The sequence below is a fragment of the Amblyomma maculatum genome, chromosome 3, assembly GCF_055883805.1.
Source record: "Amblyomma maculatum isolate TAMU_Amacu chromosome 3, ASM5588380v1, whole genome shotgun sequence".
Taxonomy (NCBI): Eukaryota; Metazoa; Arthropoda; class Arachnida; order Ixodida; family Ixodidae; genus Amblyomma; species Amblyomma maculatum.
Window position 1 is genome coordinate 81,164,238 of NC_139346.1, and position 144,179 is coordinate 81,308,416.

At 47.1% G+C, this 144,179-nt stretch overlaps 1 protein-coding gene and 1 pseudogene across 1 annotated transcript; one reads left to right on the plus strand and one right to left on the minus strand.

Annotated features, from left to right (window-relative positions):
- Positions 1-2,600: 2,600 nt before the first annotated feature.
- On the minus strand, positions 2,601-13,209 carry LOC146195092 (uncharacterized; annotated as a pseudogene).
- A 30,037-nt stretch (positions 13,210-43,246) lies between these two features.
- LOC146195093 (uncharacterized) lies at positions 43,247-109,924 on the plus strand. Its single transcript, XM_084597683.1, has 11 exons — positions 43,247-43,374; positions 43,667-43,807; positions 43,898-44,221; positions 51,984-52,069; positions 54,070-54,090; positions 66,651-66,834; positions 70,670-70,960; positions 76,507-76,607; positions 102,997-103,210; positions 106,841-107,026; positions 109,738-109,924. The coding sequence occupies exons 1-11, from the start codon at positions 43,329-43,331 to the stop codon at positions 109,842-109,844; spliced, it is 1,701 nt and encodes a 566-aa protein (XP_084453809.1). The 5' UTR covers positions 43,247-43,328; the 3' UTR covers positions 109,845-109,924.
- Positions 109,925-144,179: the final 34,255 nt, after the last annotated feature.

Sequence of the window (144,179 nt, forward strand, 5' to 3'; positions counted from 1 at the left end):
GGAACGGTGTCATCAGTAAGTATGTGACCGGCCTCTACTCTAGTTCACCGTTGTTTTATACGTGCGCGAATGAAAATTTGTTCAAAATAGCGCTCGCACACAACGCTTGCTTCGTTCAGCACTCTGTCTGCTTTCTTGATGTTCTGTGGCCAAATCTCACAGCGATCGGCGTCGATGGATGCACGGAAGAGAGAGGAACTCCCTTGCACAAGCTGTAACCGCTGTTGCAGCCTGGCACTGTCCCTTGTGTCGCGTCGTCTTTCCGTCGTCGTGCCCGCATTGCTTAGATGTTCCAAGTGGAGAGCACAGACGAGGTTTCAACAACACACCAAGGAAGTGCAACAAACGGCGAAGAACATGCAGAATAACGAAACACGAATTCCTCAAATCAACGCGCGAAGACGGTCTGCGCTCGTCTTTGCATGCAAGCGAATGGAGCTCGGCTCGGTGCACCGCACCCCTTGGCACACCTGTTACTGGCAGCGCCCCCTGGGTGTCACGCGCGCTTTCATCGCGGCGGCGACCTCGTTCCTCTATTGTTCCCCGGCGCGGACGACACACTGCCAAAGATTCTAGAGCACTGTAGCTGAGCTCACACCGCCTGTTCTTCCGCTGGACCAGTCTTCCGCCGACGTTTTCCTCCGCTTGATTGATGCCACTCATCCTGGGCTTCAATGCTCTGACCTTCTTGAACTGTTTCATCGCTTCCGTTCTTTATTTGACTCTCACCAGCCTGCTTTGAGCCGCAAATCAACTGTTGCCCACCACATTGACACCGGTTTCCATGCTCCTCTGCGCCAGCGCCCCCATCGAGTGTCTCACACCGAGTGCCGAGTTACTGACACCCAAAGTCACACTATGCTTTAGAATGGCGTGATTAGAGCCTTCTAACAGTCTGTCTTCCCCAGTCTTCCCAGTGATGAAGAAAAACTGTTCTATTGGCTTCGGTTGCCTAAACAAAATCACCCGAAAGACGTCAATCCGCTTTCGTGAATATATGATGCATTAGACTACTTCCAAGGCGCTCAAATTTTCGCTCGATTTACAATCCAGTCACTAGCAGGTACCCATGGCTGCGGAAGATCGCCCTATAACCGCACTTGTCACCCCGATGACCTCTTTGAATTTACCGTCCTGCCTTTCGGTCTCTGTAATGCGTATGATGGGTACCATTATTCGTGATCTGAAGTGAAAGACATGTCTCTGTTACCTTGACGACATCGTGGTGTTCTCGCCGGATTTTGTAACCCATCTCTCCCGTCTGAAGCAGGTCTTGAAATTTCTTGCAAACGCTTGTCTGCAGCTCAACTTGAAGTGTCATTTGTCTGCTCGTGAGCTGACCATTTTAGGCCATGTTGTATTCAAGGAGGGTATCTGTCCTAAACCTGCCAAATTTCGGCTGCCTTCCTGAAGCCTACTACCATAAAGAAACTAAAGTTGTTTGGGCCTATGCTTCTACTTCCGGCGTTTCACTCGGAACTTTGCTTCCATTGTCGCCCCGCTGACTCAGCTCCTGGCCAATAACTCAGACTTCTCGCTTTGATCAGAAACATGCGACGACGCCTACAACACACTGCGCCTCCTCACAGCCCTGCTCATCTTGCCCCATTTTGGCCCTCAGGCGCCCACCGAAGTGCACACAGACGCCAGTGGTGTCGGCCTGGGCGCTGTGCCGGCTCAGTGCCCCTCTGGCTTCGGTGAGTACGTAGTCGCTTTCGCCAGCCTTACTCTCACGAAAGCTGAAGCGAACAACTCCGTAACGGAAAAGGAGTGCTTGGCCATTGTCCGAGCAACATACCTCTGAGAGAGAAATTTAGTGAAATATGGATATGCTGGTCGGCGGTAAAGACCCTTGCCTACTACTCTAAACTGGGGAAAGGGAAAGAAGAAAGTAAAGGAGAGTTATGGAGTGTATGGAGGATGATGTTAGTACAATGAAAGTCCTTGCAATTATTCAAGTTACTAAAAAGATTTCATACATACTTGGCGACACTCATCTCACGCGACCATATGCTGCAAATGTCTTCCATACCCACGAACAATACCCACGAACAACCTGGAACCTAAGGGGTTGCTGGATATGCTGAATATGCTCTAGTAAAACAGACATTAATAAAACGTGGCAGTTGCTACATCTTGCACTTCAATGTGTTGTGACCTAAATTATCAGCCCAAAGCATATTCATGAGGAATGAAATGTTAAAAAAATATATTTTAATATGGTATTTTAATGTGTTTTCAACCACTGAAACAATACAGGCATTGATGGAGAAATAACATTCATGCTTATTAAACCAAAGTGCTTCCAAAAGTATAGTGACATGAAATGAATATTGTACAAGAGTATTTTATGTGTATCATTAGTGAACTGGACATTTTTGTCACAACCCTTTTGTCAGACAGGCACTGTGCCCCTTTTGCATCGCGATTTAGTCATCATTTGTCATTTAAGTGGTTCACGAGCGCCGACCGTGCTTGCATGTTGAAGTGCAATAGACTTGTGCTGTGATGTGTGCTGCACACCGCCTTTTACTAGTGTTTCCATTACAGAATGTCATAGCTTTGTACAGCTGAATGTATCAATAAATGCATGCGCCAACAGTGTGAAAGACATCATTACAAAAATTGAGTAAATCACCAAAAGCTGAGTGGTGCTTTAATGTGCCCATTCATCATCTAAAACTTGAAGGGGAAATGAGGGACTCGTTGTGATCCAATGAAAGGGGCCAACAGTCTTGGGAGTCCAAGGTATACGTGTGGAATAATTTTTTATTGCTTTGTAGTTGATATTGACCATAATTAGTCATGTAATGAGATTATGGTCGGCGCATTGTTTTCGCTTCCACTTTGTATTTAATTATCTTTATCCCTAAACTCTTTACAATACTAATTGTGGTCAATATCTGCTACAGAACAATAAAAAAAGATATCCTCTATGTTTACTTAGGGCATCTTTCATCATCCGAGCCACACATAGTTGTAATGCATTTTCTTTTAACACGAAATTACAAATCTTGCGCGTGCAATTTAATTACACACCATGAAGCCAAATAGTTCTACTCCTTAATAATTAGGGCCTGAACATTCACAAGAGAAGTACCAACTGAAATGACTTCGTTCATATGCGGCACCAGGCGTAGAGGTACTCTGTTACTGAAGATATGTCAAGTCTTCATCATTTGTCTGAACCTTTCTACATGTCTGCGTACCGAAGCAATTTTGTATATTTTTTTTCCAGATTCCTTCTCACAGTTCAGCTTCTCGTGAATTAAAGGAAGACATGAGCAGCACAGCAGCTCCATCTTCCACGGTTGTACGAATGCTTGGAAATCCTTTGTAGTTCAGAACTAAATCGCCTGGTTTGCGAAGCTGCAAAACGCCAGAGTTCTGAATTATGAATGAATCACTATGCTGCCCTCCATACACCTTGGATATAAAACTTATCATGCCGTTGGGAATGATTCTTATTAGGACCTTTAAAGTGTATGAGAATACACTTTTTTTTTTGTAATGTAATGTTTGTAATGTGAATACAGCGTCTGCTGACAATCAGTATTCGAAGGCATTTCGGTGTGTATGTCGGTGCAGTCTATTATTAGCGTGCAATTTGGATACTTCTCTCTAAATAGGGCAGGCAGCGAAAGTTTGATTATCTCTCGTGATGGCACAAACACCCAACTCTTTAGAGCAATACTTAAAATACCGAGTGTTTTCCTAAACACAGTTGATATTGTGGCTGTGATGCTGAACATTGCTCCCAAGGCACTGTATGTTATCCCAAGTCGGACCTTGGTGAGGAACAAGCAAACAAAGGAGAAAGCTGGGCTAGTTGGTGTGTCATCATAAATAAAAAGACTAGCGCAAATAACACATACACAGACAGGAGAAGACAGGACGAGCGCTAAACATCAACTGAGGATTTACTTGCAATAAAAAGAACATAAAAGCACATGGTGGCACATGGGAACTCTACTCAAAACCAACGATCAAAAACTAATCAAAAGGGGGAAAACTGTTCCTTAGGTACACTTTTTTTTTCTGAAAGGGTGATTGGAAGGCGCACTGACACACTTATCGCCTTCCCTGCTAATGCGATATGTTTCACAGTTCTCACGCCCTAACCTTGTGCCTCCTCTACCAAGCACACACGTGGCATCAAACGCCGGCACGCACCCGCAACGCTTACAATGATTAGCCAAATGGCGGCCCCCCGCCAATGAATCCACCAGCGAACAGTGCTCTCGTAATCGATCATTAAGGCAGCAACCAGACTGCCCCACGTAGCATCTACCGCAGGAGAGGGGTATGCGGTAAACGACGCCGGCAATGCTGGATACAAACTTGCGCTCGTATTTTTTGGTGCAGATCGGCTTCCGCTCCTCATTAACGGCTTCTGCACATGCGCACCAGCTTTTCGGGGGCGGTGAACAAAACGTACACACCGCACTTCTCTCCAACGTTCTTCAGCCGGTGCGACAACTGATGCACGTAAGAAATGACTGCACGCCTCAGCGTTTTGAGTCTTTTGTCGCCTGCCATGACAGGGCGACCACCTGCCCTGACTTCTTTCAGGAGGCATTCCGCCACAGCCGTCACTGTATCCTCAGGGAAACCGGCCTGAGGAGTGCAGCCATTCCTTACGTGCATCAGATATCGCGCCGGCTGAAAAAAGTTCGAGAGAAGTGCGGTGTGGACATTTTGTTCACCGCCCCCGAAAAGCTGGTGCGCATGTGCAAAGCCGTTAATGATGACAGGAAGCCGATCTGCACCAAAAAACGCGAGCGAAAGTTTGTATCCTTCATTGCCGGCGTCGTTTACCGCATACCCCTCTCCTGCGGTAGATGCTACGTGGGGCAGTCTGGTTGCTGCCTTAATGATCGATTACGAGATCACTGTTTGCTGGTGGATTCATTGGGGGGGGGGGGGGGGGGGGGCATCTGGCCAATCATTGTAAGCGTTGCGGGTGCGTGCCGGCGTTTAATGCCACGTGTGTCCTTGGTAGGGGAGGCACAAGGTTAAGGCGTGATATATGTGAAACATATCACATTAGCAGGGAAGGCGATAAGTGTGTCAGTGCGCCTTCCAATCACCCTTTCAGAAAAAGAAAAAAGTTTACCTAAGGATTAGTTTTGATCGTTGGTTTTGACTAGAGTGCGCATGGGCCACCAAGTGCTTTTATGTGCCCTTTATTGCAAGTAAATCCTCAGTTGATGTTTAGCGCTCGTCCTATCTTCTCCTATGTCTGTGTCTGTGTTATTTGCGCTAGTCTTTTTATTTATGAGAACAAGCAAAGCTTGTCTTCCATTGACATGGAATTACATCTGTACTTTAGCAGAGGGAACAAGTTCAAAAGAAGGCAAAAGACTTGCAGTGTTACACCGCATAAATCTTGCAGTGCCTTTTCCTTTTCCTTTAGGGACTAAAAGCCATGAAATCCGCAGGTCCTCTTCCAATTTCCATTTATGCTTGCGACCTTCAGGAAAAATACAAACAAGAAAAAATTAGATAAAATGAAAAAGAAATGGCTATTAGAAAATGCAGTAACAAATTAAAAATGATATTTTCACTATACTGCAACTAAAAGCATTCATTCCAAACGAAAATCCATGTTGCCATGATGTCACGTAAAATTAAGTAAATTAAGTAGAAAGAGGAATTCAAAATTAACTTTTCATAATACTGTCAGTGAACTGCAATGTATTTTTTGTTTGTTACAAGCAAGACAATGTCACAGTTTAAAGGCAATAGCCTCCTCCGGTTTCTGGAAGAAGACGACATGATTTTCTATAGCATGCCTTAGGGCAAGTTTGCGAAAAAAAACTAAAACGTCAAACCTTGTAACTGAATTCGTTGTGTTCGACTTGAGTTGAGGCCTCGATATCATTTGTTGCTGAAAGAAGTATTAGTTTGCCTGAAGTCACACATTCTCCTGTCTGGAATCTCTGAAAAAAAAAAAGAGGGTTAAAAATGGGACATTAGTCGAATTCTTACCACTGCATGATCAGTTTTAAAGAACATTAATATAAAGAAATAGTGATTTCAGAGGCAGATGTACTGTTTACATCCTCCTGTAATTAAAGGAATTTGTATACAGCATCATTCTTTGTAGTGTGCTGACCATCAGCTCTTGAGCCACATGCTTGCACCAAAGGATATGAAGCATTGGTGCTGTGGGATAAGGGGCTTGTGATTGTTTTCAAACAGGCGTCACTGAAATCCGCTATCGCTTCGTCAAGCTGTAGCTTGTCTGAAGGAGACGTTTCTGACCCCTGTGTCGTCGCTACATCTTTTGTGGCAGGCGACGCATGTTCACCTGCTGTATAGAGATGCCTGGACGAGGTTGCCTGGTTGAAACGCCTTTGCCACCTGCATGGCACAGTCAGAGCATGATCAATGCCAGCCATGGAATCTTATAATAGTGGAAATGGCTTAAATAAATGTTGTAAAACATTTACTCAGTTTGTACACAAATAAGGAAACTCAGTATGCTGACAACATATCCATGCTTGTAGTTTATAATTTAAGCTTCACCTTGCTTTCATTCCTTTGTGCCCTTTACTGATCAGGTGCCTCCTTTCTGTACGCGGGTTTAAAAATGGTTAGGATGCAGGCGGGATTTTGGCTAATATCGCTCCTGCAGTCGCTCACAACATGAGTGCTGCAGATGCGTCTATGTGCCTTGGGCTCCCACGCAGTGCCGTCAGGACTGTACAAGGAAAATATAATGGCTTTTATTTTCACTTATGTAATTAAGTGTGTGTAGTTTAAGTGCAACAATATTTACTATGCACAATTTGAAAAAATCTTTAGGTATTTAAAAATAACTTGAAAATGTATTAGTTGAATTGCTGATTTGTTTTACTTATTATACGTCTAATACCTGTAAATTCCATTTTTGTTTTGCGTAAATGCCATGTTTGTTTTGTGTAAATAACCATTAACTAATTATGCTATTTATTTTGTTGCAACCATCTATCGGGGGTCCCGGTGGAGTCTTCTGACTATGGGGCCTTGTCTGTATCTTTATGTGCTGTATAAATATGTTCAGATTAATGTGCAAAAATCGAAAGGTAGCAACACCGAAAAACCAACTAATTTGAGAGCGAAATTCTAAAAAGAAACCGACGTAATAAAAACAAACGATGAAAAAGCTTACATTACATGTCCATCAGCTTCGACATGATTAAACAGTGTTCGAGAGAAGTAAATGCATACAGCTTGATAACATAAACGCTGTTGTAATAACGCAATATTAGGGAGTTTTAGAATAGGGGGACCCAAGGCTTGGGGCCCCCAAGGAAATAGCGTGCGGCGGCGCAACGTGCTAGCCGAGCGGCGAGTTTTAGAATAGGAGTTTTCCCGACGCAGCGGAGCCGGGCTTACGTTCGTCGATTGCAGCGCCACGACGGTAAACCAAGAAAAAGCATTTAAATATATAAGAGCCAACAACGCTATTTTGTTTATCAAAAAGTGCTACTATTGCACAAAACTATATTAAAACTACCAGTTATATAAACTGTTTTTGTCATACAAGACGAAATCGGCCAATTGTCAATCCAGGCCGAGGCCGAGAAAACTCATTTGAACCTTCCGCGCTTTCCGCCGTCTGGTCCCCATGGCAACCAAACGAGGCGAACTCGCTAGGCCTAGCAGCTCGGTAAATCCGGAAGCAATCAGAAAATATAGGGCGTTTTATTGCTAAAATTTGGCGGTGCGGGCATCATGAGACATAGCATAAGCTTCGTTGGCCTTTCGTTTGCCATGAACGCGTGTTGTTGTTGTTGTTGAAAACTTTTATTGTCCAACAGAGAAGGACCACACCGCCTGGGCCGCTCTGTCTCACCCCCCTGTAAGGGGGAGGGGACTTAGCGGCCCAGCCGCACGGGATGGTCGCATTAGATGCTGGCCGGTTTGGTTTCGCCGGCGGCCTCTGCTGCCAGTTGGACGGCGGTGAGTTGGAGCTCAGGGTCTGAGCTTCGCAATAAGGTTTCCCAGGCTTCCCTACTGCTAATGTTTTGCGCCCTGCCTGGGGAGTAAGCGTACTCCCAAATTATATGGTCGAGGGTTCCTCTCGCCCCACACCTTTTACATTTATCGTCCTCGCAGTCCGATCGGATATGTTTATTTAGTACTGGGTTTGGGTATACTCCAGTCTGGAGGCGTCTCCACGCCATTGCCTGACCTCTATTTAACGCCTTGTTTGGTGGGGGGAAACGCCTCCGGCATTGCCTGTAGTGTTCTGTAATGTCTTGATACGAGATTAATCGCCCTTCTCTATTATGTTCTGCCTGAGCCGAGCCATCCTGTACAGCTCGGAGGTAGAGATCTCGAGCTGCACTGTGGGCCGCCTCGTTACCGCTGACAGATTCGTGCGCCGGGGTCCAGATGATGTTGATCGTCCTATCAATCACTCCTTGTGTTAAAATTTTGGTGGTGAGGGGGTTTACCCTCCCCCTACTGAAATTTTGGATTGCAGTTTTACTGTCGCTAATAATATATCTAGCTTTGGTGCCAACGCAAGCGATCGCTATCGCAGCTTCCTCCGCTATCTCGGTTTCTTTCCCTAGTATGGTAGCCGCCGTGATGAGGGTGCCTCCCCCATCTACCGCCGCTATGGTCATGTATCGACTGCGTCTGTTTCCTGCCGCATCTACGTAGGCAACTTCATTTGGGGGTTTGCTCCGATATATTGTTTCTATCGCTTCCGCCCTTTTCTGTCGCCTTTCCCTATTAAACTCAGGGTGCATGTTTTTGGGTAGGGGAGGGATTCTTAGGTGCGCCCTGATTTTCCTGTCAATGTCAACCCTTTCCTTTTGCCCCCTGTCTGTGGCTATTCCAAGGTTACTTAGCGTAGCTCTTCCCACTCGCGTCGTGCTGAGTCTTTCAAGTTGCGAGGTTTTAACCGCTTCCGTGATTTCTGAAATCGTATTGTGCAGTCCTAGGGCCAGTAGCTGCTCCGTCGATGTACATGTTGGGAGGACTAGGGCCTTTTTAACGCATTTTCTGATGAGCGCGTCTATCTTTCTCCTCTCATCTGCCTTTAGGTTCAGATATGGCGTGGCGTAGCCCACTCTGCTAATGATGAAGGCTTGTACCAATCTCAGGAGGTTTTTTTCCTTGAGGCCGCCTCCGTTACGTGAGACCCTCCTGATGAGGTTTAATGTCTGGGTCGCGTGGTTTTCTAACTTTTTAATGGTGATCGTGTTCCTTCCGTGTGTTTGTAAGTGGAGTCCCAATATTCGTATTGTCTCTACTTCTGGTATCTCCCTTCCTTCCACGTACACCTGTGGGTCAGAGGGAGGTTTATTCCTGAGTGCCTTGTCATTATACACGAAGATTTCTGATTTTTCAGGCGCACATTTAAGTCCTCTGTCCGCCGCGTACTTAGAGATGACATCTGCTGCCGCCTGCAGCGTTTCATTGATCTCTGCGTCGCTCCCTCTGTTGATCCAGAGATTGATGTCGTCCGCGTACAGGCTGTAATTTAAGTTGTAATTCCCAATTTTCCGCAATTCCTTCGGGAGCCCTCTCATGGCCATGTTGAAAAGGGTGGGTGACAGTACCGATCCCTGAGGTGTCCCCCTGTTGCCTAGCCTGATCACCCCAGATTGTATTTCCTGGAAAGTTATAACCGCCGTGCGGTCCGTTAAGAAATTTCTGACATAGCGATAAGTTTTTAGCCCTATTCCTGCCTGCTGGAGCCCTTCCAAGATGGCTTCGTGCTTGACGTTGTCGAAGGCCCTTTTTAGGTCCAGTCCCATAATGACTTTCGCATCTTTGGTTCTGGAATTAATTATGTCTTGCTGCAGCCGCAGCATGACGTCCTGTGTGCTCAGATGGGGCCTGAAGCCATACATCTCGTCTGGCCATTTCTCTTTTTCCTCCATATAATTTGAAATTCTGGTCTGAATGATGTGTTCCATTAACTTTCCTACACATGACGTGAGCGATATAGGCCGGAGATTTTCCAGTTTCGGTTGCTTCCCGGGTTTTGGGATCAGGATCACGGTAGCCTCTTTCCACAGCGGTGGGATCTCCCCTTTTTCCCAGCATTTCTGCATGTAGCTGGTAAGGGCCTCTATCGAGTTGTCATCTAAATTCCTGAGCATCTTATTCGTGACTCCATCTGGCCCTGGAGCTGACTTGGTTTTGAGTTTCGCTATCTCCGCCCTTACTTCAGCTCTCGTGATGGGCGCATCTAACTTCTCATTTGGAATTCCCTGGTAGTCGGGTAGCTCTCTAATTTCGGTGTCCCCTATGTATGTCTCGACGAGTTTCTTCATGAATATGTCATCGTCCTGCTCTTCACATGCGTGTCTAACCTTAGCCATTTTGACTCGTGCTTGTGTTTTGGACGTTTCAGGGTCTATTAAATGTCTTAGGATATTCCACGTCTGCGGGAGGTTCATATTCCTTTCCATGTCGCCACATTTGTTAGTCCAATTTTGTTCACATTGTTTAAAGGCGTAATCTTCTATTTCTTTGTTATGACGCGCCAGTCTTCTTCTGAGATTTTTGTTGTTTCTGCCTTGCCTTTTAAGTCGACGTTCCATGCCCTGTTTGGCCTCCCACATGTGTAGGAGTCGGGCATCCGCTATTTCCGGAGCTTTTTCCCCTTCTAGCGTCTTAGTTGTTTTCCTGGTGTCTTTCTTTACCGCTTCGCACCAGTCCTCTATATTTCCTATCTCTGTTAGATCTCTGTTCCCTCTAATCTCTCTAAATCGGTCCCAGTCTGTGATTTTCGTCCGGAAGCACTTTTTTCCTTTGACTTTACTCCTGATTTCAACCGTGGTTTCCACTATTGAGTGGTCGCTCCCCAGGTTGAGTTCCGTATTTAGCCATTGCGTTGTTTCTACGTTTTTAATCAGGGTCAGGTCCGGTGAGGTATCGGCTGTAACGCTGTTCCCCGCCCGCGTGGGGTGTAATGGGTCAGTCAGCAATGTTATCCCCAGGTTATGCGTGTCCTCCCACAACTGTCTCCCCTTTGCGTCTTCCTTAGTGTACCCCCACTCCGGATGATGGGCGTTAAAGTCCCCCGCTATAATTAGCGGCTGGTTCCCTGCTATCTTAAGTGCCTTGTTCATTATCGCCCTGAAGCGGACCTTCCGTTGTCTCGGTGGGCTGTAGATATTGAGTAGGAAAGTGTTTGATTCCTCCTTTTTTCCTGTTAGAATTTCTACAAAGACGTGTTCTACGACGTTGTCTTCTAATTCGTGTTGGATTGTTGCTATGTTTCTCTGCACCAGTGTTGTAACTCTCGATTTGTCCCCTTTCCCACTGTGGAAGGCGCGATACCCTTGCAATTTGGCCGGGCCGCCGGTCTCCTGCAACGCTAAAGCAAGGGGGGCTGATTCGCGGATCGACAGCGTGCTCTGCAATACCGGTCGCTTGCGTCGATACCCGCGACAGTTCCACTGCCAAATTTGGATGTTATTGGGCGGTCTGTCCATTATTCAACTTTGTTTTGTTCTCCTCAAGTATAGTCACTCTCGCATTTAGGTTGGCGGTTTCCCCCTTTAATTGCTGGAGCGCCTCCGTCATGAGGTGAAAGTGATTTTGCATCTGTATCTGCATATGTTGAATCTGCTTGGCTAAGTCCTCAAGCTTACTGTCTCTTTCCTTAGCGAAATTCTTAAGACTTCTGTCCAGTTTCGCATTTACTTTCTCTAGCTTTTCATCCACTGTTAGGTCTGAGCTGTTATCCTCCCTAACTTTGCGTTTAGATGGGGGTGGAGAGGTATCCTCGACCAGCATATTATTCTCCGCTCCCTTGTTGTCGACTTGAGCTGTAAGATGTTGGCCCTCGATTTTGTTGGGCGCCCCTATTTCAGATCCGCCTGCTTTTGTTTGAGATTTAGTCGCCACTGTATTGCGCTCTGTTTTTAAATTTTGTATTTCCTCCTTTAAACTAAGGATCGTTGCATTCATGCTCTTAATAATGCTTGTTAATTTTTCTATTTCCTCGTCTTTTTTGTCCTTCTTAATATTTCGGCCCTGGGTAACCTTGCCTGCGAAGCTCGCGCCTTTGCTCTCACCATTCTCGGTTCTTGGTTCGTCTCGGTCTCGACTGGGGGTCGTGGCTCTCGAGCTTGACAGTCCCCTGGATTGGCTCCTCCGCCTGGAAGAGCTTCGTCCCCTGGAGGCTGTCCGCTGCTCCTCTCCTAGTCTAGGGAAAGAGCTCGTCCTGGGCTTGTACCCTTCCTTCTCCCCTTCTTGTCTGGCTCTAGGGCGGCTTTGGTGTTCTTGGGTTTTTGCGATTTGGTTGGTTGCTCCCTCCGATTCCGCTTCTTTCTTCATCTTCTTTTCCCAGATTCTCTTTTTGATTTCGTACGGTGTACGATGGATCAGCTTGCATTTGCTCTCCCCCAGCATGTGCTCTTTCCCGCAGAGTTGGCACTTCAGCTTGCAGGTGTGGTCCTCTGGTGGATTTTCCTGTCCGCAACCACGGCACTTGATGTTTGTCGGGTTTGGACATACGTCGATTCTATGGCCTAGTCTTCCGCATGCCTTGCATACTTCATATTTCTTCTTATACAGGTAGCATCTGTGCGGGGCTCCCCCAAGGATGACGGTCCTCGGTACTTTCTCCTCCTTGAAGAGTATTAATATAGTCGTGGAATCCTTCCCGAGTCTTCTTACCCCGATAGCCTCCGGGTTTGCCTTGTGCCTTAGCATTTGCATGATGTCCTCTTGGGTGAAAATCCTATCCACCCCGTGCACCACTCCCTTGCCGCACCCGTCCGGAGTGCCCACGTAGGCGAAGACTGCCACCTCTTCTTCTTCCCCTAGCTTAATTCGGTTTATGCTCGCGTATTTCATTTTCCTTTCCCCACTTGTTGTAGCGATGAGAATGGAATGTTGTTTCGTGTTGGGTAACACGATGTCTTCCTCTTCCGTTTCTTCAATATTTACGCCCGCCGACGCCCTGATCATTCTTGTTAAATATGCGGCTCCACGTTTAAGGAGTCTATCTAGTCCTCCTTCGGGTCGGAGAATAATCTTGTCCGCTCCCTCCGGGATTCTTGCCTCTTGTCTTTCTACAGAAAATGCTGCCAGTTTTCTTCCGGCCTGCTTAAGCCTGAACTGCTCGGCCTCGATTTCCTTCTTGCTCTTTTCAAGCGGGACAACCTTCTTCCCTCTGCACTGGAACCACTGTCCCGGCACCGTGAACTCCCGCGGGTCCACCTCTTCACCTTCAACCACCTCCATGGCTGCACTCACTTCAATTTTCCCGCGCGCTTCGTGCCGTGCTGAATTTCTTCGCCGCCGGTGGCGCTGCTGCACCCTCGGCTCCCCCGTCGGGGCCTCGACCACTTATCGTCTGGGTTAGGCTTAGCTCGCTTCTCCCCAAAAATCCTTGATGATTCGAGAAATCGGACTCACTTGGTGGAGAACTTGTTATCCACGTATTCCCAGCGGGTTCCGACATCCGATTCTTTACTCGTTTTCAGTCGTTTTCAGCCGAGGCGAGCGGCCGCCGCTTGGCCGGTCGCCGCCATGTTGCCGTAACCCAAGCGACCCAACGGCGGCTTGGGTTGGTTGGTTCATAGGAAGGGAAAGGCGCAGTATCTGTCACACTTGCTCTGTGGACACCTGAACCGCGCCGTAAGGGAAGGGATGAAGGTGGGAGTGAAAGTGGATAGAGAGAAAGGGGAGCCGTAGTGGAGGGCTACGGAGTAATTTCGACCACCTGGGGATCTTTAACGTGCGCTGACATCGCACAGCACACGACGCCACTTCGTTTCGCCTCCATCGAAACGCAGCCGCCGTGGTCGGGTTCGAACCCGGGAACTCCGGCACAGTAGTCGGGCGTCTTACCACTGCTTGGGGCGAACGCTATTTCCGAAAAATAGGGGCCGCCCCTAGCGTTAACCCAAGACCCCAAGCGCGCCTTACGTTCTGCGCATGCGCATTTCGACGCCCCAAGCTCCTTGGGGGCCCCAAAGCTTGGGGCCCCCTATTCTAAAACTCTCTATTTACTAAACATCGTTGCGGGAACTGGCCGAAGAAAAGCATCGAACGCGATGGGCGTCCCTCGCTTGAAGCCCCGTCTGTTCCTTAAAGATGAACGGCACCTGACAAAACACCTTGCTATCCTGCATATTTAACCGCATGGCCATACATGTAGGGACGGCTTATAAAATACGTGTTATCAAAACGCGATGTTCTCATTTTACAACGCAACAATAACTCCACTTTTACAACATTGTTACAGGAAAAAGGGAATGTGAGCAACAGTTACCGCAGCCGCCGCTTGCATGCATGCCCTCTGTTACTAAGTTGAGTGGGTGCAGACAATGCAAACAGCTGCAACAGCCAGAGCATTAAGTGAGATAAAACCTGTAGTACTTACTTGACACTCTTTACTCCGGTAACCCACGCTTGCCACCTTTATTTCTGGTACTACTTGCGCGGTAATCTATGTAGTTTTACTGGATCTCGACCTTTAGTGTTCCGTGTACTGTTGCAGCCCACGACACAAATTGAGCGCCCGTTGGAGCAACATTACACCACTATAAGTTACACGCAAGGTGTTTATTTTCATTTTTATTTGATCCTATTTGCGTTATGATCACATAACGAAGCAAGACGCAAAAGGACCAATTAATCCCACTGCTCGTGGCTATGCCTGAGCAGCGGACACCAACAAACTTGGGCGCGGTTAATTAATAGGTCTATGACTGATCTGTGATCGCTGATAATTCGTCTCCAAGCAGAAGTGGATGTAAACATCGCGGCTCTCTACAGAATCCGCGTGGCACTGTTGCTGCCGCATTGACATGTATCAATGAAAATACAGCTTGTGTACATCAAAAACACATTCAAAGGGCAAGCCAGAGTGACATTAAGAAAACAAACATTTCCAAGTACACTGTTATCGATTTGTAGTATCAGGTACAATGGAATGATGCTTCAGCAATTGCAATTTTTGCATTGTACAGCTTCACAGAAACAAATGCAGCTTGCACTGACCCAGAACGAAGTTATAGGTGATGTTTCAGTTTACACAAACTGAAATATGCCGATTGGTATACTTATATATCAGCACTACCAGTTGCAGTGAATGAACGCAGAAGCTGCAATTTAATATGCACAGGCATTTCTGCTAAACTACAACACAGCTGACATTGAAATTCTTTGCCCTTTGCCTAAAAATAAGTCGTAAAAAAAAAAAACAAGCCTCACTGGCGTGCACGCATGGAGAACAAAACCATGCAAGCTGAAACTGAGAGACAAACTTGCAATCCACTGGAGATATGCACACTACTCTTTCTCTCCGGGAAAATGCCATGCAGAGTAAAATGGAAATAAGTGATGGAAAAAGTGCAGCTTCCGCACCACCAGCGAAAAATTGTAGGCTGGACCGAAGGAAATAGCTACAATGCTACGCATGGGGTAATGGCTAGAAGAAAGCAGACAGTTCCTGCTGCTAATCAAAAAGCACGCCCTGCCCTAATGCTTCACAAGGAATTTCGCCACTTGCTGCATATAGTCCTTTCCAGAACACTGTTTGTTGCTTTAGGTAGGAGAGCACCGGAGCATGTCGCAACCGCGATTTTATGGTGGCCTCAACAATGACTGCAGTGCTGTTAGGTGTTTTGCTTGTAGCGAGCTGAAAATAAAGTAGAGCAAAAAAAAAAAAAAATCAGCTTCATGAAGGCATCTCTTACGCCTACATGGTATTGTGCGTTTGCAGGCGTTATATTACTGCATTGCATATAGCATTGCTATAGACCCCAGAGCTCTATAGAGTATTTATAGGCGTTGGAAATGTTAAGGGACCGCAGACATGCCCTAAAAAGTGGTTGCAAAAGCAATCATAAGAACTACAGTCGTACTGCATTGTTGACATGTTGTTTGTTGCTTCACTTGTCTGAGAAAGCTTGAAGCAAAACGTAACTGAACACTACTGCTCTGCATATCCCTCACTGTAAGCAGTTATTTGAGAATTTGAACCATTCACCACATTGCGATACACCTTCCAAAGCTGTTTTCATGAAGAACCCACGTTCACAATGGTATAGTCAGCAAATGCATCTTGCGCTTACAGGCAGTGCTTCCCAGCATAAATCAGACATTAAAATTATATAAAAACCTTATTGAACTTCCTATTTTTGTAAATAGATGTGTATGAAAATGGAACAAAATTTATAGCTAATCTTGATTTATATGCCACACGCCTTTGACTGATTTCGCTATATTCAGGCCTGAGAAGCTAATTTCCTCTTCCACCCCGCCCAGGAAAATTTGCGGCGAGTTCATCTTTCATGCAGTATGCCAGGAGTTCTTCGCTGCCAAATTTTCATCACTGCCTCCAAGCTCTATGAGCTCTTTAACCTGCAGCAAGTAAAAAATGACCTCGGGTTATTTTTGTAGTTGGCAACAATAAACAATGAACCAGAAAATATGTGGAAACATACTAAACTATCTGCTGCTTATCTGCCAAGTGTCAAATTCAAGTAGTTGTTCCAAACAGCTGAAAGGCTGCTCAATAAAGGGATGCAAGGGGGTGCCACTGAGGTAGAAGATATGCTTTTATAATCACACTCAGTACTTTTGCTGCTGCAGCATGTTACGAATAATATTCAACAGGCGTGTGGTACTCTGCTAAAAACCTGAACGAAAAAAAATTCTCAGACTTCATGAAGAAATGGCGAGCAGTTTAAGTGCACGTGACGAATTTCGTCCACTGCAGAGCACCTAGTAGCTTAATGCCATATCATAGAACATTCCACATATGTACCACTAATGCCTACCTCTACTAAGTTGGTTTTCAGCAGCTGTAATATTTCTTCATAGCCAGTCATGCAATTTGACTAATGATGATGTGCATGGATAAACACTGACAATACATAGCACGAAACCACAAAAAAGCTATAGATGATGGTTATCTTTCTCTCGCTATCTATTTGCTGCTGTACTGCACTCAAGATGCAAAAAAGTATATATGGTTAGAGCAGTTGAGACTGATGGGCATTAGTATCCTCATATATGGCTAAAATAAATCGATGGAAATGACCTCTGTGTATTTAGACCCTGTTCATTGTCTGAACACTCCATTATATTAAGCATAAATGCATTAAAAGTTTGGTCCCAGAAAAAACAGCCTATAATTTAAGATGGCTATATTAATGAGGCGCGAAGATATATACGGGGCTTACCACTTAACTTTAGCCAATTATTAAAAAATTAGAGGCAGCACACCCAGATAAAACCAATAATATACGTTTTGCCGTCATGAGCGCAGATTAGTTTGTACTAGTTGTAGAACTATAAATATTGTGCAAAAGCTCTTCTTCAGAGAAATGATCAGCTTCCTATCACTCAGTTCTGGTCATGGCTCACAATTTCTGTGTTCTAACCGAATCTGATATGCTTTGAAGATTACGCTCACAGCAACAGTGGGTACGTGCACGCGATAAACACGCATGTTTCATTTGTTTAAAATGTGGCTGGATGCAGTGCAACATAATAGCACGTGACCGTACCCATGTGGTACTTTCCATAATTTTTGGCCTTTCTTGAAATGCTGAAAAAAAATTGACCAAGTCGGAAGTGCATTGACCGAAAAAATTGGAGCAGTGGTTTATGACAAATAATGAAATTCACTTCGCCCTTAGATTGACAGTGAACAATTAGCATACTTGATCTTTAATAAGTGATTAAACAGAACATAAACACCGCCGGGGGGGAGCAGTGGTTACGGCGCTCGACTACTGCTCCCAAGGAAGCGGGATCGAATCCCGGCCTCGGCGGCCGCTTTTCGTTCGAGGCGAAGAGCAAGGCGCCCGTGTGCTGTGCGATGTCAGTGCACGTTAAAGAACCCCAGGTGGTCGAAATTTCTGGAGTCCTCCACTATGGCGTCTCTCATAGCCTGAGTCGCTTTGGGACGTTAAACCCCACAAACCAACCAACCAACCAAACAGAACAGAAAAGTATTCTTTATGCTGAATCGTCATGGAGGACAGACGTACTCATATTGGCTTCGTCGCTAATTCCCACTTTCGCAGTGCTAGTCAGCTTGGATCGCGAAGATTTTGATACCACCGTGTTCGTGAAGGTATCCGGCATCATCCGATACCTGACATTTATGAAAGGTGCGTTATTTTCGAATTAGCAGACTTCCTGATTCACCGCCAAGAGGAGACGCTAGGCTGAAGCGAACCCAGGGCTCGCTAGGCCTAGCCAGCCGTACTTCAGCCACGATATGGAAGATTCCGCCGCCACTTCGGTGCATAACACCCAGGTGTCCCCGATGAACGTAAAGTAGCAGGAAAAGAAATTACCTCCGAGAAATTTCAACGCTCGCCCGGATGGCTGCACATCGGCGGGCACAAGAGCCGAACAGGGCTGCAAGGAACGCAGAGTGAGTCTACTTCTGAACCTGATACACCGAGCTCTGCGAAAAACCGTAAATTCATCAAGAGCGTTAGGGCCGCAGTTATTCGGGCGGCTCGCATGCCCGCCATGCCAGCAGAAGAAATTAAGATCGTCGTGCGTCCCCGCGGAGGGCTCGATAGGATCGATATTTCCAAGGCAGGAGCTGCATGCGTCACTACTGCCATCATGGTGAAGGATACGGCGTGTCCTAATACACAGCAGAACATTGTGGTGGTTAGCATTCCGAGCGACGAGCGAGCGGAAAAGTATGCTCTAATTCAAGCTATTAATGTCCAAGGCAACGCGTACCAAGTGAGCGCTTACGGAACAGCCGCCCACGACACTATCAAGGGCGTGATCAGGGGCATATCGCTCAGACAGCGAAGCTGAAATAATGCAGCAGGTCGTAACCAAGTACAACCCCCTCGCCGCAGGTGCGAAGCGTATCGGAAATACGACGACAGTCATCGTCAAGGTTCCTAAGTATGTGCGATACGGATCCACGCTATACCCGTGCAGTCCCTACAAGAAGCAAATAGAAGTTTGCAAAGTATGCGGCAAGGTCGGCCACAGGCGCGACGTGTGTTCTACACCAAACGCACGTGTGTGCCCTGCTGGCGGTGCTTCTAATCTAAGAGAGGCCGCACATGTGTCCCCAAATTCAAGCTCTGCGGTGAGGAACACCCCACCGGGGACCGCGTCTGCAAAGCCAAATAGAAAGTTGCATACGGCGATGGGAACGCCGTAACGCTGAAGAATATCACAAGCAAGCACTCGACTCAAACTCGTTTCCATGTCTTGGACGCTCTCACTCGCGCAGTGCTTCCCGTACCGGGTCCCGAAGAGCGTCGCGCAGCGCGTCGCGTGGCCGTGGCTCATCTCACAGGAACAGACGCGAAGCTAAGCGTTCGCACTCCGTGACAGAATCAGTTGGGCGGACGCAGCAAAGGGCGAAGTTAAAAGCAGCAACGCAAGCTCTAACAGCGCCGCTAGTTGCCGAAGCACACAGAGCAGCTGGCAGGAAGGGACTACCAGCCCATATTACAAGGAACTCGAACAACTGCGTGCCGCCAACGCGACGCTGTTGGAAACCACGCACCGGCTTACCCAAAAGCTAACCGACGTCAAGAAAGAAATACAAGCACAGCGATCTCAGCCAACCACTGGCCCAGCTCAGTTGCCCGAGACACTTAAACCCGCCGTTATCCCGAGAAGAACACAGGCACGCCATCACATCAAGGCACACAATCAATGGACATATCACAATATCAGCCCTCAAGAGGGGAAAACCACTGACCCAACCCCCAAGAAACGAGCGCGCACTTCATCACGACATCATAAGGACCTAACCCAATTGGAAACTGAGCTCGAAACCAAAACGGAAGCGCTCACCAACACCTACGCCAACACGGCTGCCGTCACTGACCAACACCTGGCGCGGCTAGAGGAACTAATCACCACGTCCTACCGACACATACAGGAGCATTTCGACTTCATTGAACAAACCCTTAAGCCCATTGTATGCAGCCCCATCTTTGCTATGCAATTCGCAAACCACCCATATCTCCAAAAACAGACGAAAGCCCCAACTCCATCACAACCATGTTCCAGCCCCAAGCTACAATAGGATCGCCACCGGGCCTTACGGTCTGGCAGTGGAACTGCCACAGTTACAACAAGAGAGCAGTGCTGCAACAACACATCACCACGGTAACCAAGAAACCTGACATCATTCTGCTGCAAGAAACGGTGACAGCGAACCCAATCCTCGCTGGGTATCGCGCTCACGTTCATTGAACATCAGCTCAGACACGGCCGCAGCAGGGTGGAATACACCTTCACCAAAATCATCCCAAGCAAACAACGAAATGACAGCCTATTCATCGCTAAATCTACAGTAACCCCAAGCACCAAACACAGAAATTTAAGACCCTACTACACAGAGCCAACACCCAAACCAAAGGCAACACTTTATTGATTGGAGGAGACTTTCACGTAACCCCACGCTCGATGGGAGGCAAAGACACGGCAAAGGGACGGGTCCTACAACAGGATACCCTGGACCACTACTATACCCGAATCGGCAATTCCGTAGCACGAGACACCACACCAGACCTTACATTCATCAAGAACGACCACATCGGCAAAGTAACATGGCGCAACACCGGCGTTGACCTGGGCAGTGACCACTACATTCTCGCAATTACTATTCCCAATCAGTTCCTAGGCAACGCAATTACACACAAGTGGACGGACTGGAACGGTTCCCGTAAGGGACGACCAACCAGAGTGCAAGACATCACAAACATCGAAACATGGTCGACAGAGCTCCGCGATGTAGTGCACTCGGACACCAAGACCATTGAAACGGACGGGGACATCATAGCGATGGACAGTCGTCTGGCCCATCTGCTCGAGGCCAAACGTTCGATACAGGCGCGCTGTAAGCGGCAATGGCTTGATCGCAAATTGAGAAAGAAGGTGACCGACTTAAGCAGGGCCATTCAACATTACTGCAAGGTCCTGTGCCGTCAGCAGTGGAACGAGGTCTGCAACCGAGCTGACGGGCAACTACATCGTGGTTGCACATGGTATCTATTTCGGCACCTCCTAAACGAAACTAAGACCAAGTCACACCAGCGCAATCGCCTGGCCTGCTTCATACACACCACCACACAACAAGGAAAAGACGTCGTTATCAAGAAACTGGAAGCCAAGTGTCTGCAACACACGTCAACAGAAACCCACCCACCATACGGGGGGCTGCCCAACGCGTGGCTCGACCGAGACATTACCATGTCAAAGGTACGGGTAGCGCTGCACGAGCTCAACACCCGCTCAGCAGCCGGAACCGATCTTATTACCAAGAAGATGCGACGCGACCTGACTATGCATCGGTCGAGGCCTTAACCCGCTACTACAACGAATGCTGGCGTTCGGGCAAGCTCCCCGACAGCGGAAAACGGCAAGAACAATCCTAATTCCGAAACCGGGCAAATTATCGGACATCGGCAACTTGCGTCCCATCTCGCTCACGCCTGCGTGGGCAAGGTGTTAGAGCACGTGGTTGCCAACCGGTGGCAGGAGTACCTGGAAAAGGAAGACCTATATCCGGATACGGTGATCGGCTTCAGGCGCAGACTCAGCACATACGACGCCATGCTACAACTCAAACAAGAAATAACGGGCAACAAGACACAAGACAGCAAAGCAATTCTGGGACTTAATTTACAAAGCGCTTTCGACAAAGTCAAACACTCGGCCATATTAGCACAAGTATCGAGACTCAACATGGGGGTAGCAAGCTACAATTACATCCAAGACTTCTTGACCAACCGCACTGTGGAACTGCACCCCGGAGACCTTAAGTTCTCCTAACACAAGCTCGGCAGCACGGGTACCCCGCAAGGTTCAGACATCTCGCCGCTTGTCATGATCGGGGTAGCAAGGGCAGTAGAACGGATTGGCGTCCGGCATACGATCTACGCTGACGACATTACCCTGTGGGCGGCCGGCGGCACCGACGCCAGCATTGAGCAGCAGCTCCAAGAGGCTGTTAATGCCATCATGCAACATCTTGACGGCACAGGCCTAGTGTGCTCGCCCGCCAAATCCGAGCTGTTCGTCCTCACACCATTACAACCGGGTCGGAAACGCGCTCCCCTCAGGAGCGCGATCACATAAAGATGTTGACTGCATCGGGGCAGCGCATCCCCGAAGTTCCCAAGATCAGAGTCCTAGGCCTGCTACTAAACAACAGCGGCCGCAACGACGAGACCATCAACTAGATTACCACCAGGGCAATGGACGTTATCCGGCTTATACACCGAGTCTCGACGTGATCAGTCACGTCGCCTACGTTGCGGCCTACTTCAACTGGCAGGTCACTGACAGGACAAAGATAAACACGCTGATCAGACGGGTTTACAAGAAGGCGCTGGGATTAATGGGGACCACGAGTACGACTTGGCTCCTGCAGCTCGGCGTCCATAACCAACACCCTCTAGACTAGCTAAGGCCTCTCCGCTCCCCCCTGACGTCATCACACTACGACGGGCGCAGGAGCTGGGGTTTTTCATGAAGGCTGCTGCGCGCTCGTTCGTTCCCGTGTATCTGCAGCCCTACGTGAAATCATTCTCTGAAAATTTTGGCCACATGGTTTCATGGTGACGCATATGTATAATATAATTTCCGGTATACAGTTCGCGGGCAATATGTTTGAAAACTGATAATTAGCAGTTTTCGGATTATGAATATATGTTGGCTATTCAGTATTTTTTACTATCACCTAATATTGCCCGAAAGTCCGCAAATTTGCTTTTTTTATTGTGTCGTGGGGGGGTATTGATTTTCCGCTGTGTCTTCACATACATCTTTATTTTTTTAATAGCTCGTTGCCTGGCGCGGACTGAATAATTATTTTCGGGGGCAAAAATTTAACCCTGTGGTCTATCACAGACCGGGGACTGTTTAACAGAAATCTGGCTACTACTTGCTACTACTCATATGCTCTTCAATCACAACACTTACCCTGCTTCCGCAAATGAAAACACTGCCATAAGTAATGGCTCTCATAATAGCTTATAGCTCTGTCGTGACATCTGAGTTGAGCAGTTGCCTTTCAATTTAATAATAATAAAACAAGCTGTGTAACGTACAAAGGATATGTTTATTACAGAGCACAAGTATTCAGAAAACTTTACAGGTGTTGCACACAAAATGTCAAAACAACCAACACACACAATGTCCAAGCAGTCAGTGTTTCAAAGTGGAAAGCTTCCGCTTCTGAGCAACTTTCGCTTGCACAAGACTGTCGTTCCTATTTGAGGCAGAAAGATATGCCGGGCAGTCAGGAAGTACAAGGCGGGGAATATCGTATAAACGTCGTGCGAACTGAATGTCAGCAATACTATGTCGTTACTACTTAGCATATGTATGGCATATTAGCAGGTCCAAAAGAGGCAGCACTACGGCATTATCTCGCAACATGCTGCCCACAGCGTTTTCAATGCAACTGAAGGAGGTGCAACAACGACAGTAAGAAGTAAAGCAGAAATTTGAGCAAGTTGGTACGTATTCATTTTGAAACAGCGCAACAAAGAAAGAACCAGGTAACAGAGGTGTTCGTCTTTACTTCTGTTACCTCGTCCTGTCTTTGTTGCGCTGTTTCAAAATGGACAGTTGGAAGAATGCTTTCCTTACCACCGACCGCTTTCCTGGAGTGAAGTCCGCACGGTGGATAGCTTTAATCCATTGAGCACTCCTCACTGGGTCCGAAGGGAAGGTGAAGACACGCACACGTTCACCGCCATCGTAGTTCCCGTGACACCGCGGTACGCAGCAATGCCCAGACATTATCACCGCCTGCAAACTTTACACGCACCTTCGAGCACCGATGCACTCACGTTGTTGTTACTGTACTGGTGCTCACTCCTAACGCAGCGTTGACAGTTTCGCGACACACGCTGCACGAAAAAAAAAATAACGCAGGACGGTGAAAACGTGAGACCCACGTGCAACCGCTTGCGACCACCATCGAAAAACGAAGAAGTGATGTTTATCGTAGTGAGAACGCATTTTCCAGGCGAGCACTGTGTATGAAGATGAAAAAGAAAAAAAATCACGTGCACAAAACAATATTAGCTCACAAAATACGCTGTTCAACAAAAAACATGAATTTTTACAAAATATATATTTTATTTTTGCAATAAAGCTGTAATAAACATATCGAAATGGTTTCTTAGATTCGATACTTCGGCTTGTTCTTCTCCGCACGTGCGCAGTAGCGCCAAGCAGGAGGGGGCACGACATAGCACGACGGCTGCTCCACGAAAGCGCGGAGGGCCGGTCCGTCGTAGTGTGATGACGTAGACACGAAGGAGAGGAGGATATGGAGAGGCCTTAGCTAGTCTAGAGGGTGTTGCCATAACACGTTAGAAGAAATAGCCGAGGCGCAGCTCACTGCGCAAATGGAGCGCCTCTCTACCACCAAGGCAGGACGCAGTATACTGACGTCCCTGGGTTACAATCCCCGAGCTCCCAGTCGGCAATCGTGCAAGATCAGCGATGAAGAGGGGGCCTACATCCACGTGGACCCCATCCCGAAAAACATGCACCCCGAGTACAACCAAGAACGCCGGCAGGCGCCGGCCAAAGTCCTAGTCGAGCAACACGGCCAGGACCCGCACGCCCGGTTCGTGGACGCAGCGGAATACATGTCAGTCGTAATATTAATCGTTGTGGTCGTCGTGTCTGCGTTGAGATAATTTGGTGACAGAATAAAACTCCGGTGAAACTTAACAAACTGATTTAATGGCTACATATGAAAGAAACTGTACACAAATTCAAACTGACGACCGTTTCGTTGGGCGCCTTGCAAGCCACTGTCTTTCGACGACGGTTGGCCGCGTTCCTCTCTCCAGGCCTTCCCTTCTTTCCCTTTTTTTAGGGGGGCCCCACGCTTGCGTGGGCCCTTGGAGCCTGGCAGTCGCGGCGCTCGTTCGGCGGTGTCGGTAACAGAGGAATCCTCCTCACTCACTCCTCGCGTCCCCGGTGCTGGTCCGCAGCCCCCTCGTAAGCTCGGATTTCAGGGCAGGCGGGCGTCCGAGTCTTGTTAGGCCCATCGCTGTGCCCTCAACGGCGCCAGTGGATCGGGACGCTTTGAGGGGCGACGAGCCGTTGGTCGACTGGCCGGCAGTGGCAAGAAACAGCCGTGCCATTTCCGAAAAAGGCACTGCGGCGCGTAAACATACACACACACACAAGTGGCCGCTTGGCCGGCGATCAGGGGAACAAAACAGCCGTCTCCTGACACGTCCTTCTGATCTGGTTTTTGTCCGTTTTTGTCCCCGACACATTCCCCCCCGAAATGACGAAGTCATTTGTTAGTCGGAGAGTTCCAGAGGGTAGAGCAACTGAATTGGACGGCGAAGTCTGGTCCCCCCTGGCAGTCGGACTTCAAAAGCTCTTGTTCGGTTGTCTCTTCCCGTGAATGCCCTTTCAATTATTCCCAGCTTCCACATTTGCCGCGGCTGTAGGGCTTCTTTCAGGAGGACCACGTCTCCAATTTTAACTTGCTTTCCCCGTTGAGCTCCTTTGGAATGGGTAAGCTGTAGCTCCTTTAAGTACTCAGTGCACCAGCGTCTCCAGAACCCTTGCAATGCTTTGTTGCGAGTTGAAATCATTTGTCGCAGGTGGTTACAGGACAGGGCAGAGATTTCCTTTCTTTGCAGCTCCGGAAGAGAGGTCAGCCGTCTTCCGGTAAGAAACATAGCGGGACAGAGCGGTTCAGGTTCGTTCGGCTCTGTGTAAACATGAGTAAGTGGTCGGGAGTTCAGCACCGCTTCCACTTCAGCCAGCGTAGTTGACATTTCCTCGAACGTCAAGTAGCTCGTTCCTAGCGTCTTCTTTAAGGCTTGCTTCGTTAGTCCGACAAGACGCTCGTAGAAGCCGCCCCACCATGGTCCGCGTTCCACAATAAATTTCCATTGAACCCGCGAGTTCATAAGGTGATCTTGTACCGGGTCACCTCGCATCACATCCCAGAGGCAGCCCAAATCCCTGTTGACCTTCTTGAACGTGAGGGCATTATCACTCTAGATGGTGCTCGGGAGTCCTCGTCTGGCAGCGAACCTGCGAAACGCGAGCAGAAACGAGCCTGCCGACATGTCGGCAACCAGCTCCAGATGGATGGCTCGAGTCACCGCGCAGGTGAACAGCGCTACATAGCACTTCGTAGGCGAGAGCCCCTTGACGACAAGTGGTCCGGCAAAGTCGACGCCCGTCACCTGAAAGGGTTGGGCTTCTGTTATGCGGTCTGTTGGCAGCGGTGCTGTTACTTCGTTTGCCGGCTGTACGTTGAACCGCTGGCACGTTATGCATTCTTTTACAATTGTTTTCACCAGCTGCCTTGCTCCGATCAAGTGATATCTTTCTCTGAGCTGCGTAAGCGTGTGGCGTATCCCTCCGTGCAACACTTTGAGGTGGCAGTAGTGGGCAAGCAGCTTCGCTAGGTGGCTTCCCTTTGGTATGACGACAGGATGTTTGGAGTCATAGCTCAAGTGGCTCCGTTGTAGCCGTCCGTCAATCCTCAGAACTCCGTTTTCGTCCACCACAAGAGAAGCATTTCTGAGCGGAGAGTCGTTGGGCACCGCTTTCTGATTTCGAATGCTGTGCAGTTCCTTTGAAAAGCCTTCTCTCTGCTCATTCCGTATCCAAAATAGTTCGGCCCGATCTAGCTCTTCGGGGGTGAGGGGTCCGGCTTCATCGCTTCGTCGTCTTGCCTTAATAGCCGGCGTAGCCTCTCGTTATTCGACGACCACTTGTGCAACTTCATCGAGGCGGAGTGGAAGATCGCGTTGGCTTCGTTGTAGAGCTTCAGAGCCGCCTCTTCGTCATCTGCACCGGTTAGCAGGTCGTCTACATAAAGGCTTTGCTGCAGCTGGCTGGCAGTGTGGGGAAACTCTTCCTCGCAAGCTTTCAAGTGGTGCTGAAGGGTAGCGGAGAGCAGAAACGGGCTTGCGGTGGTTCCAAACGGTACTCGCTTCATGCGCCACGTTTCAATGGGAGGCAACGAAGTACCGGCCTGAGGAGTCTCTCGGAACCAAAAAAATCGCAGAGCGTCTCTGTCTTGCTCTCGCACTCCAATTTGCAGAAAGGCCTGCTCAATGTCCGCGACAAGCGCAACTCGATACTTGCGAAAATTGAGCAAAAGCCCAACGAGGTCTGCCGTTAAGTTGGGTCCTGTTTCAAGGTTGTCATTAAGGCTCCTTGTACTTTTAGCGTGGGAAGAAGCGTCAAATACAACTCTCAATTTTCTGGAATCACGGAGCACTGCTTGATGAGGCATGTGGTAAACGCAGTGGTTGCGGTCGGCCTTTTCTTCTACCCGTTCTGCCATGTCTAGAATGTCGTACTGCCTGATCACCGCGTCGTATTCTTCGAGAAGGTCAGGAGCTCTTTTGAGTCGGTTCGCCAATTGATTGAGGCGCTTCAGAGCAATTTCTCGGTTATCCTCGAGCGAAATCTCGGATTTCCAAGGCAATGCAACTTCATAGCGGTTACCGACTCGCTTGATGTTGTCCTCAAAGAACTCTAAAGCTTGACAGATTTCGTCGTTCTCCTCGACCTCCTTTACTCCAATCGATTCCAAATCCCAGAATTTGGTCAGAATATCTGTCGTCTGCCTCTCGATTACAGATGTTCGTAGTGTCACGGTTTGGAAGCAGTGGGTCTGCTCGGCATCGTCCTCAATGGGCCCTTGAACAGTCCAGCCCGCTGATGTTTCCACTGCTCTCAGTCGGTTTTCTAATTTGACCGATCTACCTGTGGTAAGGTCCCATATGTGGTCAGATCCGATAAGCAGATCAACACATTATGTCCCGTTGTTGTTTGAGAATTCGGCCGGTTCGTAACCAAGGGACTTTAGTCGTTTTATTATTCTCTCTGGTGGTGAGGGAATAGGTTGATCGCAGATGGTATCTGTTTCCAGTACTTCGAGTTCCCGATCGTCTCCGCGGTTAGTCTTTAGTGTAACCTTTACTCTTCGGAACTCGCGTTCGGCTTGGTGGCCTCCGAACACACCGACGGTCAACCTCTCATGCCCGAGAAGCGTACATCCCAGTTTCCGCGAGGTGTCAGCTGTGATGTAGGAGCGCTGACTTCCCCCGTCGAACAGAACTCGTACCTGAGCCTTACCAGTCTCTCCACTACATAATGCAGTTGCGGTCTGCAGCAAAACGGTTTTTTTGGAAGTAGAGCCGTTTCCCGTCGTAGTAGTTTCGAGGCTTACTTGCGCGTTCGTTACGGTGCGGTTCGGCTCAGGTGGCCTGTTTCCGGTGTACGAAGGGTCGCACATTGTGCTAGCATGCTTCTTGCGACATTTGTTGCACTGGATGCTTACGCGGCATGCTCGTGACTGGTGTCCAGATTTAGTGCACTTGAAACATCGGCCGGACGACCGCAGAAGTTGTTTCTTCTCTTCCAAAGTTTTTGCGGCGTCACAGCTCTGCGTTTTGTGCTCGTTTGAACCGCAGAAAAAGCAGGTCAATGAGGCGACATTTTGATGCAGCATCGCAGCCGATCGGACGTGCTTGTCATGCGTTTTCCCATGCAGCCTCAAATTGCCTTTAAGTTCTTCTCTAGGTTGCTGCTTGAGGTCCATGCATTGTAATGCATTTAAATTCTCCCGACTTTCGACTTCTACTCTCAGAAAGGAGAGTAGCTTTAAAAGGGAAGAAACCGTACCTTGGCCGCTTTCGTTAGTTGCGTGTGACGACGCATCGGTGAGGGAGCTCTGTTCGCAGGCGAGGCTGTCGGTGTCGACGACGCACTTTCGGCTAACGTCCAACAGGATGTCACGTGGCATCGCTCTTTGCACGATCGGAATTAGCATCGAGCTGTAGGACTCCAGCTTTTGTCCGAGCGTCTCGAGGCCTTTGATGTGTGCCGCCAAGGTATCGTAGAGACGGCGAAGACCACGGATATCGTCTGATGAGCGCACGGGCTTCAAGTCGATCAGCCTCTTGAGATGTTCCTGAACAAGAAGCTCCTCGTTGCCAAACCGTTTCTTGAGTAGCTGGATGGCATCGTTGTAGCACCTTGCGGTCAGTGGAAGACCCGCGAGTGCCGCTGCCGCGTCGCCCGTGACTGATGCTCGCAGGTAGTGAAATCTGTCGATGTCAGACAAATCTTCGTTTTTATCCACTACCTGCTCGAACACTTCCCAAAAGGGTTGCCAGTCAGAGCGCCGTCCTGTGAATTTCAGTAGGTCGATCTTCGGCAGCTTCACTCTTGTCTTCCCAGATGTGGCCGTTTGGGGGGCTGGCGTGGTCGTTTGAGTGGCTGGCATGGCCGTTTGACTGATGATGCCACTACTCGCCGATTCCACGGCAGCCTGCGTTGATAACGGACCACTATCAACTTGAAGCTTTAGTCCAGCGAGGCAGGTTATGATCCGGTCTTGATATTCAAATACTTGCTCGTAGTCGTTTTCTGCGTCATCTTCCGGTACCAATGGTTCAATTTCCGTGTTGACAGTATCGAGTTGTTGCTCCAGCTTGCTGAGTCTAGCATGCAGCAACGTAGCTTCAGTAGTTGTTAGTGACGTTTGCCGCTCGTTGAATTCGTTGATGACCCTTGTAACTTGCGAGCGCAAAACCTTCCGTTTATTTAAAAGGCGTTCCATTTTCTTCGAAATTAATTAGCCAATAAGTAAGCTCACCCGATCGATGACATCGGTAGTTGTGACCAATCGTTGCCGAGACGTCCCTGGCGTGGATGCGTTGACGTGAGCGTTGAAAGAAAGCGTTGAGCTCACAAATCCACGGCAGATCGAGTCCCGGGTTTCGGCACCAAACTTTTTGTCAGTCGTAATATTAATCGTTGTGGTCGTCGTGTCTGCGTTGAGATAATTTGGTGACAGAATAAAACTCCGGTGAAACTTAACAAACTGATTTAATGGCTACATATGAAAGAAACTGTACACAAATTCAAACTGACGACCGTTTCGTTGGGCGCCTTGCAAGCCACTGTCTTTCGACGACGGTTGGCCGCGTTCCTCTCTCCAGGCCTTCCCTTCTTTCCCTTTTTTTAGGGGGGCCCCACGCTTGCGTGGGCCCTTGGAGCCTGGCAGTCGCGGCGCTCGTTCGGCGGTGTCGGTAACAGAGGAATCCTCCTCACTCACTCCTCGCGTCCCCGGTGCTGGTCCGCAGCCCCCTCGTAAGCTCGGATTTCAGGGCAGGCGGGCGTCCGAGTCTTGTTAGGCCCATCGCTGTGCCCTCAACGGCGCCAGTGGATCGGGACGCTTTGAGGGGCGACGAGCCGTTGGTCGACTGGCCGGCAGTGGCAAGAAGCAGCCGTGCCATTTCCGAAAAAGGCACTGCGGCGCGTAAACATACACACACACACAAGTGGCCGCTTGGCCGGCGATCAGGGGAACAAAACAGCCGTCTCCTGACACGTCCTTCTGATCTGGTTTTTGTCCGTTTTTGTCCCCGACAATACAAGCGAGAAGGATTCATGGCAGTGGCCGTTACGGCGGCTACCGGCATCAAGACAACGGCAGCGAGCGTGCTGTGCATGGACGCCACAGAGGCCGAGGAGGTTGCCATCGCTCTGGCGATCTCGGAGGCCGAGTGTCGCATCGTGCTCAGCGACGCGAGGAACGCTGTGCCAAACTTTGCCAAGGGGTGATTGTGCGCGCCGGCGGCCGCCATCATCAGTAAGCTCCAGCTCCAAGACGGCGGCAACACTACCCGCATCAAGTGGTTCCCGGCGCACGCTGGAGATTGTACATCCTCAACGAATCACAACGAGACGGCCCATTCGGCGGCGAGAACGCTTACCTTCCGCGCCCCCGAGAGGGACCGTTCCGAGTGGTGGTTGGAAATAAAAGACCGAATGACCAGTTACGAGCAAGTGACTAAATTTTACAGCCTAGCTCGACGGACAATGCCGCCGCCTCACCCAGCACTTAGTCGGGAGGAGGCGGTCATCCTAAGGCAAATGCAAACCGGGTCACTCCTAGCCCCGGCAGTGCTACACGTCCTCCACCTATGTGCAGTGTATGTCAAGTGGGTCCGACGAACCAATGGCACATTTTATTTATTTCTTTATTTAGACTGTGCCAGGTTCCCGACAGAAGCTGCATCCAGGATATTCCCGCCGGAACTTCAAAGTGCTGTGCAAAATACAGACAAGAACATTAAACTACGGGACGTCCAGCAAACCCGGGGTGCGCTAAAAAAGCACAAGCCTCACAACCCACCACAAACGGGCCAAATGAGGTAGTGCAGAGTAGGGCTTAACCCCGGGTCGACGCTTGGCCAGCGTCACGATGCTTTAACCCGTCGTTTGCAGGCTCCTTAATAAAGTTGTACATACATAATACATACTATTTATGCTACAAGAACGCAAACAATATCCCTGGTTTCATCCAGCTTCAGCACTGCTTTTTTTTAACCCTTGGCTCAAGTTGTATAAGATATCACAATTCTGCCTGTCATGTTGATCCAACACATTTGGCTAGTACCCCTGGTATGTTTTAAGGTCTGAAAAGAATGATGGAAAATTTTCGAAAAAATGCATTACAAGAGACAAAACGACCACTAAGCCGGGAAATACAACTTAGCGATTTTCCTTGCCTGTGGCTGAAGAGACATCATGGCAAGCAGCGGTGGTTTCACTTTTGGCGATAACTGGGTTGCTGAAGTCATAAAATACAAGTAAACTCTTGTAGACCAACTAGACTATTGTCACGTAGTGGTGACGAGGTCGACGACACAAATGAAGGGTCGATGATTGCACTAAAGAAACTCTTTATTTGGGCTGACTTGCGCCCGCAAAAGAACTAAGCAACTCGGCGGCGGCGATAGAAACAAACATGCTCGTCGATCGTCGAACAAAGAATGCTCGTCACACTCGGCAACGCTCAATTTAAAGGCTGCACAGAACAATCTAGATAACGTCGCAAACAGCTACCAGCACGGGCTGGAACATTGTGGAAAGACACCAAGTGGCCGGAACCTTCGAGACAGATCTCGGTGCATCTTGCGCTACAACGAAACTGATAAGGATGTGACTCGCGACATCGAGCATTAACAAACAAAGATTACGGAACTGATACGCGGTCCAGAATCAGACTTATATGAATGCCGGCGGCTGTTAAAAAAAACAACAAATACAGTTTTGAAGGTTTCGTGGCATTACTCCCCCCTTAAAAAATAACATCGCCTCGATGTTCCAAAACAAAGCAACTTAAACACTGCAAAGTTTAAACACACACACATTCTTTAACACGCGTAATATGGCTTCAGTCGTACAACATGTACAATTTCTCGGCGTGCGCGTCGCCGTTGTGATGCTGACATTCCGTCGGGAATGACTTCATAGTTCAGTGGTCCGACGCGGCGAATGATTTTGTACGGCCCAAAGTATCGACGCAACAACTTTGCACTTAATCCGCGACGGCGAACTGGTGTCCAAACCCACACTTGGTCTTCTGGATTGTACTCTGCGTGGTGTCGTCGTAAGTTGTATCGTCGGCTTTCGTCTTGCACTCTGGTAGTGTTGTCGTCGATGTCGTCGTGTGCAGCGGCGATGAAATGGTTGCGTCGTCGTTAGTGGTCGTCGGCGGCGGAGGGTCTTCGTCTTTTCGCCGTTGAGCAACCTCACCTCCAAAGGTTGCTGCCTTTAGTTTCCCCTACGGGGGCTAGGAGACCGTCCTTGCACGTAACTGCGGCCCGGCGACGCAAATCGGGCATTGTACGGTGATGGGGAGCGTGACAGACGCCTTGGCGACGAGTGCTCTCCGCTGCGCAGGAATTCGTTGATTTCCTGTGGTCGCTCGCCAGGACGGGGTCGTGGGGCGTCGACAGCGAAACCACAGAGGCCGATCCGCCTGTACGGGCAGTGACGGAGGATGTGTCCTGCCTCACCACAATGGAAGCAGAGCGGTCGGTTGTTTGCTGTCCTCCAGGCGTCGCACTTTCTGGGGCTTGGGGGTCGTTGGTAGGCTTGGCGGGCGAGGACCAAGGGGCGGTTTTCAGGAAGAGGCCGGTAGCGGCGAGGGCTCGGAAAGTCATCACGTCGGGGCGGAGGGCGACGTAATGCACCAGCGTAGGTCATCGCTGTTGCCTCTTGTGCTGGAACAGTCGCAGCCGTCGCTTCAGGAACGCCCAGCGCCTGCTGGACTTCTTCACGGACGACGTTCGCGAGCGTCGCCACCTGGGGTTGTTGCGATGATGGCTGCATTCGGCGGAGCTCCTCTCGCACGATCTCCCGGATGAGGTCACGAAGGTTCTCTCCACTTGCAGATGCGCTGGGGTAGTGGCTTGAGTAGTCTGGCTGAAGTGGCCGCTCGTAGTGATGCATCCGGGTGTACAACGTCTTCTCGATGGCAGACGCTTCCGTTTCAAATTCCGCCACTGTTTTTGGCGGATTTCGGACAAGATTTCCAAAAAGCGATTCTTTGACGCCTCGCATTAAAAGTTTGACTCTCTCACCTTCAGTCATGTTAGGGTCGGCGCGGCGAAAGAGGCGCTTCATCTCCTCAACGTACGCCAGGACAGACTCATTAGGAAGTTGCAGTCTTGACTGAAGAAGGGCCTGGGCTTTTTCCTTTCGGACGATGCTTGAAAACGCAGTCAGAAACGCTTCCTTGAAAGTCTCCCAATCCATCATAGTTGCCTCATGATTTTCGAACCAAACTCGGGCATGTCCTTGAAGAACAAAGTAGACTTGCCTAAGTTTCGCGGCGTCATTCCAGCCGTTGAAATCTGCCACACGGTCGAAAAGGTCCATCCAATCTCCCGCATCTTCATCCGGTCGTCCATGGAAGCAGGGGGACTCACGGGGTTGGACGAAAACAACCGGTGCTGTAGGCTGGGCCATTGTCAGCGTCAATGCCTTCCGAGATCGAATGGCGTCAGGCAGCAGACCGTGTTCGGGTTGTAGGCCTTGAAGTCGGCGGCTGGCTCGGTGACCTGTAGGCTGGTCTTCCAGGGTGACAGGAACACGGCTTGGGTCTTCGCTTGAAGGATCAAAGGCAGCACCTCCACCAGATGTCACGTAGTGGTGACGAGGTCGACGGCACAAATGAAGGGTCGATGATTGCACTAAAGAAACTCTTTATTTGGGCTGACTTGCGTCCGCAAAAGAACTAAGCAACTCGGCGGCGGCGATAGAAACAAACGTGCTCGTCGATCGTCGAACAAAGAATGCTCGTCACACTCGGCAACGCTCAACTTAAAGGCTGCACAGAACAATCTAGATAACGTCGCAAACAGCTACCAGCACGGGCTGGAACATTGTGGAAAGACACCCAAGTGGCCGGAACCATCGAGACAGATCTCGGTGCATCTTGCGCTACAACGAAACTGATAAGGATGTGACTCGCGACGTCGAGCATTAACAAACAAAGATTACGGAACTGATACGCGGTCCAGAATCAGACTTATATGAATGCCGGCGGCTGTTAAAAAAACAACAAATACAGTTTTGAAGGTTTCGTGGCACTATCATCTACAGCTGAAATGAAGTTTTTGAATTAACTACGCCTGCTAACCTAATGACCATTCTTAAAGAGCCACTGTACACCCTCCGGTCAAACATACTTCCTTCCCTAGTGATGGTGGGCTTTGCCCCGGAGATGCAAGGCCGCAAACACTTTTGAAAAGAGCAGTCAATAGCACAGTTAGGACCACTATAATCAATCGATTTTGCCGTGTTCACATTATTCCGTTCCCCCGCAGAAGTGTTTTACTCTGCTTCCAGGCCGTCTAGGTTCCGCAAGCCAAATTCCCCTTCCTCTGTGGTGCCTGGTGAAGTACGTCGCATGGGCATATCACAGCCCACCGTTTGCTAGGTATTTTGTCTTCCATATGGGATTAAATCCCGGCTGTGGTGGCCGCTTTTTGATGGATGCGATAGCAAGACGCCCGTGTGCTGTGCGATGTCGGTGCACGTTAAAGAAAACCAGGAGGTCATAATGTTTACCAGGAGACTTCTTTGTTCTGAAACCATGAAAAGAGCCCCACACTAAAAACCCTACTTTTATGCATGCGGATGAATCGAAACGTACATATCAGCACATAGCGCGCGCCTAACACAATTAGTGGACTAGCCCATCGTTCACTAGTCAGAAGAGATACGGGTAAATTGATACTCTTGCTGGTTGTAGGTCATCCCTATAGGCTCCAAAATTATCGCGCGGCGGCGCTGCTGCTGCATCTGTCGGAGAGCACATCTATGACAGAAAACTAAAAAAAAAACTAAGAATGTGGGATTCCCCTTGAACTATCGCATTCCCGCTGCTTTCTGTGCACGTGCAGAACTACCGCGCTGCATGTGCGGCGCGTCGCAGTGTACCATCAGCGCGCTGCTTCAGACAAATCTGTTTCAGACAAGTCTGATTACTAGTCGAGGTAAGACCCAGCATATGTGAGGGACTCACGGCGACGACCTTTGCTCTTCAAAACCTTAATAAGGGCGACCTTTGGAGGGCCGTGGTAGTTTAACCTCTGGTGGCCGAGGGACGTCACTTCGACGCAGATTAACGCAATAAAACGGACAGTTGAGCTGGTTGGTGCAACATTTTTGAAACACACAGCGCTACGGACGAAGGACAAGCGAGTGGACGGAAATAGCGTTGAGCTGTTCGCGTTTACTCGCTTGTCCTTCCCCCGTTGCGCTGTTTGTTAAAAAAAAAAGAGCGACGGAATTTCACCCCAGAGCTTAGAGTGCCACGGGGGTGGAACCAATGGTCGCACAGGGACACCACTTCGTTGAGTTGAAGAAAATGAAGCTACGCTTGCAACGAACACGGAATCACATGATACTGAGCATTTCAATTACCTTTCACAATCCAATAACCCACGTGCACTTTTCAGGTTTTTAAAATTACGGAAAAAGATTCCTGTCTCAGAAAATTTACCCTCATGTGTTTCGACTCCTAAATAAGCTTTTAAAACAGTACAAAACATCGCTAAAGGTTTAGAAAAGCGTATTTTGTCAACACTTCCCAAATACTCTATGTTTGTAGGCCCAGTATATACGGTTAAGGATGTCCCTAAAATTACATTTTCTCAGCTTTCTTCGATTGTAATGACATTGCCAGCTGCTGCGCCTGGCCCTGATGAAGTAACGTCAAAAATGTTAAAGATCCTCTTTGAGGTGTCTCCAAATTCCTTGTTAGAATTGGTAAATTACTCAATTATTCATTCTTGAATACCTGGTGAATGTACACTAGCCAAAGTGATTCTTTTACGGAAACATAATAGTGGTGACTATACTTTGGAGAATATCAGACCAATAGCTTTAACATCAAACTTCGTAAAATTAATTGAAAGGGTCGTACTCCAACAGGTTACCGAGTCTGTGGAACAAAAACATATTCTTAGTTCCTGTCAAATCGGATTTCGCGCAAAATGTTCAATATGGAATGCACATACCGACCTTGAGAGTCGAATTCTTCTTGCGCGGCGCAAAAAAATGCACGCTGCATTGGTGACTCTCGATACAGAGAAGGCTTATGATAGTGCAGAGCCCCGAATTTTATTGCACAGATTAGAAACTACGTTTTCCACAATATTTAATTGAGTGGATATCTACATTCCTACAAGACAGACAATTTTACTGTTCATTGAATGGAGTGCATTCTGGCGGATATCAACAAACCAGAGGTGTCCCTCAAGGGGCAGTTCTCTCGCCCGTGCTCTTTAACATTTTAATGAGTTCAATTGCCACTCATCAAGATGTTCGCACGTATGTCTATGTGGATGACATCGCATTCTTTACGGCTGCACCTGACATTCAATCCCTCAACAGGCGCCTGCAATCGTACCTAGGCTCCCTTCAAAATTGGTTATGTGACTTAAGATTTACATTAAACGTTAAAAAGTGCGCTTTCCTTGTTTTCCAAATTCAGGATCCGGTAAATCTTTCTAACATTTAAGCAGGAAATGATTCCTCAAGTTAAGTTTTTGAAATATGTAGGGGTGATTTACGATGACCATCTGGCATGAAGGGATCACATTGAACATGTTGCAGCGAAGGGGGCACGTGCTGTGGGTATGTTGCGCAGGTTAAACAATCCAAGGTCTGGGACTCGGCGAGACGCACTTTTAATGATTTATGTTATGTATGTCCGCCCAATTATAGAGTTTGGATCTGTGTTATTTTCTGGTTCACCTGCTTAAAAAATTCGTCCGCTTAGATTATGCCTCAGTTTAGTCGTTCAGTCGTGTCCGACTCTTCGTGACTCTATGGACCATTTCAGGCCACGCTTTCCGGTCTCTCACTATCTTCCTAACATCACATAACTTCTGCTGCAGTGCCTCGAGGATGCCATCTAACCATCGCGTTCGCTGCCTACCCCTTCTCCGGCGACAGTCAACCTTTCCCAACATCAAATCTTTCTCCAGCGACTCCTCTCATCTCATCAGATGACCAAAGTAGCTGAGCTTTAACTTTGGAATTTGACCCTCCAATGAGCAGTCAGGGCTTATGGTCGACAATATCGACTGATTTGATCTTCTGGCAGTCCAAGGAACCCAAAAGAGTCTTCGCCAGCACCACAATTCACACGCGTCAATTCTTTGGCGGTCAGCCTTTTTCACAGTCCAACTGTCGCATCCATACATCACAACTGGAAATACCATAGCACGAGTTATACGGATCTTGGTTGGCAGACTAATGTTTCTGCTCTTTACTAGGCGGTCAAGGCTAACCATTGCTCTCTTTCCCAGAAGTAGGCGTCTCCTAATTTCATGGCTGCAGTCTCCTTCCGAGGTAATCTTGGAGCCCAAGAAGAGAAAATCTGTCACAGCTTCCACTTCTTGTCCATTGATGCTCCAGGACTTGATAGGGCAAGTCGCCATGATCTTTGTCTTTTTAATGTTCAGTTTCAGCCCAAACTTCTCACTCTCTTCTTGTACGCGCATCAAAAGTCTCTTGAGTTCCACTTCACTTTCTGCCATTAAAGTGGTATCATCCGCATATCTAAGGTTGTTGATAAGTTTTCCAGCAATCTTCACTCCAGCTGAAGACTCGTCCAGACCGGCCTTCCTCATGATGCACTTTGCATATAGGTTAAATAGGCTGGGCGACAGTATGCAGCCGTGCCTCACTCCTTTCTCAATCGGAAACCAATCGGTAAGACCATGCCCAGTTCTGACTGTGGCCTCTTGTCCTTCATACAGGTTCCTGAGGAGACAGATTAGGTGAATTGGAACTCTCATCTCTTGGAGAGCTTGCCACAATCTGCTGTGATCTACGCAGTCAAACGCTTTCGCATAATCAATAAAGCAGAAGTAGATGGGTTCCTGGAACTCTCTTGCTTTTTCCATGATCCAGCGGAGGTTGGCAATTTGGTCTCTAGTTCCTCTGCCCTTGCGAAACCCAGCTTGCACGTTCGGAAGCTCCCGATCCACATACTGCCGCAGCCTACCTTGGAGGATTTTCAACATCACTTTGCTAGCATGCGAAATAAGCGCGATCGTGCGGTAGTTGGAACAACCTTTGGCACTGCCTTTTTTTGGAATGGGGATATAAACTGACCGCCTCCAATCCTGTGGCCACTGCAGGGTTGTCCAAATCTTCTGACATAATGTATGCAGAATGTTAACAGCGTCATGGTTGAGGTTCTGAAGCAACTCAGCTTGAATGCCATCACTTCCGCTGGCTTTTTTCTTAGCAAGGCTGGCTAAGGCCCATTCAACTTCACTCTTCAGGATGCCCGGCTCGAGATCAGTAATCACAACTGTCTTATGTTGGGTTTGCACATTCGGGTCCTTCTAGTACAGTTCATCTGTGTATTCCTGCCACCTCTTCTTTATCTCTGAGGCTTCAGTGAGGTCCTTGCCTCGTTTGTTCTTTATCACGCCCGGCTTAGCACAGAAGCTTCCTTTGATATCTTTGATTGTCTTATGCAGAGCTCTTGTGTTCTTTAATTGGTTGTTGTCCTCAACTGATTGGCACTGTATGTTCAGGAAGGCATTCTTATCTCTCCTTGCTATTTTCTGAAAATCTGCATTGAGAACCTTGTATCTTTCTCTTTCCCCCATAACTTTTGCCATCCTCCTTTCCTCAGCTATTTGCAAAGCCTCTTCAGATAACCAGTTTGCATTCTTGCATTTCTTTTGCTTTGGAACTACCTTAGTAGCAACTTCTTTTATTATATCACGAACATCAGTCCACATCTCTTCGGGCTCTCTGTCTTCTAGATCTAATTCTTGAAATCGATTCCTCACTTCCACAGCATATTCTAATGGAATTTGATCCAGATCATACCTGAAAGGCCTTCTAGTTTTCTGCGTTTTCCTCAATCGAAGCTTAATCTTGTCAACAAGAAGCTGATGATCGCTGCCACAATCGGCCCCAGGCCTTGTTCTTACTGCTTGTATAGCGCTTCTCCATCTCTGTCGACAAATAATATAATCGATCTGATTCCTGTACAGACCGTCCGGTGAAGTCCATGTGTACAGGCGCCTCTTGTGCTGTTGAAAATGAGTATTCGCTATGGTGAGGTTGTTTTTTTTGACAAAACTCTACTAGCCTCTGCCCAGCTTCATTTGGCTCACCAAGACCGAACTTGCCTGTAATTCCGGATATTTCTTCACTCCCTACCTTAGCATTCCAGTCTCCTATGAGAAAAACGACGTCTGATGATGGGGTGTGTTCTAAAGGCATTGTAGGTCCGCATAAAATCTCTCAACGTCAGCTTCTTCAGCAGTAGTGGTCGGTGCATAGACTTGGATAACTGTTATGTTGAAAGGGTGACCTTGGATCCGAAGTGAAATCATTCGGTCGTTTTTGGGGTTGTACCCTAGCACTGCTTTGCCCATTCTTCTGTTTACTATGAGAGCGACCCCATTCCTTCTCTTGGATTCGTGCCCACAATAAAATACATAATGGTCGCCGGAGTTAAATTCTCCCATTACGGTTCACTTGAGCTCGCTGATACCCAAGATATCAATGTTCAATCAGTTCATTTCTCGCTTGACGACATCCAGTTTACCTTGCGTCATAGATCTTACATTCTATGTTGCTATGTGATATATCTCCTTGCAACATCGGACTTTCCGGTCGCTTCCCGACACATCCACAACTGAGCGTCCTTTTGGCTTTAGCCCAGCCGCTTCATTCGTCCTGGAGCTACTAGGAATCGCCCTTTGTTCATCCCCAATAACATGTGGGACGCCTTCCAACCTGGGGGGCTCATCTTCCGGCGCCATATCATTAATGGTATCGTGACTGGCCATAGGGTTTTCTTGGCAGGAAATACTGGAGTGGGTTGCCATTACCTTCTCCAGTGAATCACATTTTGTCAGAACTCTCTGCCGTGACCTGTCTATCTTGGGTGGCCCTACACAGCAGAGCTCACGACTTCATCGAGTTTCGCAAGCCCCTCCGCCACGACAAGGCAGTGATCCATGAAGGGGAGATTATGCCTTGGGCTCCCCAAATTTGTGGCTAACAATGTATTAGACCTTGAAGCCAGATTACCACCGTTGCTAGATATATTAAAATTCTTGACTGTCCAGACGTATCTAAAAATATATGAATCACAATTCCACCGCTCCCTATCAATTTTTTGTTGCGAGCCAGACTCCTTTTTTGGAATCGGATGGCCTCGGTTTCATACCCCACAGGTAATTCCAGTGCAAAATCTGTTACAAACTTTCGCACGTAGTCCTTTCTAACATCCTTCCAACAAAAGTAAGTGCATCGTCGGTTCAAATTGTCTATGATGACATTTTCACAAATAATGCAAAACACTTATCACCTCACATTTTAAATGGATTATTAGAAGATCATTTACAAAGTCTTCCCGTTAGCATAATGATACCCAACGGATGATTCTCAATTTAATGAAAAAGCTGGCATTGGAATATACTGTCCGCTTTTAGACCGGGCTTTTTCAGTCCGTCTTCCGGATTTTACTCCAATTTTCCAGGCGGAGTTGCTGGCGGTGGTGCTAGCTCTGCGTAAACTAGACCCACCATACTCAACAGTGGCTGTAATTACAGACTCTTATTCCTTGTGCTTGTCGCTTTCTTCGAATATGGATTCGCCAATTTTAAACACCTTTCTTTCATTGCTCCCCTCACATTTGACCCTCATACATATAGTGTCGGTACCAGGACACAGCAATGTGACAGCCAATGAGGTTGCTGACAGACTAGCTAAAGAATCTCTGAATGACCCTGTATTGCCCATCCTCCCGGCAACAGCGTACATAACAACAGCACGATTTCGTAGGCGTGCCTTATTAGGCACTCAGTCTGTATCTGTTTTATCATCGGTCTGGAATAGGAAATCATGTCAATCAAGGCAGACTGAGGTCTCTCTAGCCAGGCTACGCTGTCGTATTCCGCCCCTAAATTTCTATATGCACAGGTCTGGTTTGGCGCTTTTTCCTGTCTGCGCATTCTGCGGGGGAACCGGAAACAATAGATCATTTCTTGATATTTTGCCGCCGTTTTACCATGATGAGAAAACGGTATTTAGAGAAGCCGTTACAACAGCTGGGTCTTAATTTGAGCAGCCAGATTTTATTATCGTTCGGTGCCACCATGCTTGGGTACAGCCACAGGTCTGTTTTTAACGCCATTCAAACCTTCTTAATAGAAACAAAATGTCTACCTTGCTAATATGCTTTGAAGTTTTAATCTGTACATATAAACCTTACTTTTCTCCTACTGCGTGCGTTAGTATTTACTCTTTCTTATTCTGGTTTTTCATATTTACATTTCCTTCTCCATTCCCTAGCATTTATTTCTATTTATTTTTGCGATGTAGTTATACATCTCAAAACTTAATATCTCTGCACCCCATTTCTTGGCCGATCCCCCTGTGTGGGTATTAGAGGAGAACAACTACAACAACAACATGTACGGCGATGGACGCATTCAGCATTAAAACATAATGGCCCATGCCCTTGCATTTCAAAGCCTATCATCGGTGGCTGCATTTTTGGCTGCTTTCCGGCACGTCCATCGCCGTGGTATCTATCAGAGATTATCTCCGATTTGGGGTAGTTTTATTACAATATCACCATTTTAACTGGCTCTTTGAAAACGCAAAATACCTGCCGTCACAATATTTGCAATCGAAGGAGGGACATCTACTCATGCTACAACATATTTGCAAAGAGCGTACATTCATCTTTGCAGGTGAGGCTGTTCAAACGGCTTCTTGAAGTGAAAATGAAGCATGGATTGTGATAGCCTGGTAGCACAGAATGTATATCTTGCACACCTATATTCCCCATGTCTTTGGGATTGTATCTCAGTGTTTGATGTTGATAAGCTAACTTCTGGCTGCCGAAGTCGATGGCTGACTTGATATGAAAGCTTGACTGCCTCTTTTTCTTTGAGAGGATAAAGGTGATGCTCGCCCAAGTGCAGGAAGGTCTCAAAGCATTAACACACGACATGCTAGATAGAACTTCAAACCTTACCAATAATTTTATGTAACCTCGAAATTTGCTTGCTAGGCATATGTTGCAATGTCCCTGACAGATGCAATTACTTAATTGTTTAGCCATGAAATGGCCAAAATATATCATTGCTGGGAACATTCAGCCTACAGATATACTGCAGGACCTGAAGTTTACGGCAGTAGTACCCACAGAGCTCTCTTGCACGAGTGGACAAAACAAGGCACACATTCACAAATGCTGTCACATGGGGCAAGCAATCGTAAACTGTACATGAGTTTTAAAGGGAAGCTATCATGTGAGCAAATGGTTGTTATATTAGTATTACCGCAGCAAGTGTTTTCATGTTACAAGGCAGTGGCCAAGGCAGGAACGGCTGATGATATTGATCTGAACACGCGCCCTTTGATTATGTAAAAGGTGTCAAATGAAATCGGTTTAAGAGCTACTCATTCTGAACCAAAGCTGGAAAAAAATTGGATGGAAAAACAGCGCAAAAGACAAACACCGGAGCAAAGAAACAATCCCCACCCAATATGTTCCACCAACTCGCCCGTTTGGCTTTAGTGGTAGAAAAAATGTTTCTTAGCTGAGCAAGATAGCAAAGATTTCTAATTTGCTGAGTAGCTTTGCGCGTTCGTAGAATCGCTGATAACTGCCATATTTGTGCTTAACTACTTTATTCATGTTTTCGTCCTGCCTTGCTAGGTTTAGCGCTGTAAGCGATTAGCTGCCAGAGTACTTAGCACTGACTGAGCATAGTTTTATCGCGCGACGAGTTGTGCGAAATTTTAGCACAGGAACGTGATACGCGTTGGAGGTAACGCGACCGACATCGCTGTGACCGCGTAGTCCGGTATCACGCTTTGAATGCCACTGACCTATTTTCGCGACCGTCTCTAGTCGGATGGCCTATGCACTATCGGTGCGTCTGCATGTTTCTCTAGCTGCGTAGTCCTCAAATAAAGCCAGCCGAGCAAACTACGTTTCACTGCATGGTCTAGGCACGATGAATAGAACGCGCGCTGTCTTGCTGCTCCTTTTAGGATCAACGAGTGAGTAAAATCAATTGGAAGCAGTCTGTTTTCTAACGTGATTGCTTGCTTTAAAAAGTGATTCGAAGTATTCGCGCCAACGTTGAAGAAAACTTTCGTGGAACTCCAAAACTTGCACAATGTTTTCAATGCGAGCGCATTTGAAATTCATTTTTGTGCGGAAAGCGCGTACGAGGCTCTTGAAAGTTGGTCACGCGTTTAATTGCACCTTGTATCCTCCACTAATCAGCTTGTAGAGTTATTCGTATCCGGCCTTATGTTGTGCCTCGTACTTAGTCTTCTTCTTCACCAGTTTCAGGTGCAGCTTTTGATGAAGCAGATTTCATATGCCCGGCAACAAATAGACTTGTTCCGAGTGCGTTAGTGTGCGATGGCACCATCAATTGTCCGAACGCTTCAAAGCCCAGATATAACGACGAATGGACTATTTGCAGTGAGTATCTCTATCAATTGAGCGGGGATTGTACTCTGCGCGAAGGGAATGTGAAAGAATGCACTATAACCGTACCGATTTATTCAACAGTTCCAGCGCCCTACATGCAGGAGGTTTCCGTCGCGGCCAGTGAATTGACTGGCACCTCCGTCCTCTTTTCATGGTCGGGAGCACTGAAGCGAATACTGGGCCACCCCCTGAAACTGGCTGGCTACTTCCTCACTGGGAAGTCGAAAGACCACGTGTTCCAAGACAGAGTGCATCGGCGCCAGCTGTCGCATAGGGTCGAGTGGCTCAAGCCGTCGACATTGTATACTTTCATTTTTAGGCCGTACTACACTGATGACGGCGTGTCGAAACTCCCGCGCCAAATTGGGAGAGCGACGTCGATGGAAACACAGACATTGTCTGCAGGTGTGTGCTAAACATATTTTCTTTGACATATATATTTTTCTGTCGCCTTTCTTTCTGAACATGAGGTAGAGTCTGGGATAAAAGCGGCCTAACCTCGTCGGCTAGCTCCCAGACACACGATAACAAAATACTACAAAGAAGACATTTTGACATGTCAGCATAAAAAAAAAAACACAGTGTTAATTCAGAACTATGTCACGAAACTGAGTATAACTTGTCCTACAAATAAAGTTCTTAAATTCCAAGAAAAGACCGATATAAAAGAAACGTACCGTCTTTGTCAAAAGTACCCAGACTGCATGTTTTGCTTCTCGCTTGAATTCTAAAGCCAACCTGGCTTCCCAGAGGATCACAACCTGTTAATAAGTGAGGGCAGGAACTCGTCTTTACTTTGCATGTATTTACAGCTTCAGAAGTGGTACGAATTCTCTGCTGCCCGACCTAGAAGTGAAACTCGCCGTCTGGTTACTTTTGGCAAAGAAAAATTTACAAGTGAAATCGCGACAAAAGGTAAAGGAAAGAAGGATAATGACACGAAATGTGCATATTAAACAACAAATGGTTGCTCCAAAATGCACGCAGTATGCACAACTAAATGAAAAAAAAAAACAAACACGTGAAAGTCAATTATATGAGTGATAGCAGAAGTTTTAACAAATACGCTACCGTTTTGTTTACCACTTCTAGTTCATGTCCGGTTCTGCACATGTTTATAAGTCATATGGCTGTGTGATAGTGTAACAGAGAACAGAGCTTTAAGATAGGCTCGGCAGGGTGACGTCCGGGGAAGTTCTCAAATTTCTTAACATTATTCTCGCGGTACCATGACCCTTTGTCAATTACTTTCAGTTATATTACCCCAATCTGAAACAATTTATATCTAAGGAGAACTGGCGCATTGCAGATTGGGAGTTCAACCCTTGATGGTAGAATATATCTCTGGGTATGCCGATACATCGCAGCGAGACAGCATTTTTCACATAATGTGCTGTACGGCATGGTTTCAGGTCATATCATCACTAAAATAAACTCCGAGCATTTTGAACATGTTTGCTATTTCTGTATTTGAGTTGTTCAGCTGCGTTTATGTTAATTTCTTGTTTTTCGCATGACATAGAACGTCCCTGGTTTTAGTAACGTGTTTTATTCGTTCAGCTAAGCCCATATCTATACTTCCCCAAGCGTACTCCTCGCTCTAATGAATAATTCATCGGAGTTTCGTGCTTGGGATACCTGTGTCGCATAATCAGCGTAAATGACACTTATCATGAGATGGACGTTGACTATGTCATTAAAGTTAAGCAGAAATAAGAATTCGAGGTGCCTGCAGAATCAGGTAATACGTTCAGTAGCCATTTAAATACACGTACAGATTGCGACCATTTAGGCCTGACGTCAAAAGCGGCAAAAATGTTGCGCAGGAGCAACGCATTTCAAGGTTATTTTTAGTTTGGTGGAAAGATTGAAATAACCGAAGCTTATTTTCTGGCATTGGTTTATGTTTACAGGGCTACATTATTTTCTAGTGTATGAAGGATAAATTATTTTTGCTCGAGCAATTACAATTCGGTTCATCTGTTTCGTGAAACCGTACTGGGCGCCGTGAATAGTATTGAATTGCTCACCTAGATTTGTTATTGTTACAATGATTGTTTTTCAAATCGGTTTTGAAAAATAGAAAAAATGAGTACGGATCTAAAATTTGTAAAATCATTTTTGCTTCCTTCCTGTGCGGTAAATTCATTTTGACGAACGCAATGGAATTGCAAAAGTTCCTTCAGAATTAAGCTCATTGTAATGTGTTGTGTTACACGACTGGTTTTATTACAGCTCCGCCTGCGTCACCGCTTTTAAGTTTTTCTGAACTCATGAAAACCGGTATCAACACCAATTCCGATAACGTCGGTAATAAGAAATTGGTTTCTTGTTTTTATTATGGAGGCTATTACAACAATGAAATTACTAGTTTTATACAAAAATATTCTTTCAGAGGATAACACACAGACTCAAATGCGGAAACAAAGTATTGACATTAAATAGTGCCCGCAGTCCGGGCACTGACGCATGGGCATGGTGGGAATGCCGAAGGACAATAAGAGAATGAGTTGCACAAAATCAAACAACCACCGTAGCATAATCAGAGACTTCATATTATCATTCCACTGGACCGTGAAGTACAGGCGGGGAACATTTCACAAGTAGGTACGTAGTTTAGACACGGCGGAAGCATTAGTATCATTAATTGTACAGACTCAGAGCTTGCACTCTGTGGAGTGGTGTCGTGGTGCTCAAATTCTCTAGGCGTCATAACTATCCACTGCTTAACTCTTTTCTATACTGGGAAAGTAGCCTATCTCTGAATTATGTTCGTATATGATTTATTGACCACTAAATATAATAATACGGTTTATTGCTCGTAATAAAAGTTCGCGTAAGCGAACTTTCGTTTTACATCGTAAAGAAAAGGCACGACGTGCATTGCATACGATGAGAAAGAAAACCTTTTATTCGGAAAATAAGAGAGACTCAAATAGTAATTCTGAACAATTCAAGCTATATGCATTCACAGAATCGGGTAATAAAAATCTTAAACGTGAACTTGCGTATAAGGAATAATAATTCAAAGTCGCTTAACTGCCGATGCTGAACATCTAGGCCATTAAAAAATCAATTGGCCGCACGAAGCGCTTTGGGCTGCTCAAGAGCGTAACGCTGCACCAAGGTCGTTCCTGAGCCGCTTTGGAGCTAGTTGGGCGAAACTGCCGAGAACTTGGTGCCTCCGCAACAACTAGGAAAATAGAGAACCTCCTTGACAATGGCGGAGGGCACTGATCAATATTTCCACACGGCGGAGCAGCTATCTCAGTGCGCACTACTGAGACGAACAGCGTCATGTTTTGACGCGAAACCGTCGTTTGCATCTACAAAGTCAAGCGTCAGTGCTACATGCGTAATCGCGAGGACACTGGCGTCCGGGTCCACACAGCTAAATGAGGGTCGGCGCGAGGTGAGGACTCCACATTTCACGTCAGACCTATCGCGATCGAGGAGGTTTTAAATGTAGGGGGTTTAGAAACACTCCTTCAAACTGTTCCGGAGGTATTTTTTCAACATAATCCATAGTATAGTACTCATTATGATACTTGCCTATAACGAGCTCGACCTGACAAGGTGGGGAATTTTGAACCGTCGTTGAAATCGAACCAGAACGAAAGAGTAGAAAAGTTTTATGTCGATTAAAAAAATAAGACAGGTTTAACGCTACTGAACCAAATGTGCAGCGAAAGTGGCTGCGAAACAAGAGTACCCGGCTGCGAAGCCAACCGCCTGCTGCTGCGTTTCGACGGAGGCGTAAAGGCGCGTATATAGTCCGACATATTCTGCGCGCGCAAGCATTGCTCGCGGTCAGTCACGCTACGCCGGTTTCGCTACGCCAGGTGAAATGTATCCCCTTTTTACTTGGGCGGTGCGCGCGGTCAGCGGCTCAGTTCGGAGCCTGCGCAGAAAGGTAGCCGATTCACGGGCCGTCTGCATCCCGTTCGCAGCCTCAACCGTTCGCGAGTAACGTGATCGCGGAGCTTCTTCTACAGTAACTTGTAGCATTCTTCAACTGCAGATGGAAACGAGAGACAAAAAAAAAAGATCAAAAGTTACGGTGCGTGCAGCAAGTGGGAAACTCGCTTCGGCCGGCAAGCATACAAATGAAACCGAACACAGCAGCAACCAACAGCTCATCTGTCAAGAGACCGCCGCTCCGCCTTATCTGTTCACACGCGTTATATTTGCGCTGCTGGTCTCTGAAGTTGAGTCGCGTCGTGTAGTACACGCTAGGATGTTGTTTAATGGCTTCGATAAACCTCTCCACCTAGCTTTCCGAAGCGAGTTTAACGTTCGTGCCGCTCGTGCAACTCACGTTGTTTATGTGACCGTCCGCTATCTTTCTCTGTGCGATGCATTGTGGGTCGACGCGGTAGGCGGCGCCGACGCTCGAATAGCATAGAAGTCATCTCTACGCCAGTCCCGTCCGGGCGCGCTGGTCGCCGCCGGTTACGTTGGGCGCTGGAGCTCGGAGTGCTTGCGCCAACGTAACGTAACGCAGCGTGTGTGAGCGCACGCGCGCGCGTGCGTTGCGTTGGACTATATTCGCGCCTTAATTGAGATACGTGCGTGGGATGTGCGGTGCTAGTGAATGTTGAAGATTCCCAGGTTGTTAAAGTTACTCCATTGTAGGCAGTATCCACTTTCATGCCCTGCGCATGCGATGCCGGCAGACGCTTGACGCTTTTCTACTCTTCTCGGTCAGCACTCTGCGGTGGCGCGCGCATGCGCAGTGCGAAAACTACCCTTTTCCCTCTCTGCGCGTCAGCGCGCGCTGCTGGAGTGCCGCTAGCTTCCTCCTCGGCTGCGGAACACTTGTGGAACGGCGATGCTGGTTGCCACGGTTACGGCGCATGCTCAGTAGCGGCTTGTGCCTTGCACGGAAACCGTTACTTTAGGTGGCATAGTGAAGCTTTTGCTTCAAAACTATAGTCTATGCCTGCATTGCCTGACGGATCCCACCCAATCCTTTCAACTGTAAAGAAGATGTTCCGATTGAGCGGACAGTTAGCCGAGAAAGAGGAAGAGGAAATGCCTTTGCGGACCAGCTGACTCAAAGCCGACATCTCCCGAAGCCGACATCTATCAAGCAATTACGCAGCTTTATAGGCTTATGCTCCTATTTTAGGCGTTTCGTTCGGAACTTTGCGACCATCATTGCCCCTCTGACGCGACTTCTCAGCGCTCACAAAGATCTTTCTGCCTGGTTGCCGGCTTGCGATACTGCTTTCACGAAATTGCGCACGATACTTACCCCCCCCCCCCCCCCCGTATTGCGCCATTTTGACCCGGCTGCTCCTGCCGAAGTGCACACCGATGCCAGCGACGCCGGCCTCGGCGCTGTTTTTGCCCAACGAAAACCTGATGTTGATGAATATGTTGTGGCGTACGCAAGTCGAACGTTGACCAAGGCCGAGACCAACTACTCAGTGACAGAAAAGGAATACTTGGCAATTGTTTGGGCGCTTCAGAAATTTCGGCCATACTTGTCTGGGCGCGCATTTGATGTTGTTACGGACCACCACGCTTTATGTTGGTTGTCTTCACTAAAAGACCCCACCGGCCGCCTCGCCTGCTGGTCGCTTAGACTGCAAGAGTATGATATCCGAGTCATCTATCGTACAGGGCGTAAGCATTCCGACGCAGGCGCTTTATCTCGCTCGCCGGTGTCGCCTGACGCTCCGTTGTTCCCTGCCTCCAGCTCCGCCTTGTCTTCCCTGTCCACCGACGACATGCCATCAGAACAGCGCAAGGATCCGCGGCTTACATCACTAATCGATCTTCTTACGAACTCGTCGTTTTCACCAGCTCCTCGCGCCCTTCGTCGTCAAGCGCAGCATTACGCCCTTCGTGACCGTCTTCTCTATCGACGCAACTATATGCCAGATGGCCGTAAGTGGCTGCTCGTCGTACCTCGCCACCTCCGAAGTGATATCTGCGCATCTTACCATAACGACCCGCAGTGTGGTCATGTGGCTGTATTTAAGACTAATGAATGGTTGCGACAGCGCTTTTACTGGCGCGGTATGTATACCTTCGTCAGTAAGTATGTGCGTTCGTGCATCGATTGACAACGTCGCAAGCCGCCTCCTCTCCATCAGCCGGCTCCACTACAGCATCTTTCGTGCCCATACCGACCATTCGGTCGTGTTGGCATCGATTTGTATCGACCTCTGCCATATACACCTGCAGGGAATCGTTGGATCATCGTGGCCGTCGATCCCCTTACTCGCTATGCGGAGGCAGCAGCACTTCAGGTTACCACCGGACGCAATATTGCGTCCTTTCTTCATCATTTCATTCTTCGGCACGGGGCTCCTCGTGAACTTCTAAGTGATCGAGGCAAATCTTTAAAATGTTTCTGGGTTACATTGAGAAAATTCGTTGTTCTCGCATGGTAAATGCAGTGACACCCACTCACATAGTTATCTGATATGCTATATGAAGCTCTCGAAGCGGGTATGAATTAAGTAATTATGACCATCTTCAATGGGAAGGTTTCAAAGAAGACAGGAGAACAGACATTAAAATTTACAGCGTAATTTCCAGACATAGCAAAGAGCAACAAATGCTCGAACTTGAAGATAACCTAATAACAGGAGTCGACAAGAAAGAAACCCTCCGTTGAGACCGAAATGTAGCTGCCCCCAAAGTTTAATTTACGGAGTTAAGATATTAGACGAATCGTGGCGACTTCCCTATATGAATGATGGTTCTAAGTGCAGCCTTAAATTGAAATGGAAGCGGACAACTGTAGTCCTAAATGTGTATAAGAATAAAAATGCGGCAGTTAATGACCCAAACAGGAATAAATACTACTTTTAAGCTGACAGCTAAGCCTTCGTAAAGGTGTTGAATGAACGCATTACGAATATAAATGCCGTATGCCAAAATGTGGTGGGAAGAACGGCAGTTGGGTGCAATGATCGTACATCTTTTAGTGGAACAAAATATGTCAAAATACGACAGCTACTGACTGTGGTCAAGGGGAAAATTATAGTGGACGATATTCACTTAGCAGAAGGCGGCATGTGGAGGCAATATGACGAGAGGATTGTGCAATGATTAATGCGCGCAGAAAACTTGAAAACAGCAAAAAAAATAAAAAATTGGCACGTAAGTTATGAAAATTGTACTTACCAGTTTGGATGCAAAAGCGCAGAAGAATTATACAGAACGTATTTGAGGGGAGCCCGCCGCTAGGGCTTAAAGACAGGCTTGCCTAAGCAAAAATGCATCTTCTTCGGAGAAGTAATTTCAGCTGTGTAGCACACCAGAAAAAGGTAATCATGGTAACTAGTAAACCGGTAACTGAATTGTAGTAGGCAACCTTCTGGCTATCAAAGATTTTTCTACCGCAGCTTGAAAACCGCGCGCAGGCTGTGAGGTTGTGAGCCACGGGATCTTCTCTGTGTAGCCAACGGTCCTGCCGAGGCGGAGGCATGAATATAACACACAGGTGCCCACAAAAGTATACGAAACATGCAAATTGAAGCAAGGATTATTTTTTTGGACAATCAAAGCATACGGTCATTGCCCGAATTGTATAGTCTGCACTTCACTAAGGGATTTTCTTTAGTCCAGCCCCCGTTATCTGGCAGTGCATGTAAGGTGCTTCTAAATTCAGCTTTCTTTTTCGTGATTTCTTTGTTGTGAAAATTTCTATGGACACATGTACGTCGTGCGTGCGCCGTAGAGTAGATTTCCATGGTGACCTCGAATTTGAGATTTGAGAGCGCGCGGTTCTTTGTGGCAGTACATTTTGGGCACCGGCATCAATGGAAATCGCAATTTCTGAATTCTGAAACTCTCTGTTCCTATATAAGCACCTCTGTTCCTATATAACAGTTAAAATGATAGCCATTGAAGTTTATATAAGGGACATACAAGTTAACGGCATAGTTAGCTGAAAAATTCACCATTTTGATCGGAAGGGGCGATTTTTAGGAAGTGGTTGGCGTCCAAGAATCACCTAGTATACATTTACACATGTATCACAGACCCAAAAATTTGCTTAAAATATTGGTGGGTTTAGGATGCAATATCATGAGCTTTTCAAAAATGATTGGGTCAGTCCAGGTTGTGATTTACTCATACTCATTCTTTTTTACACTATAGGTCAACCATTTGCACGCGATAATTGAACACTAACGTTTTTCCACAGATTATTATCTGATCTCCATCGATGTCGTCAATTCCACGGCAGCAGTTATTACATGGCGTGTGTTTGACCCAGCAAAACATTTTTTAGTAAGTAACATATCGAATATATTATTCCGTATTGTTTCACTGTGTTTGATTGGAGTATGGTTTCCAGGTGACAACTGTTCAAAGTGCTCAACATCAGACATAACCATGTGTGATGGATACCAGAAACCCCCTTTCATTTCTCGGTCTTATCTAAGACCCTTTTCAAAGCATTTCACTCCAGAGCAGTCGAGTGCTTCGCCGGGAAATCCTTAACCATTAAAAATTGGTCTGTGCAAAGTGGCACAGTGTTTCAAACCCAGAACCATTTGAGCGCTAGGCCGATAATCTACCACGACTGTATCAGTTCGGCTTCTTGAATGCGGATAGTGTATGTGATGTGATGTGAAGTATGTGATCTCATTGAGGTTTGATCTAGAGAGCCACCGGACGTCCAGTACATATTCAAGTGGTGAATGTTTTCCAACTGGCTTGCGTCCGCACCGCTGGAATGCGGTAAGGAAGACACTGAAGATTTAGCCTCACTTCTCACCGCAGAAAACATGTTACCCGCAGTGACCTTTCCATGAGCTGGTACAACTGTGCCACTTGACAGCCCGGCCTCGAAATGATTCTACCATCTGACACCCTGGGAGAGGGAGGCCACGGATACTCTGGGCTGTAATGATAGCCCTCAAATAAGGCTCTAAGCTTAGAGCAAATAAAAGAGGCGAGAGGAGACAACCTTGTCGGATACCGCGGGTCACAGGGGAAATTGGCACTTTCCCACCCATCCATAGCCAGTGTACTTTGAATTCCATCATAGATGCTTTTAATTAAACATATGAAATTTTGTCTAAACTAAGTCAGGCGCATGAATAAGCAACGCCCTTTGAATGCAGAAGGAACTGAATCCGGCATTCTGGTCATTAATAGCAACAATGCCTGACCGTCTAGATCTGATTGCATGATGACGCTGAGTCGAATGCGTCTATTCAACTAGCCACTTGAGAAAACTCCTTTAGCTAGGATGCACAGAGTAGTGCCATGCGCAGTAATCATGTTTGATGAATCGTGCTGTATGCGTCGCAATCATATGCCATGTGCACGTACATCTGCGCACCAAAGCTTCGTTTCGTGAAGTTTGACCTTGTAAGAAGCATTACTGCAGATAATACGGTTTTGGCCGCAGTGTGGTCCTTACTGCCATTACGCAGCGATATCGTATCGGAAGTTCTATGCTATCAAGGAAAATACTGCGATATCATCTGTCGGACTTTTGATTCGATATCTGAACCGAAACTGTAATAAAAATGCAAACTTAAGAGTCATGTGGCTGATTGGTGTGCTGTGTAGTCAACATAAAATGCATAGTATTTTGTTGAGGAACTCTGATCTGGCCGTCTTTATGGCATAGGAAGCATAAAAGGCTTCTCGAATAGGTGCCTCCTTCACCTACAGTCACGCATCACGTTGAAGTTACGGTACAGCAGGACGTTGCTACTGCCACCATTGGTCGAGCGCGTCGCTGGGAAAAACCCCAAGGTTGAGATTGCGCGCAATAAAACCATTCTGAGAAGCAGAAAATCGGGAATGTACAAGTCTATTGAGTGAGCAATTCACTCAAATGCGGATGTCGTGGGCTTGGATCTTACCGGAGCTGTCCGGTTGTTTTTTCTTCCACTTTATAAAAAGCGTTATCTGCTGGGCAGAAAAATGAAAACGCAATAATTCTCCTGTGATCAACACAGAAATGAAAATTCTTTCATTCTTTCATCAGTTTGAGTGACGGTTTCCTTTTTTTCCTATTGTATGTATGATGCTTTTAGTACAAGTTGATTTGCAGTCTGCATGATCAGAGATGGTACATATTAAGCAAAGCAGTTGTAATGTGCGTTTGTGCACGTTTGTATAAACAAAATTGGTTTTTGTGAGATGTTGGCAGCTATATGTGCATTCTCATATGCCAGTCACATGGTACATCGTAAGCAAAATGGCTTCAAAAAATGGGTTGTATAGGGCATGACGTTCAAGAGATAATCCTTTGCTCTTGTCCATTTCAGCTGGAGGTTCATGAAGACTTGGTGAGTGAACTTTCTACGGTTCCTGCGATTTATTACCGTTCGAATTTCCACAGATATGTAATATTTAAAACTCAGTCGCGGAGCTTGTGGCCCGCAGCATGATAAAGAAAGATCCACACTGTAGCTACATACAGAGTATCTGATGTAACTGTAAGCAAGCGCCTTGAAAGGGCAAGGGGGCCTAACCGAATCAAACGTATCGAAAGCGCCGAGGGTGGTGTGGTGGAGCTCGCAGTGTTTGCTTCGTTCTCCTAAGTTAGTTATTAAGAAAGGAGACCGAGATCTTGAGTCTCTATTAGAGCGCAGCTCTTTGGCGCCCGTTCCTGGGTTTCGCGGCGGCATCGGCGTTGTCGGCCTCGTAACCAGTTCCCCCTCCTTTTAGCCCCCCAGTTCGAGCCGGCGCTTCGGCAACCGGAGCCTCGAAGGAAAAAGTGGGGGGAGGGTACACTCAGCGGCGAACGATGGGGGCAGGAGAACACGAGGAAAGAGGGGAGGGGGGGGTCGCTGGAGGCAGCGCTAGCAGCGACTAACTGACGCCGCTAGCGAGTAAAGACAACGTGCTGCGTAGAACACCATCGTTGCCACGCAGAAAGAGGACGAGCCCCCCCCCCCCCTCTTCCTGAGTGGCGGCGAGTGTGCTCTCCGGTTGCCGAAACGCCGGCTCTCTAAGCGGATCACGGTGCTTGTATCCCGTTCTCACTCGCTTCACTCGCTAGCGGCTGCTATCTGTTTGTCGCGCAACGTTCCTATGGACCCACGCGCTGCCTCCCGCAACCTCCCGATAACTCAATTGCCCTCTTCATTTCTCCGACCACATAGCTTCTTTCATCGCAGCCAAGAACTGTTAGTGGAGCGTTTCTTGAAGGAATACATGTGCAAAAATAAAAAAAAGTCTGTAATTGTACATCGTGTCTTGCTCGAAATATTTGCCTCAATTTATCGAAAAGGTGAAACAGCTGATGAGCTGCGCTCAAATTTTGCGTTAGGAAGTAACGTAATCGTGGGCAAATTTTTTATTGTAATCACAAGTAACTATTCAGTTTAGAAGTCGTATATTGTTTTCAAATACAGGTTGCTTGAATGTTTCCCGTCCAGCAATGTTTACGCAGATTTATTGTACCGCTCCTAAAAGTAACACGTCTTCAGAAGAAAGCTTCGACATGAGCAGCGACCATGCGCCGATGTCCCAATTCGCTTCTCAGATAATCAAGAATTCACTGCCTACTTGCGAATCTATGTTACATAATGCATGAGCGCGGCTCGCTGCCACTGCATTGGTCTCGGCGCACGCGTACTTATTGAGCTTGTTTTGCTATTTGCTGGTATTTACTTTTGTTTAGGCCTGTGACTAGTTTCCATAGTGATGGTAAAAAGTTAGTCTCTTGTTGTTTTCATGTTTCTTTGTCTTTTATCCTTCTTCGGTAGCCAGTGTTACACACTGAACCTGTAATGCTCAGGTATAAAAATCAGCTCTTCGTCTTTGCAGCGACCTCCCTGCAGTAGTAGGTAGATGTCAGTTACCAGATAGAGCATGTTAGTTGTATTTTAAGGCTGGAGTGAATGGCGTCTCAGGGCAAAAATTACAGGCAGAGTTTCTTCAAGCAAAACCCTACGACTTGTGAGCTGACATTTTGTTCCTTTAGTTTATAAGGTTATATGTTTATAACGTTGCCTTAAGCGCAACAGTTAAGAAGTTTCCTTTTTCGTTTTAGAACTTTGCTGAATAAAATAATGCTGCAATTTAGGCCGCGTGACTCTAACAGCTCACTGGTTCCAGCGCATTCGATAACTGGTAAACCCCCTTTGTGCCCAAGAAATGCTGTGTTGCAGATGAGAAGTTTGTGAAGCTGTGTTGCTGCCGGACACAAATTAATATAATTTTTGCCTTTAAATTGTTTCCGTTAGCCAGCGTCATTGATTAGTAAATTTTTTCTTTTTTTCTGAAGTTAGCGCTGATGACTATCCTGCATATTAGAAGTGGCCATATTTACACTATGCTCCATGGGGTAGAATTTACCAACCCGTATGCATTCCGCGCATTCGGCATATGTTAATACGTAGTTATTCCGTTATTTATTACAGTTTATTACCGTATATGCAATTTATTATTTATTTACATTATTTAGGTAACCATAAACAGCATTTCAGCCTGGGCTGTGATGCGCCCTTCAACGTACAATCATTTACGACAGTCAAAGCATACATGATGTATTGGTGATATATGTGATACAGTGTTAAAGGCACAAAGATGCTAGAACACGCATATTATTACTTTTAAAGGTAAAAATGTATTCAGCTATATTATTGAAGAAAGAAGAAGTATTTAAAATTCGCTGAATGCACAATGATGGAGAGACACACCTGTGGTTATCGACATAAAATACCCGACGGCTTCTTGCACTATGCCTGGACATTGTCAGTTTGAGCGCTGAAGTTAGCTCAGAGCAATTTATTGGCCATTGCAAGAAGTTCTGCAAGAAAACGCCATCCCGGAGTTCTCGCCGTTTTGAAAGTGTAACAAGCTTTAGTTTAGATATAGCCATTCGCAGTCGAAGTAGTATCGCCTACCTATATGTCTATCGTAAAGGATACAGATAAACCGCCTTTGTACGCGCGCGATCATTTCTCACTGTACAGATGTCAGCATATTCCATGAAACACTTCAGATTTCCAACATTGGTAGTATGATCGACTTGTATATCATAAGAAAACACTCTTTAGATTCGTTAAGCATGCAACTGCGCCCGAAATCTGGATACGCCAGCGTAATCAATGGATTACGTGCGTCTGAAACTTGGCGTCGTTGTCTAGATACACTCCCAACTCGCCAACAGTATCAACACGCTGTATTTGAACAATGTTAATAGAGTAAACAAATAAAATTATTTCTTTTTTGTGAAAGCAATGGCCAAAGCTTTGAAAGAATACAACATTAAGGCATTGTGCGCACACCAAATGTTTACAGAGATATCATTTTGCAAATATTCGCAGTCAAGCACTAGTTCTACTGCACTAAACAGCTTAAAAGCTCTGCAAATAATTGAGACAATTCAAAATATCATTTACGAGCACATTGATTAGCGGCGACAAATGAGACCATTGCAGTACGTCACAATAGACTGGGTACCAAGCAGATGAGTTCCCCCAGAGTTAAAAAAAAAATTCCTTTAGTCGCTGAGATAGATGTGGAGCCATTCACAGAGGTGGGATGCCAGTAAGTAGAACCGTAGATTGTCTACAAGTAACTCGTGATTAACTAGGCCAAAGGCTTTCTTCAAGTCGAAATCGACCGGTTAATTTTTCGAGAGCATGTCGCCAGCATAATTTAAGAACGTGAAAGGGGGTGTTTACTGTCTTTTAACAGGGATAATAGCCCTCTCCAAGTTGCACAGAGAACCACACAAGAGCACAGCCAGTCTATAGGCCTCCACAAGCGAGCTCGAGCAGCGCAGCGGCACTTCGTCGTTCTTCTCCTCGTCTTTGTGATATCCTCGCCTAGTTCATCCTCGTCTTCATAATATCTTCGCAGAGTTCACTACAATTTTCCCCGGAGCGAAGAGGAGCCATCCTGGCGACTTAGGGTGAGGGCAATAGCAGCGGATCGTAGTATGTTTTGAGGTGGCTCACGTGCACAGTTTCGCGGCCACGGTGACGCATGTCCGAAGAGGGAGTGAGTGGCTCCACGATGTAATTCACAGGGGAGGTTTGGCTGACAGTGCGGTAGGGGCCGTGGTACTCGGTTCGAAATTTTGATGACAATCCCGGTGGGGTGCCAGGAACCCAGAGCCAAACAAGGGATCCTGTAGGGAAAACATGTGGCGTCTGATCTTTGTCGTGACGATACTTTTGGCGGCCTTGCGATTCCGATGTTAAACTGCGGGCTAACTGGCGGCATTCTTCCGCATGTTTGGCAACGTCTGAAAGGAGAGTCCACTCGGAGGAGTCAGGACGATATGGAAAAATAGTGTCCATCGTGGATGATGCCTCATGCCCATAAAGCAAGAAGAAAGGGCTAAATCCAGTGGTTGACTGCGTGGCGGTATTGTATGCGTACGTCACGAAAGGAAGAACAGCGTCCCAGTTGGTCTGATCAGCGGCAACGTACATTGTGAGCATATCTCCAAGAGTACGATTGAAGCGCTCAGTCAGCCGTTAGTTTGAGGGTGGTAGGCTGTTATGGTCCGATGTATGATGCGACATTCGGCCAGTAGAGCTTCAACGACGTTGGAAAGGAAGACGCGTCCTCGGTCACTCAGCAGCTCTCGCGGCGCGCCGTGGCGAAGAACAAAATGGTGTAGCAAGAACAGGGCAACTTCACGGGCAGTAGCGGCGGGTAAAGCGGCGGTCTCGGCATACCGGGTGAGGTGGTCGATGCCGACGATAATCCACCGGTTCCCAGAGACCGTGCAGGGAAGTGGCCCGTAAAGGTCAACGCCAACGCGGTCGAAAGGGCGGGCCGGGCATGGAAGTGGTTGTAAGGGGCCAGAAGCACGAGGTGTGGGTCACTTGCGGCGCTGACAGGCGATGCAGGAGCGGACGTATTTGCGAATATAGCCGTACATGCCGCGCCAATAGTAGCGTTGAGAAATTCTCTGAAACGTCCTGACTACCCCAGGATGGGCACACTGAGGGTCGGCATGTAAAGAGGCGCAAATTTCTTGTCGTAAATGGCGGGGAATGACGAGAAGCCACCGTCGACCATCAGTCATATAATTGCGGCGGTAGAGAAGACCGTCTCGTAGGGCAAAGTGTGGTGCTTGACGGCGTAAAGTCCGAGAAGGCGCAGCGTTTGGAGAAGTGGACACGATGTCTATAAGAGATGCGAGCCACGGGTCTTTTCGCTGCTCCGCAGGCATATCAGCGATTGTTAGAGACGAGAGGACGGGATCAGCCGCCGAGGAGCAAACAGGTGCAATGGACAGGGGAGAACGAGACAGAGCGTCGGCGTCCATGTGTTTACGGCCAGACCGATATATAACGCGGATGTCAAATTCTTGAAGGCGGAGAGCCCATCGTGCGAGGCGGCCGGACGGGTCTTTAAGAGAGGACAGCCAACATAACGCGGGGTGGTCCGTGACGACGTCAAACTGGCGACCATACAGGTAGGGTCGGAATTTCGTTAGTGCCCACACAATGGCCAAACACTCCTTTTCCGTAACTGAGTAGTTGCATTCAGCTTTGGAGAGGACGCGACTCGCGTACGCGACGACGTATTCTTGAAAGCCATTTTTCCGTTGAGCCAATACCGCTCCGAGGCCAACGCCACTCGCATCAGTATAGACCTCGGTAGGTGCTGTGGGGTCGTAGTGACGAAGGATTGGTGGCGAAGTCAAAAAACGGCGCAATGCGGTGAACGCTTCGTCGCACTCGACCCCCTGAGTAGCTTCGTAAGGGGTGCAATTATAGAAGCGAAATTTCGCACGAAGCGCCGAAAATAGGAGCATAGACCAATGAAGCTTCGAAGTTGCTTGAGCGATACCGGCTTAGGAAACTCCGCCACTGCGCGCATCTTGGCCGGATCAGGGCGAACACCTTCCTTAGAGACGATGTGCCCCAAAATGGTCAACTCCCGGGCACCGAAGTGACACTTCTTGAGATTTAGAGGCCGGCGTCAGTAAGACAAACCAAAACTTGCCGCAAGCGCTCTAGGTGCGTGGCGAAGTCGGTGGAAAAGACAACAATGTCGTCCAGGTAGCAGAGGCAGATGTGCCACTTGAACTTCCGCAAGATGTTATCCATCATCCTCTCGAATGTGGCGGGGCGTTGCACAAACCGAAGGGTATTACATTAAATTCATAGAGGCCATCCGGGGTCACAAATGCGGTCTTCTCTCTGTCACAAGCGGCCATTGGTACTTGCCAGTAACCGGAACGTAAAGACGAAAAGTACTCGGCACCTTGGAGGCAATCAAGAGCGTCGTCTATACGCGGCAGGGGGTAGTTGTCCTTGTGGCTAATTTTTTTCAGGCGCCGGTAATCAACACAAAAGCGAACTGAGCCATCTTTCTTCTTTACTAGCACCACTGGTGAAGACCAGGGGCTTTGAGATGGACGGATTACACCACGTTTTAGCATGTCCTCAACTTGCTCATTGATCACGCGACGCTCTGCCGCTGACACACGATAGGGGCGCTGTCGAAAAGGCGTGTTAGAGCCGGTCTGAATGTGATGTGCGACTGTTGAAGTGCGGCCGAGAGGTGTGTGGGCGGCGTCGAACGCGGAGCGAAACGTCTGTAAAAGGGCCACAAGCTGCGTCCGGTAGGTGGAAGGAAGGGCGTCATCGATGGCGGTTCGGAAGAAGTCGTCTGGCAACGAATCAGGTGTCGGATCGGACTGCAGAGCATCGATGTAGTTACCACGGTTGGTCTCGGAGGCATCCAGGTCAGAGAGAAGGTGGGCTGGTTCAATAGAACCGGGAGATTCCCCACGTAGATGAGTAGCTTCATGAAGCCACCGTGAACATCGAGAACAGCAGACGGCAGCGGCAGGTGCTTGCGGTGGATGAAGGATGCAGACGGCGTAAATAGAACACTAACGGCTGACACGGCAGGACACGAAAGAGGCACAAGGGCACGAGCTTCTGGAGCTATGTCGACATCTTCAGCGATGGTGAGCTTTTGAGGACACACTGAACGGTTGTCGTCGTGCAGTACGTCGCACAGTGCAGAAAATTCCACTTCAGCTCGGGCGCAATCGATCACGGCATTATTTTTAGACAAGAAGTCCCATCCAAGGATCACACTGTGAGAACAAGACGACAAAACTACGAACTCTACACTGTATAAAAGACCTTCAATGACGACACGCGCTGTACATGCTGCTAAAGGTGCAATCCTCTCTTCGCTGGCAGTGCGGAGCGACAAACCGTTAAATGGCATTGTAACTTTTCGTAACCGTCGGCAAAGTCGCTCATGAATCACAGACACTGCAGCGCCTGTATCGACCAGCGCATGTACAGACCGTCCATCGATGGAGATTACTATAACGTTCGTGGGCAAAATATGAGGCCTTGAGCTTTTCGCAGAGCACGCAGTTCTCGCCTCATGAACCGCGGAACTTAGTTTCCCTCATCAGCAGGGGGTGGTCGCCGGCGCATTGGTGACAGTAACCTGCGACGTGGAGGAGAACGATTGGTCGTGTACGAACGCTGTTCGGCGGCGTATGCAGGCGAAGACGGAGCAGAACGAAGCAGCGGTGGGGAGTACTCCGAAGACGCAGGCTCGGGACGCGCAGCCATGCGTCCACGGCACCGACGGGCCACGTGTCCAGGGCAACCACAGTAGTAACAAATTGGGTGATTGTCAGAAGTGCGCCACGGGTTGTAATAGCGCGGAGTCGCAGGATGAAGCGGAGCCGTTTGAGGAAGTGGTGCATGGCGTAGGAAAGGCTGCACTTGTAACGGCTCAGGCGGAGGCCGCGCAGTCACTGCCGCGTAGGTCAAAGGGGCTGGGACAGATGATTGTGTATATTGTAGTGGTGCTTCGACGTATGTCAAGGGAGCGACGGCAGGAGCTTCAGGAAGCGTGGGAAGTGCTTCTGCGACTTGTTCGCGGATGACTTGCTGCAACTTTGGCGCCAAAGGAGAGGAAGCGTCAGGACGATGGGTAACGAGGGACAGTTGACGGGCAACTTCTTCTCGAACGAACTGCTTGATTTGTTGCAGCAAGGGGGACTGTTCTGCGTCAGCTGTTAAAGCTGCAAGAGGCTCTTGGTGTGAGAGCGAAGAACGAGTGATTTGACGGCGCTTGCGTAATTCCTCAAAGTTTTGGCATGCATGGATGACGTCGACCACGGTTGCTGGGTTTCTGGCCAGAAGCATCTGGCACGCGTCATCGTCGATTCCTTGTAAAATATGACCAATCTTGGCCTGTTCTGTCATTGAAGCGTCCACGCGCTTGCACAGGTCTACAACATCTTCAATATAACTCGTAAAATTTTTGCCGGGTAGCTGTGCACGGTGGCGCAAGCGTTGCTCAGCGCGCAGCTTGCGCACTGCAGGTCTGCCGAAGATATCGGAGAAAGTAGTCTTGAAAGCAGACCACGAGGAGATATCGGCCTCGTGGTTGCGGAACCACAGGTTGTCAACATCCGTCAGGTAGAATATCACGTTATTTAATTTGAGACCGTCGTCCCACTTGTTGTGCGTACTGACCCGCTCATATGACGACAGCCAATCTTCCACGTCGTGGTCGCCGGTTCCGCTGAAGATAGGATGGTCCCGTTGGCGCAAAGCTCCAGCGCAGAAGACGGGGGACGAGGAGGCGGTTGGACTAGGAGTGGTAGCATCGGTCATGGCTGTTGTCGGGAGTGTGCGGCTTCGAAGCTCCAATCCTGACCTCCACCAAGTGAAAGGGGGTGTTTACTGTCTTTTAACAGGGATAATAGCCCTCTCCGAGTTGCACAGAGAACCACACAAGAGCACAGCCAGTCTAGGCCTCCACAAGCGAGCTCGAGCAGCGCAGCGGCACTTCGTCGTTCTTCTCCTCGTCTTTGTGATATCCTCGCCTAGTTCATCCTCGTCTCCATAATATCTTCGCAGAGTTCACTACACAACTACACACTACACAAACGAAACAAAGTTTGTCTGTCCCGAGCGATCGGGTAAATAGCCATGCTTGTTGTTGAGGTTATCTTTTAAGACGAAAAGCAAAATAGGCATGGATAATATGTTAGAAAACCTTTGACGTAGAAGACAGCAGAGAAATCGGTTAGTAGTTCCACACGTCGCTCATCCTTCCTTTTTTATGCACGGGCTTAACTAGTGGTAGCTTCCATCATGAAGGAAATTCTTGACGTCGCAGCGACAGGTTAATAACTTGGGTTAACACTGGAACACTGGAACAACCTTTGGCAATGAGCATCCGGATTTCGTCCGCTCCTGATGATTTTTTTTATAGCAGTGCACGTACAGCTGCTTCAACGTCACTCGGAAATATGCTGTCAATATGAAGGAAAGCATCATTGTGTTCTGGCTGGGCATAAACGCCAGAAACATATTTAGCGAATATACTGCAGACTTCTAGGGGTCATATATATATATATATATATATATATATATATATATATATATATATATATATATATATATATATATATATATATATGTTTAGTAAGAAAGAAACCCATCAACGAATTAGCGGTAAGGGGGAGGGCAGAAGAGTTCAGGATCTCGCTACAGAATAGGTATTCAGCTCTGAGGATGGCGACATTGCCCTAGAGGCAAGGAACAATAATTTCAGAGATATCATTACTGAGTGCGCGGTAGAAGTAGGCGGTAGGATAGTTAGAGAGGATACCGGTAAGTTGTCTGAGGAGACGAAAGATTTGATTAAGAAACGCCAGAGTATGAAAGCTTCCAATCCAACAGACCAGATCGAATTGGCCGAGATATCAAAGCTAACCAATAAGAGCAAGGTGGCCGATATAAGGAAGTATACCATGGAGAAAATTGAGCATGCTGTACAGAACGAGGGAAGCCTCAAAGCGGTAAAGAAGAAATTGGGCATAGGCAAAAACCAGATGTATGCGATAAGGGACAAGGCGGGCAACGTCATCACTAATATGGACAAGATAGTCAAAGTAGCAGAGGAGTTCTATACAGATCTCTACAGTAGTCAAAGTATTCAGCATCGTAATGAGATTGACGGTAGGGAAAAACAGTCAGACGTTCCACCAGTAACGAAGGACGAGGTCAAGAAAGCACTAGAAACTATGAAAAGGGGGAAATCAACTGGAGAGGATCAGATAACTACATATTTGCTGAAGGACGGGGGGGGGGGGGGGGGGGGATATCGTGCTAGAAAAACTGGCCACCCTGTATACGCAGTGCCTGGTGTCATCGACGGTACCGGAACCATGGAAGAATGCAAACATTATCCTCATTCATAAGAAAGGGGACTCTAAGGACCTTAAAAATTACAGACCAATCAGCTTACTGTCTGTTACGTATAAGGCATTTACTAAGGTAATCGCTAATAGAATCAGGACAACCTTAGACTGCAATCAAGCAAAGGATCAAGCAGGGTTTCGGAAACGGTATTCTACTGTCGATCATATCCATACGATCAATCAGGTGATAGAAAAATGCTCGGAATATAACAAGCCCTTATACATAGCATTCATTGATTACGAAAAAGCATTTGACTCGGTTGAAACCTCGGCGGTGATGCAGGCATTGGGAAATCAGGGGGTAGAGGAGCCGTACGTGAAAGTGCTGGAAGATATATATAGTGGCTGCACAGCAACCATAGTTGCAAAAAGAAAGTAACAAAATTCCCATAAAGAAAGGTGTTAGGCAAGGAGACAAGATCTCCCCAGTACTATTCACAGCTTGTTTAGAGGAAGTATTCAGAGACGTGGAATGGGAGCAGTTAGGGATAAGGGTAGATGGAGAATACCTCAGTAATCTGCGATTTGCTGATGACATTGCCTTGCTAAGCAACTCGGGAGATGAACTACAAATAATGATTGATGACCTAGACAGGAAAAGTAGAAAGGTAGGCTTGAAAATCAATATGCAGAAGACTAAGGTAATGATCAACAGCCTCGGGAAGGAACAGCAGTTTACATTAGGTAGCGAAATACTGGAAGTAGTAGGCGAATATGTCTACTTAGGACAGGTAGTAACCGCAAATCCGGACCATGAAAAGGAAATAACAAGAAGAATAAGATTAGGATGGAGCGCATTTGGCAAGCACTCGCAGATTATGACTAGCAGCTTACCGGTATCGCTCAAGAGGAAAGTATACAACAGTTGCATCTTGCCTCTACTCACCTATGGGGCTGAAACGTGGAGGCTAACCAAGAGAGTTATACTTAAGTTGAGGACAGCCCAGAGGGCTATGGAACGAAAAATGGTAGGGGTGACATTAAGAGATAGAAAGCGTGCAGAGTGGGTCAGAGAAATAACTCATGTTACCAACATTCGAGTGGAAATTAAGAAGAAGAAATGGACATGGGCAGGACATGTAGTGTGAAGAGAGGATAACCGATGGTCGCTGAGGGTAACAAACTGGATTCCAAGGGAAGGAAAGCGTTGCAGGGGGCGGCAGAAAGTTAGGTGGGCGGATGAGATTAAGAAGTTCGCAGGGGTCAAGTGGTTGCAGCTAGCACAGAACCGGGTTAAGTGGAGAAATATGGGAGAGGCCTTCGCCCTGCAGTGGGTATAATCAGGTTGATGATGATGATGATGACGAGATCCCCCACGCCAGATAACGCTTTGTTCACCGCCTCAGGGAAACCGAAAACATGCCAGGTATGGGTCAGTTCTTACAAGTGTAATCAGCATGGTACGAAAGAATTCATTTGGAAATGAAATAATGGAGCGGTGTCCAACCAGATTTGCCATACGGCTACAAATTAAAGCTATAGCTGAATACAGGGCTGGGACTAATGCTGATGCGAAATTACTGCCTTATTACAAACCTGCCCCATTTAGGGTATGCGCCTACTTATTAGACTGGAATAAAGTAATATTGCGAACACTGTTAGGAGTAAAAATGGATTGCACAAAACGAAATGCTCACTAATGAACATGGCGTGGTCATGAAACTTCGATCGCGTAGGGATTGTACTTAAATCTAGGTTAATATGTGGACACATTTCTCGCGAATTTGTAGTGCGGAATCATTCTGCTAGCTGCTCATTATTCGAGTTTTGATTTGTCGCTAAATTTTGACAGGTATTATTGATTAAGCAGTAAGAGCTTGTTTTCTAGAGCATAGCGCAAGGAAAAACGCATCCAGGAGACCAATACTCTAGTAATATATATATATATATATATATATATATATATATATATATATATATATTACACATTGTATATGAGGTGAGAAGAAGCATAGGTGAGTATAATCAGGTTATAAAATGCCACCAAGAAAGGGTTTTTGAGACGGTGAGGCTCATACGACAAACTAAATTCCCCCATGCTTTTTTACGACCGGTGAAGTTTAGCCGTGTCACGAACTCCACGTGTAAAAATTTTGTGGGTACGATTGCGATCTGTACACATTTCCTATTTCGAATTCATTCGGTCTTCTGGCGTTGGTTGGCTGACTAAGCCGTGGCTTTTAGCCGTCCATGAGAAGCGACCGGACCGCCGGCTTCTTGGCGATCGCACTTCGGCACTGGCTGCACGCAGCGGCCATTAGTTAGGAAGCGCGTGCGGCCATTGACAATGGCCATCGTCGACAGCACAACCCTCTATCTTGTGATTTCTGTGACTGGCCACTCGCTTCTTTCACCTGATGCGGCCGTCATGCTGAAGTTCGACGAAATGACATTATCGGTGCAGCGCATAGTACGGAGACGAGAGGAGGCACAGACAGCGATGTCTAACAAACATGTCCGAGCGTCTACCTTGACGAAATGACAGCTAGTTTAGTCTGTTTCCTAAATTAGAGTTTAGTGTTTGGAAGCGTGCATAAGCAATTTTATATTGTAGAATGTTTCAGTTTTTAGATATTAGTCACGTTTAGTGTCAACTTGTACATGTTACATTTTACTTTGCTGCACTGACCGTCATCTTGAAATAATCTGATTGCGTGTGCTTTCTACTTTCAGGGTAGCGGAAATTATTATCTTAGAAGGAGCCACGAGTACTATGGATTACAACCGGCACTGTCCACCTACAACGTAATTGTCGGTGACTTGAAGCCTTGGACGTATTATATGGTGACCTTGGAAGACTGTTCTGCGAAGTACTGCAATCTTGGAGGGAATAGGACCTTCCTCACCCCACCTGACCGTAATTATTTGTTCCGAATTCATGTGCAGCTGTTAATGCCTGTCTTCATCTGACTACATTCAGGAGCCGCGTGAATTTCACTAAACAAGAACTATTTCCGCGACACTCAGGCGCATATGCTGTGTAGAGTCGAGCACCAGCTTTCGCCGCCTTGATTTCATCCTGAAATCAGTGTCGGGTACCGCAAAGTGTCACGTAGTTAGCTATGAAAAAGAACTGAACAAGGGTAAATGGGGTACGCCTCAGTTCGCAGATGAGCCAACGTTTCGACAAGTGGACTTGACAAGTCCACTTGTCGAAACATTGGCTCATCTGCGAACTGAGGCGTACCCCATTTACCCTTGTTCAGTTTTTTTTTTCATGCCGTGCAAACCATCTTTCCTTTCGTTCTACGTAGTTAGCTAGTTATACTCTGGTTATTTAGAATCATAGATGGTTGCCGGTGACCAGAAGTAGCATTGATAAACTCATGCGGTGCTCCAGCGAGCTACTGCGAGTGTACGCACTGTGGTTCTACTACGGCCAGCTTTGTTCGAAATTCGTGGGGCCTCAGTGCAAATAACAAAATGTAAAACAGGATGGACATCACATTTATGCTTTGCTGCAAGCAAGTGCGAGCTTTCATCAATACGTTTACCATCTTTTCTGGTCCGAATTACACTAAAATATCTAAAGATGACCACAACTGGACAATCCACGCACTATGCTTGTTTACTGGCTACTGCTTCGGGGAGGAAAAGGCAATTCTTCTCTTGGCGAAGCCGCTTCTTCCTCGCGTTAAAATTGCGCACAGAAATGGCGTTTAGAGGAAAGAGATGGCTAAGCACAATTAGTCGAGTGAATTTGCCTCAATCTCTCAACATTCATCTAATGTCATTTGGGTGTGCATCGATGGGAGACTTAATGCTTGGGAGACGTTTAACTCCATATTAGAAATGCAGCGCGATAGGCTGAGTGGACCTCGTCACCGCCTTTTCCATTTGTTCGCTCTGATCAGTTTATCATGAGATATCAGCTTATATTCATGAGATATCGAGATATCAGGGTATATTCCTTTCATTGTCTGTTTTTGTTGTTTAAAACGGCATTTTCGTATGATGGCGACGTCGTTTCATATGTAATCCCTGCCTCCTGATGTGCACATGACCTTAATGCCAGTTAATATGAGCATATATGCCCTCAGGGCAGGCCACTAAGTCGCAACCACACAACGCATTCGCTAGGTCACATTCTTGCATGCGCAACAATCAAGCTTTGTTGGTCCGTGTAGCCTTCTCATTTCGAAGCCATGTGGCCTTTGTTCTACGCCAAATATTTGCCCCAGTTAACATCAGTTTGTTTTCATTATTTTTTATCTAAGATACTGAAATCCTTGAATTATCTTTTTTTAAGGTTATTCGAAATATTCGGTCGCAAACGACACATTCTCTGGCGACGCTGACACGACGATGCCAGGTTTTCCACTTCACGGTGCTCTTATAAGAGCCACTTTCGCAAGTTTTATCGGCACAGCCTTTTTCTGCGGGCGCAAAACGAAACAGGACGCACACGCGGTGGAGGAAGCGGCCGCGGCAAACTTTGCGACACGCGAAACTGAGCATGCTCTGTTGTTGGAGTTATGTTGAGCTTGCTGTACGGCTACCAATCATTCGAACTGGGAAAGTATAGCAACTGCCAAACCCACGCCACCATAGTAGTTCCAGCGCTGGGGCATGCTTTCGGTAAGTTATTCGTGTCAGCCTAAACTCAGAGGCACTGTAAATAGGCACGTTTCCTTGAAATTTAGGGCCACAGGATTAGAAAGCACCGCGTAAGGTAATAGGAATGAAGCAAAAGCCAGAATTCACGTAAGAATAAATTGAGTTGTGTAGTAAAACTTTTAAACTGAAGTGGCCAAATTTATCGGCTATATGTATCGTATGAGTTTTAACGGGCTAGCTGCCACGAATATTTCTCTCTGCTTAGAGAAGATCCCCGAAGGTAATACTTAGAATGCTCTTAATTTTAGCACCATGAGATAAAAAAAGAAGGCCGTTTTCTCTTATTGAGATGTCGGCTTTTCATTCCAACACTGTAAAAAAACGAAACGTTTGATTAGGGGCATTTTGCAACGGGAAGTTGTTTATCAACGCTGTTCTTGCATATTTCAGAATTTCTACATTCCTATTAATACGTCTGCAAAATTTCTGTTGCTACGTTTGTTATTGTCTGCTTATCACAGTCAATTTATCGGTTTTTAGGACCTTTCAATGCTCGCTGCGATTGCTTCGATTTTATTTTTGCGAGAATTGTTTTGCTACACTTCAGAGCGTTAGACTATAACTATCAATATGCTCTGGTGTCTTGCACTGCAACAATTGTGAAACATGCATTTTACTGGCTTTCTACGCCAGTCTCAACCACTTGGCGACAGCACGGGACAAACGTCGAAAGCAAAATTTCACTGCGCATTGGAAGGTTAGACCCTACCCATCAATACTTAACGGTAGTATCCTAAACTATTTGAAAGTTACCTCGGCGTTAAAAGAGATGTCCGAAGAAGTTGCACCTTTCACGCTATTCAAGTTCTTGACGGTTTCTCAACTCTTAGGGAATGCCGATTCCTCGTATTTGATTAACCTTGGGTTTTCTTAATTTCCTCCGTTGGAAACCTAAAGCAACTAGCGAAAAACAGGGCGTATAAGAATTTTTAAGTGCGTTTTGCTGCTCTTCATGTAAACGTAATTATTTGCTTGCGCATGCAATATGGAATTAAGTAGTAGAAATATGAATGCAGGGATGAATAAAAATGTGATCAGCATTGTAGGCATTCCAGATGCTTATTTCACATTACTTTTTTGATACTGCTACTTGAATTCTAATTGATCATTTTATTTCTTTAATGCAAAGAAGTTAAGCTAAATCTTCATTGAAATCATGAGAAAATCACCAAGTAAATTCTTTTAAAACGTCCAATATCCTTGCAAGAACTTGGCTTGCTTTCCTGCAGTCATGGAGCTTCCTCATTGAAACAGAACTTGAAGCGAGGCATGCACTGTGTTCTCTTTACAATACAGCACCATTTGTTTCCTGTGACCTCGCCCGCATTGAATTTCTTTGTTCATGTGCAGAATGCAGAGAAGCGCAATATCTCAGCGAGCTATAGTGAAACATTTACGTCACAGAGTTGTCTTCTTTGTTGCACACGCGTGCAAAAGTGTCTCGTTTTATTCTTTGCAGCTTATTGACTCTTTGCTTTCCCTCGCTCCTGCCGCTCGGTATGGCAGAAATCACTTTCCTGGGTGTTTCTTGCATTGAAACGCTCTGAAACTGGGCATATTCATCAATTGCCACGCTCTCTCGAAGCGCTAGGAGCGACTAAAATGCTCTGCAGTACTTCCGGTAACCCACGGGAATATTCATGGAGGTATATAATGGCGTTATCCGTGGAGCGAATTAGAGGCCCGGCGGCAAATAGAAACAAGCTGTGGCATGTTTCCAGTTTCATTGATTTTATGCTACCATACAGTTATTAGGTAACTTTAATTTCGCTATCAACTCTTTGCTGCCAAAACATTTCTTCGTTTCTCTTCGCTGCTGATTCTATCTAAATCAAGCGACCATCTGTTCTAAACGTGCAGAATAAAGCTGAGCTTGCTGCAAACGCCCGAGTAAGACGTGGCTTACCCGAGAGGAGCATTTTCAGTTAACTCTAAGCGACGCAGCGGTCTTCATTGTAAATGCCTGAACCGATATCAGAAACTTCTTATGGTTGTGCCGCAGTCTGAGGGTTTTATTTGGCGGCTTCTGACTTCTATTGTTTCTTTTTTAACTACTTTTTTGGCACCTTTCGAAGAGCTTCCAAGTGCCAACGTGACCAGGATCGAGTCTAGACGCCCCGGCTCGTTCGAATTGGAGTGGGTGTACCCGCAAGACGACCGCCCTTACGATGGCTTTCGGGTGCGCTACTGCGAGGACCGAGCAGTCGCATGCTCCTTGGTTTTCACCAAGCAGAAGAAATTCGCTGTCGAAGGGCTGGCGAATGACACGCTCTACAACGTTGACGTGCGGGCGCAGCTGAAGGTACCCGGTGGCAGAGTTGTGCTGGGACCGCCTGGAACGGCATCGGTTGTTACGTGGACTGACGGTGAGTGAGCACTTGCTGCGTGCACGAAGCACTGAATAGAGTACTCATAAACGTGGCGCAACACAATTGCATGAGAAGAAAACACAACACAGGCGCACACTACCAACTGTGATATTGAATTGAACACACACTTCCTCTTCATCACTCAGCTACAACATCCTCTTCTACACCCAAGTACATCTTCTTCACACACCCTTTTTAACTGCATTGGTTTTGAAGTTATTGTTGGCGGCAGCATCAAGTTGTACAAGAGTAAAAAGCTAACATATTTAGCCAGCGAACTCAGAGAAGCACAAGAAGAGAAGTACATTGGATAGCGCCGTCCCGTGTACTTCTATTCTTCGATTTCTGCGTCTTTCGCTAGTTCAGTATGTTAGAGTAGCACTAACTAGCCCAATTGGTTACTATGTTAAATCAAAATGTTGTTGAGCTATTGTTTTGGTTCACTGTCACTGAAGAACTCTCTTCCTACGTGCCAGCAAATGTGGCTAACAATTTCTCATTGCTCTGTTGGTCTTAAGCTGCCGTGCAAGTACAGTGGTGTTGTCTTGATCTTGAAGTAAATGGCGTTGAATACTGAATCTTATGAGGCCGCTATTCGAAACTACACTTGTGTAGAAATCTCTCTTGGCTGAGCGAATAAGTTGTCTACATTGAAGAATGATAGATGAGCTCATAAATAACGGATTAATGCTTGTCATTAGTGGAGGTCGATAACTGCTTGATTTTGCCTGCTACGCGCTGAATTTCTGAAGTTTGAATTACGGAAGGCGGCCACTTTAGCTCAACATAATATATATATATTAAACCTCGTGGCTCTCGCTTCTCTCTACTTCGCAGCCGGGACTGTAGGTGCATCATGACAACCTCTATACTTTGACAAAACAGTATTGACAGCATTATTTAAGCATACGCACGATTTCGAAAAAAATTGCTCCAATTTGTACGGCTGACAGCTGTACCTACCTTGTACTGTATACTAATTTCGTATACTAGATATGTTTTGATATTAAACACGATTGAAGCATATGGCATGTAAGGATTATCATATAGAATATTTCAACTAAGTAAAGTATACAGCAGACTAGCGCTTTACCAGACTGACAGTTACAATAAATTGTCTAAAAAAGCTGGCACTCGAATACATGATGTTATTACGTATCATGAACGCGCTAAATGGTCCCGGCGAAACTATTCTCTTTGCGAGTAGGAAGTAGCAAAGAAGACAGAAATAGGGTTAATTAATTTGTGAAGTAAATGTTTTTCATACCGCCGAAGCACATGTAGTAGCAAGATTGCGTGGAAGTAGTTTTGTTCCAAGTCTGCCATTCGTTTTCATTACACTTGCCTTGCTCCGAATTTTCTGTCGATATCAGCGATCACATCGCTGTCCATACCCCTCTTAGTTATTATGAGGGAAAGAAGGCATTTATTATTTGTCTAATAACCCTGTTCATTGCAGTGTGCGCATAGAAGTATTGGAAGATGTCTATAGTGGCTGCACAGGAACCATAGCTCTGCATGAAGGAGATCATAATGTTCCCATGTCTGTCCATACTGTTCACAGCTTGCCTAGAGAAATTATTCAGGTACTTAGAATTTGGGAGCAGTTAGGGACAAGGGTTGATGGAGAATATCTCAGAAATCTGCGATTCGCTGACATTGTCTTGCAGAAATAAATCAATGGAAGAATTGTAAAAAAATAATAATGACCTAGACAGAAAAAGTATAACGAGAGGCCTAAAGTTAATACGCAGAAGACTAAAGTAATCTTGAACCGCCTCGGGAAGGAACAGAAGTTTACAGTGGGTAGGAAAGCAATAGATGTAGTGGGTGAATATATCTATTTAGGACAGGTAGTAACCGCAGATCTGGAGCATGAATGTGAAGTAACCAGGAAAATAAGATTAGGATGGAGCGCATGTTGCAAGTACTCGCTTATTATAACTAGCACCTTACCAGTATCGCTCAAGAGGAAAGTACACAACAGTTGCATCTTACCTGTGCTCGCCTACGGGGCTGAAATGTGGTGTCTAATGAAAAGGATTCCTCTTAAGATGATGACAATGCAGAGAAGTATGCAACGAAAAATGGTAATTGTAACGTGAATAGATAGGAAGTGAGCTAAGTGGGTCAGAGTAATAACTCGAGTTAATAAAATTGCATTGGAAGTCATGAAGAAATGGGCATGGGAAGGAATGTAGTGCGAAGAGAGGATAACCGATGTTCGCTAAGGGTAACAAATTGGATTACAAGTCAAGGAAAATGTAGCAGGGGGTGGCAGAAAATGAGGTTGGTGAATGAGGTTAAGAATTTCGCAGGGCTCAAGTGGATGACGCTAGCACAGGATCGAGTTAGTCGGAGTAATATGGGAGAGACCTTCCCACTGCAGTGGGTAAAATCCGACTGATGATGACGGTGATGAAATCGGTGGTCACTTCATATCCTCGAATTTCGCAATCTCGTCAGCGTATCGCACTATGGCTAAAGTTCTGCACGGGCGACATTTTTAGGCTCGAATCCTAGGGACAAAGCGCGAGCCCTGCCTAAGCTCATGGGAGTAATTCTTGGGTAGCACCATGTTGTACGAATATATTACGAGGTTCGCCGGGGCTCGCCGGTTTATCCCCGAGCAGGACCCTTTAATTTATTGCTTTACTGGAGGAGGGCTTAGCAATCAAAGTTAGGCTGAAGCACATGCCGTTACGGCAGCAGCTCAGGACGTAAATAGCGCACAGTGTGCAAGTAGACTCCTGATACAAAAGCAGAGGAGGGATAAATTTGGTCAAGCAAAAAGTAAAACAGCAGTTTACCTGCTGTTTTCTTAATATGATAGCGTTCAAACCATTCCTTGGTAAAAAGGTATTCGTGCGATCGTCGGGCCGTGTGAGGCTTCGGATGGCTGATGGCAAAAGTGTAAAGGAAACCTCTCTCTTAAGACACTTTCGAGAGGAGGCCAGAAAGGTTAGAGGAAAAATGAACAAATGTTTGAAGTCGTCCAGTGGCGCCTGACAAAATAAGGATAATGGATATACTCTCCCTTTTCAGAGCAGCGGGAGAAGAGGTTAATGGGAATGAAAATAAAAAAATTGGTGGCTACAGTTGGAGGAGAGAGGGTACTGCGTGGAGCAAAGGTTTCTGGCTTAGTTCGGGAGTTAGTCAATATCATGCCACAGGATCTGAATGCATCAGATGCTGCTTTGTCACCTAGGGAACACTAGCCGCATTTAGAATAGCGTTAACGCTACCATCTACCGCTACCGAGCGCTGGCCGTTAGGGCGCACGCTCTGATTGGTCCCTGCGCGGCGGGTGCGTTTCCCTCTGGCGGGCGCGTCGGGAACCCTGCCCTTAAGGCGTTCTGTGCATGTGTACTGAAGGCGCGCGATGCCGGTAAACGGTAGCTGTAATAAGTAGTGCTATGTTCAATGAGAATAAATATACTATTTAATACATGCCTGCATTAATCGTAAATGGTTTCTAATTTTAATGCGGCAGGGTTAAATATTGCGCCCAGTGGAAAACCTGGCCTAGATGTTGTAGTAGTCGGCATTGTAAACAAAACAGCGTGAGCGTTCATAGCCGGCAGGCGGCAGGTTTACACGTGCTGGAACTGATCGAGTGCCAAGTTGTTCCTTGTCACGAGATCACACGCCATGCCCGAGTTGGCTCGAAGTTTACAGAAGATGATAGCGGAAGCAAACCGGCGCTTTTGAATTCCGAGTCGGCCAGGCTACCTGGGCCACGCAGGCGCATTAGTGTCTCTAGGCTAAAGTGAGGCTTTATATCTACGAAATGTTGCCATTCACATACTTTGCTACTCTAACACGGTATGCATGGTGTCGGTAACAAACTGAGAAAGTAAGGTAAATAACAGGAGATCAGCAGAATGCATGCACGTGAACGAGGCTTCCCAAGAGGACCCGCTAACGCTTTCGAGTAATAAATGTAATGTTGGAGAATAAGTAGAGAGTACGTGCTGCTCCAGTTTCTTTAAACGAAATATGATTCACCCCTTTTTGTAATGCCAAACGTATTGCTCACTCTGATGAATTTATACTATTTTGGCAGTACATGATAGCACCCTCGGCTTTTGGGGTTAACTTCATCAGTGGGCATTGGCTTACAGGCATGACAGGGTCGTCGTCATGTCTTATAATACTCTGGAGCTTGACACAGGGATAAAGCACTCTTGGAGAAAGCAGGAATAAAGCTGTCGCACTTCAAGATGCCAAAATCGCTAATTTTTGAATATGAATAAATAAACGAATTTCAGTGTTATTCCTGCGCAACTTAGTAGACATCCAGGTAATAAAGAATGACAGTGTTCAATGGATAGTTCATAAGTATCGCAGTAGAAGTGCACAGAAGACGCTTCCCTCATAAGTTCCACCATCAGGAGCGTTTTCTCATTTTAGGGATACTCACGTCAGCCTCCCAACATGTGACTATTGCTTCTTATCCTGACTTTCCAGTATTACTTTATTACATGCTTTCTGAGAACACATACCTATAGTTGAAAAAATTCTCGGTGCATCATGAATGCTAACGTCCGATCGAGTTATTGGGTCGCGCTGAAAACGAGGGAGGCCCTGTCATTTGATGCACTCTAGGCAGCTCAGTATTGAGCGTCACAGCGGTAGCCCAGATGAGGTTACACCCTTCACTCTCGATGTGGATTAAAATGACTTAATATTCCACTCCGTAGGATTGGTCGTAGGATTGGTTATACCTTCTATTCGCTGAATTGGGCAGACTTTCAATGCTGCTGATTTAAGTCTACGGTGCCATTCATAATGTCATTTAGGAGAACTCCAAAATCTTCTTACTTTAGGGAATTAGAACCTTGCGACGAGAAAGATATAACCTTCAGCAAAAGCGCCAATAGCAGAAAAATCAATGTCGGCGAAGCGAACAAAATCTGTTCATTATCCCTCAGTATGCACGGTAATACAGCGCCCGGCGAAGTCAGTTTTTCGCAGACTTGTTTATTTGTCCTCAAGGTTTACATGTGTGCTTTACTAAAGAGTGAATGCTATGACGAGGGCGGGGACAGCATAGGTGAGTGTTGTTGCTGCACGAGATGTGAATTCTTGCTCGTTTCACAGATGGCCGAATAGACCTGTGTAATGTAGGATATTGTGCCAGAAGGTGAATCCAATGGCAAGTTCTCACTTTATTCGCGCGCTTCCCTTACGATGAGTCCGTCGTTTTACAAAGCACAGAAGATAGTGAACCACATACAAGCCCCAACTAAGTATTGTGAACAAGGGCGCGCTTGTCGTTGAGCCAAGCTGTTTTGTCAGCACTTAGTTTCCTTAATTTTCTATTAACCTACGAAATAAGTGTCATGAAGCAGAAGCACATTCTCTTAGGGAGATGTGGGGGATCACGTATAGGCTTTATTAACGATTGTCGTTAGGACGCAGGACAAAATCTGGCACTGACTCTGCTTGGCTTCTTTTTGTTTGGAAATGTCACAATTTGAAAAAATCGCTAATTATCAAGTGTGCTTTTCATGCTGATCTTTGTTACATGTTCACTTCAGTTCCGGTGCTTGCGATAAACCATGAAGCTGCCATCAGTGACCTGCACGGCGCCAGTGTGTTCTCGTGGACGACCCCGAATTCCAGCGTCCAGTACTTTGAGGTATGGTTCGGTTTTGTCTATATGGTTTAACTTCCCAAAGCGACTAAGGCTGTCTGAGACGCCGTAGTGGAGTGATCAGGAAATTTCTACAACCGGGCATTTTTAACGTCCACTGACATCACACACCACAAGGCCGCGTGCTTTTCGACTTCGAAAAGCTGGCGTCATCCCGTGTCCTATGGTTCAGCGTTCGAGCGCCCTAGCCGCTGAGCAAATGCGGCTGAGCAATACACTGACGTATGATATGTTCTCTACTGCGAACAATAGACGCCAGTGACACCCATATAGGTAGTTGAGATTATTATGGCTCTTTTTAAAGCGTTCTTGCCTGCATGATTCCGGCAATACACGTAAGCGCATTTGTTTTGTTCCAGCAATTATTGCCCGACTAAGAGGTGTTACACACACACACACACACACACACACACACACACACACACACACACACACACACACACACACACACACACACACACACACACACACACACACACACACACACACACACACACACACACACACACACACACACACACACACACACACACACACACACACACACACACACACACACACACACACACACACACACACACACACACACACACACACACACACACACACACACACACACACACACACACACACACACACACACACACACACACACACACACACACACACACACACACACACACACACACACACACACACACACACACACACATGTTACGGTACGCAGTGAAAGAGACGATGACGAAGTGCTGGGCGAGTGGAAAAAGACGACGCTGCAGCTACGTCTGGTTCTCCTGTGAGTGTGTTCCTGACGGTGAACTGTTGCGGCTACGACGTACCATCGCCTCCTAACATCTTGGTTTAGCTGCTGGGTAAGACACCAATACCACAAGCTGGATCTCCGTAGTGGCCGCCAACTTGGTGCTAGCACTATGCAGTCCGGTGCTTACGCTACCTCTACAGCGGCACAACCAGCGCCCACTGTCGTCGTTGCGCAGTCTCGTGATCCGGGAACCTTTTGCGGCACCGATGACATCGACGTCGAAGACTGGTTCGCTATGTAAGAGCGAGTCAGTAAGCACAACCGATGGGACGCAACGTTGATGCTTGCAAATGTCATTTTCTACCTGGCTGGTACGGCGCGCGTCTGGTTCGAGACGCACGAAGATCTAACATCCTGGGACATGTGCAAAGAGAAGCTTCGGGATCTCTTTGGCAAGCCGATCGGACGCAAGCTCGGCGCTGAAAAGGACCTGGCATCGCGAGCACAGTCGTCGACCGAATCATATCTGTCGTACATACAAGACATACTAGCTCTATGCCGCAAAGTGAACAGCGCCATGCCCGAGTGTGACAAGGTGGGCCACATCTTAAAGGGCATTGCTGACGACGCTTTTAACCTTCTATTTTGCAAAGATTGTACAACGGTCGACTCCGTCCTCGAGGTATGCCGGCGGTTTGAGCAAGCTAAACATCGTCCTATTGCTCCCCGCTTCGACCGTTTGCCAAACACAGCTGCTACGTCCTCGTGCGAAGATCTGCCAACACTGCAGCAGCCGTCCCATGAGCCAAACTTGACCAGGATCGTTCGCAGAGAGCTGGAGGCAATGGCCCCCGTCGCATGCACACCTCAGCCGGCGGGGGCTACTATAGCACTGATCCAAGCTGTCGTTCGCCAAGAATTCGCGAACGTGGGCCTTAATGCGAGCGTAAGCCTCAGCTCTGGTCAGCCGTCCGCACAGCCATCTGTCCAGCCCACCGTTCCGGTGGTAGCTACTGCGGCTCCGACTGCGCCCTCCCCGACGCGATACCTCGAATCTACCCGACGCTACCGCAACCCAGAAGAATGGCGGACCTTGGACAACCGACATATCTGCTTCAACTGCTCACGTGCCGGCCACATTTCTCGCCATTGCCGCAGCCGTTGGGTTCCGCCACCTCGACCTCGCTACTATCATGATCGCAGCACTGCCTACGGACCACACCCAACCTCTCTCCGTGATACGCCCTCTCGTGACTTTAACCCGCCATCCCTGCGCATGTCCAGCCGATCGCCGTCTCCCCAGACCCGCCGTTCCCGCTCGCCCCTACCTCACCGTTCCTCGTCCCCTCACTTCTCTCGCCCGCTCCCGGAAAACTGATCAATGCAGCTCCCGGAGGTGAAGCTGCATTGACGACCCGGCCCGAAAATCTTCTGCTGACCCTCGCTCATCGCCGCAATCTTCTAGATATCTGTGTAGATGGTGTGCCTGTTACCACCCTCATTGAAACTGGTGCCCAAATTTCCGTCCTCAGCTCTTCGTTTCGCCGCCGACTCAAAAAAAGTTGTCACACCCGCCTCTTCATCAGCCGTTCGTGTCGCCGATGGAGGCGTCGCTGCCGTCGTGGGATTTTGCACTGCGCGCGTGAGCATTTGTGGTCGAATTACCCCTGTGCTCTTCACTGTAATCGACCGCTGCCCTCACGATGTGATCCTCGGCATCGACGTTTTAACGGCGCACTCTGCCCTGATTGAATGTTCAAGTGGCCTCCTTCGCTTAGACCTGCCTTTCTGCTCCGACCGCACAGATATCAAGCCACGCCTCTGCTCCGTCGAGTTTGTTCGCCTACCGCCCGAAGCTGCCATGTATGTTCCTTTGGCCCCGTTTCTTGCTATTCCTGATGGTACATACGTCACTTGTCCAATCACCGATGTTGTTCTCCACCGTAACGTCATACTCACTCACACTGTCCTGACCGTCACGGATAACAGAACCTATCTTCCCGTCCTTAGCTTTAGCCGCTCTGTACAAGTTTTGCCCCATGGCATTGCACACTCTGACTTGCTTCCGTTGGCTGACTGCGAAGTTTCTGCCCTCAAGCCTGTGCCTCTGTCTGAACCCCCCGTATCAGCTTCTCGTTCGACCCTTTTTACTCCCATGATAGCACCGGATTTGACACCTCAGCAAGCCAGTGCTTTCTCCTACCTTTTGTTTTCGTACAGCGACATTTTTTATTTTGGCGACCGACCTTTGGCCTAGACATCTGTCGTTACCCATCGCATCAATACTGGTGATGCCAGCCCTATTCACAGAAGGCCTTATAGAGTCTCTCTTGCTGAGCGCCACGTGATACAGAAGGAGGTCGACAAGATGTTGGCAAATAATATTATTGAGCCTTCCTGCAGTCCTTGGCGTCTCCTGTCGTTTTAGTCAAAAAGAAAGATCAAACTTGGAGATTCTGTGTAGATTACCGCCACATCAATCAGATCACTAAAAAAGACGTTTATCCGCTCCCGAGAATTGACGACGCCCTCGGCTGCTTGCAGGGTGCCAGCTATTTTTCCTCGATCGACATGCGTTCCGGCTACTGACAAATAGCTGTCGACGAACGGGATCGAGAGAAAACCGCATTTGTCACCCCTGACGGACTATACCAATTCAAGGTTTTGCCATTTGGCCTCTGTAACGCTCCTGCGACCTTCGAGCGCATGATGGACTCGCTTCTCCGTGGCTTCAAGTGGACAAAGTGCTTATGCTACTTAGATGACGTTGTCGTTTTCTCTCCCACGTTCACAAGTCACCTTGAACGGCTTTCTACGATACTGGCAGTCTTTCCCCGCGCCGGTCTTCAACTCAACGCAAAAAAATGCAGCTTCGGCCGCCGCCAGATCAAAATCCTGGGACATTTGGTTGACGAAAATGGTGTGCAGCCCGACCCTGATAAAGTTCGTGCAGTCCGCGAGTTCCCTACACCACGTAATACAAGTGATGTGCGAAGTTTTCTCGGGCTCTGCTCTTACTTTCGTCGCTTCATTCGGAACTTCGCTGACCTAGCACGTCCCCTTACCTCCCTTTTGCAGAAAACGTGAATTTCTCGTGGAGCCGTGAACAAGCTCAGGCCTTCACAACGCTCATTTCCGCGCTCATCGCTTCTCCTGTACTGGCGCACTTCGACCCGTCTGCGCCTACAGAACTGCGCACCGACGCTAGCGGACATGGTATTGGCGCCATCCTTGCCCAGTACCAGCACGGCCACTCTCGTGTGATTGCCTATGCCAGCCGCCTTCTATCTCAGTCCGAGCGGAATTATTCCATTACGGAGCGCGAATGCCTTGCACTTGTTTGGGCGTTGACCAAATTCCGGCCTTATTTGTTTGGGCGGCCCTTCAACGTAGTGACGGACCATCATGGCTTGTGTTGGTTGTCGTCACTTAAGGACCCTACTGGCCGCTTAGGCCGCTGGGCCTTGCGATTAGAAGAATACACGTTTACTGTTGTGTACAAGTCAGGCCGCCTACATCAAGACGCCGACTGCTTGTCCCGCCACCCTGTTGACCCTCCTGAACTTCGTGACAATACTGCTGACGACTGCGTTTTGTCCATTTCGAACTTTCTCCACATTGGCGTCGAACAGAGTCGTGATCCTTCCCTGCGCACCATTATTGATCACCTCCGCAACGACAGCACCGATCCGTCCAGCAGTATGTTTGTGCTGCTTAATAACACATTATACGGACGCAATATGCGCCCAGATGGTGTAGACCTTTTGCTTGTTGTCCCGACACATCTACGCTCTGCTGTTCTTGCGCACCTTCATGATGCTCCTACAGCAGGGCACCTAGGAGTGTCCCGCACATACGACAATGTTCGACGGCGATTCTACTGGCCTGGCCTCTACCGCTCTGTTCGTCGCTACGTCGCCGCCTGTGAGCTGTGCCAGCGCAGGAAGACCCCGTCTCTTCACCCTAGTGGGCCCCTGCAACCACTCGCAGTTTTAACTGAGCCCTTTTCTCGAGTTGGTATTGACCTGCTTGGGCCATTTCCCACATTCACTTCAGGGAACAAATGAATTGCCGTAGCGACCGATTACGCCACCCGGTATGCCATAACCAGAGCTATCCCCACCAGCTGTGCCTCCGACGTTGCAGACTTTCTTTTGCATGGCGTCATCTTGCTTCATGGTGCTCCTCGTCAACTGCTCACCGATAGGGGTCGCTGCTTCCTTTCTAAAGTTGTTAATGACCTTCTGCGCTCATGCGCTACGCGCCACAACTTCACAACGGCCTACCATCCACAAACGAACGGTCTTACTGAGCGCCTTAATCGTACCCTGACCAATATGATGTCAATGTATGTTTCTGACCATCACCGTGACTGGGACATCTCTTTACCTTTCATAACATTCGCTTTTAACTCCTTACGGCATGATGCCGCCGGATACTCTCCCTTTTATCTACTCATCGGCCGCGACCCTCTACTTCCCTTCGACACCTTACTGCCTCTTGACGATTCCTCCTGCAGTTACGCTTCTGATGCCATCGCCCGCGCTGATGCCGCCCGTCATATTGCTCGAGACCGGCTTCGTGCGTCCCAGCGGTCTCAAAAGCACCGTTGCGATCTCCAGCACCGTGACGCCTACTACCCTCCTGGCTCCCTCGTACTCCTCTGGCTCCCTGCTCGACGTGTAGGCATGTGCGAGAAACTTCTGCCCCGCTAAGTGGGCCCTTACCAGGTCTTGCGGCAACTTACCGACGTGACGTACGAGATTATCCTGTGAACCGCCACTCTCCTGCAAACCATCATCCAGAAGTCGTGCATGTCGCCCGTCTCAAACCTTATATCTCGCGCTCACCTGTGTAGTCTACGCACCGGGACTGTGCTTCTTCCGCGAGGGGGGGGGGGGGGTATTGTTACGGTACGCAGTGAAGGAGACGATGACGAAGTGCTGGGCGAGTGGAAAAAGACGACGCTGCAGCTACGTCTGGTTCTCCTGTGAGTGTGTTCCTGACGGTGAGCTGTTGCGGCTACGACGTACCATCGCCTCCTAACATCTCGACGTGCCTCGTAACAATATATATATATATATATATATATATATATATATATATATATATATATATATATATATATATATATATATATATATATATATATATATATATATATATATATATATATTGTCACGATATTGGCGACTAGGGCTAGGCTGTCAGAGCCGGTGCAGGTGGAATTAAAAAGTCCAAGCTTTAGGTACGTCCTTCTAGTCCGGAGCCGATTCACTTCGTCCTTTTTCTCCGAGCGCCACTTCAACGTCTTTCGCTGCGAGCGCCCCCTGGCATTCCTCCCTCCTTAAGCGTGACGCACACGGCACACGTGCACACAGGTGGACAAAAATAAAACGAAAAAAAAAGTTTGCAGATGCCGTCTTTCAGTTACCGCGTAAAATACGGCTTCATGCGTAGGACATGAACTGTCTCTGGACGAGGTAGCCGACGGCCTCTCTGCTCTGGGCCATCTGGGAGGACCTCATAGTTAACGTTGCTGAGGCGCCGCAAGACTTTATATGGTCCGAAGTAACGGCAAATCAGCTTTTCTGATAGGCCACGGCGTCGAACAGGAGTCCACACCCACACCTGGTCCCCGGTGTTGTAGGAAGCTTGTTTGTGGCGGAGGTTGTACCGGCGTGAATCCTTGTCCTGTTGCTGGGCGATGTGGACGCGTGCTAGTTGGCGTGCTTGCTCAGCATGTTGGGCAAAGTGTTCGGTGTCAGTAGAAAGCTCGGTATCTGTTTCGCAAGGAAGCATTGCGTCCAGCATCGTCCGAATCTCTCTGCCGTAAACTAGGCGAAACGGCGTGAAGCGTGTCGTCTCTTGGACTGCCGTATTGTACGCGAATGTCACATATGGTAGGATAGCATCCCAAGTCTTGTGCTGGGCGTCGACATACATCGCCAGCATGTCCGAAATGGTCTTATTAAGCCTTTCAGTCAGCCCATTGGTCTGCGGATGGTAAGCAGTAGCTTTTCGATGCGCCGTACCGGTGAGATGAAAAACTTCGGCCATCATTTGTGAAGTAAAGGCAGTCCCTCTGTCAGTAATAATACAGGTCGGAGCACCGTGCCGCAGCATGATCTGGTGTACAAAGAAATGGGCAACCTCCGATGCTGTACCACTAGGTAACGCTTTGGTCTCGGCATATCGAGTCAGGTAGTCTGTGGCGATGATTATCCAGCGGTTGCCCCCGGAGGATCGAGGGAAAGGACCGAGAAGGTCCATGCCGACTTGATCAAACGGTGCGCGTGGTGGTATTATGGGCACGAGAAGTCCTGCAGGCTTTGATTGCGGAACCTCCCGACGCTGACATTGCCGACAGCTCTTAACATAGCGCTTAACGACAGTTGCAAGGTTAGGCCAGTAGAATGTTTTTCGTATTCTAGCAAGTGTGCGAGTATAGCCCAAGTGACCAGAAGTTGGTTCATCGTGGCACGCGGAAAGGATTTCCTCTCGCAGAGCTGCGGGTACCACGAGGAGGTAGGTTCTCGAATCGGATCTGGAGCTGTGCTTATAGAGTACACCACTTCTCAGGCAGAAAGTTGAGAGGCTCCGAGAAAAGCACTTAGGTATTGTGGCTGGCTGATCTTCTAAATAATCGATCAGGGCTCGTAACTCTGGATCAGCACGCTGCTGATGAGACATATCTGAAGCATCAACAGCTCCGAGAAAACTGCCAGAGTCACCCGTATGTGGTGAAGCGAGCTCGACGGGCGCACGAGAGAGCGCGTCAGCATCTTCATGTTTATGTCCGGACTTGTAGACTATAGTAAGGTCAAACTCCTGTAGGCGAAGGCTCCATCGCGCCAGGCGGCCGCATGGGTCACGCAGGTTGGCCAGCCAACACAAGGAATGGTGGTCAGTGACCACTTTAAATGGGCGACCATAAAGGTAGGGGCGAAATTTTGCAGCCGCCCAAATTATGGCGAGACATTCCTTCTCAGTAGTTGAATAGTTCATCTTGGCGCGGGATAAAGCACGGCTGGCATAGGCGACGACTCGTTCCACACCCTCTTGACGTTGCACGAGAACCGCCCCAAGGCCAATGTTACTGGCGTCAGTGTGGATTTCTGTTTCACCGTGCTCATCGAAATGGGCTAGAATAGGCGGCGATTGGAGACGGAGACGCAACTCGGTAAAAGCAGCTTCTTGCTCGTGACTCCAAACAAAAGGGGTGTCTCCCCGGGTGAGCCGAGTCAGCGGTTCAGCAAGATCAGCGAAGTTATCGATAAAACGGCGGTAATAACTGCACAAGCCGAGAAATCTGCGAACAGCTTTCTTGTCACGTGGAAATGGAAATTTGGCAACAGCAGTAAGCTTGTCAGGGTCGGGCTTCACGCCGGCAGCGCTTACGACATGACCGAGGAATTTAAGCTCTTGGTAGCCAAAGTGACATTTCTGTGGCTTAAGCGTCAAGTTAGCGGATCGAAGGGCTTCGAGTACTGACCGCAGGCGTTTAAGATGTTGTGAAAACGATTCTGCGAAGACCACCACGTCATCTAGGTAGACTAGGCAACACTGCCATTTAAGCCCGGCGAGGACAGTGTCCATCATCCGCTGAAATGTGGCCGGCGCGGAACAAAGTCCGAAAGGTAGAACTTTAAATTCGTAAAGTCCATCGGGTGTGACAAAGGCCGTTTTTTCACGATCTCGCTCATCTACCTCAATCTGCCAATAGCCACTTTTTAGATCGATTGACGAAAAGTACTTCGCACGCCGAAGGCGGTCGAGAGAGTCGTCAATCCGCGGCAAGGGGTATAACATCCTTCTTGGTTACGGCGTTCAGCTTGCGGTAATCGACGCAAAAACGTAACGTGCCGTCTTTCTTTTTAACTAGAACGACTGGGGAGGACCATGGGCTATTTGAAGGCTGGATAACATCATCTTCGAGCATTTGTTTAACTTGTGACTTAATAACTTTGCGCTCGGTCGAAGAGACGCGGTAGGGGTGTTGGTGAATTGGGCGGACATCATCGAACGTCACGATCTGGTGCTTGGCAATGGGAGTCTGATGCACTTTTGACGATGATGCAAAACACTCTCTGAATTCAAGTAACAATGAAAACAGCTGTTCACGCTGGCTCACCGATAGCTCTGAGCTAATATCGAGGTTGTCGAGGGATGTGGGCGGTGGCACGGTTTCTGTGGACAAGCACTCGGAGACTTCAGATATGCGTTCCGCGAAAGCTACGGAAGTATTCCGAAAAAGGTGTCGATACTCGTGCGAAAAATTGGTAACAAGTACCTTGGACTGGCCACAGTTAAGATGGATCAAACTGCGAGCCACGCAGACTCCCTGCGTCAACAGTAACGAGAGGTTAGTTTCGGCTATTGCATCACCATCGCGAAGTGCATTGCATTTGAAATTAATGAAGGTGCTGGTTCGGGGTGGCAGCGTGACACTGTCCGCATAAACTCGAAGCACATTGGGTGGTCGCTGTGTACTGCTGAGGGCCACTGCTTTCTCAGTTGAAAACGAGACCTTAAAACCCCGGAGGTCAATAATTGCGCCATATTCACGAAAAAAATCTACGCCCAGAATTAGGTCACGTGAGCAGCTTTTCAGAACGAGGCAGCTTACCACAAATGTCGACTCTTGAATTTGAACCCTGGCCGTGCACATGCCTAGAGGAGTAACCAGATGACCACCCGCAGTGCGAACATGTGTGCCAGCCCACGGAGTCAAAACCTTCTTGAGAATCGCGGCAAACTGGCTGCTAAAAATTGAATAATCAGCGCCAGTATCCAACAAAGCTCGAACATGGCGACCATCCAGTATTACTGGTATGTCCAACGACAGCTTCTCGCGAATATCAGGCTTCTGAGTGTTTGAGTGCTCTGCGTCGGTGTACGCGGTATGCTTCACCTGCAATTCGTCGTTGTTGCAGGCGCGTTGTTGCGGTGTCCGTTCCACCGGCAATTCTTCGTCGTTGCGGGTGCGTTGTCGTGTCATCTGTTCCACCGGCAATGCGTCGTTGTTGCGGGTGCGTTGTTGCGTCGTCTGTTTCACCGGCAATTCGTCGTTGTTGCGGGTGCATTGTTGCGTTGTCTGTTTCACCGGCAATTCGTCGTTGTTGCGGGTGCGTTGGTGCGTCGTCGGTTCCACCGGCAATTCGTCGTCGTTGCGGGTGCGTCGTGGTGGCGTCGAGGTAGCGTTATAATCGGCAACCGCGGACTTTTGCAATGTCGATTCGTAGAGTTTCCGTGTCCGCGTCGATGGGGGGTCTCCCGCGCAGCGATGTCCAGCGAGCCTACCCCCCGAAGGTCGCTGGTTTCAGTTTTCCCGCTGGGGGCTGGGCAATCGGCCCTGCGCTGCCCATGAGGACCTCGCAGCAGATGGCGAAGGGCGAGCCCTGGGCGACGGTGATCGAGATTGCCGCAGACGAGACGGAACACCACGGCGCTGGTCATTGAGGAAATCTTCAACGGCTCGGGGCCGTTCGCCGTAGCGAGGCCGCGGAGAATCGGCGGAAAAACCTTCGAGGCCCAGTCGACGGCAGGGACAGCGCCGATAGACATGTCCTGGTTCACCGCAGTGAAAGCATAAAGGCCGTCGGTCGGGGGTACGCCACTCGTCTGCTTTCCGTCTAGACTGTCGGGAATCCGTTACGTACTGGATCACGGGGGCCGGTGTTGTTGGTGCAGCTACGTTAGCAGGAATTAGGGTCGGCGACTGGGGTGGCGAGTATTGTAGCACCTCGGCGTATGTGGGACGCTGGCACTCAGGTGGCGTAAGGGGAGGAGCAGGGTGAGGTTCACCGCTTGGAAATGGAGGCCGGAGCGCTTGCTGCACTTCGTCGCGGACAACGCTCGCAATGGAGGTAGAAGCTGGTTGATGTGCGCCATACAGCAGTCTGAGTTCGTCGCGCACAATCGAACGTACGAGCTCACGTAGCGCCGATGCGTCCATGCCATGCGATGGTAACTCGGCAGAGACGGAGGTGGCGTGGACGGTACGATTCTGTGCCGAAGCTCGCTGCTGAAGCACTCTTTCTATTGTGGATGTTTCCGCAAGAAATTCTGCGACAGTTTCCGGTGGGCTGCGCACCAGGCCAGCAAAAAGCTGCTCTTTAACGCCAAGCATAAGGTAGCGCAGCTTTTTGTCCTCGGACATTGTAGGGTCTGCCCGCTTGAAGAGGCGTGTCATGTCTTCGATATATGCCGCGACCGTCTCGTTGGGCATTTGAACCCGAGATTGGAGAGCGCGTTCGGCCCGTTCGCGGCGATCTGAGCTACCGTAAGCAGCCGCAAGATGACGCTTGAACTCACTCCAGGATGACAGCTGGTCTTCATGGTTCTCGAACCATGTCCGAGCGCCATCTTCAAGGCTGAAGTAGACGTTGCGAAGCCGGGCGGCGTCATCCCAGAGGTTGAAGGCAGCTACCCTTTCGTAGTGCTACAACCAGTCGTCGACGTCTTCATAGGTGTCCCCGTGAAAGGTCTTTGGGACGCGGGGGTTCTGAATCGTCACGTAAGTAGGGACCGCTCCAGGCATTGCGACGACGTCGTGGCTGCCAGTAGTCATAGCCGATGGGGAAAACTCAGGTGGTAGGCCTCGTTGCCTGCGGCTGGTGCGGTGAACAGGCGTTTCTTCGAATATATGACCAGCACTCCTGCTTAGCGGAGGGGTACGGGACATCAGACCTGACCTCCACCAGATTTGTCACGATATTGGCGACTAGGGCTAGGCTATCAGAGCCGGTGCAGGTGGAATTAAAAAGTCCAAGCTTTCGGTACGTCCTTCTAGTCCGGAGCCGATTCACTTCGTCCTTTTTCTCCGAGCGCCACTTCAACGTCTTTCGCTGCGAGCGCCCCCTGGCAATATATATATATATATATATATATATATATATATATATATATATATATATATATATATATATATATATATATATATATATATATATATATATATATATGCAGACAAGAGAACAGAGGAGGACAGCGAGATGATGTTCGATGACCGTGAGATGACGTTTCATGAAATGTTGGCGGGTCTAGCGCGACAGCGCCTGCCCGCGCCACCGCCCGTTTCTTCATCGTCCGTAACGCTACCCGGTACCATCGAGGGATCGTCCCAATTGGAGATGAGGAAGTTTGTCAATGTTGAGTCCATTTCATGACTATTTCGCCGCGTCACCTTCGCTCCACCTGCTTCTGAGGCCTGCGAGCTGTGCTAAACCTGCTAACGTATTAGGGCACCGCTACGAGCAGAAGGCGTGAATCGGTTAAGTATTGGGCGGCTAGTCCTCTTTTTCTGTTTTCTCCTGCGCATTTGCGCTTTTCACCGTCTTGATAACGCTCGCAGAGAGATTGTAACCGTAAAGTGATGTCTACGAAGTCTCCCGGCCAGGGGCGCTCCCCCTGGTCGGCTTTCATTGCGCCTCACGATCTACCTCTGGAAGCGTTCCAACGATCTGGCGTTCCAAACATTCCTGTGGCGCTGGTGCCCAAGGATGGCGGATTTATTAAAATGAATAACCCTGGGACTGTTCGAGCTGCTCTCCAGGCAGCCTCTTCCCTGTACGACTCGATCACAGAAGTGAGGCAGTTTGGGCGTGACGGGATACTGTGCCGATCTCCAGACCTCAATTGTGTTAAGGATCTGCTTAAATGCAATTCATTTGGATCGCTTCAGGTTAGCAGCTTTATCCCTACTCATCTTGCATGTACAAAAGCATCGGTCCGAGGAGTAGACTCTTCTTTAACTCCAGCTGAGACCCTCGACCTTCTTTCGGCGGCTGGTGTGGTAGCGGTGTATCGTTGCAGCCCCTAGGTTAATAATACGCGGGTACCAACAGAGTCGGTGATTGCCACATTTGCGGGAACGTCATGCCCGTCAGAGATAAAAGCATGGCCATTTATCTTCCGTGTGGATCCTCTTGAATCTAAGCCACTGCAGTGCACTAATTGCTGGCGATAGGGTCACAGTGCTCGTGGTTGTAAGTCCTCCGTGCGGTGTTCCAAATCTGGCGATGGTCATCATTCATCATGTTCACAACAAAACTGCAAATGCTGCCTTTGTGGTGGAGCCCACGCTGCAAACTCCTTGGAGTGTCCATCTCGAAAACAGGAGCTGCAAATTCTAGAAGTAATAGATAGAAAACGCTGTTCGCGTCGTGACGCTGTAACAGAAGTTAAAGAGCGATTACACGGTTATGCAGGTGTGTCAACCCGATCATGTGTGCCTCTGGATGCATCAATCTCAAAGGCGATAATGACTGCAGTGGAAGCATCAATGGCTAAAATGGTTTACCGAATAGTTGCTACTGTCACAGAGTGTTTTTCTAACGTTCTGGCAGTCCAGCTAACGCAAGCCCTGCAATCAGGAACAGCCCCTTTCATAGCAAACATGCCCTCTGAAAGCTCTCAACTGTTTGATAGCACTACTGTTTCTTCGCCTCACAGGGCTACTCCTCCAGATGACGATGGAAACAATAATGATACAGAGACGGTGGAATCAGATGTAAGAATTCTAAAATGGTGTGGGTCTCCCATGTCCAACCATTCTTCTTCGCGGTCCCAACCAAAATCACAGAGACATCAGCATACATCAAAGCCAAAGGATAATATTTTGGGGCAGGCAGTTGCGGCTGCCCAGATTCCGCAATCATAGGGGCACTAAGAGTTATCCAGTGAAACTGTCGTTCAATTCTAACAGCTTCAACAGATTTAGTTTACATTTCTTCTCAATATAATCCACATATAGTTATTTTGAAAGAAACTTGGCTACCAGCCGAAAAGCATTTCTATTTACAAAATTATCATTAATTCCGACAAGATCGCCAATCAAAAGGAGGAGGTTTAATTATATTTGTCTGTACAAAATTCTGTCACAGGGCTAAGATTTCTTTCCAGCTATCTTCTATAGATTGTGAGTTATTGGCCCTAGACTTTGAAATTCCAGGGCACTGTTCGTTTTCCTTAGTGAATGCTTATTTCCCTAGCGGTGTACAAGATACAAAACCTCTAGATCTGCTATTAGTTAATTGTCGAAACTCAGTTATTCTGGCTGGTGATTTTAGTTCGCATCATGTGTCATGGGGCTACAAGACAGATAGTTGTGGCAAGCGTAATTGGGATTCCAATACACTATAGCGCAGCAAAAGACGAGGACACAAGAGACGAGAGACGAACACCACGAGCGCTAACTTCCAACAAATTTTTATTCTCCTGAAGCATCATATTTATACGCCAGAACAACAGGAATCACATGTGCCAACAGTATCAATTCCTTAGAAAGACGAGCTCTTTATCTGAGAGGAGAATGGAAGGTGTGCTTACACACGCGCATCCTGAACTATTTATCTTTTCGGCTTCAATGATTTCGCGCGTTATCCTTTCTCTGTTTTTCCCTATTACCACACTGTTATCAAAGAAAGGCTTACAGGTTTTTGACTTGCATTCGAGAATGTGGTCAACTAGCGATCTGCCTTGCCGGCCGTTTCTGACGTTGCGAGCGTGTTCCATTAGGCGCTCGTTCAGACATCTCCCCGTCTGGCCGATATAGTGTTTTCGGCATGACAAGGGATTTTTAAATACAACACCTTCATCGCACGTGACGTACGGCTTCTGGTGCCTAATTGCGCATCCGCGCGCTTTGTTGGTGTTGGTTTCTTTCAGCTTGCACAACGTAGAAAGTTTCTTCGGCGCCGAGAACACTACGGTCGCATTTGCTCGTTGACCAATGCTTTTCAAATTGTGAGAAATCTTGTGCAGATATGGTAATACAACAAGGTTTTTCCGTTCCCGAGCAACCGGATTTGGTTGGCATTGATTTTCTGGTTTCATTTTCTTAAGAAGTTTTTCGGCAACAGAAACTAGAACATGGGCGGGATATCGAGCATTAGTCAGCCTCCTGGACTGCTCTTGAAAACTATCGCTCATCATGTGTGGACAAGACTTCCGGAGAGCTTTTTGAAAACATAAATTGAAAATACCTCTTTTCACAAGTTTAGAATGAGCGGAGTGATATGGGAGCATCGGCTTGTCGCTACGCGGCTGATAGGCCCAGCATATGTGATGAGCGTGAAAGGTGAAGTTAATATCTAAAAATCTAATGGAGTTATTAATGGGCAATTCGCATGTTAGAACAAGCGGTTCAAAATGCTCTTTCATGATAGTTACAATGCTTTGAGCCTTTGACTCAAGAGTCATGGTCACACGTAACAAGAATAAAAAAATCATCAACAAATCTAAAGACTTTGATTACGTCTAAGCTGTCAAGGTGGCTGGAAACAGCCTTGTCAAGTTTGGATAAAAACAGATTACTCAGAATCGGCGCTATGCACGACCCGATGCATATCCCTTCTTTCTGAAGGTAGGGTTTTCCTTCCCAGTTAATAAACGTTGACTGCAAGTAAATAGGTAAAATTTCTAAAAAACTGCTCGCCGACACACCCGCCGAGTTCTGGAAAGCAACACAACCGAACTCATCTATGTACTCCTCTACACAGCACAGCACCTTGTCGTTCGGCAGCGAGTAATAAAGATCCAAGTATTACCGCACTGTAAGCCTTTCTTTGATAAAAGTGTGGTAATAGGGAAAAACAGAGAAAGGATAACGCGCGAAATCATTGAAGCCGAAAAGACAAATAGTTCAGGATGCGCGTGTGTAAGCACACCTTCCATTCTCCTCTCAGATAAAGAGCTCGTCTTTCTAAGGAATTGATACTGTTGGCACATGTGATTCCTGTTGTTCTGGCGTATAAATATGATGCTTCAGGAGAATAAAAATTTGTTGGAAGTTAGCGCTCGTGGTGTTCGTCTCTCGTCTCTTGTATCCTCTTTTGCTGCACTATAGTGTATTGGAATCCCAAATACGCTTGCCTTAACTATCTGTCTTGTAGCCCCATGACACGTGATGCGAATTAAAATCACCAGCGCTATAGTGTATTGGAAGCATGTACCAACAAGCCCAAAAAACCACGCTACTGAACTGTATTTGGGATTGGATAACAAATAATAACTTTTCTTGTAGAAATTCGGGTTCGGCCACTTTCATTAGGAAACACATTCAATCTGTTTTAGATTTAACTTTTACCTCTCCCAGTCTTTTCGTTAATAATTGGCCGATACGTGATTGTGGCACCTCTAGTGACCACATACCGATTGCGTTTGATGTTAATTGCCCTGTAACTCCGGCGACTTCTCAGTTCAAGTCATTTATCAACTATAATAACTTTCAGTTAACTTTACGCTCTCACCTTGAGTCACTGACTAATACGGATGAAGAACAAAAATCAAACGCTTATGCTCGGTGATTGAGAATTGCCGTAAGAAGTCTGAGATCTTGGTACGGAGCTCAAAGGGGAATACTTCAGCTGTTTGGTGGAATTCTGATTGTTCCCGAGATTACAGACGTAGAAAGGCGGCATGGAAAAAGCTTCTCCACAACCAGTGGCCGAAAAAGTGGCAGGATTACAAGTTCATTGCAGCTACTTTTAAACGTACAGTTGAAAATGACGAGTATGATGCTAAGTATTTTGATTTCCTCTCTAAATCTGGCAATCGAACTGCTCTTTTTGTTTTTTTACGCTCGCGGAAAAAGATTCCGCAAGCACAAAACCTACATTCCTTTATTTTGACTCCCCATGAAGCACTAGACACAATTGAAACAATTGCCAAAGGAAGGGAGAAGCGTTTCTCGTCTGCACTTCCTTCGGGCTCGATATCTGTAATGCCAATAGAACCAGTTAATTATGATCCTCAAATTTCCGTTTCTGAGCTTTCTCCTATGAGATTACCAGCCGCTGCTCCCGGTCCTGATAAAGTAACTTCAAAAATGTTAAAAATTCTTTTTGACGAGTCACCTGAGACGTTATTAGAGCTAGTAAATTATTCCATCAAACATGCTTGGATACACCCAGAATTAAAACTTGCCAAAATAATTCCTTTACTTAAGAATAAAGGCGGTGCCTTGTCCAATGATAATGTTAGACCAATTGCATTAACATCAAACATTGTAAAATTAATTGACAGAGTCATACTTATACGTATTTCGGAATTCATGAATAAAGAAAATATCCTCAGCCCTTGTCAAATTGGTTTCCGTCAAAATTGTTCCATCTGGAAAGCGCATGCTGATCTCGAGAGTCGAGTTCTTTTAGCGCGGCGCCAAAAAATGAACGCTGCCTTGATAACGCTAGATATAGCCAAGGCCTATGATAGCGTTGAGCATAGCATTCTAGTGCAAAAATTAAAATCTGTTCAGTTTCCACATTATTTAGTAGCCTGGATATCTGAATTCCTCCAAAACCGAGAGTTTTACTGTGCATTAAATGGCGTTCATTCTGGCAGATATAAGCAAGCCAGGGGAGTTCCGCAAGGAGCAGTCCTTTCACCAGTCCTTTTCAACATATTACTCAGCTCAATACCAGTTAATCATGACATTGGCACTTACGTATATGCGGATGATATTGCGTTTTTTGCAACTGCATCGGATATTCAATCCCTTTATCTCCATTTGCAAACGTACCTAAACTCTATTGAGAATTGGTTGTGTGGCTTGCGTCTCACATTAAACGTGAACAAAAGCGCAGTCCTCGTATTCAATATAAAAGATTCTGTAAGTCTGTCTGTAATGTATCAGCAGCAAATAATACCACAGGTTAAATCATTAAAGTATTTAGGGGCCACTTATGATGATAATCTTTCATGGCAGCCCCACATTAACCGTATTGCTACGAAAGGGGCTCGGGCCGTGGGCATGTTGCGCCGAATTAGTCGTCCCAGGTCTGCAATGCGGAGAGATGTCCTTTTAATGGTTTATGTTATGTATGTGCGTCCAATTTTAGAGTTCGGTTCAGTCTTGTTTTCTGGATCAGCAGCTTATAAAATTCGACCGCTTGTTCTCTTGGAGCGAGAAGCGCTTCGGTTGTGTCTTGGACATCCAAAATTTGTTGCCAACAATGTGCTCTACCTTGAAGCCCGGATTCCACCCTTGATAAATAGATTACAAATTCTAAACGTTCAGACGTACTTAAGGACATATGAATCAGAGTTTCACAGATCTATGTCTATTTTTTGCTGTCAACCGACCTCCTTTTTCGGTGTCCATTGGCCTAAATTTCACACCCCGCAGGTTGGTATGGTAAAAAATTTGCTGGACCCTTTAAATGTACCCTTCCTAGTATTCTACCCATACAAACCATCGGTTCATATATTGAAATTGTCTTTGACGACATATTCCCGAATAATGCTAAAAACCTATCATCCGTTATTCTAAATGGATTATTAGATCATTTAAGAAGCCTAGTTTAGTAGTAGCTACTGACGCATCTCAAAGTAATGAAAAGGGGGGTGTGGGTATATATTGTCCACATTTAGACTGGTCTTTTTCTGTCTGGCTTCCGGACTTCACCCCAATTTTTGAAGCGGAGTTTCTGGCAGTGGTACTCGCTTTACGGAAGTTGCCATACGGCTACAAAGGAAAGCTAAACAGTTTTCTCAGAAACTTCGTAGTTAAAGAAAATGTTGTCCTGATCTGGGGTTGGAAACCGGCACCACCGCCTTTCCGGGGCAGTAGCTCTACCGACTGAGCTAACCAGGACGGTTAGCAGAACAGATGGCAGGGCGCGAGCGATCTCAAGTTTCCGTGAATGACACAATTTTCTATTCCAAGAATAATTTAGATGCAGATATATTCATCAGATCTTAAAAGATGTCAATTTTTCATATTTAATAGAACGTTTCTTCGAAACCTCGCTGCGGTGATGTACGCTGTCGCCGGAAGGATAGATAACACGGGGCCATTAAGGGACTCTTTTGCCAAATTGTCAGCATATTCATTTAAAGTCACATAGCTGTGGCCTGGTACCCATACCATATGTACAATTTTCAAAGGTCAATTGGAGAAGCTTCGTGAGGAAATGACTGCCAGTGGATGTTTATGATAGGCTCATTTAAGTAGCGCGCTGTGAAAGAGCTGTAACCCGCACAAATAAAATAAAGCACCGCAATAAAGAAAACATGTGGATGATCAAACAGACATCTGCAATAAGAAAAAAATATATTCTCCAGGCCCAGTGGAAAAGGGCACCAGAGTTGAAGTCAAAATTTAATGAAGGAAGACAGGCAATGATTCGTCAGGCTAAGCGAGGATATCTTCGAAACTAGTTTCAGAATGCCGGTTGTAGTACTAGGCAAACTTGGTGTTTGGTTAATAATTTAAGTTCGAATGCAGCAATTTTCGTTCTAGGAAGTTTCGTACCGTACCACTAGGAAGTTTCGTTCCCTGCCTCCGAACGACGTCCACCGGCATTGGTCGGAAATGCATATGCTAGATGTCTAAGTTGCACAGTACCCGTGTATGAATATATATATATATATATAACTCCTCTCTTTCTAAAGTGGCTGTAATCTCTCTCTTCGTCGGTGGATTCTGCAATAGTAAAAGCCTTTGTCTCTCTGATCCCTAGACATTTGAAAATTGTACATATGGTATGGGTACCAGGCCACAGCTATGTGACTTTAAATGAATATGCTGACAATTTGGCAAAAGAGTCCATTAATGGCCCCGTGTTATCTATCCTTCCGGCGACAGCGTACATCATCGCAGCGAGGTTTCGAAGAAACGTTCTATTAAGTATGAAAAATGGACATCTTTTAAGATCTGATGAATATATCTGCATCTAAATAATTCTTGGAATAGAAAATTATGTCATTCACAGAAACTTGAGATTTCTCTAACAAGGCTGCGATGCCGTATACCACCTTTAAATTTCTACCTTTACAGGTCTGGTTTGGCACTGTCTCCCGTCTGCGCATTTTGCGGTGAACAAGAAACATTAGATCACTTTTTATTGTTTTGCCGCCGCTTTACTACGTTGAGAAGACAGTTGATGGAAAGGGCATTGCAACAGCTTGGCCTTAGTTTAAGCAGCCCGACATTGTTATCATTTGGCGCCACCATCCTTGGGCACAGTCACAGGTCTGTTTTTACCGCTCTGCAAGATTTTTTACTGGACTCAAATCGTTTGCCTTGCTATATATTTAAACATCACTTGTTCTACAATTGTAGTGTCAATCTCCCGTGAGTGTTACCACTGTTCATTTTTTATTTCACTTATTTCCCGTTTTGTTTTCTATCCCTCAAATCATTTTTTATGCAACTATACTTAAATAAATTGAAAATTAAAAAAAGAAAACAAATTCTTTGCTACACAATTCTTGGCCGATCCCCGTCTGTGGGTATGTGCCATAAGTTATTTGGACTACAACAACAACAACAATGGGTGTGACCGGATCGCTGAAGAAGATGAAGAAGGAAAAAGACCACTACTTACCGCCACGATGATTCTCGGACGAAGCCTCTCCCAGGATGCTTTCGGACCACTGATCTCCAGGATTTGATGACCGAGGCCCAGGCACGCAACGCATGGCATGGGCAGGGGTCATGTGTTCATGTGTAGCGGCGTCTTGGGTCTTTGCGGTCTCAGGTCAGCAAATTGGGTCAGTAAGGTCACATGACCCTTGGATCTCTTGCTGTGTCTTGTGGTCGTGTGGGTGGCATCTTCGGTAAGTCTCCTTCGTGCTGTCTTGTGATCAGAGTGGACGAACGGCAAGGTCGCACGAATAGTCAGGCGATGCGCTCAATGGAACCTGCTGCCGACGGTGCAAGCAGATACTGGGCGCCAGGGCTCTGGGCCAGGATTGAGGGATGATGACGTACCCAGCGCCTCTAACCAAAATGTTACGGGGCGGCAAGCCGATGAAAACAGGAGAACACAGGAAAGAGACAGGGCAATCGATGAACGTGAGATGACTTTTAATGAAATGTTGGTGGGCCTAGCACGAGCACGCCTGCCTGCGCCACTACTCGCTTCTTCCTCGACGTATTGTTACGGCGTGGAACCTTCACTCAGGATGGACTCTGGGACGAGAATATCAGAGCAGCCACGGAGGAGCGAAGTTCCAGCGGCCTCACCTCCATCGGTCGCGCTGGTTAGTTTTCCGGACGAGGTAACGGGGACCGGCGACGATATGACTGAGACCGCCGCATGCGAAACACGAGAGGATGAGTGACATTCGGATCTGAGGCGGGGGACGAATTACGAAGGGTAGTGTGCCGAGAAAGAGAGATAGAAAACTTTATTTGTCAGCGACTGTTTTTGTCTTGGGTTGCATTCAGCTGCTCCAGGTGGCTGGGAGTTTAAGTCTGCAGCGACCTCTTGCGCTCTTGCTGAGGCCCGGGACTGGACGTCTGGGTCTCGGCTGGCCAGAACTCTTCTCAGTCTTCCAGCGAGGGAGATGGTAGTAGATCTGCCGGAGGCGGATCCTCCTCGCAGTCCCAATTTATATAGTCTAGGGTGGCAGGCTCACCGCACAGCTGGCATTACGGATTCACTATGTAGGGAAAGACTTTGGCATACGTCCAGGGGTTTGTCCACGACGGCGTTTGCAACCGCCGCCCCGTGGTAGCCTGATCTCTGCTGAGCGAAGCGTGCGGAGGAGGCAGATGCTCCTGAGCTCCTTGTAATAAGTGGTAATGGCCTGATACGTATCCAGTGACTCACCCCGTCGGGCACCCGCGTCCGAGATCTCCTCATCAGCTCGGCTGACAAAACCTTGAATATATTGGTGAGCGGCCTCGTTCCCTGGGATGTCCGAGTGAGCCGGCACCCATATGAGATCCACTACGTTACTATCTTTTGGCAACGCGCTAAGAATGTTGAATGCAGTGGCGGAGATACGACGACTGGCGAAGTGGCGAAGGGCCGTTTTGGAATAACTGAGAATTGTGCTAATTCCGTTTTGAACAATTTCTGGGGCTATTACGGCTTCTTCCACTCGGCCCGTGACCACTGTAGCTGCTACCCTGCGTGAGATGCTCACCGCGCTCACAGCGAAAGCCTCTTTTCCTGTAGTGTTGTATTTTGGCGCATGAACATACATGGCACTATAATCCCCTTGATACCTTTTGCCTAACGTCTTTGCCCTGGCCCTCCTCCGACTTTCGTGGCGATCCCCTTGCATGTTCTTGAGGAGTGGTTGGACCCGAATATCTACCAGCAAGATCATCTGGCTTGAAGGGTCCTCGCCCCTTTTACCTAAGCCTTTCAGGATACACCTCCCCCTAATTAGTATGCCTGAGCCGCTGCTCTTGCGATGTTGTGTCTCAATGAGCTCTTCGAGGGTGTCGTGGACCCTTAATGACAGAGGTTTCGCGGTGGACGTGTTTCTGGGGAGACCGAGAACCGTTTTGTATGCCTGCCTTATCAGGCAATTCAATGTTTCACTATCGGCCTTTTTGAGGTCCAGGTAGGTGATGGCATACACGAGCCGACTGAGGACAAAACCCTGAACGAGCCGACATGTGTCGCTTTCTCCCACACCTTGTCGCCTAGTCGCCGCTCGCTTGATTAGCTGTATGGTCTGCTGGATCGAGGCTGACAACCTTTCCAGCGTTACCGTGTTGCACCTTTCGATTGTATAAACATCACAAGCACCCATATTGTTTCTACTTCCGGTATTTCGTTTCCCTGGACTTCTAGCTTTATCTTGTCCGGCTTTGTTTTGCAAGCCCTTTCGTTATTACGGGTGACCAACAGTTACAACTTCTGTGAGGAGAATTCCAGCCCTGCCTAACGGGTGCGAGCGTCTACGACGTCCGCCGCCTCTTGTAGGGCTTCCTCGATTCGCCCGTCTAATCCCTGACTCGTCCAAATCGTGACGCCTTCAGCGTATAGGGCTGAGAGGCGACAGACCCTAGTATGCCGAAGCTCTGTTGGAGGAGATGAATATGCAGCCATGATTATGCAGCCATACTGATAAGCCGGTCGCACTTGGAGCATTCGTGGCCCGTATCGGTAAGGTCGACGGCGACGGCATGCAGAATCTTGCGATATCGCCTGGATTCCCGCAACGGAAGCAAACAAAGGTCGGGCCATCAAAGGTCCGTGCGTGACATACTTTGTCAGAGCGATGAAATGTTCGTGGCTGATAGCATTTATCGGCGCCGGGACCCATTCAGGAAGCATCACACCGTTTGTTCTGGTTGCGAACGGGCGGCTCATAGTATCGTTGGTCCTGGTGCAACCTCGAAGCGTTGTGTGGTCGAGAATAGCGAGGCGCGGGTTGCGTACCAAAGGCCACTGCGTCGATGGAAAAACTCTCGCGATCTCTGGATAGAAGCGGACGTGTGATCACAAGGAAGTACCTGGGAGCAGGACAGTTCTTTTCTAACTATCTGTCGGATAGTGGAGGCGAGATGAGCGGCTGCGGACGTTGTTTCTATGGCAGCAACTGTTGTCACTGTGTCCAAACGGCCGAACTTTGACGTTAGTCGGCGCATGTTCAAGCTCTCTAATATTCTGCAATACCGCACGAGATCGGCGACGGTGTCCAGGCTTTTCTTGCTGATAACGGACGTGTAGATGTGCTTAGCGAAGTCCTGGTGCAAATGACCCAAATTGTCCTCGTCGTACATACGAGGCAAGGTGACCTTGCAGACCTTCAGTACTGCCTCAATGCACTGCGTACATGTCTCTCCTGGAATTTGAGCTCGATGAAGCAATGTTTGCTCACCCCTCTTCTTTTTCGCCGAGGAATCACCAAAGCACTCTGTTAGTTCTTCCACGAAGCGAGACCTGGATGTCAAGGTATCCTCGTGATTTTTATACCATGTCAGGGTCATATCCGTGAGGGAGAAAACGACGTTCTCCAGCTGGTCGTTATTGTCGCACTTCTTATAGCGGCTCACTCCTTGGTAGTGGGTGAGCCGTTCGTCCACGTCATCACCAGCTGCTCCTGAGAAGGAGCGAGGCTGTCGGTAATGCGGCCAGGAACTGCTGGGTGTAGACCTAAGTGTGGGTTCTCCATCCAGGGACATCTCCGGTGCGTGAGGTGGTAGGTCGGCAAGACGTCCACTCCAACGAGGCTCGTGTGGATTCGTTGTTAATTAGGACATACCTAGCAAACATCCACCAACATGTTACGGCGTGGAACCTTCATTGAGGACGGAGTCGCGCCAGACGAGCGAAGTCAGATACTTGTCGCGTTCAGGAGAGCTACTTCTTCTTTCACTTCACTTCTTTCCCACTGTCCAACTACGTCGTCTTCGCTCCTCCGTGGCTTCTGTGGTGCCATTTCGTTCGCACCAGTGTGTACTGCCGAATACTTTGCCGAAAGCTTATTACTGACACTCAGGGCCGGATTAAGAGGGAGGAGGAGGAGGAGAGAACTTTATTGAAGAGAAATTGATGTGTTCCTTCTTCTTGAGAGGACGCTTCTCCTCAAACCGCCCCAGCTCTATCCCCCACCCCTTCCTAGACAATAAACACGCAACACTATGGCACAGACTGCAAACACGAACTCTTCCTTCACCCCTTACCCTTTCCCACTACCATCCCTCCTTCCACACTTCGGCTTGTACCATTTGCCCAGAACCCTTTGCCTCTTCCCTCCACATCCTCACTCTCTGGCCGGGCGGATCCTCCCCCGCGGGGCCTAGAGCACTTGAAGAGCTGGGAGGACTGGGAGAACCTGCTGCGTTCGGAGGACCGAGCCGTACAGACCATCACCACCGGTCGGGCTGCTAGGGGGGGGGGGGGGGGGGGGGGGTTCCTCCTTAGCCCAGGCCATTATGGCGTGTTGCCGGCCTGGATCAGAGCTAAGTAATGCGATAAGGATGAGGACCCGATTAAAAAAATTAGGAGTGCCCCTATTACCCCCCACCGCTCTACCGCGCCCCCTGTTGTCATGCTTGACACTTGACGCGTGTTAGAATTTCCTACGGAGGAAATTATACGTGCTTTAAGAATATCAGGAGTGTATATGAACATCGCCTGAGCATACACGTTCCCACAAAGCCCATAGACAGACTGGAATTTAGACGAGCTATTCTTTGAAATTACAGGACACGCAACATTATCCCTCAATAATCAGAACGCACATTCATGAAAAATGAACTTCTGGAGTGGTCTTTTTTTTTTTGCTAATTCGATAGCGCAGGACGATAGGCTGCGTATAAATATAAACGAAGTAGAGATGGGTCTTTTTTTGTAAGCTTTTCGCAAAATGCTGCCTTGCATGCGCAGCCAATTATTTAATAGTTTTGTGAACTCACTTAGCATGACGAAATGAAGCTTGCCTAAGGCAGTGTTTCTACAGAAACTGTGATATTATGTTCCATATGCTGACGTAAAGCACGGCAAATGTTTATTGCTCCAAACGCTCTCGTAATGCGGGGAGCTAAATCTTTTCAAAATTATGGCGTCTGTAGTAAATGACATCGTAAGAGAGAGACGAACGGACTTTTGCACGTATGACAGACATTTTCTGCATTCAATTCACCGAATGAAGTTACATTTCACGAGATAGCGTATGCAGGTCGTCCGACCTAGAAGCCGCCGCCGAAGACGGCGGTCGGAAAAAAATAGTGCTTAAAATTGGCCAGGGTCTTAAGGTCAGTCTTTAACTCTAATAAAGGAGAATGTTAACGGCTCACGTTTGCCGGCTTCCTATGGAAGTCTTCGTTCACGCACGTGCACTTTGGTTTACAATAGTGTGAACACTTAAGCCGTGCTATCGCGTCCACAAAGCGAAGCTCAAGCACCCTCAATTTTTGTTTTGCAGAAACAATACATGTTGGCTCAATAAATAAATAGACGTTTAAATATTTCACGGTAATTCAAATTTCGCGTGTGTGCTCGTATAATATGTCTGCTTTTTAAAGTCTACCCTTATAGAAACGTAAATAACTTCATTCATTTGCAAAGCGTTTTGGAGGTTTTTGCTTGGAGAGTTTCTTGACGAGAGCTTCAATATAGACGCTTCTGAGAACCTCGCGTCTCCAGTCACACCAACGACAAATTACTGAGGCGCCTGTCGGCTATGAGCATCTATCATCTACCTTTATTGCTTTCCTCACAGCTTGCGCTGCTTACGTTCAGGTTAATAAAACAAATGACTGACCTCAAGGTAGGAATGAGAGAAGTCGGTTGGTTTACCAAGGTGCTTAGTAAACTGCAATTTTAACTTCTTCATGTCGCCAGACGTGAATGAAATGTATATGTATTTGGTTTATTTCTATTCGACAGTGAATCTGTACACATCACTGCGTCGGTTCACCTTATATGTACATAATTTGGAGTTGCGCCCATTGTTGGTCAGTGCAATCTTTTTTATGATGTTGCTTTCTAATATTTTGTTTTAATACGCAATGGGGGGTCTACAAACAGTGCCTATAGAGTATGATTGACTGATGTAGGGTCAAAACTGCCACGTACGAATGCTTCTAATGCTGGCCTCCAGTATCGTGTATCTTATCAGGCATAAACCAAGAGGCATATCTATGATTATTATACACATAGCCTGGTTGTCGCTATCAATGGTTACACTAATTGATTATGAACGCAAGCTTCGCACCGCTGTAAATTCCGTAAAAAAGAGAGGCACTAGTTTGCAGAGGTTCCTTGCGACCTTGCATTTTTATTTTTGCAAGCGTAATCTACTAGCCGCACTCGAAATCTTTATTTACTTCAACCACCCACGTTGGCCCGCTTTTTGTGCGCGTTCAAAAATCTTTTTTTTTTTTACGTTGACCTATTGATTTACCCGCAGTACCGTTTGCATGAGAAGGGAACCTGGACACCATGCAACCAGTCCCATGATTGCAATGCAACCGTGGCACAAGAGGAGCCGGGGATCTTCACAAGCGGTTTCATCACGGTCAGACACTACACAGCAAAGGAAAAAGTCAGCGTTGGTTTTCGAGGGTGCAACATGCACGGCTGCGGCAAGGAGTACAGAATTGAATTTTCATCGGGTGTCGAAGGTACTAGCATGGATCATTCTCCTGAAAGCTAGTAGTTTCCATGCGGCATATTTGCATATTTTAAGTAAAACGTTTATCATTCTTGTAAACGCAGACAAGAAATATTCAGATCTTTTTTTTTTTGTTACAGAAAAGAGGGCCCGGCATCGCCAAGAAAATTATTTGTGCGCATAATAATTATTGCCTTTCGGTCTATACAGGAATGTCACCCGCTAGAACTAAGAGCCGTTTCTGACTGGGAATTCTGCTTACAAACTAAGGTCCACACTTCGTTGACATTTATTTTGGTGCAACTCCTAGGAATTTGGCCCTTAAAGTGGGAATTCGGGCTTTCTACGAGGAACAATTTTCCGGCACTGTCTTCAAAAGCAATGATGCCTTGGTGCCGGATCCTACATTCCAGAACGGAATAACGAGGGTGCTCGTTTTCAGATAACGCAGCTATTTATGGGCCTCTTCTTTGCAACCTAGCGCTTGCAATTTATACGTTCCCCCCAATAGCAATCGCAAGTTTGATGACGCGAAGCGCGACTATGCAGAGTTACTGCTCAACAACCATAGCACGTTGTTCTCTGAACGGAGGCTTCAATGAATGTGGTGGCTGTGCGTGGCGATCTGCCATGCGGCTCTTCAACAGGCTAAACAGTCCTTTGAGCACAAAAAATCACATGGAACCTCAGAAACTTCTACTGTAGGCAAAACCTTATTGTATAGGGCGTAATATCAATATTCTTTTTGAGAGTCCATTGAAGAACGCTCCCTCCCCCCTCCCCCCCCCCCAAAAAAAAAAAAAGAGCACACACAATAAACACTGCATCACGACAATACACAAAGCAATCATCTACAGTCTCTGGCTGCTGACACAGGCGACAGCCCATTCACCATGGCACAAAAGTCCTATTTGCTTGAAACCACGTTTTTACAGGAAAAGTTGACGTATGAAGTTTAAAAAAGAAAGTCTTTGCGGCTGATTGCATAGAAATATGACGCGCGTTTTACGATCCCGGGCGTTGCGGATGCATATGCGCCACGCCCGGGATCGTGAAATGCATGTCATATTTCTTTTTGTTTACCTGAAGGATGATAGTAGCCAGAACAGTGAAGCTGTAGTTAGTGATAATGACAATGATGACATTAGCAATGGTGATGACGGTGCATTTAATTGATAATGATAATGAGAGCGAACGTGATGCCCCGTGTGCACCAGCAACGTGTAAGCTTTCGCATTTCTGCAGTGTATACATTCCATAGTGTTCTCGAAATTTTTTTTTTGTGTATACCTGAAGTCGTTTTCGGGTACCGTCGAGTCCACACGCCGGCGACCGAATTGTCGTGTAATGAGGCTAGTAAAGCTTTCGCTTTACGACAAAGCTGTCACAGCGCGAAAAGCGTGCAGAACGACGCCACTAAGGACCGATGGCGTGTGCCGCATTTATCTATATTTCGCGCTTCCTGTCCTCAGTGTGAAATTTTCTATTAGAACACTGTGAGCAGCGAAACACTCATCTATTGCACACGGACCGTTTTCTTCGCCAGTAAGCGGTCGTAAACTTGGTAACAAGCCGACGCCGCGTACGTTCCTGCAAGCACCGCCAGCTTGCTGATCCACACTATCGGAGAGACGGTGGCGCCACCTCTAGGTCGATCTCGCGGAGAATATGGCGCTCGCTTTTGCCTTAATCGGAACGCGGTGCTGCGATCGGGATCGAACTTGCATCCTTGGGTTCAGCAGTCGAGTACCCTAACCAGTGAGCCGCCTCGGCTGCGCTTAGTATACGAGTCACACACGGCAGTTCCGAATAAGCGCGTTGGCGAAGCAAGAAGTTCTTTATGGACGCATTTTTTGGCCTACCGTAAGATTCAAAAACAAGATTTTGTTCCATGTGGTAGGGTTAGAACATTCCAATCAGTACGTTAATAATGGGGTCTCGGGATATTCTATAGATACCTCACAATTAGAAACGATGTTCACGAAGGCAAGACTTGTGTCTCATTTAATTTTTGGGTGGCACGAAACGGAACCGTTTTTTTCTAGCCAAAATTTATTATTACAGCAGAGGCATTACTACCCCCCCCCCCCCCCCCCCCGCAAACAGACCACACAACAAACAACACCACACAAAGAAACAGCGCGCTTGGGTCATTCAGCTAGTCCACATGTCAGATACCGCCGACGGAGCCCTAGCTGGACGACGGCACCGATCATATAGCTTCTGAAAATTATTATCTTTAATAAAGCTTTACTCTATCTCCTTTCAGGAATCACTATAAAAAGAGAACAAAAACCCGACTCTTTTTGCATTCCAACACAGGTCGAGGTAAAGAGAACGGCTTCATTGGCCGCTGTTTAAAAGCTCTTCATTAAACTTGTTAGATATCTACGTCACCTTGGTAGGCAAGTTTATTCACACGTGTAGGAGGCTGAGTATTTGATGCTGCGCATGTAAAGTTGTATCCATCGTCTGGGGCAAAGCTGAACTAAAGACCTTAACTAGAGGCCATTTTCATCGCAATTAAAAATAAAAGCGATTCCTTCAAGTTCACAGGAAAACATGACAAGACGTAGCAAAGCAACGCAAAGGAAGCAAAACGCATCTCTACTAAATTACTGCTCGCATAGTATACGAGTGCGAGAGTTTGATTCTGCATCTAGATCTTTGTTTAGGCAATGTAGCCACCGCCTGACCTTTTTAAATCACGATATAATGATAAGCTGCTCTCTAGGTGCGCATGCGTAGTTTAATCAGGGTAAGTTTTGTTTTATGCACTGCTTGTTTGAGAGAAAATTCCATGAAACCCACGAACAAATGGTTCCTACATATTGAAATCAGTGCCTATGTGCCTGTAGTTGTGCTGCAGTGCTGCGTCGTGGGTACAAAACGGAAGTGGCGAAGGAACCCTGTCCGCGTAGTGGCAAAAAAGTTCAAGTATTACGTATGAAGATTTTCCAGCTTTCGTGCCCACTAGCGTTGAGCAGCTGCTGGCTCGGCAATCTAGGGAAGCATTAACGGACGACTTGTCACACGAAACCTGCGCAAATATGCCCGATATCAGAATACGCGTACAAAATGCAGAAATACTGCGTCCAGCTGATAGGAATAATAAGCATTAACTTCTTGCGATTCGTTTGAGCCGCTATGTGCAAACTTGAATCGCAGTTCTGAGCCTAACCCGCGCATGCTGGATGACCGCGTTCTGCACATCATGTCTAAAAGTGCCTGTAAGGCTTTGTTTGTATTAACGTGTTGCGATTCGTTTTAGCCGCTATGTGCGAACTTGAATAGCATTTCTGAGCTTTCGTGCCCACTAGCGTTGAGCAGCTGCTGGCTCGGCAATCTAGGGAAGCATTAACGGACGACTTGTCACACGAAACCTGCGCAAATATGCCCGATATCAGAATACGCGTACAAAATGCAGAAATACTGCGTCCAGCTGATAGGAATAATAAGCACTGTGGCAAAAGGGAGAGAAATATGAAAACTCTTTTCATAATTTCACACCGATGCACGTTGAATTGCTGGTTATTCCGGTTGCTTTGAACACCCGAGCGAGAAATAGAGAGTTTGAGCTGCATTTCTCAACGAGGGAACGAATCAAGCGGTGATAGGTCTGACCTAATTTTCGTTTCAGAGCCTATCTGGGGCCCCGTCTTTGAAGTTCATCGGCGCAATTTTTCTGCGCTTCTTCGATGGAAGAACATTGGGGCAAGAGGCTTCGAGATCACAGGACGCTGCGGTGAAGATTGGAAAATGCATTACGAGAAGAACATGCATCAAGCGCCTTCTTTGGACAGCCACGATGAGATCGAAGTCCGTGGTATGACGATGATTTCATTTGCTGCTTTTTCCCACTAGGCGGCCAGTGCCACTTTACACCCAGATATTCATGATTGTTCGAAAGTATGGATGCTGCAAGAACCGCCAAGTTCACACCACAGTCACACACGTAAGGCTGGTACTTAGGAAATGCAATGGATCTGATTTCTACGCGCTGGCTAAGAGCACGATAAAAGAGGGTGTCTTTGGACTGGGTGACTGATTTAATCGAGTGCTTTGTTTTTTTCTTGTGTGCAGTGGAGTCACCTCCACGATGTGGGCCTAGCGGCCGCAAGATATCGACATAACGGTCGTCATGGTCGTAGTAAGGTCGCCATGGGTAGTGTCCTATGGTTACGGGGCTTCTCTTATTACAGCGCACTTGATCAAAGCGTATAAAGAGTTCTGAATTCCGTGCTTTGGAGATGCAACAATACTGCTTTGGCACAGTGACTGGCACAGTGATGTCACAGTAGGCGCATGTGGCAAAAGCGATGAGGCAGGACGATACTCTTGGTTGGTTTGTAGAATCTTTGCCTATTGCTCATAAATCGTTCAGTGTAACTATGCATCCGTATTTAGCCTCAGTATTAGCTCGATCAGTTTTCAGGTTTTTGCGAGACAATCCCGAGCGCATTTGAGAGGGCGCTCTCAACCAGCGTAAAGACTGTTTGATATGCAAGCGAAAACGCTCGCGATTTCTGCCGCGGCGGCGCAAAACCCCGTTTAGAGCTGTCGCGGCGGTTCTCTTGGCGACAGCGACAAAATTCCAACAAGTTGGAAATTTTTCGCTGTGTCGCTGCCGCTCGTGGCCGAGTTCACTCAATCGCTTGCCTGTGAAACGGACATAAGGGGCCACCCGAAGCCATAGGGAACACACGATTCTTTGCCGCCTGTATGCTTCTCAGCGACAGCCTTTTAATTTTTTTGTAACCAAGTGGGAGCAATCATGACTGTAATAATCTTTTATTCGTTTTAGCGGGGAAAATTCTTGTAGTTGAAACGATGCCGTTACGAACTCCTTATATGATTGTTTCGGAAAAACGACAGTGTAATAGGGATCAAAGCAACGCGATGTTTGAGACTGAAGGAAATTAATGACCCTCTATGAATCCGCTTAAATTTCATTCAGAAAGTGTGACTGTGCAAAGCAAAAATCTTAATTTCGCGCGTAATTGCGTGCACGTGCTCCATTGGCCGCACGCAGGAAGGTGTGCCTGACGCCACACGTGTATGCATTTGTGAAGCTACCGCACTTGGGAGCTTGTGGTTGCCATCAGGATGTGTAGAAAATGGATCATTATAGCGATGAAAAACGAAGAGACGTCCGCGTGTTGTGCAGTGTGAGCGCACGTTAAAGATCACCAGGTGATCGAAATTACTGCGTAGCCCTCCACTACAATTCCTCCTTCTTTCGCTTTCCACTTTCATTTTCACCTTCCTCCCTTCCCTTACAGAAACAAGTGTGACAGATACTGCGTCTTTTACTTGCTATAGACTATTTATTATGATTATTACAGCGTTGAATGTGGTAGTGCTAATTAGGAATATTGTTCAGATATCCAAACAGTCAGGAATTAAACGACCATGGGGTCACTGCCCCACCGCCTTCTCAGGAGATGAATGAAGTGAGCTTTTGATTTCTTGCGAAAGTGAGAGAACAGAAATTGGTATTTGCGCATGTTATATCAAATTTGCTATGGCTCTGGTAATTTTTCATGATCACATTTTAAGATGTTTCTTTTACAAATATAAGGTGAAGTCATCATGTCTTCATCGCACATTTCGCGTTAGCAGCAACACACTGATTCCAAAACAACCATAACGGACTCACGAGGGGCTTGTAGGAACTTTCAACAGAGCTGGGTCCCGTACCTGGCCTAACGGCTACTAAAAAACAGCCTGGACCTGGCGTACCGACTACTGCAAAACAGCTCGTATGTTGAAACGTCCATCCCACCGCTTGATAGTCTGGGCTCCGGCGCAGTCATGGCTAGGAGAAAACGAGGCAGCAGATGCCGCCGCCCGCGCGCTTTCTAACCGGGAAATCTCGTCCCCCTCCTCCTCCTCAGCAGAATTCACACTAGCCTAAACTTTAAGAGAAATTACGCAGCTGTACCAAAACGGACACAATCTTTACCCCACCCCGTGTAACGGGTTAACGAGGGCGGAAGAACGTGTGTTTCGTCGCCTTCTTACCAACACCATGATGTGCCCGGCGTCACTTAAACACTTTGACAGTGCCTTCTCCGGGGAGTGCCCGCACTGTGGAGAAATGTCCTCGGACCTTTTCCACATGGTGTGGGCGTGACCCTCCAAGGCTGCTTTTGCACCTAACCCAAACCCTACTACCCGGGAGGACTGGGTGGCCACAATAGTCGCCTGCTTCGACCTGAAAGCCCAAAAGGCGTTGGTCAAACGAGCAATGGCGGCAGCGGAAGCCACTGGGGTCCCATACTAGGAATCCACCTATTGTTTGTGAGAGGAAGGGCACTAAGCCGGACCCCAGAGCAACCTCCATGTAATTCTCTATTTTTAATAAACGTTTTCACCACCCCCAGAGATGAGCTGCCGTGCTGGATTTCTTTGCGTAGCTCCTCTTTGCGATACCATTATTAGTCATTATACAGCGATATTGTAGAAGCGATAAATATAGCCTGAATGAGAGCCACGCGCTGATATCTACGATAAACTGTTTGACTTGTATTCCAGATCTGCCAGTGATAGCGGAGAAGTGTGAATTCTTCATGAGAACCTACGAAACACGTGGGAATATCACGCAGTACGAGAAGGGTTCGTATGATTATCCTGAAGAGTAAAATTGCAGCCCCAGCTGAAAGATGGGGAAACGCTCTTGGTGTATGCCTTATATGTGAATAATAAAGGAAATGAAAAGTGTCACGAGGTATTAGGGGGACATTCAAGCTTCGCCTAAGAGGAAACGCGAAGCGTCCTCTTACTCACTCAACACCACCTTTTCAATCTGCGAATACTTTGATACTTCCTTGTTCGTGTTGGGTTTGGGTAAATGAATTTGATGAATTTGCAGTATCTCACTTCTCGGTGGATACCTCCCTACACTTGCCAGATTTGCATATGTCGTCGATTCAAGTACCTGTCGCAAACTAGCCTCAAACATGATAAAAAGATGGATGGTAAGTGGGAAGCGAAATCGTAGGGCTGAACACTGAATGCTATACAAAGTACATGACTGTGTCGTAGATTTGATAGACAATCATGGTGCTTGTTTTCTACGAAACTGTTTTTCTCAATTTGGGTCACATCAAGGGCGACAGCTTTGCGACCATAGGCCCATACGCTTCGTTCAGAAGTTCATCGCACTTCTCTATCACATGACGTGGATAATAAGGGATTAGTTACTCATTCGCATCCACCAAAGCGCCGGCATACGGCTACAACGCTGATTCCCGGATCAGGACGAATTTTGTTTTAACTACGAATTTTCTGAGAAAGCTCTATAGCTTTCCTTTGTAGCCGTATGGCTGCGCTTGGCTGGATGCCTTCCGCTTGGATGCGCTTGGCTGGAGCGGATTTTCTGGCGTTAATCATTTAGTGCAACATGCGATGTACGTTAAAAGGGCGAAAACAACAAGTATTCTCGAAGTAATAGCCACTACTCTTAACTGGTTAATAGGCTACGTACTGCTTTTGTCAAAAGTGTGGAGCCCAAGGGGTCTGGTTCTGAGCCACTTCGTGCGGCTTGTAATGGATCTCCAGTGTCATATATTATTTTATGGCAATAAGATGTTTTGCTCTACCCTTGCAATAGGAAGGACCTCCACTAATGCTAAATCAGCGCCACTACACGGCTCGGAAGCCGACCCCCCGGGCTCTACACTTTTGACAAAGGCTGTACATTACAGACTGTTGATGCACTCACAAAACCGCAGCAGACACTAAAATATCTGTGAGCGACTTGCAGCATCGGTCCTGGACTAGTTTTAGAAAATATGGAACAGGAACGAGGGTTATGACAGGAAAGTGACCCTTCCAAATGTATTAGCGTCTAAGAAAATCTATGCGTGAGTACCATTTGCTCTTAGAGAGGCTGAACGAAAGCCATGTAATGATTTCCAACGAAAAAATCGGGGGTCACTTAAACACAGACTTTATAATTGTATTACGCAATGTCATTTACATGGTCGCCAAGAAACTTTTTCAGGTCGAACATACTTCAAGACTGGGGGGCAGTTTCCGTCATGTCGTGACTTGCTGCGCAGCCATCCACGGGCGGAAGTCCTATGTGACCCTGGAAGTTAAGGAGGCATACGTACAAGTTTCATACCGCCACCGCTGATTTCGCTTGTCTGGCTGAACTCCTTGTACGTAGTTGCAAGCGCCTTGCCAGTATTGTAGGCTCGAATGTTCCTTTCAAACATATCCCCTGATGCTGAGCGCACAATGCTTTGGGTTCTTGCTTTTATTGAAATACGGTCCATAGGATATGCTCCCCGACAAGGTGAGGCCGTTTTTCTTCACTGGCAATTACATTTTGTATATAGCGGCTGTAGTACTTCAAGGAAAGAATTAGTCACGGCCACTCGGTGGTATGTTCGGTTTACACAACTCGAAAATCCTGGAATCACATGGCGGGCGAAATAAGCGGCCCTTTCGTTTGCAATAGGTTGTATTCACTGTCAGCTGCTCTCGACTCATCCAGGTTACCGCGATGAGGAGGACAGGAAGAATAAAATCGTTTTCCGCTTCCGGTCCACCATAGCCTTGCTCGTCGTCGTTTCGTTTGGGTAGTTGGGATATCTAGAGAGCTGTGAACCTCGTTATTTACTGCTATAAAGGTAAATTGCGCTGTTACGTCTACTAAGGGATGAAGAAATGACGCGCGGTGCACGCCATCGCTGCAAGCATATCGTACAATGCATATAAACATAAGAAACTAGCGACCGTCAAACAATTGAAATGGCATACTGCATTAGTGAAGTTTATTGGGAAGCAGAGACTGGGCATATAAGACTGCCAAAGAGCCATATTTTGAATTACACTGACTTCCTACGCGTATCGGCAAAGCAACAGCTTCACTACCCTTTGTTCATTTCACATATGCGCAGCCTCACAAGAGCACATCTCTGCATTTTAAGACACCACACTTGAATGGAGACTCAGCACAGCGCTAACCGATTATTGACATTATGATGGCTTCAAAGCTGTAGTTTCCCCGCTGGTCGTTACATTTATGCAGAAAATTACGATGTCATCCATTTCTTCAGCTGCGACTAAAGAACGAAGCCGCTCGTCAAATAAGTACAGGATTCGAGCGAAAGCTTTGCCTTCAGTAATTCGCGAGAAACGTAGCTGGCAGCATGAACCAAATAATCCTTGATTTCCCAAAGTTCAGCTTTCGGCACAAGCTCTACATCAAAACACATTTAGTCGCTTTCAAGTAGCATGCTATTTTGACACCACACAATTTGATTCTGTCTTCGTAGCGCTTTTTCATGGGATCCATGGCTTCCATGCAAGCGCAAAGACGACATGGGGGCTCGTCGCTCGTAGTGCGATCACTAGGTGGTTGCCTCTGAAGCGCGGTCTGCCCGTCCGCGGCGAGCAGTCACCCGTGAAGAGAAAATATCTGACGACAAGGTGGACTTGCTCTCGCTGCTGGAGCACTGCTCGAGAGGTGAGCCTCGCTCGGGCGCGCTGTTATCATGGTTTTGAAACCATTTATAGAAAAACACGTTGCTTAACTTTGTTTCCGCGTCCCATTTGCTGTAAGCGCTCACCCGCTCATAGGATGTTAGCCTGTCCTCGACGTTATGGTCGTCAGTGCAGCTGAAGATGGCGGGGTCTCGCTGGCGGAGAGAGCCGGGACAGATGATGGCCGAGCCAACTTGTACGGCTTGGTGGTTAACGTCCTCAGGCATCGCAGGCGGTGGTAATGTGCGGCTGCGGAGTTCCAGAGCGAGAGGATAGATCTAAACGGCAGCTCCGCCAATTGTAAGATAGGGGTTTATTGAGCAGATCAGCAGGACTCGATCAGCAGAACTGGGCAGATCAGCGGCGAACACAGCGGCAGCGAACACAGTCAGGTCCAACACGTGCAGCGATCACGATGCCACTGACTGAAATGTTCCTCGTGCACTTCTTCCTCTTCACAAAACTGCTATTCAGTGCGACTCGTGATGATGCCCTATTTGAAGATGCTGGGCTCCTGGTTTCCACTCAGCATTTATTTCTCGGCGCAACACCTGACATGCTCACTGAGTGCCGGTGCTGTGGCATGGGGCTCGTAGAGGTGAAATCCCCATGGACAGTTCGGAATGGAAAGTTGTGTGCTCTTTACAAGTCAAGAGCTTTCTTGTTGAAAGAGGTGGATCACTTGAGCTCAGTAGAAGCCACCGCTATTACTTACAAATAGAGACCCAGCTGTTTGTGTTGCAGCGTGAATACTGTGATTTTGTCTTGTGGACAAGTGAGGAAATTAATATTGAGAGGGTAAAACGAAACCACATCTCTCTGGCACAGTTCTTTGCAGGCGCAAAAAGCTTTTTCCGTCAAGTCCTGCTGTCAGAGCTTGTTGGTCACTGGTTCACAGAAAAGGCCAGAAAATCAACCTCCAGATACAAATCAACTTCAAGCAATAGGTATTAGCACACAGAGAGATGACCCCAGTTAAAGCAGTGACCACACCACTGAAAAAGACAACAATGAAATATTTTGTTCATGCAAGGGACCAGAAAAAGGAAAAATGATTGCTTGTGATGGGGTCAGCTGTCCGATAGGGTGGTATCACTTCATGTGTGTAGGCTTGAAAAACGCCCTAAATTCAAAACAGTGGTTTTGTGTGTTGTGCAAAAAGTGATGTTTGATCACTATTGTAGCTGTACAAGTGATGCTGACATTGAAAATGAAAGTGTTTGGTTTTGTTTGTGGGTTTTGAGTAGAGGGCATCATAGCGGAGGACTCCAGGCAAACTTTGACCACCTGGAGTTCTGTAATGTGCACTAACGGCACACAACACACGGCCTCTTGCATTTTGCCTCCATCACAATGTGTCACTCACAGCTTGGACTCAATCTATGTATTCACGAGCTGCAACCGGGAAGAGAAAGTAGAAGTGTAAAATATAGAACAATGTATCATCATTTGCTGATTAAATAATCCTTGTGTAGCACTGAACTGCTGTCCTTTTAGTGAGAAGGCACCTTTGTTGTGTCATCAAAGGGCTGTTTAAATAATTGCACTTGTGTAGCGCTAGACTACTGACCTTGCTTGTGAGGCTACCTTTTTTTATTAAAATGTTATCAAAGAACGTGGAGAGTTTCACAATATTGTTATTATGCAGCATGTTGTCCTTATATAATCATTAAATACTGTTTTCATTTTTGAGCTATGTGCTGCACGTAAAAGTTCACAGCAAAGTGAAAGTGAAGAGCTCTGAAAAAAAAATTTCTAACTTTTATTCCTTATTAGCACATTTGTGGTTTGTGAAACGCTCAGCGGCAAATACAACGGGAGAGTCAATTTCGCTGAGCATGCTTCATGACGGTTTGACAGGATACCTACGATCCTACAACATTTGCTGTAGCATAGCATGGGTGATGCATTAATGTACAGAGCTGTAAAGAAATTCTAGCAACTAAAATCCACAGCTGAAATACGAACTCGGGATGGAATACTGAAGCACAAAATCAAAGCAAGCTGAACAAGCTAGGGATTAGCCAACATTTTCAAAAGTACTCTTACCTGCCCCTGATCCACACCCAGACAAGCTCGCTTGTCGAAGCATTTATTAAAATACTGAGGATCCTTCTCACCATTTGTTCATTTTTCGTTGATTTTGTGTTTCGATCAGCAATTATAATATCATTCTCAGTGAAATTGGACTACTGAGCTGCACAGGTTGATAAGTGCACAGTATACACTTGCGATTTTGTCTATTTGGCACTCGCCATACCTGTTTAATTTTAACACTCCTGTTGGAAGGCTTCCTTTGAGTATGGTATACTTGTTGCGTACCGTTCCAGTGGTTTTGTATACATGTATTCGAACGTTTGCTATTTCTCTGGTATTTTCAACATCTTCGCTTGACTGCGGTCTCTTTCCTTTAGTAAAGGCAAGTATCGCTAGTGTTGCATTGCACATGCCAACACTTTCAGAAATTAGGAACTCCCTGTTAGCAAGTACAGTGTCTCCATACTCTAGAAGGTCAAGCAGTCCACATTTCTCTGTGGTATACTTATCACTTGCCCGGCCACCATATGCATCGGACAAAAGTGTCACAGATTCTTCTGGACTTACTCCTACATGAAAGTTCACGTTTCTGGCCGAGTGAGGTATGAGCTTGGCCGGTCAAGGAAAACCTCGAAAGAAATCGAGAATAACACTTACTTTGAGACCAAAGTTATCGATGAAAGCCACAGGCATTGTTTTCATGACCTGTTCTTTATCCGACCAGTGCAGAAGAGGCCCGATTCGGTTAAATATCACGTTCAGCGGTTTGTTGCAAATTCTCGACGCTGTTGATAGCGATACACAGAAACGGTATGCCAAATCCTGAGCAGTTAGGGATAAGGGTAGATGGAGAATACCTCAGTAATCTGCGATTTGCTGATGACATTGCCTTGCTAAGCAACTCGGGAGATGAACTAAGCAACTCGGGAGATGAACTACAAATAATGATTGATGACCTAGACAGGAAAAGTAGAAAGGTAGGCTTGAAAATGAATATGCAGAAGACTAAGGTAATGTTCAACAGCCTCGGGAAGGAACAGCAGTTTACATTAGGTAGCGAAGTACCGGAAGTAGTAGGCGAATATGTCTACTTAGGACAGGTAGTAACCGCAGATCCGGACCATGAAAAGGAAATAACAAGAAGAATAAGATTGGGATGGAGCGCATTTGGCAAGCACTCGCAGATTATGTCTAGCAGCTTACCGGTATCGCTAAAGAGGAAAGTATATAACAGTTGCATCTTACCTGTACTCACCTATGGCGCTGAAACGTCCAAAACAAGCAAATAAATGGTTTCAAAACCATGAAGTGGACATTCCATCATGGTCCGTGTTCAAAGCCAGCTTCTCTGAAGTTTTCGGCCGTCCGGTTGTGAGGAAACTCCGCATTGAACAGCGCTTGCGTGCGCGGTCTCAGCAGGTTGGCGAGAATTTCACGACTTATATCGAGGACGTCGTCTACTTGTGCAAGCGCATTAACGCACAGATGTCAGAGGCCGACAAGATCAAGCACATTCTGCAAGGCATCCATGACGACGCCTTTCAGATGCTGACTGCTCGAGCTATCCGCACCGTCGCGGAAGTAGTCACACTGTGTCAAAGTTATGATGAACTGCACAAACAAAGGGCCATAACTCCCGCTTGCTGTCTTGACGAATGCAGGTGAACATTCTGCGCTCCTGCTACAAATCAAGAGCTTCATTCGGGAAGAAGTTGCTCGACAGCTCTCCTTTATGTCCTGCCATGAAGAGCCTTTCTCACACCTAGCTCCCAGTTTGCGTCAGATGATTCAAGAAAGGTAACTGAATCTCTTTCTCCAGCGCCTCAATCCATGCCTGTCGCAGCCCCGTTGACATATGCGGCTGTCGCTGCCCGACCACCATCTACATATGTTCCACCGCAACCTGCCTACGTTCAGTCGCCTCCTGGTCCTGCTGGAGAACCTGCGCAGTTTATTCGACCGGCTTCAAGACCACACAATCCTTGGCGCACGACAGATAACCGGCCAATTTGTTACACTTGCGGGCTGGCTGGACATATTTCTTGTTATTGCCGAAACCGTCTCCCAGTTTCGGCACCACCTACTCATGGTTCTGGGTACTGGCCTTCGACGCCTCAGTATTCCGCGCCTACTGAGCCTCCAGCCAGCCGTCGTTTCCCTCCAGACCACTCAGCCATGTCCGACCGCCGTTCACTGTCGCCGCGACGCCGCTCTATATCTCCGATGCGACGTCGACTGAACGCTTCACGTGAGGAAAACTGGAGGCCGCAGTTCCTGAGGCGAGACCTGCGACCTCGTCGAACTTCCCAAGCCCTCATCTGTCGCCGGCCAACCTTGTTGAAGTTTTCGTCGAGGGTGTTGCTGTCATGGCTCTAATTGGCACTGGTTCTGCGATATCGCTTATGGACGCAAAACTATGTAGCTCTTTAAAGTGAAGACGCCAATTACGAGACTTTCGTTGCGAACGGCCAGCGCTCAGCATATCAAGCCTTTAGCAGCGTGCACCACTCGAGTAGCTATCCAGAATAGCCTTTATGCGATTGAGTTCGTCGTGCTGCCAAGTTGCTGACAGGCAGTAATTTTAGGCTGGGATTTCCTGTCGCGTCACGCTGCTGTTAGCGATTGCGCTCGAGCTGAAGTGGGGTTCTCGACTTTGCCCGATGCCTTGCCTGACGCTGATCCATCAAATTTCTGTGCTAAAACCCTCGTCGCCGAAGATATCGACTTTCCTCCCTGCTCTTCTGTGCTTGTTCGTGTCGCTTGTGCCTCTGTTAGCGACGACACCGTTCTCTTCACACCAGCCCATACTTTCCTGCACCACAAGTGCTTTCTATTGCCCTATGCTTTACTCACTATTTCCGCTGTCTCCTCTACGCTCTGGCTCTCTAACCCGTTTAACTAGCACCCTGCTTTGCGTCATGGTGAATGCCTCGGCAGTATCCAGTCAATCGTATCTCTTCTGATCTCTGAGGAACCTGACGACGCTCCGTACTCTGCCGTGACTGCGCTGAGCCCCCCTTCACCTGCGCCCGCTCCCCCTCTACAGACTTGTTCCTCCGCTCCATCGACGCCAATCTTCCTCCAGCGCAGCGCACTCAGCTTTTGAACCTACTACATCACTTTCGCTCCTCCTTCGACTCCCATCAAAGTTTTTTGGGTCAAACTTCTACATTCACTCATCGCATCGACACCGGCACACACGCACCACTGCGACAGCGCCCTTATCGTGTGTCTGCAACCGAACGCCAGGCTATTGATGAGCAAGTCGACCTCATGATCCAGAATGGCATGATTCAGCCCTCAAGCAGCCCTTGGGCGTCACCTGTTGTCCCTGAAAAAAAGAAAGATGGTTGTATCCGCTTCTGTTTCGATTATCGCCGCCTTAATAAGATTACGCGAAATGACATCTACCCTCTCCCATGCATCGGCGACGCTCTCGATTGTTTGCAAGGTGCCGAGCTCTTTTCTTCCCTATATTTACGTTCCGGGTACTGGCAAGCTCCCCTGGAAGCGGCTGATCGCCCCAAAACTACCTTTGTAATTCCTGACGGCTAGTACGAGTTTATAGTTATGCCGTTTGGCCTTTGTAATGCTCCGGCAATATTTGAACGGATGATGGACACCATTTTGCTTGGCCTAAAGTGGAAGACGTGCCTCTGCTACCTCGACTACATTGTGGTTTTCTCTCCTTACTTTGACACACACCTATACCGTCTGAAGCACGTTTTGACCTGCCTATCTGATGCCGGACTGCAGCTGAATTTGACAAAAATGTCATTTCGCCGCCCGCCATGGTCTCCCGCGCTCGCTCGCGCTAACGGGAGTTTCACCTCCTAAATGGTTTCTTGCTCCGTGGGCTGGGGCCAGAGTTGGGCCTGATAATGAGCAGCGTAAGCGATGCTACTAAAATTGGGTGCCTCGGGCGATATAGCGTGCCGCACATTATACATTACGCTGCTGCACTGTTGGGTAGTACTCGAAGACTGTATAAAAGCGCCATCGAACGGCACTTTATGCGCATTTTGTTTGTTGCTTTTGAGGCGTGTTTCAATGCACAGTGTGCACATCGTTCGAGCGGGTCAGCTCATGCGGCTTTTGCACACTGGCGCCAACGTGCTCCTGAATCCCGCCCACAGGCGCCGCTATTGCGTAAATTAAAAGCGCTTACAGAGATCGAAAAGCAGTTTGCGGTAACCGCGGTCAGTGGCATGACTGCTGTTTGATCCGCAACATCAGTTTTGCGTAACTATAGAACCTAATAGCGTAACCGCGGTTGACGCTGCTCGTGCACACATGCAGCAGGCGACGCGTTTATGTCGTCGCCGGCTACGCCGGTGGCCAGATCAGCAAGCTGTTCACCTAGAAACGAAAATACCATTTTTAAAAATATCAGCAGCTCCGACGGAGCTAAAACTTCGAGGTTTAGTTGCTTGGTAGGCCATAAATAAGATGCAATATACAGTTTATATCCCAAAATTGGTGTTATGACTCCATTAAAGTTCACTGACATCGCAAAGCACACGGGCGCCTTGCTTTTCGCCTCCATCGAAAAGCGGGCGCCGAGGCTGGAATTCGATCCCGCATCCTTGGGCACAGTATAGCATGGCAATACATTTATTATAATTGTTTAACTTACACTGCCATTTACATTTTCTTCGACACTAACAAAATGCAAATTTACTTCTAAGTGGTCGAGGATACTCCCATCATCTGCCCTGATAAAGTTTTTCACAACAATCGTGGATTTTTTTGGCAGAACACTTTTGAAAGGTGGCAGACAGTAACTTACAATCAGAGAGCCCAGTCATGACATCAACAAATGCGCATTTTCTTACGGAGTTTACAAACAATAAATCAAGTTATGCTTAGTTGTAGCATTAGTCCTAATCGGAGCATGAGCCAAGTCGCACTAAAACCGGCGTTAAAAAGAAGTACCTAGAAATTATGCTTATTGTATTCATGGCTGAGCATTAACATTCGGCAAATTAAAATCCCAAGCTGAGAAAAAATTTGTCGTGCTCCCCTCGAACACGCTGTATATATGTGTCATATAGCTGCTCAAAAAACCCAAGATCTGCTGTTGGAGAGCGGTATACAACACTGATAGCAATAGAATTAGCGTAAAAACTAATTTTACATAATGCTTTATGCTTTCCTTAACAACGATAGCTACTCCGCCCCCTCGGGACTGCCTGCCACATATTTATATTTCGTACGACGGGGGAATAGTTTTGTTGCCAAGAGTTACCGCATGCAACCAGGCCTTCGTCAGCAATGCAACAAGTGAGTCATGGTCACAGCGTAGCGTTTCAAATTCAGCTTATTCACATTCATTTGTGCATTTGAAAAAAGCAATCGCAAATGACTGGTTGGTTGGTATGTGGGGTTTAACGTCCCAAAGCAACTCGGGTTATGAGAGACGCCGTAGTGGAGGACTCCGGTAATTTCGACCACCTGGGGTTCTTTAACGTGCACTGACATCGCACAGCACACGGGCGCCTTGCTTTTCGCCTCCACCGAAAAGCGGCCGCCGAGGCCGGGATTCGATCCCGCGTCCTTGGGAACAGTAGTCGAGCGCCGTAACCACTGCGCCACCCCGGCGGGGTATAGTGTTACTCTATTGTCAATTTGATGCTCCGTTTGCCTGGGTGGTGGTCTCTCCGAGGCATAGGCTGGTCATCATCGTCTTGCACGATTCATCGTCTAAAGCTGTACGAGGTCTAACAAGCTTGAGTCTTTCGTTCTTGACCCCGTCCCACACGTCGTTTGCTATTTAATTCATATCAATTAATTCATATAAGAATGACCGTACTCATGAAAGCTTCGAGCAGTGCAATCGTTTCGAATTATCAGCCTTTGAGGGCAAACGACACAAAAAATTTAGAATAAGAAATTCCGACAACTCATATTCCTAATGTTTTGCAACCTATTCGCAAACAGATGAAAAAGCTGTCGTTTTAATGCAATACATTTAGAGAATAACAGCGAACCCAAAGATCATGCGGCTTCACATGCATGGCTTTAATGAAAAATGAAACTATACTTGTTCCACGTATTCTCGCGCACACGACTGCTGACTAGAGCTGGAAGAAGATAGGCTTAGGGAAATGCGGATAAGCGTCAATTTGAGGAGAGCAAAAAATGTTACTGTCAGGATATTTATTTAAATACATTCAGCGCCGACTTGAGGAATTACATAAGGGAGGGACAGAGAAGTAAGATGCACACGATTTTTGGATGTACACCACATAATTTTGACAGCTGTGAAATTACACTAAGGTACAACGAGTCTATAAATATTATGACGCAATATACTCAGGTGCATGCACAATACACGAGCACAAGAAATAAAAAAATCAGTGATGCGAATAAGTCTGCCGGCCAGGCATGTATAATTACGGAATGAGGAAGCTTTCCAGGTAAGTTAGGAATGCTGACAAAGATAGGGAATCTGCCTTATTATTACAATTGTGGAGGATAATTTGTTTCCTCTTTTACTGATAAGTTTACATGCAAATATTTGTCAGGACAAAGACAGCGCTAAATTTATGCGAATAATCGACGGGATGGTTTTACTCGGTGACGACAAAATACGCAGCCGGTGTGTTGCTGAGGTACAGTTGGCAAGAAAAAAAAAAAGGATAAACGTGTGAATCTTCCGAGTATCTGAAGAGAGGAAATACTAGGCTTTCCCTTCGTATATTGAACGCATCGAAAACAGTCATAAGATGACAGCATGAATTGAAAACTTATGCATTGGAAAGCTTTAAGCAGAAGAAAGGTCACTTCAAAAATGCTCCTAAATGGCTGACACGTATTTCAGTGAGGGTGTACAAGAAAATTATGTGCTTGTAAAATGTCGCTGTACGAGCGGGAGGTCGTGTTGGACAGATCGTTCAAGTTTCAACGCCCCGTTGCACTGTTGCCTTGACCATGCCTGCTGAACGACAAACTAACGAACCGACCTCGCGTCGCTGTCCCTCGCGTATGATGACCTTTCATGGGAGCCACTTTTTAAGACAGGCGTCAGTCTTTAAACGTATGAGGACGCATTGGGACTGGGCTGATGAGATCCTCCGACAAAAAAAGCGGCGATGTGGCGCCGGTAGAAAATGACGCATAGGTAGTTTCATCCGTAAAACACGACACAAAGTTCAGACCTCTTCCCTGCCGCCGGCTCAGGCAAAGGTCACCTACTAGGCGGGTTAACCCTGAGGAGCAATACCGCGGCAGTGATCGCCGTAACGCAATAAAACCCTCCCAGTGAAGAACGCAGGGAAACGACGCTACTAATTAGCTTCAACGAAGTAAGCTTTGAGCCAATGTGCAATGGTAGAGAGTAGGCAACACGTAAGGAAAATGAGATTTTGTAGTTTTGTTTTTCTTCTTTCGGGGAGAAAAGTTTCCGCGTACTCTGTCAAAATTGTTTCGCAAGAAGCGTTATCCACAGGGTATTCAATAGGGGACCCAAGCTCAATTTTCAGCGTACGACGCCAGTGCCGCACCTCCAATGGCGGTGCGCCGTCTAGGCTACTCGAGAGATGCGCGACTGGCGTTGCCGGCCTGGCACCTCAAGTACGAGTGCGTACGCTTCCCTCAGTCCGAGCGGGAAGTAGGAGGGGAGCGGTGCCGGGCACCCGCACCCTCGCTCTCTCTGTGGATGGCTTTGTACGAAAAGATAAAAATATTTGAACAAGCAAGTTTTCGTTAAAGAATGCTCATCTACTTGCCTGTTATGAAGGATGAGATGAGAGATCGACAGGCTAACGGTTCATCCAGAAGTGGAAGCTGGCCAATAAATTGAAAATGAACTGTTGCTTGACGGAAACATTTCTTGTGGGTTCTGAATTGACTCTGATTTTACGGACGCACTGCATTATACAGCATGGAAGATTTTCCGACTCACGGGCGAAGAGGTCGACAGCTAACGGTTCATCCAAAAGTGGAAGCTGGCCAATAAATTGAAAATAAACTCTTGCTCGGCGGAAGACATTTCTGGTGGGTTCTGAATTGACTCTCTGATTTTACTGAAGCACTGCATTATACAGTATGGAAGATTTCCCGACTCGCAGGCGTAGAGGTCGAAAATTTTCAATTAACCTACTGGTGCATGAGTTTACTTCGTAATAATTTAAATGAAGGCTACCACAGCTTCATTTCGAAGTGAGTATATGTCCAGCCTAGCTACTTCATCTTTCGTCTCCAAACAAAGCTGTCACTAAAAATAACGGCTTGAGGGGATTGTTGGTGCTGCATCTCATTCAGAAATGTGGCGCAACAAACACAAACACAAGAGAAGATACACAACACACAGATACACAGAAGATACACAGAGATGTGCGCGTGTGTTGTGTATCTTCTCTTGTGTTTTGTGTTTGTTGCGTCACATTTCTGAATAAAAAGCTGTCACTTTTCATGGGATGATCATGCCTGCTATGAATAAATAAATGGGAGCTAGTGTTGACATTTATCGCTGTCTTAAAGGTACTTTGAGCTCCTCAAACATTCCTCTGCAAATGTTAGCGTCTCTATCAATCCTCTGGTAGCGGCTACGAAAACCGATAAAGCACTAGAACTTGTTTTCAAGTTTCTTAACACTGTTTCACACGTGGTTCCGCTGTTATTTACGCGTGTGCGTCGCGTGCATTCATTTAGCAACATCTGCACTGAACACTGCATTTTTAGAGCCAGTTGTGCTCCTGTAAAGTGCATATTCTCGCAAAACTCAAGACCAAAGCATGGCGAGCCCAAATACTTGAGACTAGCTTTTTCAGAGCTAGCTCTTCCGCCTAGGCTCTATAGGCTAGCCTAACGTTCCAGAGCTTAATGTTCCGATGGCTCACGAACAATTCAGTGGGCGGGACACCTTGTCGGCCCCATCATTCTGAAGTTGTGCACGTTTTCTTCGCCTCAAACCTTACTGTGAACAATAGCACCAAGTATTTTATATTTTGACTCTGCAATCTGCTTACTCTTTGAAGTCTGTCCGCTTATTAATTCTTGTCCCGATGACACCGACGACAGCACGGACGTGCCGGCGTCTAATGTACCATCACTAGGGAAAATTTCGGGTACCGTCTCGCTTTGAGGCTCTGTATTCTCAGACAACGGCATCTCGTACCAGGGAACCCTTGACAATTTACCTTTACATCTTATGTGATCTGCATGACAAAACTGAAGAACTCTGCGTACCCGTACCAGGAAAGTCACCGTTGACACTTTGTTAACAATTTTTCCAAGCCACCAGTTCACCATTTCGTTGCGAACGGTGCGGACATATACATCTTCGCCTGGCGTAAACTCGCGGCTGTTTCCCCTTCTCGCACCTGCATGAGATTATTTTTCTGATTACTGTTTTTCCACACCCTCATTCTACATGGTTTCAGCATGGACAGCCTGGTTCGAATTTTTCGTTCGAGAAACCATTCGCAGGGCGCTGATTCTAAGAATGAATGGTTTGTCGTCCTGTAGGAAAACAGACAATTATCAATGCGCCTCTAAGAACCGCCTTCGGCCGGCTTCTCATCTTTGAGCTGCAATTTCAAGATACCCCTCTTTGTGGTCTGCACACGTCTTTCCACTGCATTGTCGGATTGATGACGATATGGTGGCGTGAAAATTGGCTTTACACCATTTTGCACTAAGAAGTGTTGAAATTCACTGGATCTGAATTGCGGGCCGCTGTCTGTCACCACAATATGGGTAGGTCATACACCGCAAAACTGTCTCTTACCGCCTCCACCATGACCAAGGCGGATGTGCCATGCATTACTTTTATCACGAGCCACTTAGAGACGGCGCCTGCCGGCAGCAGCAATGGTTTCGCTTCTACTTGTGCAAAGTCCAAATGAAACCTTTCCAAGGTTTCGCAGCTATTGGCCAAGGCTGAATCGGTGCTGACTGCAAAAAATTCCACGCACTTTGACAGACCTCACATGTTCTTACTATGCCCTCTAAATCTCTATGACGATTTGGCCACCAATATCAACTTCGGGCCAGCATTGTGATTTTTGTCATTTCTGGGTGGCTCTCATGCACTAACGAAAGAACAGTTGGCTTGAGGGCTGTCGGGAATAGCAACTCAATCCATCATTATCATCAGCCTGACTATACCCACTGCAGGGCGAAGGTCTCTCCCATATTTCTCCAATTAACCCGGTTCTGTGCTAGCTGCATCCACTTGACCCCTGCGAACTTCTTGACCTCGTCCGCCCACCTAACTTCCTGCCTCCCCCTGCTACGCTTTGCTTCCCTTGGAATCCAGTTTGTTACCCTAAACGACCATCGGTTATCCCCTCTTCTCACTACATGCCCTGCCCATGCCCATTTCTTCTTAATTTCCACTAGAATGTCAGTAACTTGAGTTATTTCTCTGACCAGCTCTGCACGCTTCCTATCTCTTAATGTTACCCCTACAATTTTTCGTTTCATAGCCCTCTGAGTTGTCCTCAACTTAAGTAGAACCTTTTTGGTTAGCCTCCACGTTTCAGCCCCATAGGTGAGTACAGGTAAGAAGCAACTGTTGCATACTTTCCTCTTGAGCGATGCCGGTAAGCTGCTAGTCATAATCTGCGAGTGCTTACCAAATGCGCTCCATCCCAATGTTATTCTTCCTGTTATTTTGTTTTCATTATCCGAATCTGCGGTTCTACCAGTCCTGAGTAGACATATTCGCCCACTACTTCCAGTGCTTCGCTACCTAACGTAAACTGATGTTCCTTCCCTAGGCTGTTTAACATTACCTTAGTAATCTGTATAATTATTTTTAAGCCTACCTTTCTGCTTTCTCTGTCTAGGTCATCAATCATTACTTGCAGCTCATTCCCCGAGTAAAATAGCAAGGCAATGTCATCAGGAAATCGCATATTACTGAGGTATTCTTCATCTACCCTTATCCCTAACTGCTCCTATTCTGTCTCTGAGTACTTCCTCTAAGCAAGCTGTGAATAGCACTGGGGAGATTGTGTCTCCTTGCCTAACACCTTTCTTTATGGGAATTTTGTCACTTTCTTTATGCAGAACATGCATGGACAGGAAAGTGCTAAGCGCCATTCCTACTTACGTCAAAGTTACGCACGATTTTTTCATCGTAAAATAAAATGCATCCGCGCTTATTTCACCAACTAGGCATCTACCAGTGGGACGAGCCACGGTGATGCGCAAACCAATCAAACAAACTCGCGATCGTCTCTAATAGGCGTTCAAGTAAGCAGCAAAGGCACACAGACAAAAAAAAGTCCACATTACAAAACTCTGGATACTGTACCTGGATATGGATGACGCTACATGGACTGACGAGGGGCTTATGCACGACTCGTAGAGCAATTTGTAACTGTGTTCGGCAGCGTGATACGCTTCTAGGCTTCGCTAACAGAAACCTCCAGGGACAAAATAGAGGGTCAAGCACAGCACACTAGGTTACAAGGTGAAAAGCACGGACAGAACGGCGTGCAATGACGCACGGACATGAAGCTACGGTGCTCTAGAATATTCTAGAGAACCGTAACTAAGCGAACGGATGGAGCGATCAAAATATGGCTGCCATCGCGGGATCAGCGTGTTGCTCATAGTTGCCAGACTTACTTTTGTAAACCCTCTATTGTAGTGCCGACGGCGCGGAGCATGACGCGGCCGTATGCAGTGGCGGTGGCATGCGGCGCATCGTAGAAGCCGCAACGACAAAAAGGAAACCTGGACTGATTGCCTTGGCAACCGAAACAGCGGTAATTTCTTTCCACGCCGACAGGCGCCGCCAGCATGATAGTGGCGCCGCGGCCTTGTGACCTTTTCTGGTCGCCGCAAATAGCGTAGTTTCCACTCCTAAAGGTTTCTTACTCCGTGCCCCAGCCGCACAATGGAAGTAGGGGAGGAAGCACTGACGCCGGACAGGGCGGACGCGTCCACTTCGGCCCCCGACAAAAGAGCCTACTGCGGTGCCAACTTCCATCGGACCACCTTCAAATTATCAATCGAAGATCGGAAGATGACAGGAGTCTGACAGTACCAACTTTTTGGTGAGCGGACCTCCGATTTTTCGATTATCGCAGCACTTCCATCGACCACGCCGGCGTTAGGCTTAGCGCGGCAGCGGAGGAGCGAGTGGGACCGAGAGCGCCCTGCGGCTGGCGGCAGCCACCGCGGGGGCGAGGATCTAGACAAAGGAGGTCCACCCGGGCCAACATTTCGCTCGAGAATGAACGGCACCCAAGGCCAAGATCTATCGATGGACACCACACCGTGCCCGAACCTGCCTCCACCCGACGGGGAAACAGGCGGAACGCCGGCTGCCAACACCATCGAGACCACCGATACGAATACCACGGACAACACCTTTCAAGGCGAGTGGACAACCGTAGTTTCGAGACTATGGCAGAAAAAAGCGAAAAAACGGGAGCGTCAGGCCAAGATTACCGAGAATACGACAGCAAACACTCAAGTGGGCGAGACGGCGACGACGGCGCCACCAGCCAAGATGGCCGCTGCGGCGGTACATGAATCCAAGATGGCGAGCGGCGCGGAGAGCAGCCGGGGAGGCCGCGGAGGCAGCGCCACCGTGCAAGATTCCAGCCAACGTCACGACGTAGCTAACGTGCCTCTTCCGAGAGGACGCCGGCCCGGCGCGGAGGAGGCAGCGCGAAATTCGAACCGTTTTAAAGGCGGAGAGGCGGAGTGGCGACTCAGGCGTGCGAAACCACTGCCGATGAATGACGCTAAGGTGATCTTCAGACCCCATCAGGGTCTGGTGGTGAAGAACTTGACAACACCCCAAGCAGCCAAGGCTATAGCGCAAGCCTGCGGAGATCCACAGAATTTTCGTCCGAAAGACTTGTTGGTCCGCCTCCGACCGGGATCCAACATCATCGTCACCAGCACCCCAGACATACAGATGGCGGAGCGCATGATGAGCATCCGAAGCTTGAATTTCGAGGGAAAAGACCATCCGGTCAACGCTTTTATGACTACACCGGAAGAGTACCTCAAAGGGGTGGCCCATGGCATCAACCCCGGGGCAACGGAGAAGGAATTAATGGAGAACCTGTTCGTCAGGACCCAGGGCGTGAAAATTATCGCAGCCAGAGCAATGGGCAAGTCCAAGTCGGCCCTCATTGTCTTTGAGGGGCCAATCGTACCGAAGTGGGTGTACTACTATGGGGGAGAGATCCCATGCGATCCGTACAAGCCAACAAAGCAATTTTGCTACACCTGCCGAAAGCCAGGACACCGAACAGACGTATGCCCGAACCCGTCTATTAGGGCATGCAGAAGATGCAACAAGCAAGATCCGGAGGAAAGTCACGAGTGCGAACCCCAATGCGCTCTCTGTGGAGGAGCACATGAGACTGGAGCCACCGGCTGCCGAAGCAAGCTCAAGGAAATCACAAAGACAAAGGGACATCCAAAGTCACGTCAGAGCCGCCCAGAAACGAGTGGCATCATGAAGAAGCATCAGAGGTGGTTCAGTTCGGACGGGGAGGAGGAAACATCGCGTGAGCGGTCCAGGTCGGAGGCCAACGCGGAACCCAAGAAGCCAGCGAAGAAAAGCAAGCCAGGCGCCTGGGAGAAGAAGAAAGAAGAGAAGAAAAAAGACCTTGATCAGGTGAGCTGGCCAGCATTGCCCTCCCAAAAACAGCTAGATGAGGAAAGAACAGAAATTCTAGCCGAGCTAAAAGGAATAAGAAAGGAGAACGCAATGATTAAGCAACGATTAGATCAGATGCAGAACCAAATTAACATTACACAAAACAAGTTCGAAAAATCCACACCACCGGTAAATCAGACACCCCCGTTGACTGCCGAAGACGTATGAAGAATAGTAGAGGAAAAGCTAGAACAGTTGCTCCCACACATCATTGAACAAATCACAAAGAAAGCCATGGAACAAGTCACAGGCTATATAGAGCAAAAGTTTCAGGCGATGCAAATCGAGATGACCAAACTGATTAGGAAGCAAACGACAGCCACCACAGTAAGAGAAAGGGCTGAGAAGCCATATCACAGGCCCGGACTGACCAGCTTGCAATCTGAGACCGATCATGACTAGACACCAGAAGGCGAAGCAAGACCGCCTAGAGATTTGGCAGTGGAATTGTAGAAGCATCAGACGCAAGAAAGGGATGCTGTCACAGCTGCTGGCCTCACAAGCGGAACCACCGGCTGTGATAGCCCTACAGGAGGTTGGCAGTTCCCCTTCAATTAGCGGGTACGAGGTCTTTGCTGCCGATGACGAGAGCTGGAAGGTGGCGACAATGGTGGAGAAGACCATTACAACAATTCGGCATGACCAATTTAAAGGGATTGAAACACCCCATATCCTTGTGGAGGTGGTCCAAAAGAGTGACAAAAAACAGGGCACTTTTATCCTAAATGTACACAGCCCCCCTCCTAACGAAAGATCGACTTCGACAGGCTTCTCGGAGAAACATTAAACTTGGTAAGAGGAAATCAGCTAATTATATTAGGCGACTTTAATGCAAAATACCTGGCCTGGGGATAGACGCGACAGGACAAGAGAGGCCGCATTATTAGAGAGCTAATAGACAGACATGAATTAACACTGGTAACGGACCCGGGAGTGCCCACGAGAACGGGCAACAGTGTGAGCAAGGACACTACCCCTGACCTTACGATGGTCAAGAACTGTGGCGATGTTGAGTGGATAAACACGCTTAACGATCTGGGCAGTGATCACTATATAGTGAGCACGACCATCCACACCTACAAGATCAGGCGTCAGGTTGGCGCAGCCAGGATTACCAACTGACACAAGTTCAGAGAAGCGCAGGAGGAGGACCAAGACGAGATTGAGGATCTTGGTAGCTGGTGCGGGGCGCTGCGGAAAAACAAGCAGAGATTTACGCAAGAACTGACACGCACAAATGAGACACCAGAAATAGACGCCCATCTACTCCACCTGTGGGAAGCGAGGAGGGGACTGTTAAGAAGATGGGAGAAACAGGGGTACAATCGAAAGCTTAGGATGAAAATCGTGGAGATCACAAAGAAGGCGGCGGAGTACGCTGAACAACTGACGAGAGCCAACTGGGGCAAATTCTGCGACTCTCTGCAGGGGACACTCAGCACTTCCAAGACATGGCGAATTCTAAAGGCCATCATGGACCCCACCAAAACCAAGCGAGAGGGGCAGAAGTCGCTGGAGCGGTTGCTACACACATTCCCAGGCACGAAGGAAGATGTGATCAAGGCCGTCCACGACAAATGCTACGGAGTAGACCTAGAGGATCCATATCCATACGCAGAAGATTACAAAGGAGACCCAAATCCGAAATTGGACGAGCCGATCACGGAGGAAGAAGTCCGGACGGCAATAGCAAGTGCCACTCGAAACACAGCGGCTGGTTACGACAAGATCACTAATGGCATAATTCGGAACATGAGCAACATCAATATCAAGGCACTGGCGCATTTCATGAACAAGCATTGGGAAGCAGGAATGGTGCCAGCGCAGTGGAAACACTCGGTGGTCATCATGATCCAGAAACCCGGGAAAAAATTGGCAATAGAGATTTTGCGGCCCATTTCTTTAACTTCATGCCTGGGAAAGATTTTCGAGAGGGTTGTCAATAATAGACTGAAAAATTACTTAGAGGATAGCGCTCAGATGCCGGACACCATGTTTGGCTTCAGAGAAAAGCTATCAGCCCAGGACGTTCTCCTGCAGATCAAAGAAGAGGTCTTGACAAGTATCCCACGCTCGGCAGAGCACGTAGTTTTGGCAGTGGACATTAAAGGTGCATTTGATAATGTTAGTCACAAGGCGATCTTAGATGGTCTGGCAGACACGAATTGTGGAACCAGAGTCTACGAGTACGTTAGGAGCTTTCTGAGTAACCGGACGGCCGAAATCAAGATTGGCAATATACAAACAGAGACCTTCTCCCCGCCCAACAAAGGGGCACCTCAAGGAGCAGTCATTTCGCCCACGCTGTTCGACGTGGCAATGATTGGCCTGGCCAGGCGCCTCGAGAAGGTGGAGGGCATACAGCACGCTATGTATGCTGATGACGTCACCATCTGGACGACCACAGGATCACTCGGGGAGAAGGAAGCGAAATTGCAAGAAGCAGCATCTGTCATCGAAGAATATCTAAAGCAGAGGGGCTTGGAGTACTCACCAAGAAAATCAGAACTGATCAGATTTTGGCGAGGGAAGGGCAACCGCTCTGCTCCCACAGATCAAGGCCACAAGCTCGAGATCCGGCTGCAAGGGGAGACAGTACCCGAAAAGACAACCGTGAGGATCCTGGGGATGTGGCTCCAATCGAATCAAAGGTGTCAACACACACTTAATCTTCTCAAGACCTCGACCCAGCAGGTCGCCCGAGTGATAGCACGGGTGACCAGCAAAAAGATGGGGATGAAGGAGCCCGACACACTCAAACTGGTCCGGAGCCTCGTTATTAGCAGAGTAGCGTATGCTCTACCCTACTTCAATATGACCAAAGGAGAGGAAGACAGAGCGGACGCCATCATCAAAATGGCTATCAAGACCGCACTCAAGCTCCCCAAGAACACACCGAACCACGAACTAGCAGCTCTGGGTCTGCACAATACAATACAAGAATTAGCAGAAGCCCAAATCAAGTCACAGCTAAACAGACTTCTATAAACGAGGACGGGAAGACGGGTGTTGGAAAGACTGGGATATAGCACACACCTACAGGCTTATAACAAGACAAGAGAGGTATCGCGGGAAGTCAGAAATTGGTACCGAGTTCGGCCCATACCAAGAAACATGGACCCCCGCCTACACCCGGGAAGAAGGCAGGCAAGGGCAGAGTATTATGAAAAAACATTCGGCCAACAAGACACGTCAAGGTTCACTGACGCAGCCTTATACGAAACCAACGCAAAGAGGGCGATAGCCACGGTCACAGACTGCGAAGGCCGGGAGGTAGTTAGCGCCTCGATCCAAAACTGTACAGTCACGGAGGCAGAGGAAGTGGCTATCGCACTGGCCATTAGGCAAGGAAGAGAAACGGGAGAGAGTCTGACGATACTGTCAGACTCTCAATCCGCATGCAGAAATTTTCAACGGAGTAAATTATCTAAGGTAGCGCACCAAATCCTTTCTTCCACAAGCGAGCCAACAAAACAATACACTCAAACACTAGTGTGGATTCCGGGGCATGCAGGGATCACGGGGAATTTGTACGCAGACAGGGTAGCACGAGGACATGCAACCTACCGTGCGCCCAACAGTCTCGGGACGGAGGACCTGATTCCGCTTGACCCTGACTACACCACAATACTACAACACTACAGAGGCTTGCGGAAAGTATATCCGGAGCCGCATAAACAGCTCAGCAACGAGGAGGCCATAGATCTGAGGCGGCTACAGACGGGCACCTTCATTAATTTACACATATTACACATGATGCATCCCACGACATTCAGAGACGAGTGCCCGTGGTGCGGGAAGACCCCTACCCTGTACCACATAACATGGGAATGCAGCTCACATCAACTGCAAAAAATTGAAAACCCAAATGAAAGACAGTGGGAGGCTTTGCTGGCCTGCTCTGACCCGGAGGCTCAGCTCTACCTGGTCACAAGAGCTCGCAAACTGGCGAAAGCCAGTGGTGCCCTGGACTGGGGGCGCCAACCGCTCGTCAGCCTCGGTTGAAGAGGCGAAGAAAAAGATCTCCGAGCAATTAATAAAGTTCACTCACTCACTCACCATGGAAGTAGGCGATAAGCTCATGAGGCTTAGAACACAGGATGCCGCAAGCTTACAGCCATGGTGCCGCCCGCCATCACGGTTGACGATGGCGCTCTGGCCGTCTGCTTCTCCCTAATCGTCGCTAGGCTTGCATTGCTTATATTAGAAGCCACAGCGGACGACACTATGTAAGTGATCAGCTAGGCGAATTAGTAAAAGGGACACTCGAAACTTCCTTTCTACTCCATTGTTTTGTAGTGAAGGCAATTATTATTTGAAGGCGCCGCCTTAGCAGCAGAGCTAGCGTATACAAGAACACTGCACGGGCGGAAGCTGCTATGCGGCTGTGCACAAAAGGCCCATCGCATGAGGCAACATTTCTCAAAAAGCAATAATTTTGTGAATTCTCTTTCCTGATGTCTAGAATTATTACGAGAAAAAAAATTTAGCATTTTTTTCTGATATAGGTGCAAGGGATCTGCCGTTTCGCTGGCGCGGACGGCTTACGGAAGGCTACAAAGGCACGGCCGGCGCGGAGTGTCTATACGGCGGTGGGGCAGTGCTGACATTGACGATGGCGGCGGTCGTGCTTAAGGTGAATGTGTGGATAAGCCCTAAATCGCGCTGCACTACTGTTCGTGTACTGTTTTCAGAAACATGCTGAGCAAATGGCCTTTCAGCAAGTGCGAACACAGTGGTGCATATCGGCAGCTTATCGGCGCCGGCACAGCAGCGGACGACACGGAGTCAATCTGTAACGTCACCAATCGTCTCAACATGGCGATCGCTGTCGGTGGGAGGAGCTTCGCGGTCTCAACTTCAGTCAATTATTTAAAATAAAGAATGCGGCTTGGTCGCTCAATTTTCGGAAATAAAATAATAAGGTCTAGTATTATCTGCCGGACTAAAATCTGCGATATAGTGGATGACCATGGCATGACCCCTTTAAAGAACCCCAGGTGGTCGAAATTTGCGGAACCCTCCAATACGCGTCTCTCATAGTTGGAGTCGCTTTACGACGTTAAATCTCATAAACTAAACTATTGTATTGCCATGCTTGTTCCCAAAAGGGTTAAGGAAAAGAAACGAAATCCCTGGGTAACCAGACAAACAATTTACATGAAACGAAAGCCTAAGAGAATTAGGCGCTCAGGTTGGTCTCGGGATTCTTTTATGAACTCGTTAAGTACCGCGCTGAGAACGGAGATGAGAAAAGCCAGACATTTTTTCACTGTCGCTTAGTGGCACAGACAGAGGCGCTTTATTTTTCTTTACGTTTGCCTGCCTGAGCAGAGAATATATCACTTTAGGCAATTTTCTTAAAGAAGCGCCATATAAAGCTTGGAAGTACTTAAAGGGAAATATATCCAGCAATTCTTCACTAATAGTTGACGGCTCACCGGTTTCAGATGCTAAAGGAGTTGCAGACGAATTTAACAAATGCTTTGAATCTGTATACGTTCCAAAAGATAGCAGTGCTGTTACTGAGCCAGAAGTGGTTCGTCTCCCTTCTGTGATGTTGTTTGCCAGGAAGGTATTTTTAGCTTGTTTTTTGACCTTGACGGTAAAAAAATGGATGACCCCAATATGATGCCCACAATTTTCCTTCGCCGCTCTGCTTAATGAATTTCGCACTACTTGTTGATAATATACGTATGAGGCCTCGCTAGAGCAGTGCTCTGTTCCATCAGATTGGAAGGTTGCCTGCGTCATTCCTACAATCAAATCAACTGATCTCATGACCGTTTCTAACTACAGCCCGATTTCGTTGACCTCGACAAGGTGTAAAATACTAGAACAGATTATACCTGCCGCCACTTTACTGCGTTTCCGGAAGAAAATAATCTCCAGGCATTCAGTGCGGGTTTAGGTGTGGCTTGTCGACTGTGACGGAACTGATCAGTGCATATCATGACTTCGCACTCGCTAATAATAAAAAAATACAGATCGATGCTATATTCTTAGACATGCCAAAGCCTTTGATAATGTCCCTCATAATAAATAACTACACAAAGTTTAGTTCATCGGAATAAATAGTGCACTATTTAAATTTATTACTCCTTATCTGGAAAACCGGTGTCAATATGGTCAAGTTGACGAGCCCTGTTCCGAGGCCCTGCAAGTAACCTCAGGGGTGCCACAACGCTCAGTATTAGGGCCAATTTTATTTTTTACTTATGTTATTTATATTGTGAAAGCTGTACACAGGGATGGTGTACAGGATGCTAAGATAAAACATTTCTCAGATGACTGTTCATTGTGCCTCAGTTAAATCTGAAACAGACAAATGTAGATAAGCTCAAATTAGAAACAGTTCATAACATAGCTGCCCGCTATGTTTCAGGAAATTATAGTAAACAAACTAGCATGATCAGTGTAAAACAGAAATTACTATGGGAATCACTCGAAGTGAGAAGAAGAGAACTGAGGCTAGAATTATTTCACAATATATATCACCAAAGAACTGCTATTCCTAGGGACAAGTACATTTTCTGTCCATACTATAGATCCGAGAAAATTGATCGCGATTTTTAAGTTCGTGAATTCAGAGCGAAAACCGATTTGTTTAAATCGTCGTTTTTTCCACACACTGTTCGAGAATGGAACGCCCTGTCATCATCCTGCGTTCATATATCTGGCAATGAAGTGTTTGCATCGTTTTTGTAACTGTTTTTTTTTATGCTTTGTAGAACTGTACCTCCCTCCCCCCCTTTAATGCCACATGTGGCGCTGTGGGTAAAAGAATAAATAAATATATAACAGAAGTCACGAAGAAACTTCGGACTGTTGCACGAATGGGACGTGTATTTAAATACTTTTAGTTCTTCATATATGCTAGAATACAACAGTTTTGCAACATTCTTACTTGCTTAATGGTATTCCATTTAATGATTCACCGGCTGTAAAATAGGGCGTTACTACTACAGAAGGTCTACGATGGAATACCCGTAATAATATCTGCACCACAGCCTTTAAGTTTCTCTGGTTTATCTGGCCTCAGCTTTCAAGGGCCCCTGTCCATGTTAAGTTAGCAGGATATAAAGCGTTAATCAGACCATATTTGGTGTACGTTTTGTGTCTGTAGGACTCCTTCACTGACAAAAGCATAGCAAGGTTACAAAAAACCGCGGCTAGATTCATTTGCAACAATTATAGAGAACAGGCAACCAGACAGAAATGATCAGGTATCTCGGTCATGACACACTTAAAGCCATACGCAGTGAATCTCGATTAAGGTACCTATACCTCATATACAACAATCAGATCCAAATGAATAATTATACTTTCGTTACCGCTAACACTTGGCGCGCAAGCTCCCGTTTTGATAATGGTAAAACGATTCAATAGTATTCCGCTCTGAAAAACACTTCTAAATTCTCATTCATTTCCTAGAACCATAAGCAAAAGGAGTAGGTTACTGATATATATTATCGATAGCCTCAGTGTCGATGCATGTATTGCAAACCGGGAGAAAATGCGTACGTGATGGTCTTGTACTCCTGCGTAAGATTTAATTTGCTTCTGTTCATGACCTGATATAATGTAGTTGATGCTTATTGTGTGGTGTAACTTGTTGTGAATGTAAATTTTTTTGTGTTCACTCCTGCTTGGATTCATGCGATTCTGCATGAATCCAATTAAATGAATGATTCTGCGTATGTTATTAAACTAACAAATAAATGAATTAATTAACGGCACCAACATTTCGTCTTCTGTATGCAACAAAAAGAGGATGAACAGAGTAGAATACGTGGTTCGGGCTTATGTTTGTAGAAGTATGAAAAGTTGTAGGAATTAATGTTGGGTTTAAATAACGAAAGTAGTATGATCGTGACTGGTGTTGATCAGTTAGTGTCAGAGAATACAAGTAGGGCTGTACTTCAATCTACACAAGTAGCAGAAATAAATATATCAATTTCGAAACAATTTCACCTGGAGATTGTGAGTGATCGATAACGCTTTTGTCTGATAGGCGAAAATAGAATATGTTCAGTACTTGTGCGCAAAAAATTCCCTGTACCCTGAGCGCAAAAAATTCACACACACAAAAGAGGGAGACAAAGAAACAATGGAATGTCGCCTGTCTGTTGTTCCTTTGTCTCCCTCTTTTGTGTGTGAATTTTTTGCGCCAGGGTTTTTTCCCAGTTTTGAAAGATGTTAGACCAACAGCCCTGCAACATGCTTTATTGAGCTACTTTTCTAATAAATATTAAATAACCACCACCTGACCATAGCAACATAATCTGCTGCTCGGTGCGGGTGATTAGGAAAACTTTAGTGTTAGCGGCGAGGAGGGCCGTGATGAAGGTTCGTAGTACTACGCGTTCATTAGCATAACAGTCGTAAAATTAAAATAACGCTCACATTACAAATATATTTCCGTCATTCCCTTTCACGAAATCGGGCACTTACATCAGGTTAATGTGCTGAGGAAAGTCAGAATGTTTATATCCCAATTTGAATGGCTGCTGAAGATAGCCGGAACGCTGTTTCATGCTATAATGGAATGCTGTAGTTCAAAGTACAGATAATTCATTTTAATTATTGGCGCCAGGGGTCAAACGTGAATTTGCTGACCTCGGGGGAGGCATTGATATTACTTGCTTGAACGAGGTGCGTGCTGTCTTTCTCTCTAGCTCAGGTCATTCCATTCTATCACCATCACCGCCCTGCGATGACTATCGTATTTTATATGATGGCCATTTTGAGTGGCACTCGCAGGGTTTATGTTCGGTCACATACATTGGCTGTTCGTCCTGCTACCTGATTCCTTCGGTAACAATGCTTTTTCTATTCTTGCCTTAGCTCTACCTCTCGCTTTGCACAAAATTATACTCGTTGCCAGCTCTCTCAATGCACTGCTGACGCAATGAGTTGGCTGCCAGCATCCGTTATGCTCAAAACGAGCTGCGGCATGCCGGTCTTCTTTTTTGCGCAAAAAATCCACAGTGAGTGCAGTTTCACACTTAGCGACAACTGCACTTTATATACCAAGTGCATAATGTTTTCGTTCATCTCATATCAAAGAGTAGCGTGTGTAATATTTTTCGAAACCTTATTTGGGGGGGGGGGGGGGGGGTAAGCAAGCAGTTTCACAGTTGTTTTCAAAGCAAATGTCTTTTATAAATTGAGAGGCTGCGCTTTTTATGCACTAGTTTAGTTCAGTAAGTGTTTCTCCAATAAGTACTTTGATTATGACTCCTTGCCATGACGTCAACAGTGCCCTTTCTGCAGTTAAGATAAACTCGCGGACGCTAGCTGTACAAGAAAGAGAACGCATACACTCCACCGACGTCAATTTCGTCTTCAGGTCGCAAGCATATCTGTTGTCCTTTTTAGTGCTTTGTTAGCGCACTGCTACGTCAAGATGACTGAAGGCAAATTAGCCCAGTTTAAAGTTTTGCTAACTTTACTTTATCTCGAGTTTCGTTCGCGGGTTCGGACATTTCCATATGTATTAAGTTTAGCCCGATCCCTTTTTCCAGTGTGTGCGCGCGAAAGAATTGTGCTCGCCGTTTCCTTGAAGCGTTTAGACAAGACACTTCTGTCGGAAGAACAGCGGTTGAGCGCTTGACAGGACAAGGGGAAGGGTGTCCAGGCAGTGCGGGGTCTTTGCCGTTTTTTGTGCGCCACTGGACTCGATTCGCGCTTGTAAAAGCAAGCTGCTGTGCCTATATATAATTCATATGCCTTCTCCTACAACGTCATCCATCATGATTCTCTTTCTTCTCCCCTTCACCAGTGCAGAGTAGCAGGCTAGATTTTAATTATGCCTACCAACCTTCCTGCCTTTCTTTTCAATAAATCCATCCATCCTTCTAGCTTCCCAATAAGTTTTGAGTTTTAATATTGCTTGACTAAGTGTTTAACGAGACTGCGGATGTTTCTGCCCTGCACATTTAGCTGAGGCATTCGTGGCCAAAAATAAATGTTGAAACTGCGTCTATGACAGGTCATTTATTTGTTCAGCCATCACACAACCTTAAGCCCGCCTCGTGTGGCAGAAGCGCATGTGTGGGGCGCTTTTGTTATGGTACAACAATAATTTATCTGCACTGACCCATCCTAATTGAATTTTATCATCATCATCATCATCATCAGCCTGATTATACCCACTGCAGGGCGAAGGCCTCTCCCATATTTCTCCATTTAACCCGGTTCTGAGCTAGCTGCATCCACTTGACCCCTGCGAACTTCTTAATCTCATCCGTCCACCTAACTTTCTGCCGCCCCCTGCTACGCTTTCCTTCCCTTGGAATCCAGTTTGTTACCCTAAGCGACCGTCTGTTATCCTCTCCGCACTACATGTCCTGCCCATGCCCATTTCTTCTTCTTAATTTCCACTAGAATGTCGGTAACTTGAGTTATTTCTCTGACCCACTCTGCACGCTTTCTATCTCTTATTGTTACCCCTACCATTTTTCGTTTCATAGCCCTCTGGGTTGTCCTCAACTTAAGTAAAACTCTCTTGGTCAGCCTCCACGTTTCAGCCCCGTAGGTGAGTACAGGCAAGATGCAACTGTTGTATACTTTCCTCTTGAGCAATACCGGTAAGCTGCTAGTCATAATCTACGAGTGCTTGCCAAATGCACTCCATCCCAATCCTATTCTTCTTGTTATTTCCTTTTCATGGTCCGGATCAGCGGTTACCACCTGTCCTAAGTAGACATACTCGCCTACTACTTCCAGTATTTCGCTACCTAATGTAAACTGCTGTTCCTTCCCGAGGCTGTTGAACATTACCTTAGTCTTCTGCATATTGATTTTCAAGCCCTACTTTCTACTTTTTCTGTCTAGGTCATCAATGATTATTTGCAGTTCATCCCCCGAGTTGCTTAGCAAGGCAATGTCATCAGCAAATCGCAGATTACTGAGGTATTCTCCATCTACCCTTATCCCTAACTGCTCCCATTCCAAATCTCTAAATACTTCCTCTAGACAAGCTGTGAATAGCACTGGGGAGATTGTGTCTCCTTGCCTAACACCTTTCTTTATGGGAATTTTTTTACTTTTTTATGCAGAACTATGGTTGCTGTGCAGCCACTATATATATCTTCATTTTCTATATATCTTCATATATATCTGCATTTTATAAAGGCAATGAAATGTGATAACTTGCAAATTTTATAAACGTTTCCTATAGACCGTTTTCGCGGCGAGGAGGAAAATAGCCTCGAACCGGAACGCGCTGCGCGGCTCCTCCTGTCTGGTATGTGGGGACGCGGGGATAGCAGCGGGGGCGGCAGGCCATGCTACAGAGAAAGGGCACACGTTGCAGTCTTTTGCACACAGAGTCTCTTGAATAGCCACAAAGTATCTAGGCCTGTTAGCTGATGTGAGCGATGTGCTTTCTTTCCCTGTTTTTTCTTCTTTCGCCTCTTTCTTTCCTTCATTTCCCTAATCGTTTCAATTCCGCCGGCCTCAGTTTAACTGCTAAGAGCTGCCGCAGTTAACGCAATCTTTTTTTTACTCAGTTGTTTGCGTTAACAACCGAAAGGAGATGATTAACAGAAGATAAAAGATTAACAGCGGTGGTATGCGCGTGTGTTGCTTTACACTGTTTCACTTGCAACTCACTCCATTGGGCGAAGACGAGCAACTTCTGAATTTCAAGCCCCAACGGAAAATGTTTCGCTTTGGCAGCCTTTCGTGCGAGTTCCAAACACTGTGTTTGTAGAGTAGGGACCGCAAACTGAATACCCATGCAGCAGCGGCAGGCTTTGGGCAACAAGCGGATGATATTCCTTGCGACAAATATTTACGAGATGCTGCCAGGTAAAGAAGAACTATTTCGATTCAGTCACCTGAGGTTAATGCAAGTATGATAGAACCTGTCCCACTTGAAGACAACAGTATGCTAATAAATTGGTGGTCAACTTATTTGTGAAACAGCGCTAAAATATCTTTTTTTTTTTAAACGCGCATCTCGTAAGATTTTGCTGCCGATAATAAATGGGAATATGATCATAGGAATAGCAGCGATTGCTTGCAGTAAGCAAACCTTGCGACGAAAATGGACAGTATAATTGTTGACAAAAGCAACTTTCGATGAGGTCATTATGGGACCTAATTTAAGGTCCCTATTCCATAGGTATCATTTCTCCATTTTGTCTTGTATTTTAATGTCAGCATGACGGCAGCGTCAGACAAACGCAACCAACGTCCAGTCAGAGAAATTGCAGGAAAGCAGCTTCCGCTGTTGACAAGTCATCGCCACTCCACGCACATACCGGCAAACAGGTGGTCGAGTCATGTAGGCAATACTGAAATCCGATTGCCTAGTAGTGGACGCTTGAACACCCTGGCTGATTGTCACCCAACGAAAGTAGCCAGGGTAGAGTAAATGGATCCGAAATGGATAATGGATACTCAAGAATAGAACCCCAGTGGAGGTGTGGGAACTTCCGAAGTAGCCGCTCAAGCAGTAAAGAGTATATGAAGGATCGGTTGACCCAACTAATCTAGCGCGATTAGCATTGCTCCTAAACGTGACATGAAACGGCTACATTCGCTTTCTTTCCTCAAATTGTTGAGGTAAGCCGTCTCTAGAAATCATTTAAGAATAAAAAGTAGATCGAAAGCTGCCATCACTGCCAGTGGTGCGCCGCCGCCTCTCTGTGCCACATAAAAGCTACACACTAATTGTAATCACGCTTGTAGCCTTCAGCCGACCTGATTAGGAGCATAATTTTTTGTCATTTCTGACCGAATGGCTTCGCTGCTACTGAAATTTTTTTTATTTCAGCTAGGTACTTTCAGGAAGCAAAACTTTGCACGCGAAAGCTCCAAAATGCCGATTTCCGCTACTTGTCGCCTGTTCCGCGGATAGGACCCACATACAAGCTTGGCGGTTCACAACTCGGCCACTAGATGGCGCCACATACACAAAATGAAAGAGGGAGAGGGAGAAAGAAGGCCCAGGTGCTTATCGCCGGAGATTCTAACATGAACTGGTGCAAGCGAGATATCTTGGAACGTGTAAGGGGTGATAAGAGAGTATTGGTTGGAGCCTTCCCAGGGAGAACAATGAGGGCAGTGCCAAAAGAGAGTAAACATAGGCTGTTGAAGAATTCCGCAGAGCGCAGTATGGTAATAGTAGCCGCGGGGCTAAACGATGTCCAAAATGGTGACGCTGCAGGAGTGGTGGATAGTTTAGCTAAGGGAGTTGACGAGATCAGGGAGATAGCACAGCAGACGCAGATAGTTGTATGCACAGTATCAGAGGTGCTAGGATTGAACGGAAAGATGGAAAAGGACGTGGTGGCAGTTAACTAGGGCATAAGAAAGTTAAGCCTGGATAAGCGTTTCGAAGTGGTTGAGGTAAACAGGGAGGTGCATAAAGCAGGTTTTGGTAGGGCTTTTCAGCGAGATGACATTCATTTTAGCAGAAGGGTGGGAGCAGAGATCGGCTGGCGCCTGGCAGGCAGGGCTGTAGCTTTTCTAGGGGGTCCGCGAGGACTCCGTGCACAGAGGGAGTTAGAAGTGAAGCAGAAGAAAGTGTAATAATGGAGGCTGAGCCCCCAAAATGGCAAAGAGTAGGTCGAGAAAGAAAAGTACAAAAAAGAAATTTAACACTACGATCAGCTACATAAACATGCAAGGAGGTAGAAAAAGAGCGAAATGGCTAGAGATAGAACAGAAGTTAAAGGATGACAAAAATAGGTGTGTACGCTCTTTGTGAGACTCATCTCAGAGATCTAGAAGATCCGCCGTTTATAGAAGGCTACGTCTGGGAAGGGTGCAACAGAACGAGAACGGAAAAAAGGGTGGAGGGGTAGGTATGTTGATATATCAAAGAAAAAATTGGCAAATAATTAAATCATCTTGTAAAGAATATATCTGGGTTTCAGGAACAATTGCCGGCATAAGGACATGGCTAGGGGTAGTTTATTTAGGAACAGGACACCAAGGCAGGCAAGAAAACAGGGATCTTGTTGAATGTCTCAGTGACGATATAAGCCAGTTTGAGACGGGGCCAATATTATTTTGCTGGGGGACATGAACAGCCTTATCGACGATCTGGATGGATACACGGATTGTAAGGGCAAGCTAATGCTAGATTTCTGTGAGCGACACGATCTAGTTATAGTAAATAAACAATATGTGAAGGCCGAATCACGCGGGAATTCCGCAACAGGCAGACGACCATTGACTATTGCCTAATGTCGCAGGAAATTAATAGCAAGGTCACAAAAATGGAAATAGACGAAGAAGGGGAGTGTAGTCGTGGAAGTGATCATAAACGTAATAGTCTGCAGATGGGACCCTTGATGAAAAGAGAAACGGAACTTAGGCAAAAAGTAACCGCAAAATTAAACGACGATCGAATAGCGCAGATAGCAGCAGACATAGAGGAAGCAATAGAGAAAAGCCCCATGGAAGACTGGGATTATCAACAGGTAGAACTACTCATAAGGAGGAAAATTCAGGAGGATAAAATAGCAAACCGCTGGAATGGAAAGAGGAAGCCACGGAGCTGGTGGAATAAGGAAATCAGGGAAGCTATTGAACAACGACGGGCTGCTTCAAGGGAACACCGAATGACAAAGAAAGCACAGGTATCTCAGGAGGAAATCGACCAAAAATGGGAATCATATCGACAAAAGAAACTTCAAGTGCAGGCCCTCGTCCAAAGTGAAATAAGACAGTCCACCGATCGCTGGATGGCTGATATACACGATGCCTCTAGAGGCGGAGCAAGAAAATTCTGGAACCATATAAGCTGGCTAGGGAAGAAGAATAAAAAAAAAGCAGGATCGGATCAAGATAGCGAAGGAAATTGTTTAAAGGGAGATAACGCAGTGAACTACATTACATCAGTTATAGCCGAGTCATTTAAGAGCGACGATAGGGTAATCTCCGCAAATCAGGAAGCAACACAAGGTAGCAGAATACAAAGCAGCTTAGAACTGACCAATCTAAACTGGAAAAAGGCAAAAAAAAAAAATATTCCTAAAAACACATCTACAGGAATAGATGGAATTCCGATCAAGCTGAATAATGAACTCGGTCCAAAAAGTAAGGAAACGTTGTTAAAAGCTCTGAAACAGTCATAACGAATAAGCAAATTCCGGACAGCTGGCGGCAGAGTAAAATGAATTTGATTTATAAAGGGAAAGGAGACAGGATGCACACAAAATCCTACAGGCCGATTACCATAACATCTGTTATGTACAGGTTACCAATGCAGGCGGTGAAATTAAAGGTGCAATCATGGGTTGAAAGTAACAAGATACTCGGAGAACTTCAGAACGGCTTTAGAAATGGTAGCGCTTAGATGATTGCCTGTTCGTGCTTACCTAATGCATCGAAATATCGAGAGTGGAAAATAGACCTTTGTATTTGGCCTTCCTGGACATAAACGGGGCGTACGACAACGTAAGCGGGGAACTCCTGTGGAACATATTAAAAGAAGAAGGTATCGGTTATGAGATAATAAAGTTCCTACAGGAAATATACCGGGATAACAAAGTAGAAATTACGTGGGGAGGAATAAGAAGTACGTAGGATGTCAAAGTATGCAAAGGATTAAGACAAGGCTGTCCTCCATCATCGGTGCTGTTCATGCTTTATATGATAAACCTGGAACGGAGGATACAAGACAGTAACCTAGGTTTTAACCTGTCATATAGATTAGGTGGAAAGGCGGTAGAGCAGCGCCTCCCCGGTTTGGTGTATGCAGACGATATTGTGCTGCTAGCTGAGAGTCTGGAAGAATTGCAAACTCTAGTTAAGTATTGCGGAGACAAAGGGGACGCTCTAG

What these genes read in the sequence shown, in the direction of transcription:
- LOC146195093 (XM_084597683.1), top strand. Translation starts at nt 43,329, where the DNA reads ATGAATAGAACGCGCGCTGTCTTGCTGCTCCTTTTAGGATCAACGA. An exon ending in AACACAGACATTGTCTGCAG is followed by an intron (nt 44,222 to 51,983) that starts GTGTGTGCTAAA and finishes GTTTTTCCACAG; the next exon opens with ATTATTATCTGATCTCCATC. An exon ending in TGGAGGTTCATGAAGACTTG is followed by an intron (nt 54,091 to 66,650) that starts GTGAGTGAACTT and finishes TTCTACTTTCAG; the next exon opens with GGTAGCGGAAATTATTATCT.